At 39.7% G+C, this 144,179-nt stretch overlaps 5 protein-coding genes across 7 annotated transcripts; 3 read left to right on the top strand and 2 right to left on the bottom strand.

Moving 5' to 3' along the window:
• The first annotated feature begins 13,733 nt into the window (after nucleotides 1-13,733).
• LOC124268346 lies at nucleotides 13,734-18,375 on the top strand. Its single transcript, XM_046703322.1, has 3 exons — nucleotides 13,734-14,055; nucleotides 14,541-14,679; nucleotides 16,819-18,375. The coding sequence occupies exons 1-3, from the start codon at nucleotides 13,816-13,818 to the stop codon at nucleotides 18,306-18,308; spliced, it is 1,869 nt and encodes a 622-aa protein (XP_046559278.1). The 5' UTR covers nucleotides 13,734-13,815; the 3' UTR covers nucleotides 18,309-18,375.
• An 8,894-nt stretch (nucleotides 18,376-27,269) lies between these two features.
• LOC124268345 lies at nucleotides 27,270-32,182 on the top strand. Its single transcript, XM_046703321.1, has 3 exons — nucleotides 27,270-27,534; nucleotides 27,907-28,045; nucleotides 30,627-32,182. The coding sequence occupies exons 1-3, from the start codon at nucleotides 27,274-27,276 to the stop codon at nucleotides 31,052-31,054; spliced, it is 828 nt and encodes a 275-aa protein (XP_046559277.1). The 5' UTR covers nucleotides 27,270-27,273; the 3' UTR covers nucleotides 31,055-32,182.
• Nucleotides 32,183-49,950: 17,768 nt separating this feature from the next.
• Nucleotides 49,951-52,814, bottom strand: LOC124268344 (beta-porphyranase A-like). The gene is made up of 3 exons (XM_046703319.1): nucleotides 52,476-52,814; nucleotides 52,005-52,143; nucleotides 49,951-51,504 (listed from the first exon to the last, which is right to left on the bottom strand). Exons 2-3 carry the CDS (start codon nucleotides 52,015-52,017, stop codon nucleotides 50,012-50,014), a joined length of 1,506 nt encoding a protein of 501 aa, XP_046559275.1. The 5' UTR covers nucleotides 52,018-52,143; nucleotides 52,476-52,814; the 3' UTR covers nucleotides 49,951-50,011.
• An 18,551-nt stretch (nucleotides 52,815-71,365) lies between these two features.
• On the top strand, nucleotides 71,366-84,080 carry LOC124268343. The gene is made up of 3 exons (XM_046703318.1): nucleotides 71,366-71,726; nucleotides 81,253-81,444; nucleotides 82,989-84,080. The coding sequence occupies exons 1-3, from the start codon at nucleotides 71,468-71,470 to the stop codon at nucleotides 83,228-83,230; spliced, it is 693 nt and encodes a 230-aa protein (XP_046559274.1). The 5' UTR covers nucleotides 71,366-71,467; the 3' UTR covers nucleotides 83,231-84,080.
• Nucleotides 84,081-89,468: 5,388 nt separating this feature from the next.
• Nucleotides 89,469-135,893, bottom strand: LOC124268341 (adhesion G protein-coupled receptor B1-like). 3 transcript variants are annotated; one of them, XM_046703316.1, is made up of 34 exons: nucleotides 135,367-135,637; nucleotides 133,758-133,891; nucleotides 131,137-131,236; nucleotides 130,618-130,741; nucleotides 125,627-125,794; nucleotides 124,719-124,958; nucleotides 122,871-123,107; nucleotides 121,860-121,985; nucleotides 121,416-121,517; nucleotides 121,005-121,102; nucleotides 120,372-120,560; nucleotides 118,859-118,927; nucleotides 116,820-116,946; nucleotides 115,497-115,625; nucleotides 114,987-115,089; nucleotides 112,519-112,657; nucleotides 111,797-111,843; nucleotides 111,570-111,702; nucleotides 109,764-109,867; nucleotides 109,038-109,155; nucleotides 106,647-106,797; nucleotides 102,199-102,268; nucleotides 101,533-101,599; nucleotides 101,147-101,229; nucleotides 100,121-100,247; nucleotides 99,696-99,734; nucleotides 97,826-97,966; nucleotides 97,421-97,472; nucleotides 96,773-96,808; nucleotides 96,255-96,382; nucleotides 95,601-95,699; nucleotides 95,093-95,176; nucleotides 92,932-93,018; nucleotides 89,469-90,931 (listed from the first exon to the last, which is right to left on the bottom strand). In XM_046703316.1, the coding sequence occupies exons 3-34, from the start codon at nucleotides 131,209-131,211 to the stop codon at nucleotides 90,803-90,805; spliced, it is 3,621 nt and encodes a 1,206-aa protein (XP_046559272.1). In that variant the 5' UTR covers nucleotides 131,212-131,236; nucleotides 133,758-133,891; nucleotides 135,367-135,637; the 3' UTR covers nucleotides 89,469-90,802. The 3 variants fall into 3 exon arrangements, with proteins under 3 accessions (XP_046559272.1, XP_046559271.1, XP_046559270.1); XM_046703315.1 differs by lacking the exons at nucleotides 133,758-133,891; nucleotides 135,367-135,637 and adding an exon at nucleotides 135,739-135,893; XM_046703314.1 differs by lacking the exon at nucleotides 133,758-133,891.
• Nucleotides 135,894-144,179: the final 8,286 nt, after the last annotated feature.

Below are 144,179 nucleotides of genomic sequence, written 5' to 3'. Positions count from 1 at the left end.
CTTAATCGTCAACACCACTGCATTGTAATCAGTCTCATTAATCTGTGTTTATAACCTTACTTGGTCACCCCCAAGGCCGTGTTTGCCAATAAGTTGCCATCAATGCCATTGTCTCTTCTTCTGCCCATTGTTGTCTTTAACTGCATACACATGTTAACATCTATACGGTCAGTCAGTTCGGCATTCCAGCTGCTGTTGAAAGGACGATCACGAGCAGGTTGAGATGGAAATCCACTCATCTCATTAATGTTTGAGCCGGAAAATCAGGTCATTGAGGCCTTTGTTTATCGTGAATTGTATAGCCAGCTAAAGAAGTTTGGACTCGTACTTCGTCTTAATTCCGATCTAGTTCCCCTAAGCGTTGATATTATAATAGGCTTAATCGCAAAATCGTTCTTCCCTTATTGATATCAATTAATAAGGTGATTACGATTTCTTGCCAGTAAAAAATACCTCGAGAGAAATACGTCATGATAAATGAATACATAGTGCTAAGACAATACGTCTCTCTTTGATGAGAAATCAATAGTTGTGAAAAACCAACGCTAATTTTGAAAGCTACATCAGTTTTGATATTCGTGTAGTGGAAGAATGAGAATTCCGGGAAGTCAGTCTTCCAATCGAGCCTATCGTTGTGTCAGTCACTTATTACCTTTGCCAAATTAAGTTCTCCAACATCGAGGCACATTCAAGTTTGACATGAAGTTAATATCATAGAAATATGAAACATATTCCCAAATGACATTAATGTAAGCTAAACAAAAGTACGAGTTCTGCATTTGTTACTAAATCACGTTAATCGCAACTAACTAAAAGAACATTTGCGTATGGTCAATCAAATACATATTTGTATCAATACATAGTCTGTGACAAGCCTCACACAAACGTCATGTGTCTAGAAGGCAGTGGTAACAGCACTTGGTAGCGCTTAATATTGGCTGTGTCGACTACTACGTCACCCAATATAGATCGATGAAGAAGTATAAAGGTTTGTGTCAACACAATAGTTATCAAAAAGAAACAACACGTTTCATAAGAAAGCAGTGTCGACTGTTAAAAGTCTAACAATGAACTTTGCCAAGTGACATTTAGAAGCTGAATAACAAACACATTGGTAAAGCTACGTTAATAGCTATAGATTTACATGATAATGACAAAAACACTGAATATGTTTCACATTCCAGAAATCTATGATATCCATTATACATATAAAAATAAATATTTTTATAAAAACACAGGAAGCGGGCACAAACTAATTCGTTGACAAATTGTTGATTATGGCATACACATATTAGTTTTTATCTGAATATGACTATCTATTTCGGACGCAAAATCTCCATACGGAAAGCTGACTTCAAAGTGGAACCGACCTATTCACATTTACAGTATAATACAATCGATTTATATAATTAAACCACTGTCCAAAGCGTTCAAACACTCAGTTCAAACACAAAACTCAGCTGCAGGTGATTCAGGTGAGGTACAATTTGTTGCTTTGGCGTTTGGAGGATCGGGAAAAACACAATTGTCAGTGCTGGTATTTTGAATTTATATTTTGCACTTGGCAGAAATATGTAAGCTTTGAAGAATGTGTTTGTCAGAGATAAACCGTGAAGGTATATACAGCTCATCGTTGTAGAGTGACACAGTGACTTGCACATCTAAGCTACCCTATTAACACACACATACAAACCAGCTGCTGTTTCTTATCGTAGACAATCATAAGTGGAACGGTAAAGTGAAGGTCAGCCAAAATTTCCATGAAATTGTGTTTGGAGGAGAGATATGAACTTGAACCGTATCGCGAATACGCATGTGTTAATACTCGTGTCAGACCATGTCAAGGTCTTTTGGCTTGATTGGAATTATTCGAACAAGCTAGTCACCAAAGGACCATCCGTGTGAGATTAGCAAGGCTGTATTGGTATAATCGGTATATGATCTACTCACACTTTTATCTGGCATTTTCTTTCCGTTAGGGTTGCGTCCCAAGTCGAAAAAAACGTAAAAGCACTAGGGGTGAAACCAACTAACAACACGTAAAAGTTCACTGACAACTTATTCTAAAATGAGTGGGTAAGTGAATTTAGTTCTACGCCGCACTCAGCAATATTCCAGCTATATGGCGGAGGTCTGTAAATAATCGAGTCTGGACCAGACAATCCAGTGATCAACAGTATGAGCATCGATCTGCACGGTGGAATCGATGACATGTGTCAACCAAGTCAGCGAGCCTGACCACCCGATCACGTTAGTCGCCTCTTACAAGCATGGGTTATTGAAGACGAATTCTAACCCGGACCTTCACGGGTGTATTCTAAAACAAAGTTCACAAATAAAGAGCAAAGGTACCACTATGGCAGTACGAAATAAAGACGCAGTACAAGATTCAAATTTAATACAATATAAGAGCAGCGATAAAGACAGTAATGAACATTGATCGTCACACACGATGCTGGATAAGACACATTTAAATCATCAACGAAAATTGATCCATCAGTTGAAACCTGTCAAAGACTATTTATTTAAATGCTAAATAATGTGACAGACAACGAGCTGCCTTGTGGAACACCCTGATCCTGCTGTAATGATCAGACAGGGTTAACCCTACTCGGAATGGAAATCTCTTGTCAAAACCTGTGATAACAACTTACCTCTCATAAGGTTCTTGAGATGGCATAGAAGTTGGTATTCAACAAAATATTGTGGATGTCAACTTCTTCTTTATTGTATACACAAGGTTTCCTGGTTTTTCCTTGCCCCTTTATTCACCTGACGAAGGGGCAAGGAAAAACCCAGAAACGTTGTGTATACAATAAAGAAGAAATTGGCATTCAAAACTTATCTTTCAAACCAAACTCATGTAACTCCTCTAACATGCTGTGTTTCTAGGTAGTTATAAATTGCATAAATTTAAACGACGTGTTGTTTAGATACTATGGTATTTTAACACATGATTCCGATCGTACTAAAGGATCAGTAGTTCTTAGACTATTCCGGAAACAAGTATATTTGTAATTAAGGTATTGGTTTACAGATACCAAATTCATATTTATTATTTTTCCATCACAAGGGATAAGTATTTCAATGTAAAAACTGTTAAGAATTTTTTTAGTACTGTTAATTTTCATTTCATTGAACTAGAATTGACATAGAATTGTTGAGAAATTTTGAAGAATAGTTTGTAAATAGATAAATATTTTATTATTGGCAGTTTAGATTAGTAAGATCCGGGTTAGAATTGATCTTCAATAACCAATGCTTGTCGTAAGAGGCGACTAACGGGATCGGATGGTCAGTTTCGCTGACTTGGTTGACACATGTCATCGGTACCCAGTTGCGTAGATCGATGCCCATGCTGTTGTTACAAGAGTGTGTTTTTGTGATTTGTAAAATCATTGGTTAGGTCATAGCTCTTATGGGTCACAATGTTTAAAGTTTTGAGTGCGGGTGTGGGTCACATTTCGCACCATAGATGGTCAATGAGAATATTATTTTTAGCGGTACGCCTTTATGATAGCGCTCCAGAGTTGCCTCCCTTGGCTATATTTGATTTTTTGATCGATCGTAGGTTCCACAGATTTCCATAAAGTTTTCAGTGGATAAAAAATGTTCTAGACCTTTATGTATATATAAAGGCTGGTTGTTGTGTTGACACATACGGGGACTAACACGCGGAATTACACGGGACTTTTCATATCACTGGAGTTGTGCCTACCGTTACATATGTCTGCTTTCGTCTAGCTGACCTACATTCAAGAGTGACTGCCTGACTACTGCTCTCATTAAAAACAAGCTTCATTTAGAATATCTGCTCTCACTGTAATTACCAAGGCTCGTGGTGAGTTGATATTTTATATTTGTGACCCATTTCTTTAGATTTGTGACTCAATTGCATTGTACTAAATATCTGAATTGCCATTCATTGTAGCTTGATCATTGTTTGCTCAATATATTATTGAATATTTTAGACTTGTCTGTGTTATATTTTGCTGGTTCAAAGGGGAATCTTATACCTTTTGGCACTGCAATTATTAACCGTAACAGTGTTAATCACTGGATTGTCTGGTCCAGACTCGATTATTTACAGTGAGTGAGTTAGTGAGCGAGTTATAATTTATCGTCACTTCGGCAATATTTCAGCCATATCGTGACGAGAACATTTAATTGTTATACATAGTAAGTGAGTGAGTTAAAATTTAAAGTCACATTGGCAATATTTCAGCCATATCTTGACTAAAACTAGTTCTCACATATAATATATAAAACCCTGTCAATGAAGGACAGTAAAATTACTAGATTATCACAAAATTAGTTAAAACTAGCTAGCATATATCTTTAAAAGTAAAAACTATTTTTGAACAATACAATGTAAAAATGGGCTATATATCGCCAGCAACTGCAGGCTGATCACCATGCTAGGGACCATGGCGATTATTTACAGACCGCCTCCATATAGCTGTAATATTGCTGAGTACGGCGTAAAAATAAACTCACTCACTCACTTTGATTAGTAACTGAGATTTTAGTGGCTGTACCCTGAAAGGGGGTTGAAGTGACGAAAAATTATTATCCTCCTGAGAGGGTAAGTAAGTCCCCAAACTTTCAAAGCTAACTTTAAGCTTATCAGATATTTAAACTTAGTATTTTTGTTCCTTTAAATTAGGGCTAAATTCTCCTACAATCGCCAGCGGCTGAAGGGATGGTGTAAATCCAACTAGGGGCCATGCAGGTAGCAAAGGTACCGTAAGTCCCCATGGTCCCTAGTATGGTGATCAACCTTGAGTTGTTGGTGATATATAGCCTGGTTTTATATTGTGTTGCCCTCAATAATAAAAATGTTTTAGATTTAATTACTGGTTTTACGTTTGTACCTGTGATAATCTGGTTATTTAAGTGTCCTTCGTAGAAAAGTTTTTTAGCCCCTTTATTATCAAATTATAACTTTTTAAATCACGATATGGCTGAAATATTGCCGATGTGACTATAAACCTTAACTCACTCACTAATATTTATTATCCATGGTTTTACAAACATAAATATATTGGCCTGTAATACGATCAGTACGATCCCAGCCAGGTTTAGGTATTATGACATTATGACACAAAGGTGGAACATTTACTGATGTCAGGCACATACGTTGATGAAAAAGAATGCTTGGCGAGTGTTTCACAAAGTTTATTGACAATGTCAGCTTCATCAGTTAATAAATTGGCACCATCCTGCAGATGGTGAACGGTAGATTTTGAACCTTTGCCGTTTATCCTCTGTATCTCGTTCTACACCTTTGACATGGGTGTACGCGAATTTACTTTGGAAGCATAGTTCCTTCAAGATTTCTGCTTCTTTTGTTTCTTTGCTGTTGTAAGTGATAAGTGCATAGAGTCTCATATAATGACCAATCAGCCTTGTTGACGTTCCTTCTTGATAAAGATGGATCATCACCAGGGTTAAGCGTTTTGAGAATGGTAGGAAGTGATCGCTCCCATATAGGTCATCTTGGACTACTCATTCAAATTCATTATATAAGGTGGGATCGGTGAGTGCCAGCTATAGGGCAGAATATGCTACAGTGGCTATATGTAAATAGGTGGTTGAATCATCGTTGAAATACCTAGTATGATATTCACTAGAAATGAATTCCTCAAGGATACCAAAAGAGGGAGCGATACACAAGCTGCGCGCAGTGTCAACGCAATGAGCAGAGTCAGACGAACAGCTACAGTTTGAAGATTAGTGTTAAGAGCGACAGGGTCATGTATGTTACCCTCCCGTACCAAAACAGAAGCACCTACAGATGTTGTATCTACTGGAGGAGAGAATGAGTGATGGTCTTTATACTAACTTAAACTAAGGGTGTCTGATGTCTTCAGATGTGTCTCTTGGAGACATAATGCTGATGACTGAAAAACCTGTATCAATAATTGTATTTCATAGAAAATAGTTTAAGCCCTCTGCAATTTCATAGCGTTATAAGGGACAGTTGAGTCAATGGGAAATCTGTCTCGTGAATGCCCCGTGAGGACTGAGTAACCCCCGTATCTAGAGGTCAAAGAAAGTTTCAAAAGATGTTTGTCACTATATGCATCTCTCCCTTTCTTCGTTTTCGAATGATTGGTGGCCGGTGCTGAAGTCGACGTTTGTGATTGAATCGGGCTGATGCGCAAACTGTAAAGGCCCACATGCTACTTCATCCAGATCCTGATTTTACACCTTGATGCCAAATGTGAGTGACAAATCAGTCTTCAACTCCATTGGATATCACATATTCCACTCTGTAGCAGTGTCACTACTGCATGTCAGACTGAAGTCATTAGGATCAAGTCACAAAGAAGCTATATTTTCTTTAGCTTCAGCCCTTAAACCTACTGGCCCAGTCACTGAATCTACGTCAGGTTCTTAGATGAAATTCAGCCCAATTCAATCACAAACGTCCACTTCAGCACCGGCCATCAATCATTCGAAAAAGAAGGCGAAGTGGTTTACCGCCATAACACCCTGATCTTCAAACTCATGACCCCAATCACTGTATTCACGTCAGACCCAACCATATAGATGGGATATTGCAGTTTTCAATCGTTTCACGTTTCAAAATTAGTTTTGATTTTTGACAATACGATTCACGCGTTGAGGCATTGAGATAATGCTAGTTCACGTTCTTTTGTTGAACTACATGTATTTTTATCTATATATCTATCAATCTATCTATATATGTCAAAGGAGAAATAACAAACGGATCACGTTCCAACAGTGTGGTGTAGCTGTATTAAGGTCAACGATACCTTATCAGCGGCAAACGTCTGAGCTATAAGACACTGTCTCTTCCAACTGAACGAGTTATGACCTTTGTTGGGAAATACTACAAATCAGGGAAAATGGAATGGACGCCAGTTTTTTTCATTTTGAGCCTTTCAATCATCAATGTATTCAGTAACACGACTGTGACAATCTATCCTCAGTGGCTGGCAAAGGGAGGTAATCTTCGCTATGAACCTGACAGATGGAGCAAGCACAATGGTCTGGAACATGAATCCCTGATACCAAGTTGTCGCAGTATTCGGACTGACAGCGGACGCTGGTTGAACAGAGATTTAAATGATAATCTCTTTCAAGATGTGAGACTTTTGTTCCTATATATGCGTGTATGCAACATTTGCAGAACGAGATGTTGAATCAGACTTGCTGTATCTAACCAGAACAAAACATGACCATTGCCCGTTTAGATCTAGATATTGGCAATGACATTCATCGTTCCTTTGTTACTTGAATAGTCATCAACTGTGGGATAGTCTCTGATCATATCATCATATCAGGGCTGGTTATTAAGTAGTGTAGTGTTGTTTGAATTTAATCAGATTGTTTGTGAATAAATAACATAATAGTATAGTCATTCAGACAATTCTGTTTAAAAACGGTTAATTCATTATTTATACTAGTATTACCAATAATAAAATTTCACCTAATTGGTAGTGACACGTAATCATCTATATAAACCCTGACTGGAAATTGTTTATTTTTTTAGTGGCCACAGGACCCTAACCGTAGTGGCTACCCAGACCCGAACTACCTGAAGAATGTCACCAGGCAGCAGGAACTATTCTCCTCGTACGTTGCAAACATTAAAAGTGGTTACAAGAACGAAATGATCATGGAGACAAAATGTAAGTGCACCCTGAAAACAAGTCATTAGCAGAACGTATTTGTAATATATATTGCGTAGCCTATTGACTGATGCTTGGTGTTTACAAATACGAATATGTGTATTGGACTGACATTCTACGAGCGAATGTGGGAATTAGACCCAGTTAACCCTGAGCAACGCATTTCTGCAAAACAAATTCTAGAAACTTAGACGCCGGGGTTTTTCTCTTTCTGTTAAAGTTATGCAATTACAATATGCTTCCATTCAAAGATGTACATGGAAACAACATTTCGAACTCGATGTTATTCCACAATTAAATGTAACATTTATGTATGTTAATATCTATGGTGAATTTATTGGGACTGTAAAGTAAGTTTAGCTTCACAGAATTCTGTAAACAAGTTCATAGGAAATACATTTGTCTAATTTCTTTCATTCAACAAAAGAAACAAATGTCTTGAAATAAAACTATCTAACTTAAATGGATTGGCATATTTCTATGAAAAGGAGAACTTCACTGCAACAGTATGCATCCATGTGTTGTTCGTTCATATCTTCCAGCTCGTAGCTGGCCAAACTGGATAAATCAGTCAGAACATCTAGGTCTTTTCCCAAACAACGTCGATGCTGCTGCAGAGTTCAGTATGTTGATGGTGCAAGGAGTTTATGACTACACAGAAGGTCAGATACCGCCCTACTTTGAGGTCATCAATGAACCAGAGGCTGAGAATCAGGTTTTGAATTTCAGCACCACTGTCGGCATCTATCATAAAGCAGTTGCTGAGAAACTCCATTCCAGATTTAACATCAAAGTGGCTGGTCCAACAATGACAGGATATAATACAGACGTAGACAGAAATAACTTCTCCTTCTGGCCAAAACTGGTACAGTTTTTGGACATCGCATTAGATGAGTTAGATGTGTTTTCCTTTCATTCATACAACTCGGTAGTTGTTTCGGGGAAAACTCACAAATTCACTGGAAATAATGAAGCCCGTTTGGTAGCATTTGTCGACCTTCTTCAAAGCTATGTCCATCGAAAGAAGGGAAATACTATCCCCATCATTATCAGTGAATATGGTCGCGGGGGAGTAAAAGGTATTAGCCAAGATGCTCCATCGGGTATAGTCGATTTTTCAACAATATATTGCATCAATGGCCACCGATTCACCCAACTTGGTCTAAGAGAATACATTGATAGAACAGTGGTGTTTTTGTTAGCCAACGAGCAACGTCAAGGACATGACAGTCTCAACTGGTCACTTTTCACCCAGCAAGGAAATGCCACACGTTTGGTCGACGTTTTCAAGTTTTGGAACGATTTCACGTCAGAGTACTCCTTCATCAGAACCTCCAGCCAATCGGACGGACAGGAACGAACTGTGTCACCGCTAGCAATGGCCAGTCCTTTGAAGAATGAAACCGTCATTCTCCTTCACAGCTATTCACAACAGTCACAAACCGTTAAGCTAATTTTCCAAGACAACTGGATCACACCGACCACGGGCGAAGCTACTTGTATCACCATCAAGGACAACTGGTACCCGGTCATGACCTTCAACGAACCCATTGACATCGGGAAAACTCAAGGAATGGTTGAACTTCCTCCTGAAGCAACATGTCGCTTTACATTCAAAATCCCATCAGACCAACAACCTAAAGTTACTCTCAATGAAACGACATATTACGGAACAGATGTTATTTTACCTATCAAGGGCAGCATCGCTGTAACAACCATATCACTTCCGGTTGGCGAATTCCAAAGCGCGAATCTGCGAGTTTCAACCAGTTGGCTCACTACTGAAACCAACGATGTGAAATCTGTCACCCTCAACGGCCAAACTCTTGACTCCTTCTTCAAGCTGTATGACTCAGATAGACACAACAGTGACATGTATACCAACATGGACGTTTGGGAGTTTGAGGTCCCTCCTAACTTGTTGAACTCTACTTCTATCCAGGTCCAGGTTAACTTCTCCAACCAGGAGAACGGTTATGTGACTTCGGTAGCTCTTGTTACTGCCAGACTTGTCCCATCCGACATAATGATATGATGCTCAAAATCATTGCACTGATTTCAATAAAAAGAACAATGTCATGTTATAATGTATCATGCATATTTGTTGTTGTGTCAGTACTAAGGTATTCAGTAGCAGAAGTTTGCTAGCTATGGAACAATACGTAAACCAATTAACTGTTAAACTCTTACACGAATGAGTTAATATTTAGCGTCCCATCGGCAATATCTCAGCCATATCGTGACGAAAACAATTTATACAATTTAAAGTGAAAACATTTGGGAAAGTAAACCTGTCGACGATGAACAGTAAAAATATTAGAGTATCACAGATATGAATATAAAACCAGCATGGAAAGCTAAAACATTTTATTTAATGAAGACAATACAATATAAAACACGGGCTATAAATCTGAAGGTAGATCACCATACTAGGAACCATGGAGACTTACAGTACCTTTGCTACCTGCATTGACCCAGCTGGATATACACCATTCCTTCAGCCGCTGGCGATGGTAGGAAAATTTAGTCGTAAATTAAAATAACAAAAGTATGGCTGAGCGAAATTGACTGTGAACGTTTTGGGGACTTACGTATCCTCTCATGAGGATACTTTAACCCCCTTGGAGGATACAGCCACTAATAATCGCAGTCTCTGATTGAAACTACCATTTATAAAATAGCATTTATCTATTTACAAAACATATTGTTCACAATTTATCCAATATTTCCATTTTTGTTAAAACCAATTATTAAATGATAATTTACATTATAAAAAAAGATGCTTAATTGTTTTGACACTAAAATATTTATTCCTTGTGATGGAAAAACCAATACAGTTGTTTCCTTATGAACGGAAGGTGCTTTTGGACAATTATTACAACTACAACATTGACACATGCCGTAGTAAAGAATGATGAACACATTATGTACACATGGGGGCAAATCTGTGTTTGTTCTAAAGGACGACTTGATAATCGTTTAGCAATTCTCCCTCTGCACACGATAATGTGATGTGTGTCGCGGATTATGAAGATTCCAGTACCGTTTGTGAGACAACCACATGCTTCTGGGCAATTTAAGCAAGCTCGATGCGGTTTTTCGTACGAAATACAACATGGGACAACTACCTTTGCACGAATATTTCTGTCATCTGCAACTTTAACCTCTTCATGTCACCGATATATATTGCATCAGTCTGGCCGATGTGTGGGCGACACCTACAGTTCGGTTCATAATTATTGAGAATCCAACGAACGTTACTAAAAAGCATATAATGAGTGAAATCTGAAATTACTCAGTAGTCAATACTTGTACATACCCTGTGGATTTCTGCAGGTATCAAATTAATATTTTATCAGATCCCCGTTACTTTCCTTGCACAGTCTAATGCGGGTAGGCATACTCGCTATCAGAGAGGTTAAAGTTTCATGGGGGATACTGTCCCAATATCGCACTACCTCTCTCTTCATGTCTTCAAGTTTGCTGAGTCCCTTTTGGTTGACATTCTCTTTCATCATCCCCCAAATGTTCTCAATGGGATTCAGATCCGGGCTGTAGCTGGGAAATGGGAGCAATGTCACGTTTTTCTCTTGGGACCACTGTTTAGAGTGCTTTGTCGTGTGTTTTAGGTCATTGGTCTGTTGCAAAATCCAATCATTCCCACAAAAGACTCCTGCATTTGGAAGAAGAAAGTTCTCAAGAATGTCTGTGTACCGTTCACTAGTCACATTTCCCTCAAACACGCACAAAGGAGTTGTTCCCAGTAACAACACTCCACCCAACACATGAAACTTGGGAATGTATTTCGGCCTGTGGTACGCCGGTGCTGAATCAGATTTTGTCCACATCTTAACATTATTTGGATACACCCAGACTGAACTTTCATCAGTGAAAATCATGTTGCTCCAGTCAAAGTTTTCACGGTCCTGACACCACAAAACACGGTTTTCCGTATGTCTGTCTTTCATGTCTGGAGTCGGCGTTCCCCTCTTTTTCTCCCATCCAAGATCAATTAAACTTCGTCTGATAGTGGATTTAGAAACACTAGGTGACCCTCTATTTAGCATCTCATACCTGATGTTGGATATACTTTACTTGGATATAGATGAAGCCAAAATACCAAGTCTGACCCGATCTCCAAATTCCACTTTTCTGGGCCTCCCTGCTCCTTTCTTGTGCTCAATTCCAGCTCCACTCTCAATATTCTTCTTAACCCTGTACACAGTTGATAGAGGAGTGTCTGCTCTTTCTGACAGTTTATGGACATCAGTGATACGTCCATTGTACAAATCTAAAATCAACCTTCTTTTCTCTTCAGCAGCGATTTTGGACATTGTTTTGGAAAATGTCTTCTGCTTAAATTTCAGGGGATGTAACTCTAATCTGACATGTCTAGAAAGACAGGAGTTTCCTCCCTTGGACTCATAGCAGAATTCCATCATCAGTGGAGCTTATGAATAAACCTAGGAGTTCAAACTGACATGAAAAATTCTCAATAATTATGAACCGAGTTTAGAGTTTGGGTATTCTTGATATACACCGAAATTGTGGTCAGGGTATATTTCTGCAACATCATGATGGAGGGATACATTTCTTCAGTAGACATCGTCAAAAATATTTTTACCTGAGACATAGAGCAATGACAAATATTGTCTTAAATCGTTATTTTCTCAGTTGACAATAATATGATTAAAACAAGACATATTTACTTACATGATGTGTCTTTTGTGCATGAATACGTGTCCGACGTCCAACCTAATTAAGAGTGGATATTGTAACCACTATATATACACACATGTGTGAAAGTGTGTGAGTGTAAGTAGATCAAGCAGTGTAATGGACAAGAGGGATCGTGACGAGGCTAAATGATTTTTTCAACGATATTATATCTATTAGAAAAATAGCAGAACGGTTTTAATTGAATTTTGCAGTTTCTGTAATTTAATGTGGTATACTACCGCTAAATTTGGACCAGTACATATTTCTCATAAATATGTCATTTTGTTTGAATTCATAACCCAACTTCCCTTGTGGTGAAAAAATCACAGTCAAGCATGTTTTGCTTTACTGTATTGAGTTTGCCATCACACTGCAGCAATATTTTAATGTCAAAACAGTGACGGATCTATTTAATGTTAATTATCATTTAATCATTGAATTTTTAAAAGAAATAGAATTGCCAGATAAATTTTGATGAATAGTTTGTTAATAGATATATATTTGATAATTGGTAGTTTAGATTAGATTGTTAGTGGCTGTGCCCTCAAAGGGGGTAAAAGTACTGTAAAATTATTGTCCTCCTGAGAGGGTACGTAAGTCCCAAAACTTTCAAAGTAAAATGTAAATTTGCCACATTGTAATCATAGTATTTTTTGTTCTTTTAACTGCCGGCTAAATATTCCTACCATCGCCAGCGGCTGAAGGGATGGTATATATCCAGCTAGGGTCCATGCAGGTAGCAAAAGTAATGTAAGTCCCCATGGTTCCTAGTATGGTGATCTACCTTCAGTTGTGGGCGATCTATAGCCCGTGTTTTATACTGTATTGTCTTCTTTAATTGGAATATTTCAGCTTTGCTCGCTAGTTTTATATTCATGTATGTGATTCTCTAGTATTTTTACTGTCCATCGTCGACAGGTTTTAATGTTCAAAATGTTTTCACTTTGTATTGTATAAATTGTTTTCGTCACGATATGGATGAGATATTGCCGATGTGACGATCTGAAAGCAGACGATGTTTTGATCTTGTTCGACTGAATATTTGTTTCTCTGTTTCTATGTTGTTTGCATGTAGTAACACCTATTTCAAGTAATGAGTCGATCCCATCATCGCCAAATCCATCTTTAAAGACATATGTGTAATTTCCGTCAGTATAGTCTCCGTAATCTATCGGTGTACTTGTAGTTTGTTTGGTTAGGGCCATGTTGGTGGGTGGGCGAAAATAGTGCATTACCGTAAACCATGTATATGTATAATCAGATATAGAATAGTCAGCCCTACTGACAAACCTGAATAACAGTTGACCCTGTGCAACTGAACACGCTCCAACAGTGTGGTGTAGCAAGGTCAGCGATACCTTATCAGCGGCAGACGTCTGAGCTATAAGTCTCTTCCAACTGAACGAGTGTTGGGAAATACTACATATCAGGGAAAATGGGATGGACGCCAGTTGTTTTCATTTTGAGTCTATCGATAACCAATGTATACAGTAACACGACTGTGACAATCTATCCTCAGTGGCTGGCAAAGGGAGGAAATGTTCGCTATGAACCTGACAGATGGAGCAAGCACAATGGTCTGGAACATGAATACCTGATACCAAGTTGTCGCAGTATTCGGACTGACAGCGGACGCTGGATGAATAGAGATATACATGATAATCTCTTTCTAGATGTGAGACTTTTGTTCCTATATATGCCTGTATGCAACATTTGCAGAACGAGATGTTGAATCAGATTTGCTGTATTATAACAATATAACCATTACATATTGTTTTGACTTTACATGCATAACATTATGTTCTTTTCATTGAATTTCCATTTATCCCTGTAAAACCATATCGCATTGATATATTGTTTAGATCTATATATTATTAATTGGAGTCATTGATCCATTGTTACTTGGATAGACATTTAACTGAAGGATGGATGCTGGTCATGTTTAGGTTGGTTATTTGGCAGGAATGTTCAGTGGTGTTTGAAATACATTGCTCAGATTTATTAGAATCTGTACGTGTATGTTGTTTGTGAATAAGTATCTATGGTATAATCATTCTTTTCGTATAAACACGATTAGAAATATCTACATTAGTATTTCCACACATGTAATTTTAGCAAATCGACAGTGACGATCATCCATCGAAATTGTTTATTTTGTAGTGGCCACAGGACCCTTACCGTAGTGGCTACCCAGACCCGAACTACCTGAAGAACGTCACCAAGCAACAGGAACTGTTCTCCACGTATCTTGCCAACATTAACAGTGGGTACAAGAACGAAATGATCATGGTGTCCACATGTAAGTGCATCCTGAAAACAAGAAATGTACTATATAGAACAAACTTTATGGAAAGTAGTTCCCAACTTCTAAAATGCCACTCAAAGATGATAAGAAATGTACTGGTGGTACATACAGTCCGTTTGAGTCAGAAACAGACCGATGAATTGCAAATTTGATCATTGTACAAAATTGCCACAGAAATATAAATAGTACACATGTTTAACATTTACTAATGCCCAACAGCTTTCTTATATTTGAAAATTTTCCGGACTCCACCCAAAAAATTGTTTAAGAAACTATCATTTTTGAAAACGCAAAAGTTGTTATCTGTCGCGGCGGGGTGAAACCTCAGAAACGGAACAGCCAGTCATGGTGGGGGACATCTCAAAATCTATTCCGGGAGACCTGTCGGTTCCTCGTCGTGCACGGGATACACATGCCTGATGAAAAATGAAGTTGAATGCTGACGTGAAACAGTTGATGATCAAAGTGTACGATTTTTTCCGTGCTGAAGCCGAAAGGGGCAGACCATTTTATGTCATTAATAAATTCCGTAAGCGGGCAGCAAAAGCTTTAGGAGTATCAGCAAGGGTACTGACAAATGTTCTGGAACACAAACATCGTGAGAGTGATGCGAAGCAGGTAGGGGTCGTGTCAAAATCACACAAATTAAAACATTTGGACAACTTTCAAAAGAACCTTGTAAGGCAGTCTATCAACAAGCTCTATTCTGAAAACAAATACATGTTGCTGAAATTTTTTAAAAATCATTTGAAGCAAGAACACAACCTCAGAGTATCAAAGTACACACTCTGGCGACTCTTACACTCTTTCGGGTATCGTTATAAGAAAATTTCGGGGGAGAATAGGTGAACGCCCTGATAGCGTTCGCTTGAGAAATAATTTTCTCTGGGTTATATAAAGAAGAAGCGCAGGGAAGGGTTCGAGCCAGTGTACTTGGACGACACCTGGGTCAATGCCTCGCACACTGCCAGCAGTCAGTGGGTACCCGATGGGGGTGATAAGGGGTCACGTAGAAAGCTGCCTCTAGGGAAAGGAGAGAGACTAATCATTCTCCATGTTGGTTGCTCCAGCAAAGGCTTTCTCCCAGGCTGCAACTTGGTATTCAGGGCAAAGTCCACAGATAACAGAGACTACCATTCCGAGATGAATGGTGCGGTTTTCCTCGATTGGGTTAAAAACAAGTTGGTACCAGCTCTACCAGAGAAGTCTTTTATCGTAATGGACAATGCCCCATACCACAGCGTACAGGACCCCGACAGTAAAGCCCCGACATCGAACAGTCGAAAAGCTGATATGATATCATGGCTCGACAAATTTCAGATCGCAAGGCCTTCAAAGGCAACGAAGCATCAGCTAATATGAGATCATAAAAACCCACAAAGGTGAACCTTTCTACAAAGTTGACAGTTACATAAAAAGTAAGGGTCATGATATTCTGCTACTTCCACCCTATCACTGTGACCTTAACCCCATTGAAATGATATGGGGTATTGTCAAAGGAGATATTGCCAGTTTAAACACAACTTTTAGATTACGTGACGTAGAGGTTTTGGTTAAGGAATCCCTTAACAAAATCACGACTGAAACTTGGCAAAACTGTGTCAACAAGGTAGCTAACGTCATTGAACAAGGTTACTGGTCTCGGGATGGCTTACAACAGGCAACTGTGGCACCACTTGTCATCCCTTTAAGTCGTGACTATGCCACTACGACGGACGAGGAACCGACAGGTCTCCCAGAATAGATTTTGAGATGTCCCCCGCCATGACTGGCTGTTCCGTTTCTGAGGTTTCACCCCGCCGCGACAGATAACAACTTTTGCGTTTTCAATGATGATAGTTTCTTAAACAACTTTTTTGGTGGAGTCCGGAAAATTTTCAAATATAAAAAAGCTGTTGGGTATTAGTAAATGATAAACATGTGTACTATTTATATTTCTGTGGCAATTTTGTACAATGATCAAATTTGCAATTCATCGGTCTGTTTCTGACTCAAACGGACTGCACATGTGATATAAATATAAGTGTCCGGGAGGTATCCATATCCGTTATTATAATTCGAGTACATTTCGACGAAAAGAAGAACGTCACTGCAACAGTATGTATCCATGTGTTGTTCATTCATATTTTTCAGCTCTTAATTGGCCCAACTGGATGAACCAGTCAGAACATCAAGGTCATTTCCCAAACAACATAGATGCTGCTGCAGAGTTCATTATGTTAATGGTGCAAGGAGTTTATGACTACACACAAGGTCAGATACCGCCCTACTTTGAAGTCGTCAATGAACCAGATGTTAAAGGGGACATCATGAATTTCACCACCACTGTTAGCGTCTATCATAAAGCAGTTGCTGAGAAACTCCATTCCAGATTTAACATCAAAGTGGCGGGTCCAACAATGACAGGGTATAATACAGACGTAGACAGAAATAACTTCTCCTTCTGGCCAAAACTGGTACAGTTTCTAGACATCGCATTAGATGAGTTAGATGTATTTTCCTTTCATTCATACAACTCACTAGTTGTTTCGGGGAAAACTCATAAATTCACTGGAAATAATGAAGCCCGTTTGGTAGCATTTGTCGACCTCCTTGAAAGCTATGTCCATCGAAAGAAAGGAAAATCTATTCCCATCATTATCAGTGAATATGGTCGCGGGAAAGTAGAAGGTATTAGCAAAGATGCTCCATCGGGTATAGTCGATTTTTCAACAATATATTGCATCAATGGCCACCGATTCACCCAACTTGGTCTCAGAGAATACATTGATAGAACAGTGGTGTTTTTGTTATCTAACGAGCAACGTCCAGGACATGACAGTCTCAACTTTTCACTTTTCACCCAGCAAGGGAATGCCACACGTTTGGTCGACGTTTTCAAGTTTTGGTACAATTTCACGTCAGAGTACTCCTTCATCAGAACCTCCAGCCAATCGGACGGACAAGAACGAACTGTGTCACCGCTAGCAATGGCCAGTCCTTTGAAGAATGAAACCGTCATTCTCCTTCACAGCTATTCACAACAGTCACAAACCGTTAAGCTAATTTTCCAAGACGACTGGATCACACCGACCACGGGCGAAGCTACTTGTATCACCATCAAGGACAACTGGTACCCGGTCATGACCTTCAACGAACCCATTGACATCGGGAAAACTCAAGGAATGGTTGAACTTCCTCCTGAAGCAACATGTCGCTTTACATTCAAGATCCCGTCAGACCAACAACCTAAAGTCACTCTCAATGAAACGACATATTACGGAACAGATGTAATTATACCTATCAAGGACAACATCGCTGTTACAACCATATCACTTCCGGTTTGCGAAATCCAAAGCGCGAATCTGCGAGTTTCAACCAGTTGGCTCACTACTGAAACCAACGATGTGAAATCTGTCACCCTCAACAACCAAACTCTTGACTCCTTCTTCAAGCTGTATGACTCAGATAGACACAACAGTGACATGTATACCAACATGGACGTTTGGGAGTTTGAGATCCCTCCTAACTTGTTGAACTCTACTTCTATCCAGGTCCAGGTTAACTTCTCCAACCAGGAGAATGGTTATGTGACTTCGGTAGCTCTTGTCGCTGCCAGACTTGTCCCATCCGACATAAAATGATAAGATACTGAAATAACATTGCATTGATTTGATTAAAGAGAACATGACTGTGATAAAGTATCATGCATATTAGTTGTTCATGTAAATATGTTAATAGTAATGTATTGGTAGGCAGGTGCTTGCCAGCTATAGACCAATGTTTATGCTAGTTAACTGTTAAACTCCTACAGCGTTTGAGTACAAATTGGATAATGTTTTGGGGGAATGGTGTTTCCTTATGACCTGAAGATGCTTTTGGACACTTATTTACAACACTGACACGTGCCACAGGACAGATAATGAACACATTATGTATTCTTAAGGACGACTTGATAATCTTCCATCAGTTCTCTCCCAGCACATTATAAAGTGATGATTCTTGCATGTTGTCACAACTAGATGAAATATCCGAGCATAACGAAGTGGTAAATGAGATGAGATTAAATATACAGCTAACTCACTGATTTCCCCACGGTTAACGTTGAACCACATTTCACCTCGCCATTCCGCACTGCTAGCCATTTTCTTTATATTTTGATCCGTTATGTGAAAGTTACAGCTTGTCACTTTATGTTGAAGCACATCGTGGATACAGGCATTTAAACATTTATATTTCACATGTTGAAAATGACAAAGCTTTGTTAGTCTACAATTAACACTCTACAGTCACAATACTGTGAGAAAAACATGTCGTACGATATCGTAAAGGGTCAAGGGTGTGTAGTTCACGTAGGTATATTGCCAGTTGTACACAATGGCAGTTACTTACGTAAATAGTGTCAAATTGGATATTCAAACATTTTCTGCATAAATACTGATGACCTAGAATTTCGAACGGTCAGTCCAAGAATCTGACAAATTACTCTCTCTCACATCTTCCAATCTCATGATGCAATCTATAAGTCGTATTTCTCCTGGTTTCGTGACGGTACATATTGAAAGGTTGGAATTTTGTTGTTAGAAACTATTCGTTATTCCCCATATATAACCGTGATATATTCCCTGCACCAATATTGGAACGTTATGTCAGCAGCCTTTTCAACATCCAAGCTATTGTCCTAGTTATGAAACATTATATCCCTAATAAATACCGTCTCATAGATACCGTATGGATGTGGCATCCCTATATAGTGGAATAGCATCGCAAGTCTAGCACTTGAGATGGCTGCCTTGAAGTGCCAGAAAGAATGGATCAAGACTGCAGTTCTACAACAAGGATGGTTTGATGTAACATGCCATTGTAGAATGCAGGTATACTCATACCTAAGGTACTTTATTTGGACCTTTAAAAATGTTAACTTTTTTAAAAATAAGTCGAAAGTTACGATTTGAACCTGAGATGATCTCCAAGCAAGCGTGTGTGTCAAGTGACAACGTCCCACTTGATCTGTTTCTTAATGCATATTATTAATAGGTACTAACGTTTATTCATTTAATAAAGAATAACAATAGGTTGAGAGATAGCTGACCTAGAATATAGACTGGTTCCGAGCCATGTGATCATGACTTTAGTTGGAATCGTCTGATGTTACCATAACGATAGGTAATGATTGTGGAAACACGCATATTAACGATACACATATACTGAGGTGTTGATTCAGCCTTGGGCAACGAAAGAGCATTGATTCAAAGGTACTTTTGGGAAATCGTTTTCGTGAGTATATACACACATTTTCTTTCCTTCTGTGTATATATGTCATGATGTACAAGGGTTTCCATGATTAATCAATCTGTTGGCAAAGTGAGCGAAAGAACTTCGTCTAGCAGTACTAGAGGCTCTTATGTCTACTAGAACTCTGAATCACAGCTATTTTCTATGCAAGTGGATTTCTATTATCATGATTGGAGTTTTTTGAAACTGGTAATTAAAGTTGTGGGGATGTATTGAAAAGTGTAATAATCTTTCATCTAAGAGTGTTCAGAAATTATCGAGGTCACGATTATTTAGCATTTGAAAATCAATGTACTCAATTGAAATGAATGACGAAATGGGATTACCCATTCTAATGGATAGCCCAGTTACTGTAATCTCCAAAATCAAATCATTAAATTGTTAATTTTACATATCACAGAAGATGAAGTGAACACTGTTTCTTTTCACACTGAGTCTACCAACTGGCAGTGTTTCGAGCAACACAACTGTGACGATCTACCCCGAGTGGCTGGCGCAGGGACGTAGTGCTCGCTACGACAGTAACAGATGGAACAAGCATAATGGTCTGGATGAAGAGCCCCTTATCCCAAGATGTCGAAGCATTCGGACTGACAGTGGGTGCTGGATTAATGGAGATCTCAACGACCGTCTCTTCCAAGATGTGAGAGCAGGTTACGATTATAAATATCTGAAAAAACTAACGCATTCGCTACGACAGCAATGGGTGGAACAAGAACAATTCTCTTGATAAAAAAGCCCTCATTCCCAACTGTCGGAGCATTCGAACTGACAGCGAGCGTTGCATAAACATAGATCTTAACGATCGTCTCATTGAAAATGTGTGATCAGCGAATGACTAATATCAAACATTCCAAATGGAAACTGACACTGTCTTTGTTGCCCTCAAAATTTATTGATGACTTCACATTGTTATTCTATACGTTTTGTTGCTGCCAGTCACATTACCAGTTATTTAAATCGACAAAATTACATATCATCACATTTGGCAAATATTTTTAAGAATGAACGATTGTTTTGAATTTACTAAAACCCTTGAATTATCTTGACAGACTTTACTGTGACGAAAGTTAACAGAACTCTATAGTAAAACAGTCTTAACAACCGCTATTGTTCGCAGTGGCCAGAGGACCCAAACCGTATTGGCTACCCTGACCCGAACTACCTGAAGAACGTCACCAAGCAACAGGAACTGTTCTCACAGTACCTTGCTAACATTAACAGTGGTTACCAGAACGACATGATCATGATGTCGAAAGGTAAGATTGGCCTGTGACCTCTAACGCACTGGTGCAATGTGAGATGGACATAAGTGGCCCATTTGTCTGACTGCAGATAACTAAATGGACAGGGTTGCTTCCCATGGGGACTCCAGAAACCGATTGTGATTCTAGGTTTCCCAGCACCATACTTCTGTCACTTCTATCTTTCCTTCCCTATACTGACACCCGTGACTTAATTGGAATACAGTTAAAAGCGGCTGTATTGTCAATTCCCTCACTCAAACATTAGAGCATGTTGAAGATGAATTGACACTATAATTACAGTCGTTGTGAGGAAGAATTGCTGCAAGGATCTTGAGTGTCGTTTCTGGAATAAAGACACATTAACAACAATATTGTAGGTCAGTATTCGTAATGTATGATTCAATAGTTTATGTAAGACTGTCAGAGAAATGGTCTTTCTGACGCAAGTTATATTTAACTCTGATGTAATCTACCGACCATATGACTACTTAGAGGATGAAAACGTACACAAAACAAATGTGAAATATGTGAAAATGAAATGGAAAATATTTAAACAGCCAAAATGATGCAACCATGTACTCATAAATATACCAAACAGATGGAATGAGTGAGTGAGTATAGTTTGACGCTGCTTTTAGCAACACTCCAGCAATATCACGGCAGGGGAATGGACTTCACAAGACAGATGGAAAATAAGAAGGATATTTTGATGATTTTGTTCCACGGCGTTATTATAGACGACAAATACTAAGGGCTAAGGGGTGTTTGTGATCTAGACGATTGTATTTCATTCCTTGCATATGTTTTCGTCCATGCAGGTAGCGAAGGCACTGTAAGTCCCCATGGTCCCTAGTAAGGTGATTGACCTTCAGTTGCTGGTGACCTATAGCCTGGTTTTATATTGTGTTGTCTTCCTAAATATAATAGTTTTAGATTTACATGCTAGTTTTAGACACCATCTGGGATATTTTACAGTCCGTCGATGACTAAACATTTAACAACTTGTGTTTATTGTGTATGCAAAACACTATATGGCTGAAATATTGCCTTGGTGACGTTAAATTTTAACTCACTCACTCACTTGAATATGTTTTGAATATTTTACCAACAAATTGGTTATTGTAACCTTTGTTATTGTTTTCCTTTCATGTCATCCACAGGTGTTTCTTATCCAAGTTGGATAAACAAGTCCGAACATAAGGGTCAGTTCCCCAACAACATCGACGCTGCTGCAGACTTCATGATGTTGATGATGCAGGGAATTTATGATTACACCAAAGGAGAGATCCCACCATACTTCGAGCCCATAAATGAACCGGACTCTCAAGGTGACATCTTGAATTTCACAGCTGTTGCCCTATTCCACAAAGCAGTAGCGGAGAAGCTCCATGCAAGGTTTAACATAAAGGTTGCTGGCCCCACACTTGACGGAGAAACGGAGTTTGCTGACAAAGACAACTTTTTGTACTGGAAAAAGGTGGCGCATTTCATGGACATCACCCTAGACTATTTAGATGTGTTTTCCTTCCATTCCAACAACACATTGATTGTTTCGGGGAAAGCTCACAATCTAACTGGAATGAATGAAGCCCGTCTGGTAGCATTTGTCGATCTTGTTGAAAATTATGCTTATCTCAAGAAAGGGGAAAATTATACCACTAGTTATCAGTGAAAATGGTCGCGATATTGTGATCGGGATTGACAAATTTGCTCCGTCTGGAATAGTAGATTTTGCAACAATATACCACTCCAATGCCCACAGATTTACCCAGTTAAGTCTCAGGGAATACATTGACAGAGCAGTGGTGTTTCTGTTAGCCAACGAAAAATATCCAGGCCATGATAGTCACTTTTCACCCTTGAAGGAAACGCTACACGTTTGGTCGACGTTTTCGAGTTTTGGTACAATTTTACCTCAGACTACTATTTCGTCAGAGCTACTAGTCAATACAATGGACAGGAAAGAACGGTGTCGCCATTGGCAATGGCAAGTCCCTTGTATAACGAAACAGTTATTCTTTTGCACAGCTATTCCCAGAAATCACAGAATGTCAAGCTAGATTTTAAAAAACAACTGGATCAAACCAACAACAGGAGAAGCTACCTGCATCACGATCAAGGACCACTGGTATCCAGTCATCACCTTCAATGAACCCTTCGACATCGGAAAGACCCAAGGAATGGTTGAACTTCCTCCAGAAGCAGCATGTCAGTTTAAATTCAAGACCCCATCTGAAAAATTACCTTCAATGACTATCAATGAAACCACATACTACGGAGCTGATATGTTTATACAGATCAAGGAGAACATTCCAGAGACAACGATATCACTACCAGATGAAGAATTCCACATTGCACGATTGAGAATTTCTGTCAGTCGCCCTGTTAATGTTACAAACAATCTGTCTTCTGTCACGTTTAACCTCTCGCCTCTCTATGCCAGCTATAAACTATATGATTCCGACACGTTTTGGGTGGACACTTATTGGGAAGTGTGGGAAGTTGTTGTTCCGACCTATTTGCTTGCCACCACGTATAACCTGGTCCGAGTTTATTACTCCAATATCGAGGCGGAAGGATTCATTTCGTCAGTAGCCCTCATCACAGGGAAGCTAGTGCCCTCAGACATAAGATAAGAAACTTTATTCTGAAATGTAGTATCCCTAGTTGACATTGTAAATAAAGCAACAATATATGATATGTTATTAAGATATGTTTGCTTCTTTACTAATTTTGTAAATATATTTGTTCTACTGTTGGAAGTTCATCAGACCCGATCAATTGTTGTTCTGTTAATCCCGTGTCAGAGTTGAATCTATCGAAGAAAATATAATGGTTCAATTGCAAAGTATGCGTGAATATTTCTTTGATGATTATGTGTTTATTTACCATTTATATAGTACTAACTTGTATTATCTAAAATGTAATATATCGTGTATAAATGTTGTCCACAATCGGGACTGATCAGCTCTTCAACCAATAATACAGCCAGTGACTTATACAATTTCTATTCATTTCATGAACACTGCCTTACCCTAGCCTCACCTCACCCCACTCGAGTGTGTCACGTTTTAACCACTAGGCTACTCCACCGCCCCCGCTAATACATGAGGTCATCACTGACTTTCATTTAGCACTCATATCCTTTTCACTGCTAGTTTCAATGTTAAGGACTTTGGAACCTGTTCATGCTGATGTTCAATACTGTGAGAAATTATCATGATAATTTACTTCACAAACGCATCAGAACGTTGAGAGGTTCAGGGACGTTAAGTTATGAGCCGAAATATATACTGAGTCAATAAAGAATTTTTCTCTGATGATACATCTATGTATCCGAAATGGGATCCCTATCTATCGACTCTAGAAAAACTTTAGCAAAACCCACTCAAACCCATCCATTCGTCGTGCAAATGACGTTAGTGCCAAATCAGGTTTTGCACGTGCAGTCGATCACGTGATCTTCGCATCGAAGTTTTCTTCATATGCACGTGTTTGCATTGGCCTCAAGAATTGAAAAAACACTTTAAACCACAGTTCTAACGGTACTTGAAATGCCACGATTGTCAAATGTGCAACGTGAACGTGCCGTTGGCATGTTGCAAGCGGGAAGATCAGTTATTGACGTCGCAAGAGCAATGGGATGCAGCCGTCGTACTGTGTATGACTTGCGAGGTCGTCTACAACAAACTGGCACCACTTCTGATCGCCCAAAGGTCGGGTCGTCCACGTGTGACGTCACGAGCAGAAGACAAATCAAATCGTCCTACGTCACCTACGTGACAGATTTCTGCCGGCTACACGAACCAGGCTGAGATGTTTAGAGGTCGACTGTCCTCACAGGCCATTCGAAATCGGTTGCGGGCTGCCAATCTCCATTCTCGACGTCCATATCGTGGGCCAATATGGACGCCATTTCATCAATGTCAACGTCTGCTGTGGGCCCAACTTCACCTCCGATGGACCCAGAGAGACTGGAATCGAGTCGTCTTTAGCGAAGAATCAAGGTTTACCCTCAGATTCGCGGACGGCAGGCATAGAGTCTGGAGACGACGTCGTGAACGGTATGCCCAATGTTGTGTACAGGAAGTCGACAGATTCGGGGGCGGAAGTTGCATGGTGTGGGGTGCTTTCTGTGGGAACAACCGTTCCCGACTTCTGGTCATCTGTGGAAACCTCACAGCTGCTGCTTACCGCCACCAGGTGCTCACCCCTGAACTCGTTCCTTTCATGGCGGCTCATGGCCCAGATCTACAATTCCAGCATGATAATGCTCGGCCGCGACATTGTTGACACGACATTTCCTTCAAAACGCTGGAATCAACGTCATGGACTGGCCATCGAGGTCCCCTGACCTTAATCCAATAGAGCACGTTTGGGATGCACTTGGGAGACGGCTTCGTGGTCTTGGGAACCAACCTCAGAATTTGCAGGAACTTGGCGCTGTCTTGCAAGAGCAATGGCGCAGAATCCCCAACCACGTGTTCACAAGCATCAGGCAGTCGATGAGGAGACGGTGTTTGGCAGTGGTAAATGTGCGGTGCGGCCATACACGATATTGAACTGAGAAATTTCGCATTTTTATTCTTGTGACTTGACATTCTGTATACCCATGTTTTGGGAACGGCGGTGTAGCCTAATGGAACTGATTATGGCACTGTCAGTGTATCGAGTACATCACACAGATCTCCGCAATGAAATAATAACAATTTAACCATCTTACCATCTCTTGTTCTTTTATAGTGCCCTGAAGAAAGAATGTGAAGTTTCTTTTTTTACTCAGTATACTTGTCAGGGATTACGTGATCACTGCGCCTTTGAGAATAGTTTGATGAAACATCACACAACTGTTGATGAGGGGGTGTGGGCCCAGCCCTAAAGGGCCTAACCCTGCACATGCCAAGGTGATCTTGAATAATCCTTTATGTGTACACATTCCCCTGTGTCTGAAAGATCCACATCAGAATCCCAAGGATTTGTGTCAGAGAATAGTGTTTGTGTATTTTCATTTTACATTTCAATCAATAACGGCAACCTTAAACTTTCAAATCTGCACCAGAGCAAGGATCCCGCCTTCAACGAACAACAAATTGTATTGATGACCTGATCCGTTGAGTCACGATAAGTATACATGTGTGGGAGGGGCATCTATAATGATTTATACGTCATGGTGAAGTGATTGAAATATGATAGAAATGCAGTTGAGCATTACAACAGAAGATCAGCAGAGTGGTTGGTATGTGTTATCATATACGTATGGATTCAGGTTTACGTAGTTGCTTACGTATACTTGTAAGAATGAATGTTTATGTGAGATTTAGGAGTAGAAAAGTGAGTGAGGTTTAACGTCGCATCGCATTGTGTCAGCCATATAACGACAAGACCAAGTTTCACATATACACAAATATACAGAACGACACAAAGTTACATTTCAAAGCAAGTTATCATGTACACATTTTAACATAACGATACTATCTGTAATGGTCTGTAACAATAATTAGTGTTTACAATAAAAATTTGTTATAACAATACTATTTAAAATCTATAACACGGGACAGAATCCCAAATTTACAAACAAGCAAATAGTAACGTAAACACATACATGCATGCATGCATGCACGCACGCACACACACACACACACACACACACACACGCACGCACGCACGCACGCACGCACACACACACACACACTTACATACATAGTTTATGGTTCAGGTTAATTTGTTTAAAGTAATTAATTATAAAATGATAGCTTAGACGAGTAAACCGATCTTACTGCTTGATAATGTAGAAAAGAGTTCCCCTATCGCAGTAAATTCCCGTCACTGTTAATGATAGAGATACTTTACAACCGCGTTGACAACATGATCACTGTCACGTATCTTACAAAATATGAAAAAGTCTAATTTGTCCTCATAATGTTTAGGCTGACAGTGACATGCACTCTACCTCAGGATTTCATTATCACCACACCTACATACCTTTCCTATCATGTACAGACATTATGGAATGTGAAAATCATAGATAATTTTGTCAAAATCTCACTAATCTGTTCATTTCGTTGTTATGAAGCATTACATTGGGGTGGCAATGAAGTGGACACTGGTACTCTCCTTGTACCTTACAATAGAAGGTCTATACAGTGATACGACAGTGACGATCTACCCTCAGTGGTTATCTCAGGGAGGAAACGTTCGCTATGAGAGTAACAGATGGAATAAGCACAACGGTCTGGAAAAAGAGCCCCTTATTCCAAGATGTCGGAGCATTCGGACTGATAGCGGGCGCTGGATAAACAGAGATATTAACGGACGTGTCTTCCAAGATGTGAGACCAGTTTACAAATACGAGCGAGAGAAACTTATAGCGCTCATATTTTTTAATATTCTAAACGACAAGCTGACATATTTCGTCAACCCTTTTCTTAGCAAGCACATTTTTCTTTGGTAGATATTATTAATAATATATTTTTCATCTGGCACATTTTACCTGATTAGAAACATTACGGCAAAAGATCTCACGAAGATGGCGTAAAGTAAAACCTCCAACGCCTTTTGTTTCATTAAACTCGATTTTTATCATTATGGTAAACACAAAAAATGATTATATAGTACATGGATTCCCATTTATTCCAGTTTGTTTGATTCATAGAAAACACCAAACTGATTTTGTGTATTATTCTGACCAAATCATTTGCAGTGGCCAGAGGACCCAAACCGTAGTGGCTACCCTGACCCTAGCTACTTGAAGAACGCCACCAAACAGCAGAAACTGTTCTCCGGGTATCTTGCTAACATTAACAGCGGCTTTGAGAATGATATGTTCATGATGTTGACAGGTATGAATTTGAAGTGAGTGAGTAAAAATATAACGTCACATTGTCAATAGTTCAGCCATATAGTGACGAGAACAAAGTTAGTAAATATGATAAGTATGTCATGAAGGACAGTAAATCATTAGCAACATATCACATAATTCTAGTCTAAAAATAATCATTTATAATTCTAAAATAATCTGCTGAATACAAATCGATAATGGTATTTATTAATATTAAAACACGGGCAATTCACGACCAGCAACCAAAGCTAGGCCTGAATTTTGAAGAATGGTAACTGAGCAGTAAGACAACTCGTTATTCATTAACATGGCAGTAGTCATTTAAATAGCCATCTTTGTGATACAACAATGACCAATACCACATTACTTCTTCTTCAAGAGATGAAACATTATTTGCTGAGTTGACATAGTTCGTACATATTGTTTGGGATTCGCTTTTCGTTTCGTTTCACTTTTAACCTTTTTCATCAAGTTCGCCTTAAATGGCTTCAAAAGTTGTGAGATCGAAAAACGATGTGCCACCAGATTTGAAACAGAGAAACATTTATATTTTGTTAAAACAAACTATAATTGGTTTATTGTTTCATGAAATTACACTTGTCCTGGACTAATGAGAGTCAGGTAGTGCATAGCTAAACATATTTTATCTCGGTCCTTGAACACTTCTTCCCAGGCTCCTTTTACGCCTGGCCTAGAAAGCAAACTTACCATATGACCATTATTTAGTGAGAAATACAAACATTTTGACAATAAGAGTTTTGAAACAAGCACTTCACTTATGACTCTCAATGGTTCCTGTCGTCGACATTTCAAACCATGTCATGTCTTGAGCACTATACCTGAGACAAACTTATGTTTATCAAACCAACGAAGTTATATTTATCTCTTGATCCTATGAACTAAGCCATAGACAACAGGGGAATTCGACATGGGGTTAATTATAAATGCGGAGATACAACATATTCGAATTCCAGTCATAGAATTCCGGTTGTAGTATACACTTTTAACTTGCATTAACACATTCTTTATATCCACACATGCATTTTTTCATGGTGTCAAAGAAACATAGGCGTTATTTTATCCGACATTGTGAAATGTATATGTAAGGTAAGATGTATTTTGTATGTATGACCCAAACAAATGGCATGTCTCAAATCTGTGATATATAGTTCTCTGAATACTCAAGTCAACACAGACACTTATAACTGCATTGTGTAACTGAAATCAAACCGGACACAGCATGATTGTGTTTTAAAGGTCACATACAACGTAAACCACAACTTTGCGATACCTGTCGGTATTGACTTACCGAAACAAACCATCAAAAATGCAAATTCAACTTATAAAGTTGAAAACTAACGCGATGAAAAACGCGCGAAATCGATTCAACGATTCACTAATTTTCCCCCAGCGCTTGGGGGAAAAAGTGGTTTCAACATCTGGGCTGCGCTCATAGCACATGCGCAGTGAAATAGGTTCGCGCAGCTTGGAAGCGGGTTGTCCGGTGAATACTCGGTGAAGGCTTTGGTGTGAGCTATTTTACTAATGTTTTGTTGATATTTCACAGACACGAGCTTTTTATATGTTATGACAGTAGATTACCGATTTAACTGTTTATATAATTTCATTTGTCTATTTCACCACACATTCTTCTTACCGAGTCACTTTCTCAGTTCGATACATTAAAGCAATGTAATTATTTAGCGTTGACAGAATTTCTAACTGTGATATAGATATGTCGTTGTCCCAGACAAAACTCAATGTCTGTTTTATTGACACCTATGTGTCTGCCTGCCTGTCTGCTAATGACAATATTCAATACACAACTTTGATCACTGACCACATGCAATTTGAACTTAACACCTATCAGGCTATACACCATAAACAAAACGCATTGATTTATGGCCCGAGTTCGGTCTCTGTCACATTGTGTAATTACACAGACAGGCAGGTGTGATACTTGTACACATGACATGTTATGATGTCTGTTGATTGCAAAATGTTATGCACAAAAAATGAGCATGTATTTACAAAACCCAACATCTCTATATATACACACACAATGAGCTGTGAGGGCATCTGCAAATGAACCAGCCGTTACACTTGATTGCACACCCACCAGCTCTGACTTGGTTCGGTATCCCGGCTGCTTCGTTTCTTGGGAAGTAAACCCAAATACAAAATATTGCACTTTTGATTTGCGATTGTATGTTTATAATTTTCTTTATATGTTTTTTTCATAATCAGCAATGTATATTATATGTCATGAATAAGTGATAATTGTGTTTTAATTATGTTTGATTTTTTGGTTGCATGTGACCTTTAAATATTTCCTATTTGTACCCTGTCTTTGGGAAATCTGAATCCGACTGAAACAACATATGTTTAGACTCTTTGTTATGCAGACAGTTATACATTATACATTATATTTTACAAGGATTTATTATATGTATTATTATATTTCACGAGTAATGTGTTTTACAAGAACATATTAATTCATATTGGCATGGCTGTGCAATGTACAAAATGAAAACAAATATTTTACATTCATTTCAAATATCTCGTCTTCTCGCTTTTTTCAGGTCATGTGTTTCCAACTTGGATGAACCAGTCCCAACACAAGGGTCAGTTCCCCAACAACGTCGATGCTGCTGCAGAGTTCATGGTGTTGCTGGTGCAAGGAATCTATGATTACACAAAAGGCAGGATCCCAGCTTACTTCGAACCCATCAATGAACCCGATTCTCACTGGAAGATAATGAACTTCACGACCGTCTCCATTTTACATAAACTGGTGGCTGAGAAACTCCATGCCAGATTTAACATCCACGTGGTTGGTCCTACACTCACCGGGTATTCTGGGGTGATGGATAAACACGACTTTTCCTTTTTAGAGCAAAGTGACACAGTTCATGGACACCACTTTAGACTATCTAGATGCGTTTTCGTTCCATTCGTACAACTCACTGATTGTTTCAGGCAAATCTCATCGATTTGCTGGGATGAATGAAGCACGCCTTGTAGCATTTGTTGATCTAGTTGAAAATTATGCTTATCTCAAAAAAGGGAAAATTATCCCACTAGTTATCAGTGAATATGGTCGCGATCGCGTTGTAGGCATGGACAAGTATGCTCCATCAGGTATAACAGATTTTTCAACAATATATCACTCCAATGCACACAGATTCACTCAACTTGGTCTCAGAGAATACATTGACAGATCGGTAGTGTTTCTTTTAGCCAATGAACAATTCCCAGGACATGACAGTCTCAACTGGTCACTTTTCACTCTCCAAGGTAAAGCTACAAATAATGTCGATGTGTACAGGTTTTGGTACAATTTCACGTCAGACTACTCCTTCATCAGAATCATGAGTCAGTATGATGGAGACGAAAGAACGGTGTCACCCTTAGCGATGGCCAGTTCACTGTATAATGAAACAGTCATTCTCTTACACAGCTATTCTCAGAAGTCACAGAAAGTCAAGTTAGTATTTCAGAACGGATGGATCAAACCAACCACTGGAGAAGCCACCTGCATCACAATCAAGGACAACTGGTACCCGGCCATGACCTTCAACAAACCCTTCGACATAGGGAAAACTCAAGGAATGGTTGAACTTCCCCCTGAAGCAACATGTCGCTTTACATTTAAAACATCTTCAAATCAACTACCTTCGGTCACTCTCAAGGAAACCACATATTATGGAACTGACACAGTTATACCAATCAAGGGCAATGTCGTCTCGACAGTGATATCTCTACCAAATGGCCAGTACGACAGTGCAAGACTGAGAGTTTCGACCAGTTGGCCGATTAACGTAACAAACAATGTTACATACATAACCTTTAACCTCCACCCTCTTCACTCTTTCCATAAGCTGTATGATTCTGACAAGCTTGACAGCACCACCAGTTGGGAAGTTTGGGAGTTTGTAGTCCCCACATCAGTGTTTGTCACAGGGGCTAACCAGGTACTAGTTCACTTCTCAAACAACATGGCAGCGGGATACATTTCTTCAGTGGCTCTTGTCACGGGCAAATTGTCCAGCTGAAGTCATAATAATAACAATTATTCTGAAATATTCCTCAATGGACGTGACACTGTTAACGTGAATTTGCTGGAATAAACCTATGTTAAGCATACCTTGTCTCCATGTATTTAATGGTGCCAGTCAAAGTGATTGTGATAAGTAATACAAATTTTTGAACAGACAAGCCGATAATTGAGATCATGGGTATAGTGGTCTGACAACCGAATAAATTGAGTCGGTTGAGTCAGTTGGACACAATTATACTACCATGGAATCCAAACAGGGCAACTTCAATACAATAGACGTTGTTTAATAATATATTTCCCTCTCGTGCCCTTATTCGGGCTTGTTAGTAGCTTTATTTAAAAAAACACATGACAGATGTATGCAGATTGGCAGTCACGTTTCTTTGTTGCACACTGGGTTATAGGCAACAGCATATTAAGGAGGTCACCGTGTTAATAGATAAGACAAATTGATAACATAAAAAGAAAACCGTTCAAGCAATAGTCTTGTAAATCTGTAAAATCTGGTTTAGTATAACATAAGGTGAGGTGAAATTGGGTTTAACGTCGTGCTTGAGAATATTTCGCTCATTTACTACGTGCATGCGTGTGTATGTGTATGTGCGGCTGCTTGTACTAGCCCAGACTGAAGCTGGTTTTATAGTGCTAGCCCACTGAGATACCATGTTGCAGTGAAGCATGAATACCCCACTCAGACACATTATACTGACTCCCAGCCGACCAGTCCTTGTTGTTCCCATTAATGCCGAGCGCCAGGCAGGGACCAACAAGTACCATATTTTAACGTCTTTTGGTATGACGCGGTCGGGGATCGAACCCGCAACCTTCCGCTCTCCGGGCGGACGCTCTAACAACTACACCACGGAGGCGGTCAGTATAACATAAGGACATTTTCCAGAAGATTGCTAACATGCCGCACCTTGCAATATTTAAGCTGAATAATTTCGGTCAGTAAATAACCAAGCGTGTCCAGGCAGTCTGTGATTTATATCATGAGCATCGATCTAAGCATTTAGTATACTCTGAAATGTGAGTGAGTGAGTGAAAATTTAGAGTCACATCGGCAGTATTTCAGTTATTCCGTGACTACAAAAGCTTTGCATACCCTGTAAATACATGTTGTTTTTATACAATCCAGTGATCAAAGGACTGTAAAATAACTAGACTATCACAGATGTTGTTTTAAAACTAGCATGTACACATAAAATATATCACCGTATGTAACAGTACAATATGAAAGCAGGATCACCAGCAGTTAAAGGGAGATCACCATACTAGGGACCATGGGGACTTACAGTACCTTGTCTTCCTACATAGACCTCAGCAGGATTTACACCATCCCACTAGCAAAAGGTGATTATGAGCAATTTTAGCCAAACTTAACAAACGTTCACAAAACTGATACGATTAAAACCCTGGCAATGCGAAACATATTTTGAACGATGTAGGAGGATAATTATGTCAACCCCCCTTTGAGGGTACAGCCACACACGATCATAGTTATGTATTCAGTCGACCAAATGTAAAATCAAATTCCCAACTATAGTACTTAATCAAAGTTTATTAATTAAATCAATTTCTTTTAATAAATCCAAATATCAAATTACGACTTATATTTTTAAAAAGATCCCCCATAGTTAGTGATTTGAAATATTCATCCTTATAATGGAAAATCAATACAGTCAAGCAGGATATACTTGACCGTGATATCATCATCACAAGGGATAAAAAATGGAGGATCCTCACCTTTCAATAAATATTCGTGATGGTATCTTGCATGCCGATAAGACGTCGTTGCATAATGACCTCTTCACGCTGACGTACGAAGTTCACGAACGAAGGAACCGAGATCACCATGCAACATGCAAAGATTTGCATTTGGGAAGCAACATAAGCATTCACATGGTCTAAACTGATAGTTGTCATAATAGAAGTGGCTGTGGGTGATCGAGCAGCATAATCACATGGTCTAAACTGATAATCACATGGTCTAAACTGATAGTTGGCATGGTGCAAGTGGCTGTGGCAAAAGTTTTATTAACTACAGATCTAAAAATGACATTTTTGCATTTGAAATACCTGTACAAAAGGTTCTTGTTTTATAGATAGTTGGCGGCTCTTGGCGAGTTTTTGCATCAGGAGAAAATTGACAGGTGAAACTAGTACAATGGTCTAGAAGACAAATATCTCGTCTACGATTTAGAGATAAGGCAATGGCATCGTCAAATCCAAACGGAAATGCATATGTTAAAAATTATCTGATGATAACGCCCTTCAAAATAGCCAAAATGACCCCAAAAACTATACACGCCAGGAATCACGCGATGATGGCCTTGAAAAAAAGTCTGTTATGTGAAATGTCACACAACACAAAGATAAGAAATTACTATAAAGTGAAGGTAAACAGCTGCTGGTGGCTTGTTTGGGTAAGACCAAAAGAGGTAAGTGTATAAAATCCTAGCTGAATTTGAATAATTCTTTTTATGTGAGTATAAATGTTGCCTCGTGCATGACAGATGCACGCGAGAAATTCAAGAAATGTCGTCAAAGAATAGTGTTTGTTGTTTGAGATTCACATTCCAGCCATATGAAGACAGCCTATAAATAATCAATCTGGAACAGATCAACCATACTCTATAATTCACCTGGTACGACAAGCATACGGCCGAGGGACCAGATTTGTAATGGTTTAAATGTCATATTAAAGTGAGTGAAAGATAACTGAAGGTCAGTTGATTCATTGGAACAAAATATGAGTGGATTGGTTAGTATGTCTTATCATACAGGCATGTTCTAATGTTTGCATATGAGGGTATATATGTGCAAATGGGTCTATATATGAGATACACGAGACAAGAGATACCCTTGTCATAGTAAACATGTGTCAGGGTTTATAATAAGAATACTTTACAGATAACGTTGTCACTGTCATGTATTTTATCGAAACATTCAACATGTGTTTACAGTTTACAGAAAATGAACTGGATTCAGGTCTTTCTCGTCGTGTGCCTGCCAATAAGCAGTGTATACAGTGACACAACTGTAACGATCTACCCCCAGTGGTTGGCACAGAGACATAGTGTCCGCTACGATAGTGTCAGATGGAACAATCATAATGGTCTTGATCAAGAGACTCTTATCCCAAGATGTCGAAGCATTCGGACTGATGGTGCGCCCTGGATACTCAGAGATCTGAATGATCGTCTCTTTCAAGATGTGAGAGCAGGTTACGATTACAATGTTTGGAGTGAGTGAGTGAGTTTGGTTTGACGCCGCTTTTAGGAATAGCACGGCGGCGGACACCAGAAATGGGCTTCACACATTGTACCACTAGACTACCTTACCGCCCCATAAATATTTGGAAGAAGGAAGGTCATATTATTGATCCTGCGTGACAGTCTTATATAGAATTACGTTTATACCATAACCACTGATTTCATTTCGTTGATCATTTTATTCACAAGTAACTGATCTTTCTGAAATAACGTGAATTCTTATCAGGTATATTCAATCACCAGCATTGATGTTGAAGGTTTCACAAAGATTATGCAGGAGCAAATACACAAGACAAATATTTCGATAACGTTGAGTACATGGATTCCCGTTTATTCCAGTTTGTTTGATTCGTGGAAAACATCAACCTGATTTTGTGTATTATTCTGACCAAATCATTTGCAGTGGCCAGGGGACCCAAATCGTAGTGGCTACCCAGATCCCATCTACTTAAAGAACGCCACCAAACAGCAGGAACTGTTCTCTGCGTATCTTGCTAACATTAACAGTGACTATGAAAATGACATGTTCATGATGTTGTCAGGTATGAAAGTTCAGAATCAGAAACAGAAGAGTGAGTGAGTGAGTTTAGTTTTACGCCTCACTCAGCAATATTCCAGCTATATGGCGGCGGTCTGTAAATAATCGAGTCTGGACCAGACAATCCAGTGATCAGCATGACCATCGATCTGCGCAATTGGGAACCGATGGCATGTGTCAACCAAGTCAGCGAGCCTCACCACCCGATCCCGTTAGTCGCCTCTTACGACAAGCATGGGTTACTGAAGGTTCATTCCAACCCGGACCTTCACGGGTTCAGAAACATAAGAGAATGATAACTGACACGACAATTCCGTTTCCTCAAAAACAGAACCGATTATACAATTCTGACTATATGCGTTTGCTTGGCCCAGCTATAAATGGTATTAGAGCTCAACAGCTCAACAATCGATGAAGAAACAGATCCTCAAGGACGGGAGCTCAATTGATGTCCATCTGGATGAATACTTCTTGTCTGAATGCCCTACCCCCAAATTTTAAAAAGATGTTATAAATAAGGAAGTCAAGCATTTCACATATTGTTTCTCAGTGAATGTAGACATGTGCTGTCCTTTTTGTCAAATTGTCCCGAACCTCTGAAGATAGATATTTAAGTTTATCATCCAAAACTGTCTTCCACAGGAGATATCGCTTGTGTGAGATCGAACAGAACCTAGGAGATATCGTTTTGACAGTAGATTTTGCACAATGCCCTGACAATGCTATGACGTCATGAACTTGATGACGTCACAATGCTATTACATCGCTGCACTGCAAATCTAATGGCAGTACTGTGTTCAGTACATTTTTCATTTAAAACTAATGAAGAGTGATTTTTGATGATAAACAGAATCTCACCCTTGTGTCTTCTGATATCAAATATATCAACACTCGTTGATAAAAGTAAATATATCCTCGGCAAGCCTCGGGTATTTGTTACTTTATCAACTCGTGGTGATATATTAGAGATCAGAAGACACGAGGGTGAGATTCTCTATATATCTTTGTTTACCATGTTTTTCCTTAAGTTACTCATGTGGGACAGTGGGATACAATGTTGAAAAATCAAACGTTTTGTCAGAACCAAACTCGGTCCATTTTGGAGATTGAACAAATTCAAGTATATTTTGAGTTTTTGAGAATCCAAATGGTATTAATTCCGTTTGTCTCAAATACTCTCTCTATATAAAAAAATTCTGTCCTTGATAGTATTACGGATTATGGTTACCCTCTGAAGCAGGGATTTGGCGGCACATATCAGAACAAGGGCATGTCTTCAGGTGGGATGATGAATAAGACAATACCGTTTCTCTAACACTAATATTTATCGGGGTACACCATGAAATCTGGTTTCAATATGCACGTTCTTAGTCAGAATGGGACACACCACATGAATCCTATTTGAACAGATGGAAGATTATTTGATAAGGCAGCGCTGTTCTTTTGTGTCCGTTATTATATAATTCACTTATGAACTTACTACAGTTTAAACCTATCTTATCAAACTTACCTTAAATGGCTGAATATTAACGGAATCCAAAAACTAGTGTCACCAGATTTAATAAACATTTCTCCGTTTTCATTATAAACTGCAGGTTTATCGTTACGTGTAAAACAGATGTTCTGAATTCCTGGGAGCCAGGTAGTGAACTTCTCCGTGGTTGAACACATTTTCTATGGACCTGTTTACGCCTGCGCCAGATTATCAGACAAAAGAACGTAACCATATGGTCATCAAAACAGCATTTATGTGACGATTTAACATGATTCGTTAGAGAACCTGAGGCTATATTTTAACCGATATGATGCAATCTGTTTTGTGAATAATCCCGATACACTCAAGTTAGAACGGACACGTATAACTGCATTAGGTGAATCCGCATAAAAATTGAATAAAAGTGGTCAGAGCATATGTGGCATGACGAATGGGTTTTTTTCAATATTTAATTTCTTTTTATTGTTTAATATTTAAACTTTCACTGATATTCATAAAACGTAATATTACTATTTACAAGGCGTGTGAGCTGATCATCTCATTGCAGTGTTACATTTCATAAGTCATGTCTTCACATGAACATTACACATTAGTACTCACTGAAGATCCTCATATATTGTAGCTGTAATTGCCGTCATTTCCTATGTCTTGCATTTTTCAGCTACGTATTTTCCAACTTGGATAAACCAGTCCGAACACAATGGTCGGTTCCCCAACAACATTGATGCTGCTGCAGAGTTCATGGTGTTGCTGATGCAAGGGATCTATAATTACACTGAAGGCCAGATCCCACCTTACTTCGAACCCGTCAATGAACCCGATGCTAAATATAAGATATTCAACTTCACGACCGTCTCCATTTTACATAATCTAGTTGCAGAGAAACTCCATGCCAGATTTAGCATCCACGTGGCTGGGCCTACAGTCTCAGGGTATTCTGGTTCGACTGACAAAGACGACTTTTCGTTTTGGACCCAAGTGTCACAGTTTATGGACAACACCTTAGACTATTTAGACGTGTTTTCCTTTCTTTCGTACAATTCACTTATTGTTTCAGGCAAATCTCATCGATTTGCTGGGATGAATGAGGCACGCCTTGTAGCATTTGTCGACCTAGTCGAAAATTATGCATATCTCAAGAAAGGGAAAATTATCCCACTAGTTATCAGTGAATATGGTCGCGATATCGTGCTCGGAATTGACAAATTTGCACCATCACCAATAGTAGATTTTGCAACAATATATCACTCCAATGCACACAGATTCACTCAACTTAGTCTCAGGGAATACATTGACAGATCGGTGGTGTTTCTTTTAGCCAATGAAAAATACCCAGGACATGACAGTCTCAACTGGTCACTTTTCACACTTCAAGGAAAGGCTACAAATATTGTCGATGTGTACAAGTTTTGGTACAATTTCACGTCAGACTACTCCTTCATCAGAACCATAAGTCAGTATGATGGAGGGGAACGAACGGTGTCACCCTTAGCAATGGCCAGTTCAATGTATAATGAAACAGTCATTCTCTTACACAGCTACTCTCAGAAGTCACAGAAAGTCAAGTTAGTATTTCAGAACGGATGGATCAAACCAACCACTGGAGAAGCTACCTGCATCACAATCAAGGACAATTGGAATCCAGTCATGACCTTCAACGAACCCTTCGACATAGGGAAAACTCAAGGAATGGTTGAACTTCCTCCCGAAGCAACATGCCGCTTTACATTTATGACTCTCTCAGACCAACAACCTAAAGTCACTCTCAACGAAACCACATACTATGGAGCTGACACAGTTATACCAATCAAGGGCGATGCCGTTTCGACAGAGATATCTCTACCAAATGGCCAGTACGACAGTGCAAGACTGAGAATTTCGACCAGTTGGCCGATCAACGTAACAAACAATGTTTCATACATTACCTTAAATCTCCACCCTCTTCACTCTTTCTATCAGTTGTACGATTCTGACAAGCTTGACAGCACTACCAATTGGCAGGTTTGGGAGTTTGATGTCCCTACCTCCATGTTTGTCACAGGTGCTAACCAGGTACAGATCCACTTCTCAAGCAGCATGACTACGGGATATGTTTCTTCAGTTGCTCTTGTCACAGGCAAGATTGTTCAATCTGATTTGAAGTCATAATGTTAATAACACTAATTCTGAAAAATTCTGAAAATGACACAATAAGGAACGTTTATGATGTTCTTCATCTGTCCAAGTATTTGATTCACAGTAATTGTGATCTGTAATACATATATTAATCTATATTAAATCAACATTATTGATATTTGTTGCTGTGATCAGCATTCTGGCTGTTTATTGTTTGAAGTCACGCTACGCCATGTATGGCGGTGGCCTGGTTAATACCATGGGTAACATCTCAGGTCGTGGGAATGCAATGAATCTCAATCGGTCACTGACTGATCACCTGATAGATTTAATCGCCTGGAATGCCAGGAATATTTTGGACACAGTCTACCCTGGAAACTAAAGAGGACAACTAAAATACAATACACGTCATCAGAAAATATATTACCCACTCGTACCCTTATTCTCGCTCGTTAGTCGCCGTATTTGACAAACAACCACGACGTGTCCCGAATGCGGCACAAGCATGCAACGATTTGGATTTTGATAGCAACCCAAACATATACTGGGTATATTACTGAGGGAGGTGTAATAACATACACACATGCAAGTTTGTTTTAAACTGCTGATCGAAATATGATTTTAAAAAAGGCATCGTTTGTCGACAGATATTTTAAAATGATTACCTTGTTTTCATCGCTATATGGCTGTAATATTGCCGATGCGATGTAAAATTTTAATTCACTCACTCACACACTAAAAAGGCAACAACAGAAAAAAAGACGTACAGATACTTTTTTGAAGAGACCCATGCACCGACACGATCAGTGTTGCGCCCACGGGGACAAATGACAAATCGAGACGGCCTGTTGATTTTCTCCTTTCAGACGTCAAGATGCGCAATACATGCGCATATGCTCTTACCTGAGGACTTCGGTTGTCTCGTAAACAATTCCAACCCAGATTTGCCGGTGCGTCAGTTAAAGAGGTACCGATAGTCATAACTTGAAGACATTTTGATGCAAATACTAGTAATGTTCTTTATTTAAACCCAGAAAGTGTTGTTCACTGATGTCATATTTTGTGTTGATTAAAATTAAAATGTTGTTGAATCAAAACTATCCGTCACTTCACATAGAAAGTGTTCCAAACAGTACCTCTCTAACATGTAAATTCCAGCACACACCTTCTCAATAAGACCATTGTAATAACTGATATGTTTTCTGAAAATCGTAAAAACTCAGAAAAAATCTATCAAAACATATTCTTAGCATAGAAGCACGTACAAAATAAGCCACACTCACCAACATTCCAGCTATACATGACAGCATGATCATCGATCTGCGCAATTGGGAACCGATGACATGTGTCAGCGAGCCTGACCACTCGATCCCGTTAGTCGCCTCTTACGACAAGGTAGGTTACTGAGGGCCAATTCTAACCCGGACCTTCACGGATCACGTGCAAAATAATGGACACATGGTAAAATCCGTTTTGAATTCTTTAGAACCATGTTTTCACTGCGATATAATAATAATAATAATATTAATGTCACTTATAAAGCGCAAATGTCCACACACTTGTGAATGCTCAATGCGCTCATGCTCGTGCTCCCGATATGTGGAGTTGGGGAGCAGTTAGATGTGGTCAAATATAAGTAACGATGTAATCCTTATGATGGACGTATTTAACGAGACACCTTCATATAATGACAACGAAAAATTATCAATTTTTCGACTGAGTCCGGTGACTGAGGACATTCATATCTATTTGAGTAGTGTGTACCGGAAAATGGACAAAATTGTGAATGTCTTGCAGGTCGCCATTATCGTTTGAAACAGTAATGCAAGTGGTTTTCGTTCGTTAATTCGCAACAGGTGATTGAATCCATTCACGAAACCCTCACAAATCTCGCAGTCCCGCGCGATAGTGATGGGTCTCCATCTTATGGTATGGTTACCAACTTGGTTGGCCTGCCCCTCGTTATATGGTGTGATTTTAGTATTTGGAATACAGTGTAAGAGAAGGTAGTATGGCTGGTTGATTATATATGCCTGTTTATTGGGTGCAGTTGTTATCAGGAAACGATAGATATAACGATTGCATGATTATATTTGAAAGGGGTTTTTTCAGCTATTGTGCCCGTGCTCCCGATTTTGGAGTTAATATCAAATGCACATGAAAAAACTACGGGGAGTTGCGTAAAAAAGAAAATTGTGTATGTCTGTCATTGGATCTTTTTAGAATATGTGACGTTAAATAATAACTCACTCACTCACTCACTCTTTTTAAAATAGCTCTTTAGTAACTTGATGCATCTTGGATATTCTGGTAGGGTGCTGTTAGATTATATAAAGATTGGATATCCTTCAGCTGCAGTTGCATATGCAGCGTTTTTATAAATTGAAGAAAAGGGTCCATATATTTGGAAAGAAGGGAAAAAAAATACCGTACAGCAATGTATTCTTTAATGGCAGAGAATTTCTCTGATACGGAAAAACTATATGGATGACTATCCAACTCCTATATATGCCACTCAAATACGAGAATTTCTCTGTTTTTCCAGCAGTTGAAGCATACTGTTTTTGGTTTTGCTCAGTCAATATGTTGCTGTTGTTCTCAACAAGTACTACATACACTAACATCTAGGCACATTTCTAATCATTTCTCATCATGTATTTCCCCATAGTCCCTGGTATGGCCATCTAGTTTCAGTTGTTGGCGATCTATAGCCCATTTTTATACTGTGTTGTCCTAATTTGAAATCCAATTTTAGAGAGAGTTGCTAGTTGTATTTATTGATACTGTAATATTCTAGTTGATTTTACTGTCCATCGCCGACAGGTATTATAATTTACATGTATTTATGGTGAATTCAAAACTTGATGTGACTCAGTCACTCACTCACTCATCATGTATTTATATTTATAGCATTTGTAAAGTCAGTTGTATTACTGTAGTAAGTAATGAGAACGACAACAACATATCGACTGAGCAAAACCAAAAATCCGATAGATTGATGCACCTTCTCTGCTATAAGAGAATACACAGCTGTACGAATTTCTTTGCGTTCATTTTTATTTTTAAAAACCTGAATAAATACATCGACCCATCCTTTCAACTAAAGCAAGCCGTATCTGCCACTGTAGCTGAAGGGTTCCAGCTCCCTAAATATCAAGTTGTGTGTCGGCGACAATGCATAAAACCTGTTCTAAAATTACACTCAATCCAACTACGCACACACAGATGCTTCTTGGAACAACCTCCAATTGTTCTTACCTGTGTATCCAAATACAAACTAGGACAGATACAAGCTCAACAGTCTGGTGCACAAGCACACTATTACTTTCAATTTTAAATATAATTCTGCTATCGTAGTTTCCATCTATTCCTGATAAAAACTACACCCAATAAACAGCTTTGTACCTTTTCTTACATCATAATCCAAACGCCCAAATGTGAGACCATATACCGAGAGACGGGACACGGGCTTAGTAGGACACCGATCACCGTTGCATGCGACCAATAGAAACTTTTACTCGAGACTCCAAGTTAAAGTCACAGCGAGGGTTTTGTGAACTGATTTGATCACCTGTTCGACCAATACATTTATATATACTTTAGTTGGTCAATTTTCTTGATTTGTTAGGGAGTATTAAATAAGTAGGGCGGGGCGTTTGATAAAGTATGCATGTTACGCGTGTGAAGCGACGCGCCAACTCAATGCCATTTACAGCAACAATCAGTTCATCTATATTGAAGCTTTGAAACTAAAGTTTGTTGACAGAAAATGAACACATATATCATAGATGCTTTGTGGAGCGGTGCGGTAGCTTATACGAGGTTAAAGCGTTCACTTGGCACCCGTGAAGAGCCACCTCCTCGTGGTGGGTGCTGGGTAACGCTAAGCGCTCTTCAACCCCCCGTTGTGGACCCGGGGGTATATTTGGTCCACCAACCCGTTTGCCGTGGGTTGCGCCCCTGTGTCGGTGGAGGACGGGAGTCTGGTGGTTGAGGGCACTGGTTCCAGGAACAGTGTTCCTTTGCCCAACACACCACTTCGCCCCTTACTTCACCTAGACGGGTGGTTGAATGGGCCCGGTTCAACCAATCGCTGGTCATGCCAGGCCCTGTGCATAGATTTTATGTAATTGCACAACATTTGATTTGAAATTGTTTAAATTTTGGTCTTGGCACCCTTTGTTCATGTAACATCATTTGATTTTTGTAAAATGTTTATCGCGAACTTTGCCTGGAGACTTATGCCAGAAGGCGGTGGCTCATGGGCCAATCTGGTAGAAGAATGAATCTTTAGTCTTTCTGCTGGAGTATATCATCCGAGTATCCTTGGTGCTGCAAGTCGGAGATCCGCTTGTGTTTAGCATTGTCCTTGTGATACTCCGTGGAAGGGTGGGGAGCTGGGATGATGAACCATTAAAAACTAACCATGGCATACGAAACCCCCGTTAAAAAAACAAAACGTCCACTTGACACTGATCCAGATGGTAACGACCAACGACTGTCCACATCCATTGATTACTGGCCACGCTTCTTAGTGATGGAGACTCAAGATAACACCAGATTGAAGTTAAATCCTTTTGCTGTACAAAAAGGCATACAAGGCATAGCCGGTGATGTAAAAAACATCAAACGTTTACGTTCAGGGGCACTGCTTATTGAGAGCAGCAAAAGGCAACAGGCAACTAACCTGATGAGTACTGAAACGTTCGTCGGCATTCCGGTTTCGATCTCTCCTCACAGAACACTGAACACCAGCAAAGGAATCATAAGAGACCGAGATCGATTGTTCACCGACATGTCTGAACTTGATATTGTTTCAGAAATGAAAGATCAAGGGGTCTTATATGTAAAGCGTTTTACAACACGTAAAAACCAGGAAACCATTTCAACAAACACGTATCTGTTTTCATTTTCTTCTCCAACTGCTCCAAGATCACTAAAGGCAGGGTACTGTAACATTAATGTCGACACCTACATACCAAACCCACTGAGATGTTTTAAATGCCAAAAGTTTGGTCATGGTGTTAGTACTTGCACATTGTCTGTTGTGTGTGCTCACTGTAGTGAGAAGACACATACAACAGAAGATTGTGTCAGTAACTTTAAGAAGTGTACCAATTGTGCAGGTGATCACTCATCATTCTCAAAAGATTTGTCCCATTTGGAAACAGCAGATGGAGATAAAAATATAAGTTTTACTGATGCCAAAAAGCTTTACTCAAAATATCAGAAACAACCCAAAGCCAACAATAACTAAATCTTCTGTAAGCTGTCAGACGAACTTGACTTGGATCAAAACAGATTCTCCTAAGATTTTGTCACCTGCAATATCTACACAAACTGCAGAACCACTTCCTGGTACGCCCCAAATCCAATCAGAACCATCTTATGACCGTGACACATCTTCTCAGTCAACTCAAACGTTCAACAAATCGTTAAAAACAAAGGCAAACCGAAGCCAGATTCTTTGAAGAAACAAAGTGGCAGAGCCCCAAAGGGGTCAGATGATAAAATCAAATTATTTAACAAATACGGATCACTTGAGGACATGGACGTGTCCGAAAACGTCCATTCTAGGGCACATAGCTTGTCGCCCTCGAAAACGGTGCGGGGTAGATCCCCAATTAATCCGCCTAAAAGATAGGTCTATCTAACAATATCGTGCAGTGGAACTGTAGAGGACTCCGGACAAATTTTAATGAAATACAGCTATTAATCCAGGATTTAACACCATCAGCGTTCTGTCTGCAAGAGACGTATCTGAAACAGACAGATAATTTTAACTTACGTCAGTTTGAAACGTATCATTATTTTTCCCCTCCAGGTGATAGAGCCACTGGAGGTTCTACTATCCTTATACGACAGGATGTTATTCACAGCCCTGTTACACTTAACACTAATCTCCAAGCTGTTGCAGTGCGACTTACTCTGGGTGTAGCATTTACGTTATGCTCTCTGTATATTCCGCCTTCATCGAACCTTCAGCTGACTGATCTTCAATCACTCTATGATCAACTCCCAAAGCCATGTGTTATTATGGGTGACCTAAACGGTCACAACCCACTCTGGGGCAGTACTAACACTAATACTAAAGGCAAAATACTGGAAGATTTCATTTCCAATAATGACCTGTGCATATTTAATGATGATTCAAGCACCTATCTGCATCCTGCAACTGGCACTTATTCTTCTCTGGATTTGTCTCTTGCAGATTCTAACCTCCTGAATGAATTTGATTGGTCTGTTCATAATGACCTTTGTGGAAGTGACCACTTCCCAACTATCCTTTCAGAAATAACTCCATCTGATTCTCCATCGTATACAAGATGGAACTTTTCGAAGGCTAACTGGTCTTTATATCAAACTATATGTAAATCGAAACTGCGACCTGAATGTTTCAGTGATATAACTGATCCCATTCAAACTTTTGCTGACGTTTTAAAGCAAATAGCTGATGAGTGTATACCAAAGTCCTCTACGACTCCACATGTACGAAAACCATGGTTTAATACAGATTGTAGACAAGCCAGAAAAGCGAGGAAAAGGCAGAGCGTTATTTCCGCCATCATCCAACTGTCCATAACTTAAATAAATTTAAAATACTCAATGCAAAGGCGCGTCGTACCTTTAAACAAAACAAACGACAATCTTGGAGAAATTATGTCTCAAAAATTAATTCACGCACGCCAATGTCTAAGGTATGGAACATGGTTCAAAGAATTAAAGGCAAAGGTTCAAAATCTGCTGTTCACCATCTTAAAGATGGTGATAATTTAATTACTGACAAGTCTAAAATTGCAAATAAAATTGGCGAAACTCTTGCCAAAAATTCATCATCGGCAAATTATGTCCCTGAGTTTCAGAGATATCAGAAACAACAGGAAAAGACAAAACTTAATTTCGAATCAAATAACGGTGAAGATTATAACGAAGTGTTTTCATTACATGAGCTACATACTGCTCTTGAGCAAGCTCATGACACTGCAGCGGGTGATGATAATATACATTACCAGCTACTGAAACACTTACCTGAACCATGTCTGATGACACTTTTGGATATATTTGACCAAATATGGACGTCTGGAGCATTTCCTCCTTCGTGGCGTAATGCCATTGTAGTCCCAATACCAAAACCTGGCAGGGATCATACAGATCCGTCTAATTACAGACCGATATCTCTAACTAGCTGTGTCTGTAAAACCATGGAACGTATGGTGAATAATAGATTAACTTGGTATCTTGAAATAACCTTAAACAAATAACCTTATAACAAATATTCAATGTGGTTTCAGGAAAAATCGTAGTACCTTTGATCATTTGGTACGTTTAGAATCCTTTGTTAAAAATGCTATAGTAAATAAACAACATGCTGTATCAATTTTCTTTGATCTTGAGAAAGCTTATGATACGACCTGGAAGCATGGCATTTTGAAGGATTTACATGATTTTGGTTTGAGAGGCCGTTTGCCTCTTTTTATATCACAGTTTTTAAAAGACAGGCAATTTCAAGTCCGAGTGGGTTCAACCCTGTCTGATCATTATAATCAGGATCAGGGTGTCCCACAAGGCAGTATTTTGTCTGTCACACTGTTTAGCATCAAGATCAATAGTTTATCAACGGTTTTAAATGATTCAGTTGATGGATCATTATTTGTGGATGATTTCAATATTTCTTGTCGTGGTAAAAATATGCATACTATTGAACGGCAACTGCAGTTATGTTTAAACAAAATAAATAAATGGTGTCTTGAAAACGGCTTTAAATTTTCTAAATCAAAAACTAATTGTATACATTTTTGTAGAAAATATAAGCCTCATAAGGACCCAGAACTATCTTTAAATGGCACTCCCATCAAAGTTGTAAAGGAGGCCAAATTCTTGGGCCTAATTTTCGATTCCCATTTAACATTCCTGCCACATATTAAATCCCTTAAAGCTAAATGCCTGAAGGCACTCGATTTGTTAAAGGTTGTCTCCAATTCAAAGTGGGGAGGGGATCAAACTACCCTCCTTCACTTATATAGATCATTGGTGCGATCTAAACTTGATTATGGCTCGATCGTATATGGCGGAGCCTGCAAAAGCAACCTTAAACTACTTGATTCTGTTCACCACCAAGGTCTCAGACTTTGTCTTGGATCATTTAGAACTTCTCCAGTTGATAGTCTCTACGTCGAGGCAGATGAGCCTTCTCTTTCCCAACGCCGTATAAAATTATCTTTACAATATATTACCAAACTATATTCTAACGAATCTAACCCTGCATTTAACTGTGTCTTCAATCCTCTTTATGAGGATTTGTATAACAAAAAGCCTTCTCTTGTTCCGCCTCTTGGACACAGAATTAAACCATTCATTGCTGCTGCCGGAATTGAGCTGGAGAATATATCTCCTTCTCGTCTTCTTTCTTCTCCTCCTTGGCAATTGGTGAGGCCAGACGTTGACTTAACATTAACCACATTTAAAAATCCGAAACTAATGATTTACAGTATAAACAAGAATTTAGTCAATTAAGAAATAAATATAATACATATAAATCCTTATTTACAGATGGATCCAAGGATGGTGGCGCGGTGGCTTGTGCCACTGTCATTGGATCCAGAACAATATCTTCTCGACTACCAAATAATAGCTCTATTTTCACAGCAGAAGCTAACGCCATATTAACAGCTCTTAAATATATAAATAAACACCGTAAATATAAACAATACATCATCTTTTCTGATTCTCTTTCGTGTCTTCAGGCTATTAAAAATCTTTCTTGTAAACATCCACTTTTATTAGAAATTATTGAATTGTATAATGAGCTTGCTACTGGCCAATGCGACATCGTCTTTTGTTGGTTACCCAGCCACGTTGGCATTTCTGGGAATACACTGGCTGATCTTGCTGCTAAGGCAGCACTCAACAAATCTGTGACACCACTTCTTATTCCATACTCTGATTACAAAGCTAGCATTAGAACTTACATCCGGGATCTGATGCAGAAGAAGTGGGACACCCAGGTGGGTATTAATAAATTACATGAAATAAAACCCCATATTGGTTACACCTACTTGGGTTGTCAGTCCAGATTTGAAGAGGTCATCATGCGACGATGTCGCATTGGCCATACAAGATATACTCATGAGTACCTATTAAAAGGTGAGGATCCTCCGTTTTGTATCCCTTGTGATGAAAGAATCACGGTCAAGCATGTCCTGCTTGACTGTGTTGAATATTCCATCACAAGGGATATCTATTTCAAATCACAAACTATGAAGGATCTTTTTAGTAATATAAGTTCTCATTTAATTATTGCCTTTTTAAAAAAATTAGACTTGTTAACTGATTTGTAAATAGATACATATTTTATTATTGGTAGTTTAGATTAGTAACTGAGATTGTTAGTGGCTGTACCCTCAAAGGGGGGTTGAAGTAGCGTGAAATTATTGTCCTCCTGAGAGGGTATGTAAGTCCCAAAACTTTCAAAGTTAACTTTTTGCTTACCCGATTTTTAAACGTAGTATATTTGTTCCTTTAAATTTCGGCTAAACTTGTCCTACAATCGCCAGCGGCTGAAGGGATGGTGTAAATCCAACTAGGGTCCATGCAGGTAGCAAAGGCACTGTAAGTCCCCATGGTCCCTAGTATGGTGATCTACCTTCAGTTGTTGGCGATCTATAGCCCAATTTTACATTGTATTGTCCAGAAATAATTTTCTACTTTTAAAGATATATGCTAGCTAGTTTTAACTCAATCTGTGATAATCTAGTGGTTTTACTGTCCTTCGTTGACAGGGTTTTATATATTATATGTATGTATTATAAATTTAGAACTAGTTTTAGTCACGATATGGCTGAAATATTGCCGATGTGACTTTAAATCTTAACTCACTCACTCACATATCCAGATCTGTTTGGGTTATTTAAAAGAACCATATCACAATTTGTGGTTTACTTATGTCAGTTATATAGCTAGTGAATATTTGTTTGCTATCAAAATGCAAAGCTGTGCATGCTTATGCCACGTTTGGGACATGTCTGGGTTGTTTGTCAAACACTGTGACTAACGCGTGTGAATAAAGGTGCGAGTGAGTAAGATAATTCTTTACGACGTGTATTGTATTTCAGTGTCCTGTACAGATTCCAGGGTAGACTGTGTCCAACATACTCGTGGCATTCCATGAAACTAAACTAAACTTGGTCAGAGTCAGTGGCGTGTTTGATTGAGATTCATTGTATTCCCACGAGATATTACCCATAACATCATCGGTTTGAGCTTATTGTTAACCACGTCACCCCTATGTGTATGGCGTAGTGTGACTTCAAACAACAAAGAGCCGGAATGCTGATCACAGCAACAAATATCAATAATGTTGATTTAATATACAGCAATATATGCATTACAGATCACGATTACTGTGAATCAAATACTTGGACAGATGATGTAGATGATAAACTTCGTTATGGTGTCATTTTCAGCATTTTTCAGAATTAGTGTTATTAACATGATGACTTTAAATCAGATTGGACTATATTGCCTGTGACAAGAGCAACTGAAGAAACATATCCCGTAGTCATGCTGCTTGAGAAGTGGATCTGTACCTGGTTAGCACCTGTGACAAACATGGTGGGAGGGACAACAAACTCCCAAACCTCCCAGTATGTCTGACTGTCAAGCTTGTCAGAATCGTACAGCTTATAGAAAGAGTGAAGAGGATGGAGATTAAAGGTAATGTATGAAACATTGTTTGTTACGTTGATCGGCCAACTGGTCGAAATTCTCAGTCTTGCACTGTCGTACTGGTCATTTGGTAGAGATATCTCTGTCGAAACGGCATCGCCCTTGATTGGTATAACTGTGTCAGCTCCATAGTATGTGGTTTCGTTGAGAATGACTTTAGGTTGTTGGTCTGAGGGAGTCTTAAATGTAAAGCGGCATGTTGCCTCGGGAGGAAGTTTAACCATTCCTTGAGTTTTCCCTATGTCGAAGGGTTCATTGAAGGTCATGACTGGATTCCAATTGTCCTTGATTGTGATGCAGGTAGCTTCTCCCGTGGTTGGTTTGATCCATCCGTTCTGAAATACTAACTTGACTTTCTGTGACTTCTGAGAGTAGCTGTGTAAGAGAATGACTGTTTCATTATACAGTGAACTGGCCATTGCTAAGGGTGAAACCGTTCGTTCCTCTCCATCATACTGACTTATGGTTCTGATGAAGGAGTAGTCTGACGTGAAATTGTACCAAAACTTGTACACATCGACAATATTTGTAGCTTTTCCTTGAAGTGTAAAAAGTGACCAGTTGAGACTGTCATGTCCTGGATATTTTTCATTGGCTAAAAGAAACACCACCGATCTGTCAATGTATTCCCTGAGACTAAGCTGAGTAAATCTGTGGGCATTGGAGTGGTATATTGTTGCGAAGTCGACAATGCCGGATGGTGCAGTTGAACTAATTCCTGTCACTCCCCCACGACCATATTCACTGATGACAATTGGTGTAAGTTTTCCTGTTTTCAAATAAGCATAGTTTTCAACCAGATCAACAAATGCTACAAGACGTGCTTCATTCATGCCAGCAAACCGATGAGATTTGCCTGAAACAATAAGTGAGTTATAGGAATGAAAGGAAAACACGTCTAAATAGTCTAAAGTGGCGTCCATGAACTGTGACACTTGGGTCCAAAACGAAAAGTTGTTTCTGTCTGACGAGCCAGAATATCCTGTAACTGTAGGCCCAGCCACGTGGATGTTAAATCTGGCATGGAGTTTCTCCGCAACTAGTTTGTGTAAAATGGAGACGGTCGTGAAGTTCAGTATCATGTATCTAGCATCGGGTTCATTCATGGGTTCGAAGTAAGGTGGGATCCGGCCTTTAGTGTAATCATAGATCCCTTGCATCAGCAACACCATGAACTCTGCAGCAGCATCGACGTTGTTGGGGAACTGACCCCTGTGCTCGGACTGGTTCATCCAAGCTGGATAATCATGAGCTGAAAAACGCAAGACCGATGGGAAATGATGGCAAAATTGTTCTTATTACAACTACAATATATGTGCAGTGAGCACTAAAGTATAATGTTCATCCTTGTAAATGATAAGTTTACATTATTATGAATATTATGAAAAGTTTAATCATTAAACAATAAAACAAATCAAATAATACAAAAAACATTTGTCACACCATATATGCTCTAACCACTTCTATTCCATTTTCCTGTGCGGATTCACCTTATATAGTCAAACGTGTTCGTTCTAAATTGAGTGTCTCGTGATTATTCACAGAACTATGCATCACAGATTTGAGGCACGCCATATGTGTAGTTCCTCCACACAGATTGCATCATGTCGGATAAAATACAGCCTCAGGTTCCCTTACAAGTCATGGAAAATCGCGACATAAATGCTGTTTTGATGGCCATATGTTTACTTTCTGTGAAAAGAGTTTTGTCGTTTCAGTTATCTTTCTCTTTCTGATTCTGAGCATTCGTACCTGACAACATCATGAACACGTCATTTTCATAGTCACTGTTAATGTTAGCCAGATACAAAGAGAAGAGTTCCTGCTGTCTGGTAGCGTTCTTTAAGTAGTTGGGATCTGGGTAGCCACTACGGTTTGGGTCCTCTGGCCACTGAAAAGATTTGGTCAGAATAATGCACAAAATCAGTTTTGTGTTTCCCATGAATCAAACAAAATGAAATAAACGGGAATCCATGTACTCAACGTCATCCAAATATTATTATGCGTATTTGCTCCTGTATACTCTTTATGAAACCTTTAACAGCAATGCAGATGAATGAATATGCCTGATAAGAATTCATGCTATTTTAGACAGTTTTACTAAATATCGACGAAATGAAATCAGTGGTTATGGCATAAACCTAATACTGTATAAAATAGTCAGCAGGGTCCATCATACAACCTTCCTTCTTCCAGATATTTATAATCGTAACCTGCTCTCACATCTTGGAAGAGACGATCATTCAGATCTCTGTTTATCCAGCGCGCACCATCAGTCCGTATGCTTCGACATCTGGGGATAAGAGTCTCTCGATCAAGACCATTATGATTGTTCCATCTGACACTATCGTAGCGGACACTACGCCCCCTGTGCCAACCACTGGGGGTAGATCGTTACAGTCGTGTCACTGTATACACTGCTTATTGGCAGGCACAAGACGAGAAAGACCTGAATCCAGTTCATTTTCTGTAAACTGTAAACACATGTTGAATGTTTCGATAAAATACGTGACAGTGACAACGTTATCGGTAAAGTATACTTATAATAAACCCTGACACATGTTTACTATCGTGTCTCGTGTATCTCATATATAGACCCATTTGCACAAATATACAGACAACCTCATATGCAAACATTAAAATATACCTGTATGATAAGACATGCCAACCACTCCACTCATATTTTGTTCCAATGAATCAACTGACCATCAGTTCTCTTTCACTTACTTTAACATGACATATAAACCATTAAGGATTTGGTCCCCCAGCCGTCTATACACGTATGCTTGTCGTACTAGATTTATTATAGAATTAGGACATCTGGTTGATCTGTTCCAGATTGATTATTTATAGGTTGTCTTCATATAGCTGGACTGTGAAAGTCAAACAACAAACACTATTCTTTGACGACATTTCTTGAAATTCCTACATGTATCTTTCATCAACGAGGCAACGCTTATACTCACATAAATGATTCTTCAATTTTAACTGGGCTTTTATACACTTACCTCTTATGTCGAGGCCTGAACGAGCCAACAACAGATGTTTATCGTCACTTTATAGTCATTTCTTATCTGTGTGTAGTGTGGCATATAATATATCAGACACTTCTCAAGGGCGCCATCATCGCATGATTCCTGACTTGTATATTATTTGGGTCATTTTGGCTATTTTGAACAGTGTTATCAATAGGCTGTTTTTGACATATATTTTTTCGTTTGGTTGAGACGATAACATTGCCTTATCTCTAAATAACAGATTTAGAAAAAAAATTTATTTTAGACCATTGTGCTAGTTTCACCTCTCACTCTCATAATGAAAAGTCCTTTTGTTAGCAACTGAGGATATACCATAAGTCATGTTACTGTATAATATGTCTGTATACTGGTTTATGAAACCGGCATCTGCATATATCTGTCATGTGGGGGAAGTGTTGTGGTTGTTTTTCAAATAAAGCTACTAACGACCGCAAATATGGGCACGAGAGGGAAATATGTAGTCTGACAACTATTTGTATTGAAGTTGCCCTGTTTGGATTCGACGTTGTTGGGGAACTGACCCTTGTGTTGGGACTAGTTCATCCAAGTTGGAAACACATGGCCAGAAAAAATTGAGAAGACGCGACATTTGAAATATTTTGTTTCATTTTTGTCTATGGCACAGTCAAGCAAATCTGAATTAATATGTTCTAAAACGTTACTAATGAAATGTACTAACATATGTAATAAATTCTGGTAAAATAAAATCTATAATTGTCATGAGTATTATTAAAAGTCTGAATATATGTTGCTTCAGTCGGATTAAGAATTCACAAAGACAAGGTACAATTAGGAAATAGAATATTAAAAACGTTCATGCTGTGTCCGCTGTGATTACATGATACCCATCCATACCATGCACATATAAGTGTCTGTTTTATCTTAAGTGTATCAGTTCCTAGTATGGTGATCTCCCTTCAGTTGTTGGCGATCTATAGCCCGTGTTTTATACTGTATTGTCTTCTTTAATTAGAATGTTTTAGCTTTGCTCGCTAGTTTTTCTGAATCTGTGATTCTCTAGTATTTTTACTGTCCATCGTCGACAGATTTTAATCTTCAAAATGTTTTTACTTATTATTGTATAAATTGTTTTCATCACAATATGGCTGACATATTGCCGATGTGACGTTAAATATTAACACTCTCACTCACTTGAGTGTATCATGAGTATTCGGAGAACTGTCCATGCAGGTAGCAAAAGTACTGTAAGTCCCCATGGACCCTAGTATGGTCATCTACCTTCAGTTGTTGGCGATCTATAGCCTATGTTTATATTGTGATGTCCCCTATAGTTAAAGTATTTTAGATTTAATTACTAGAATTAAACATATCTATCTGTGATAGTCTTGTTGGTTTTACTGTCCTTTGTTGACAGATATTTTTTAATTGATTACCTTGTTTTCATCGCTATATGGCTGTAATATTGCCGATGCAATGTAAAATTTTAACTCACTCTCTCACTCACTCATATTATTGTGATTTACCGTCAGTTGTTGACAATCTATAGCCTGTTTTTACATTGTCTTGTCATTTAATTAACATGTTTTAGATTTAATTACTAGTTTTAAATGGATATCTGTGATACGCTAGTACTGTTCTTCGTCAACAGGTTTTAATTTCTAATTTTATTGATATATGATATAATCATTAATTGTTCTCGTCACGATATGGCTGAAATATTGCCGATGTGACGTTAAATATTAACTCACTCACTATTCAGAGAACTTTATATCACAAATTTCACGACATGTCGAATTACCTGTTGTCTTGAGCTCAATTCATAGTATCAAGAGATAAATATAACTTTAGGTTTTCAGGTATAGTGGCCGACGTTGAACCACGCACGCGTCAGCATAGCGTTCACCCCGCCGTCTGTACACCCTCGCCCTGCCATCTGAGCTGTCCAGTTGAATCTCGACTCGTCAGTTAACAAAACACCATCCGAATCTTGTCTCCTGTACCGTAGATGCTGTCCGCACCAAGCAAGACTTGACTTTCGGTGACGTATTGCAGGCCGTCTGGGCCGGATGCTGTGCTCCATCAGTCGGTTCTGTACAGTCCTGGAACTGATTGGACATAAGGCAAGAATGGCCCGAGCAGTCAAACTGCCAGTATGGAATCGATTCCTTCGATGTCTTGCTGACATCACGTCACGCGTGGACGGCCGGTCCGAGGAAAACCTCTCGCGTTCCCATTATGTTGAAAACGTCTCCATAGAGATGATATCGTGTTTCGGTGGACACCACTATGTCTGGCCACCTCATTTTGGGCCATTCCAGTCTCCAGCTTACCTATGGCGTGGTGACGCTGATTTTCTGTAAGCCGTGGCATGACGTAGGCGCAGTCATGGTTGAAATTAACGTGATTTCCACAACATTCAGAGGCTGGAGAAAATTCTAGCGTTCTTCAATTTTCAATATTAGGTGTGTCAACTTCTTTTGTCAAAAAGCATACAAAAAGTAAGTTCATTGTGCACAAATATTGACACCCGGACAATAGGAACAGACCTGGTGTAGCCATAAACGTATTTGCACCAAGAAGAATTAGTGACCTGTCCTTAAATTCTGTTTGAAGAGGACAGTGACAGTTGTCGTAACGTCAGGATGCTGATTAAGCAGATCCTCCTGGGAAATCTAATTGATTGGTGCCACACTGAAGCTTTGTGAAACAATACACACTGTGAGGGTCAGTGAAGCAACTCGTTCTTTTGTTGCATTTAGTTTACAGTGTTGTGTGTTAAAAACCTTCTTGACTGTAGATGCGCATTTACAAATTTTAAATATGTTTTTATCCAAATGTATCTCAGATACGTTATTATAGCTGTAGCTATATATGTACGTTAAGTACGTTATTGTGAGTATGTATATACGTGAACGCTGATGTGATCTAACGTGAATCATTGTTATAAAATACTTTTACAGTAAAATAGTAATTATGTTTTAACCCTTGTCTCATTTCGCAGTCATGCTGAGAAAGGTGTTTCTGAGTAAACGTTTGATTGGTTTACATTTGCATGTATTTTACATTGAAAGGCATCTTTAAAATGTGATACTCGTGGTTCATCCTCCGACGCTACCATGGCGCCTGTAGCCATAATGATATTTGTAAATGATGCTGCTGCTGCCGCCGTAGACGTCTCCCGTTGCAGCGTTAATCAATTAATCCTGTCGGGATTGTATTACCAAAGGCAACATGCACTAAACTACCTCTGACGGTGTAACAGTAGTTGTCTGGTTTACAGTCGCTCCAGATAGCATGTACAATGAAACTCGGTAGAAACACGACTATTACGTATTTCGTAGGCGTTAGATACCTAGTGTATCTTGTCGAATGAAAACAATTTGTCCAACTTGTGCACATTCGTTTTGTTAACAGACGATATATTAACTAAAATGCAACAATTTAAAACTGTCGTTTAACGTAGAAAATGTGTGTGCGTCTTTGTGCTAGAAAGCAGTTAGGGTATCACTGTTTGAGACAAAGGAAATTACTTCCATTCCTGGCGCCGACATGTATGTCCGGAGTGAAACCCGCGTTATCGGGGTAAAGACCAAATGGTATATCCAAACGGCGACTCTTCGCCTCAGTACAATGTTTCACTGGGTTTCCTTCCAATTGTCCTCATTAAAAATACTTTCATATATAGAGAATACTACACGAGGTCTCATTACATACTATTTATACGAAACGAGTGTCCTTCCTATGGTATCTGACCGAACGAAAGCTCTTGAATGTACAGCGACATATTGCCTCGATAGGAAGATAAACCTTTCGTTAAATTTTCCCGATGTCGAAGGGTTCGTTTAAGGTCATGGCTGGACTCCAGTTGTCCTTGATTGTGATGCAGGTAGCTTCGCCCGTGGTTGGTTTGATCCAGTCGAGCTTGATGGTCTGTGACATTTGAGAATAGCTGTGAAGAAGAACGTACGTTTCGTTATTGAAAGACCTGGACACTGCTAGTGGAGACACGGTTCGTTCCTGTCCATCAAATTGGCTGGCATTTCTGACGAAAGAGTACACTGATGTGAAATTATACCAAAACTCGAAAACGTCCACAAGACGCGTTGGCTTTCTTTGACGATTTAAAAGTGATAACCTTGCATAGATATATTTTGTTTCTTTCATCATAATCTGTTGCACATATTCCACTGATGGAACATGACAATTGTAGAAGTGACAGGTTGTAGAAACAGTGACGAGAAATGCAGCATTCAGTAACTGGACTTACTATTTCACATGTGTACAATTGAGTCTGAAATAACTCCGAAAGGGATACATATTCACTCCTGAGCTTGACTCGGCCGCCAAAGAAGCTGTTTGTGGTGACAGTCATATGTACAAACTGCATGAATCGGAGCATGATCACTTATGTTCAATATTAATCTGAAGAATCGCTCGAGGAAAGGAGCCTGCTGGGATATCAGTGGCAATGGAACCTCCCTAGAATATATCAGAATACCACCAAACTTCTCATTGCCTGACTCAATTGGTACAGTGTATCTAACTTAATTGTATGTATTCTAGACTAGGTATCATCATGTTTTATAAGTTGTGATAATGGTCCAATACTGGTTCTCATGAACCAATTTACTCCAACCAGTTGAAGGTCGTTTGAATTATACTCCAGCACCAATGTTTTCAGGGTTGAACCAATATGTCTGAATTCAACTCCATTCTGAATTAAGACTCTTTCTTTCACGACGGGTGCCAGGTGCTGTACTCAGTAATATTCCAGCTGTTTCAAGCTTTAAAAGTAACCTCTTGGCCGGACGATCCAGTGATTGAACCAATTTCTCGGAGCTCGTGCATATGCAAATCAACTGAGTCAAAGCGTCTGACTACGAGATCTTTCTGGTGGCTTTTGACACTTCAGTCATCACAGCTTGCTTGTCAGTGAGTGGGTGAGCATTTATAGTCACAGCCATACCGTTGAATAAAACTGATAGCAGATAAAGTCAGATTATACAATATGTCGACAAGACAGTAAAACAACTACCGTATCACAGACATACATACAGTAACATAACATACAAATAATAGATCGCCGTCAAAAGAAGGTAAATGACCATGCTTGGGGATAGGCAATATGAACTCCACGATAAACATGCAAATGTGAATACCTTTTAGGCGTTAGGCATATACAGTTATTCTTAAATGAGCGATTATTTTTCTGCACAATCTTACATTTCATCACCATGATCGTTCCATTCTTATAATTGAGAAATACAGTTCGCTCTACCACCATGTATAGTGTAATAAAACACACTTTTGCCCTGAACTATTATAGTTAAAGCACGAGGACGCTTGCGTCCGATTGCTTTAAAGTCATAATAGTTCAGGGAGAAAGTGTGTTTTATTACACTATACATGGTGGTAGAGCGAACTGTATTTCTTTTCTAAGATGCCAAATTTAATACTTTCTAAGGATAATTACGATTAATTTAAGGCAGAAAACAAACGGCGGTGTCGGTGACCTAAATTAAGAATCCTCGCACAGGGCTAACTGGCGCGCTGCTCTATTGATGTGTCTGCCCCCCTACGTTAAGACGAACGTTACCAGAAAAACAAATGATAAACAGTTTCATGACGGTTTACGTTCGGATTAAATATCTTCTCTAAAGTATTTTAATTACATCTGTGATTAACGTAAACCATGTGAACGTCGTATTTCTACTACCAACGTATGTTTAGATCAGTACATCCAGACGAAGCTGAGTAGTCTGGCGACATTCCACGATTGCATTGTGGGAATGTAAACATTGCGAACGTTACCGTGTCGCTGAAAACTTGCGAGTCGAATTGAGACATTTAAAACGTCAGAAAACATAAACGTAATGTTTCCACCAGTGATGTTAGGTGAGTGAAGCAACTGCAAACCAAGAAACGGGAAGCAACGCAGTAGTTTACTGTAGGAGGCTGTACGAGGCGGTGACAACTGACATGCATCGTGACGTCGCTTACACTGTGACGTAATGTAAAATGGTTCGATTACGAGGGGGCACACTAGAATGGCGCAGTGACGGGATAACGTCATTCAATTGTTACGTCATCAAAAAACTATACCTTTATTGTCTGATAATGTATTTTTTTTTCGATTGTTCTAAGCGCTAAGCGTCTTAGAACCACTATTAATGTTGGTCAGTAGGGCTGCACGGTATTACCGGTATACCGGTAAACCGCAATACGACATTGTAACAATTACGTATCGCGATACGTTTATGATGTACCGGTATACCGACAAAGATTTATTTGTTCAATTTTAATCCATTCAACACCGCAAGAAAGACTTCCGCCCGTATACCTCCTAAATTGTAATGGTGAGGTAAAAGATATTTATGTATATTCACAATGGATAGGTAGTCGGAGAATAGTTTTTGCTGCTAAGAAATATTCTTCAGGTAGTTGGGATCAGGGTTGCCACCACAGTTTTGGTCCTCCGGTCACTTTATAATACATTCGCACAAAATACCATGTCTGAATAACTGAATACAACAATCGTTTATGTGAAAACAAACCACCTCAGCAATCATTTAATATCATTGACCCTTAAACGGAGTTCTAGAAACCAATATATGATAACCAGAGACCGAATTTCACTTTACAGGTTGGGCTGCAGGGTAAACTCTGCGTCATTGCTGTACTGTTCACGCAAGACGCTAGTGTACTAACACAACTGTTGGAGAGTCAAGGCCACGGAATACATTCGTCACCCTATACATCAAAATTGAAAGCCGAATACAAAGCGGTGACCATACTTGTATCTCACATAATTATATTTTTCGGAAAATATATAAAATTTATCTTGAAATTAGTATGCGTTAGACTATCTTGGTTAATGATATTATTATGTGTTATTTCTGTTATAGATCAGCTAAATGTTTTTGTTTACAGTCAGTTTTGCAAATTGTATTACTAATTCAATTTCCCTGCTACACAGAGACAATTTATATGTATTGTGTTCTCGTAAATCATGCTTTTCTTCTTCAACCCTCTGCTCAGTCCAGGATAAAAGACCCACATACCGGTAAGCATCTGACAATCACTTTGCTGCCAAAATACACAACACTTAGGAGGATATGAAAAATTCAAGATTGGAAGAAAATGGTTGTAAACATGTAAATATCCTTGCCCTAAGCCTACCCTGTACACATTTCTGGAACAATGCTCATGTTTTTCATTTCCGTTCTCTCACAATAATACAAGCCGTTAAAAGCAGCTGACTCGAAGCAGTGTTTGACATGGATTTTCCATTATTAATTTTGTATTATTGACACAACAATATTCATAATGAACAGAATAATTCACCTGAAGCGTTTATTTCTATTAATATTTTAAATTCTTTGTATGGTGAGCGATTGTTGTCACCTGCATGTCACCTGCACGATTCATTGGAGATCAGTACAATTTTGTCCAATTGCTACACGTCGGCTTTTTGCGTGGTTACAGCTTAACACAGGATAACCCTCAGATGCTTTCTTGTGGTTCAAAAGCTAAATGCCTTTAGTTGAGTACCACAGGACATCGTTACCTGCAGAAATCACATGTGATATGAAAACAAACATCTGGCTTTTCTATATTTCTGCCATTGTGAAGCAATACAATACCGACAATATTAAACATTTAGCTGAGCTGTAACATAAATAACACATAATAATATAATTAGTGAGTGAGTGAGTTAATATTTAACGTCACATCGGCAATATTTCAGCCATTTCGTGACGAGAACATTTGACATTTAAATAGAATATATATACAGATATTATAAAAACCTGCCGACGAAGGACTGTAAAACAACTAGAATATCACAGATATACATGTAAAACTAGTAATTAAATCTAAAACATTTTAACTTTAAGGCACAGCACAATATATAAATAGGCTATAGATCGCCAACAACTGAAGGTAGATCACCATACTAGGAACCATGGGGACTTGCATTACTTTTGCTACCTGCATTGACCCTAGCTGGATAATAATATAATTAACCATGACAGTTTAAAGCATAATAATTTCGAGATATATTTTTATATTTTTTCCGAAAAATATAATTATGTGACAGAGATACAAGTATGGTCACAGCTATGTATTCGGCTTTCAATTTTGATGTATAGTGTGAAGAAAGTATTCCGTGGCCTTGACTCTCCGACAGTTGCCTTGATACACTTACGTCCTCTGTGAACAGTCCAACCTGTAAAGTGAAAGTCGGTCTTTGCTTATCATATATTGGTTTCTGGAACGCTTTTTTTGAAGGCCACTGATAAGCAGTGAATATGTTTTGTACTATAAATCACTCATGGTGGGTCACTTCATAGCAGAACACATTCTGTCTCTGGAGACACGAGTGACGATGATTAGTACACTTGCCATTTTCATGTTGGCACTGTCAGTAGATGAGGTGTTCAGTAGCACAGCTGTGACGATCTATCCTCAGTGGATGGCAAAGGGAGGTCATGTCCGCTATGAACGTGACAGATGGAGCAAACACAATGGTTTGGAACAGGAATTCCTGCTACAAAGTTGTCGAAGCATTCGGACAGACAGTGGGCGCTGGATGAACAGGGATTTAAATGATCGTCTCTTCCAAAATGTGAGACTACCGAAATTTATTTTTTTACCTCTCACACATTAATTTATTAAAGAACATATTATATTCCAATATCTTCTGAATCAACTTAAATATTGAATTGAGAAAGAAATATAGAGACAGTTACTTTAAACATGGTTTCAAATGGCCAGGCTGCCAGTTATTTAAAAGTATAGAAATCAGACTGACATTGATTAGCGTAGATATTACATGAGTTATGTAACAGTTTTTCAAAAAACTAAAAATGTTGTTCATCCCGAGATTGGGATTGGACAGTTTTATATTCTTTTTCTTTGGGAATTTATGTGTTTGAAACATATTTAGAATTGTTTATGTAGACCATTATTAATTTCCTCGATATAACTTATACATTGGCCAGAGGATATCGTAATAATTGCTGAGGTTTGTTTTTCGCATAAAAGATTGACAATGTTGTACTCAGATATTCAGCCATGGTATTTTGTGCATGTTCCTTAAATAGTGGCCTGAGGACCCAAATCGTGGTGGCTACCCTGATCCCAACTACTTGAAGAATGTTACTAAGCAGCAAGACCTGTTCTCCGACTACCTGGCCAACATTAACAGTGGTTACAAGAATGAAATGATCATGGTGATGAAAGGTAAGATAGTGCAGAAAATAATTGCTCATTTAAGTATAGCGTAATTGTAGTCGCCAAGCGCCTTAAACTATTCACGTTTGCATGTGTATAATGAAATTCAAATGCCTGTCACTAAGCATGTCATCTACCTTCAGTTGTTGGCGATCTATCTTAAAGTTACGTACTAGTATTTAATTTATATTTGTGGTATGCCATAACTGACCTTTGTCGACAGATTGTATATAATTCTAACTTTATCTGTTATCAATGTTTGACTTGTTTTAGTCAACGTATTTCTGTGGCTATTTATACTCACTCACTCACTGCCATGCAAGCTGTGATGATTGAACTGTACGAAGCCACCTTAAAGATCTCGTGGTCAGACGCTGTGACCAAGTCGATAACATTTGCACGAACTCAACAAAATTGGCTCAGTCACTGGATCGTCCGGCCAAAAGGTGATTTTTAAAGGTTTCAAACAGCTAAAATATTGCTGAGCACAGCACCTGGCACCCGTCGTAAAAGAGTCTTCATTCAGAATTGAGATGAATTCAGACATAGTGTTTCAACTCTAAAGCCATTGGCGCTGAAAAATAATTCAAATGACCTTCAACTGGTTGGAGTGAATTGGTTCCTGAGAACTATCTAGAATTGTAACAGTTCAGTATTGGATCATTATCACAACTTTGTCTCTCACCGGTAAACTGAACCAGCATCACAACTTATGAAACTTGATAATACCTAGTCTATAATAGATACAATTAAGTCAAAGATACACCATGACAACTGAGTCAGACAATGAGCAGTTTCTCCGACTCGCCTTTCGCTGAAATACGTCGATTTTCTGATATTTTAGGATGACTCCGTTGCCACTGATATTCCAGCAGGCTGCATTCCACGAGCCAATCATCACGTTAATATTAAACATAAGTGATTGTCGTGGATTTATGCAGGTTGCCACCACAAACAGCTTCTTTGGCAGCCGAGTCAAGTTTAGGGATGAATATGGATCACCTTTGGCATGGAACATGTGCAACAGATTATGATGAATTCAACCAAAATATATCTATGCAGGGTTATTTTGTCATGTCTTTATTAACAGGGTAATGGTTGTCTTGTCTTCTCGATTCTTTACAAACTACATCGTACAGCTGTAATCCTGCTGAAACAAATATGTACTCATGATATAATTAGAATTGTACAATCGACTATGCTTTTGTAGAATTGGTTTTGTCGCTTCTAATAAAATCTGTCAATCATAGAAGTAATCAGTCTGTAACTTGAGTGCAAGTTGTTTATACGGTCCAAACCCTTCCGGTTGTCATGAAGTAAAAGCGGTGTCTTTGTTTAATCTTTTATATATTCACTGCCTATTGAGCAGTGTAATTAGGAGATAAACATATTGTGTTGTTACTGTGTCTATCTCCATTTTACCATAACCGCGTTATTAAGATTTGTTTTTTTAAATACATAGCCTACTGTGTTGGGATATCAGAGGTATATAACGTGATTATAAACCTCTAAATGACTTTGATTAACCAATCATAATCCCGTATTTACTGAAGTCATGGTAGAATGTAATATCTAAGGACGCGTTCCAAACGAGTATCATGTTACTGCTTTTAATCCTGTCATGGTAGAATGAAGAAAGTTAGCCATTTATGCTAGCTATATTCCAGCAATTTTATGGTTGGGGACTTATGGACAAAACCCTTTCCACACCTGTGCTAAAAGCAGAGTTGATTGTTCAATTATGGGTTTGATACCGGGGAGAGATTAGCGTATCCTGCAACACTGGTGACACCCGTCATAAACAAATGCAAGGGCAAGTCAATTTCTGTCCTGAAAAATGGGGAACGTATGGTACAAGATAGGGAATTGTATCCACCATCATGTTTGTCAGTGATGCGTCTAATTTTGAAATTTCTTCCACATGTCTATTAAAGCTTTTTAAAAGATTTGCTGGAGACTGGAAAGCTCTAACCTTGATCAAACAACTGCTTCTTCCTGCTTCTTTACCCCAAACACATACATTGTTTATATTATTTATTTTTCAGGTGTTTTCTGGCCGACATGGTTGAATCAGTCACAGCATAATGGTCAGTTCCCCAACAACATCGATGCTGCGTCTGAATTCATCCTGTTGATGATGCAGGGAGTTTACGAATACACCCAAGGCCAGATACCGCCATACTTCGAGGTTATTAATGAACCGGATTCTCAGTGGCAGATCTTGAACTTCACAACTGTTTCCATCTTTCACAAGTCAGTTGCAGAGAAACTCCATGCCAAATTTAACATCAAAGTTTCTGGCCCCACCCTCGATGGTTATACTGAGAAATCAGACATAAACCATTTTTCGTACTGGAATCAGGTAGCAAGCTTCATGGATGTTACTTTAGACTATTTGGACACATTTTCCTTCCATTCCTACAACACACTTGTAGTTTCGGGAAAATCTCACCGATTTACAGGTATGAATGAAGCACGCCTTGTGGCATTTGTTGATCTTGTTGAGAACTACGCCTATCAAAAGCAAGGGAAAATTGTTCCCCTTGTTATAAGTGAATATGGCCGCGGGCCCGTGGAAGGAATTGATAAATTCGCTCCATCAGGAATTGTGGACTTTTCAACAATATACCAAGCAAATGCTCATCGATTCACACAACTAAGTCTCCGGGAATACGTAGATAGAGGAGTGGTGTTTCTTTTGTCCAATGAACAGTCCCCTGAGCATGAGAGTCTCAACTGGTCACTGTTTAATCGTCAAGGAAAGCCAACGCGTATTGTGGACGTTTTCGAGTTTTGGTACAATTTCACATCAGAGTACTCTTTCATCAGAACTGCCAGCCAATGTGACGGACAGGAACGCACGGTGTCTCCACTTGCAATGTCCAGTCCTTTTAATAACGAAACAGTTATTCTCCTTCACAGCTATTCTCAAAAGCCACAGACCATCAAGCTCGTTTTCCAAGACGACTGGATCAAACCAACCACGGGCGAAGCTACCTGCATCACAATCAAGGACAACTGGAATCCAGTCATGACCTTCAACGTCCCCTTCGACATCGGGAAAACTCAAGGAATGGTTGAACTTCCTCCTGAAGCAACATGTCGCTTTACATTCAAGACTCCCTCAGACCAACAACCTAAATTCACTGTCAATGAAACCACGTACTACGGAGCTGATATGGTTATACCGATTCAGAATAGCGTCCCCGAAACCACCATATCCCTACCAAATGGCGAATTCTACACGGCAAAATTGCGAGTCTCGACTAGTCTTCCCGTCAATGAAACAAACAACTTAGAAGCTGTTACCTTTAATGACCACAATCTTGAATCATTCTATAAGCTGTATGATTCCGACAAGTTTGACAATGATACCTTGTGGGAGGTCTGGGAGTTTGATGTCCCTACCTCTCATTTAACCACCACCAACATAATCCGTGTTTTCTTCTCTAATCATGATCTGGCGGGATATGTGTCGTCAGTGGTCCTTGTTACAGCCAAACTTGTTCCTTCGAATGTAAAATAATAGAAGTCATAACTAAAAGACAGCCTCTTGGATTTATTATATAATGCCAAATGTACATAAGTATATGTGTACACATTTATTGTAGGTGCCGCTGCTTTACTCAAATTTATGCAATAATATTCCAGCGTTTGGACATGGAGATTGTTACGTGCATCGGGTTTATGATGTCCATCATTTTCTTAACAGTCCATTTCATAGACGACATAATGAAAGTATCCACCCATAATCAGGCTGAATCGGGATTCGAACCACGACCATATGTTTCTGAAACGGCAAAGGGATGCATCTCTGCACAGCGCCATAATGACTGTAACACTTTACCCCATAAAAAAATCTCAAAACCTTCAGTGAAAATGAGCTGTCTCTTAGAATGTAGAATAATGGTTGCGTGGTTTGTATTGACGATTGTATTCCTTGAAAAAGTAATTCCTGCGTAACAAAAGAACAAGTGTATGTTTTGTTCATTTTACTCACATGGTGTTTGTCATGACGAACTGGATCAGATGGTCATGAAAAAATAATATTTACAAATCATTGTCTTAAATTCATTATGACACGAAGATCACTCGGTGTGGGTTTCCTTTCATTTATCTACATTTTTGTCTAGGCAATGGTGACGTCTTGTCACAGACAATGACAGTATATTTGCAGACACTCTCATTCTCACACATTGATAGAAAACATTAACGACAGAGCATACAATGCCGTTGGTGTCGTTCCAATTTCAAAGGATTAATCGCTCAAATGCAATGTACATTGACTTCATTCCTGATTGGAATGTACGCGATACTCTCTTTTCGGTTTGTCCTCCGTGTCCTTAAGATAGACATTGACTTCTTTCATTGTCAAATTCGTTGTATTTCTTTCAGTGCAGCTGTGGCTAGAACACGGCAGTATTGTTAGAGGTCTTTTAAATACATTGCACGGCTGATTGGTTATATAGGTAATGTAAGATGTGTGTTACTAGGGCAATATTCGTTTAGGTCACGGTAATGGTTAAATATTGTATGACATTAGTTCTATACACACTTCATAAAGCTGATGACACGGGTACATGATCCTGGAGGGATGTTGCGACTCTTAAATAGCAGCAGTGATTTGAAATAGCCCGTATTCATGGAATATGAACCGATGGAGTGTTAATCAAGATGTGTGTATTGTGTTATTAAGCTTAAATGACATACCATTATGTCATCTATAAATAACAAATGCTATACCATAGTGATACAAAACACGTGGCATCACTCTGGAACACTGCAAAGTTGTAAAAATTCCTAAGTGTCAATACTGTAGAAATTCTACTAGGTGGTACAACTTCAATGTTTTCATTGAAAGGAATATAATTGCAAATGTGCATTAAATATTCATACTATAAAAACATATTCAATTTAGAAAACAATGGATTTCAGCATGAACATGTGCAGCGAAATAGTTATGAATTTTCTTTCATTGAAAGGTATTTGCAATCCATGTTGAGATCAGATGTAAATATTTGAGTGTTTGAAGAAATATTCAATTGTGTGAGGTCCTCGAACTGTGTGGTCGTTTAAGGCATTTGGCCAGTGTGCACTCAGAGCACTGGTATCACCGAATAATGTAACATTCTTGTCTACACAAATGTGCATAGCTAACATTCGTAACTCTCTGTAAATATACTTAGTATCCAAAAAAAGAAACGCATAGGCGTTTTGTATTTTTTAAAATCTATCAATTACCTATTCATCATCATCAACTAAGAACTTCTATAGCGCAAGAATCCAGTCAGTATAACTGCTCAAAAGCGCTTTGAGAGGATGCATGTGACCTGTATCAGCAATGTCCACTCGGTCTAGGCCTATGTCTTTGAGAAAAGATGGGTCTTGAGATAGGTTTTAAAAGTGGCCAAGTTATTCATAAGTCTCAGTTTTAATGTCAGTTCATTGTGTTCAAACTTACTGTGTTCAAACAATCGTCAAAATATGTAACAAAAGAGTTGATAACATGATTTGACACAATTGCACAAGTAAAAAAACGACTTTACCTGAAAATGTTGAGATTTCTTACAAAGATTAAAAAGGCATCGCCACAACGCAAAAGAAATCACCTTCTAGTTGAAATTGTGCAGCAAAGAACATGCACTGTCTAGCTATAAAACTCCAGATTACTTTCGGAAATCGGCATTCGTTTTGAAGGAGTTTTAAGGTCAAATCACTACGCCACGTCTTGACGGTGTGACACGGAACACTGCCATTGAAGGGATGCACGCTGGAGATTACTAATGTTCTGTTGCCAGGCGTCTGAATGTTAGCCTGAGCACGATACCACGGCTTGCAGCTCGCTACAACCAAACAGGTATAACAAATGACCGTACGTCGAGTCACCACTGCAGCCAAAGATCCGTACATCCGGGTACTACATTTGCGTGATCGTACTGCCACGGCTGCGAGACAGCAGCCAGCATGCCCAGAGGATATCCGTTCAAACTGTACGGAACAGGTTGAGAGTTCTTGGACTGAGAGCCAGGAGCCCCGAAATCGGGACCATGCTAAGTGGTCACCATCGCGCTGAACGTCTCCGTTATCTGAAATTATCCACTTGGTTGTATAGACATTACCTTCTTCTAAACTGATGTAAAAATTCATGCACTAAAGTCTATTTGTGGACGAGTTATACATGTTTGAAAATACAACATTTTCGCAACGGATTTCCGGGTTTATGCGTTTCTTTTATTTTAATTCTTTTTTAATAGTATGCATGTGTATCTACACTCACAACAAGGTATTTAACATACATATATATACAGTTACAGTAACGTATTCAACATATACTATCTCTACACTCACTTTAACGTAGTCAACATACATGTGTATAAAACACATTTAAATTTTGTAATTTTGTATCTCAAGTAAACAAGATTTTTAACACACAGCATTGTAAACACAAATGCAACAAACGCGCGAGTTGCTTCAATGACTCTAACAGTGTGTATTGTTTCACAAAGCTTCATCTTTAGCGTGGCACCAAATCAACAGATTTCCCAAGAGGATCTGCTTAATCTACATCCTGATGTCACGACAACTGTCACTGTCCTTTGAAATCAGAGTGAAAGGAATGGGCACTAATTTGACATGATAAAACATAATAATGTCTTTTTGGTGCAAACACGTTTATGGCTACACCAGGTCGTCTTCTATTGTCCAGGTGTCAATATTAGTCATAAGTATAAATATATACTGACGGAAACAAGTAACTGTGCATATCATATAATTGCTTAAGATAAAAGTTATTTGAAAAGTTATAAAAATACCCCTAAATAAATACGTAGCAAAGCACTTTGCATGAAATGTGATGTCACGTATCGCGCACTGTCGTTAGCTGAATTGGACAAACGTTGTTGCAGACATGGCACAACATTCTCCATGCTTTCTTCAGTCGTTTAGTCGTCGTTGTCAAGTTCGTTCGAAGTTCATTTTAGAAGAGAGAAATTATGTTAAACATCTAACAAATAACACGATGTAGTATATATTACATTTAACACGACAGGGGCGTGGGGTAGCCTAGTTGTTAAAGCTTTCGCTCGTCACGCCGAAGACCCGGGTTCGATTCCCCACATGGGTACAAAGTGTGAAGCCCATTTCTGGTGTCCTCCGCCGTGTATTGCTGTAATATTGCTAAAAGCGGCGTAAAACTACATTCACTCACTCACTTTAACACGACAGTTCCATATATCTATTTTCTCTCTCCTTCGCTCGTGGCTCAGCAGTAATATGCATTCGTATGACCCTTTACTAATTATACGGAATTTGAAATATCTATTGTTTGAACATCCAAGGATGGTTGCGCAGTGGCTTGTGCTACTGTCATTGGATCCAGAATATTATCTTCTCGATTACCGAATAATAGCTCTATTTTTACAGCAGAAGCAAACGCAATACTAACGGCTCTTAAATATATTAATAAACACCCAAAATATAAGCAATACGTAATCTTTTCTGACTCCTTTTCTTGCCTTCAGGCTGTTAAAAGTCTTTCTAGCAAACATCCCCTTTTGTTAGAAATTATTGAATTATATAACGATCTTGCTACTGGCCAATACGACATCGTCCACTCTTGGCTACCCAGCCATGTTGGAATATCTGCTAACATAATGGCTGATCTTCCTGCCAAGGCAGCACTCAACAAATGTGTGACACCACTTCTTATTCCATACTCCGATTACAAAGCAGCCATTAGATTGTACATCCGTGATCTGATGCAGAAGAAGTGGTACACTCAAGTAGGTGAAAACAAATTACATGCGATAAAGCCCTATATTGGTTACACCTACTTGGGTTGTCAGTCCAGACTTGAAGAGGTCATTATGCGACGATATCGTATTGGCCTTACTAGATATACTCCGTTGAAGATCGTCCGTTTTGTATCCCTTGTGGTGAGAGAATCACTGTCAAACATGTTCTGCTTGACTGTATTGATTATTCCATCACAAGGAATCAATATTTCAATGTCAAAACAGTTAAGGATCATTTTGATAATGTTAATTATCATTTAATAATTGAATTTTAAAAAGAAATAGAATTATTACATAAATTTTTAATAATATGTTTTGTAAACAAATGAATGGTATTTTAAACATGGTAGTATGAATTAGCAACTGCGATTGTTAGTGGCTGTATCCTCAAAGGGGGTTAAAGTATCGTAAAAGTATTGTCCCCCTGAGAGGGTACATAAGTCCCAAAACATCAAAGTTAATTTAGCTCTACCAAACTTGTAAACGTAGTATATTTGTTCTTTTTAATAATGGCTAAAACTCAGCATAATCGGCAGCAGCTGAAGGGATGGTGTAAATCCAGCTAGGGTCCATGCAGGTAGCAAAAGTACTGTAAGTCCCCATGGACCCTAGTGTGGTGATCTGCCTTCAGTTGTTGGTGATCTGTAGCCCGTTTTTATTTTGTACTGTCTCTACTGATTTAATTTTATATCTGTGATGCTCTAGTATTTTTACTGTCCTTCGATGACAGGTTTTTATGTTCTAAATTTATTGTTTTTAATATTGATATAAATTACCTTGTTCCCGTCACTATATGGCCGAAATATTGCCGATGTGACGTTACATATTAACTCACTCACTCATGTTGTGAACTGCAACATTCAGTCATTGAAAATGGAAATTATGGTACAAATATTACTCACATCATATTTACCTTTTACGAAAGAAAGTCATGTAAACGGAAACAGAGCATTTTACCCAATAATTTCCATGGAATAATCCAATATACAATCTCTCTCTTGTAGCTAATTTACGATCGATCGCTGTGTCGTGCTCTACCATACTGGCTCTTACTGATGTGGCCATACAGGTGCGCGGATTGTACGTGTCATGTTCATTTCAAGCGTGGATGCTTGGCTAAGCGGGATACCATGCCTGTAGTGTTTAACGCTGTGTTCATTGCGTGTTAGTTACAGCAGCTGAAGTGGGTATGACGAGTGTATTGTTTGCTCTGTCTATTGTGTTTCCTGGGATGTTACAACCTGGCTTGGACACAAGTTCCTCTTCGTCACAGACAGATTGCATTGTGAAGTGTTTTTACAACGAAAATTGTAATTCTATATTCTATGATTCCGGGACGTCCACGTGCCATTTTGACAGGAACAATTATGACACTCCTACGTCTACGATGACTGCGGAAGAGTCGGTGGTGTATATTATCGTCAAATCTGGAAATTTTAAGGTCGTTGGTAAGTTTGATTAATGGTTAGAAAGCCGAAAAATGAAATATTTATTTATGATATGAAATATATCACCTGACACTTCTTTGGTACAAGACTCCTCTAAGGTCCAAGGGATGGGCCCGTGAAGGTCCGGGTTAGAATTGGTCTTCAGTAACATATGCTCGTCGTAAGAGGCAACTAACGGGATAGGGTGGTCAGGCTCGCTGATTTGGTTGACGCATGTCATCGTATCCCAATTACGTAGATCGATGTTCAATGCTGCTGATCACTGGATTGTCTGGTCCAGACTCGATTATTTACAGGCCGCCGCCATATAGCTGGAATATTGTGCGGCGTAAAGCTAGACTCACTCACTCTCTCAAAGGTATGGAGTGTGTACCCGCAGACCGGAGGTCCGGTTATTCGATTCCCGGCCTCATCATATCAAAAGACGTTGAAATATGCTACTTGTTGTTACCGTGCCTATCGTCATTAACGGTATGAAACAAGGGCTGTTCGGCTCGGAGTTGATCAACTGTGACTACATGTGGTATTCAACTTAAACCGATGGCTGACATATCAATGGGTTATTTTTTATACCCAAATGTAAGTACAGGCACAAGCGGTCACACACTATAAGAGATACACACGCTTATGGCCAGGCACGTGTATCTGCAGTAATACTGAACGCAAAGTTAAACCCAGTTTCACCTCACAAAATGTGACAGATAATATCAAATAATTTATATATCAATTAAATATTATCATCTCAATTTGTATATCTGCTGTAGAAGCCAGTATCAGGTCAAACCTATCGTGATCATATGCCCTGCCCCCACCTAGCACGTAAAAACCATTTTCCTCAAGCTCGACATTTCGCAGTATTGATTAAACTAACTTACAACGATTGGCGATTATCTGTCATCCAAATTGCTGTTTGATACTTCCATTGAGGTGAGATTGTGAATGAAAATACACATGATCATTTCTATCTTGCTGCTTACATTTTCAGTTGTAATGTTTCTTTCGTATTTTTACATATTTTGTTTTCACGTGATTAATGTCAGTATTTACATCTTTTGCTTTGGTACTAGACAGGAACCCAGTCTAAATCAACTGGCACCAATTACTTCATAATCAAAGGGCGGTAACTCTGGCCCGTTTAGCTCGGCAAACAGAGGCCTCATAATGGCACAACATTTCAACACTTATATTTCGGGTTATCCTTTCATTGTAAGAAAAATGAGTGTATATTTTCAAACATTGATATTAAGTAATTAAAAAGGTCCATTTTGGTTCACATAAGAAAAAAAGGTGAATATTTCGTGTACACTTCCCCTTTAAGCAACATTTCAGCTATTCGAGGCAAACATATTGTTTGTTATTATAAACACTATATTCGACAGTTTGCTTCAGTATGTAGTCTTGCTCTACCTGATGGAATTTTATTTGAGAAAACACAGTAAGTTCCATGTCCAACTCAATGAAGCCTGTCATGAACCTGAGTAAGTAACACTCGCAAATAACTGAGACAATGTGATGATTTTCACTTCGGGCTACACTCCTACATTAAACAGTCCGGCATTGACATGACGTAAAAACCGATCAAAGTGGGGTTCAATACACGCTCGTTCACGAAATAGTACATTATAAGGTGTTCACTGGTCCCGAGGGGACATGGGTTGATGTACCCTCGATGTTTGTTTATGTTCCCTGCGCCCGAAGGGGAACATAAACAAACATCGAGGGTACATCAACCCATGGGCCCCGAGGTACCAGTGAACAACGTACTCTGCAAAAAAAAAGAAACGCACAGGTGATAATGAAATTTAAAATTAACTTTATTTAATTTCTATGCAAACAAAACCCGGTTACTTTAACCAAACATAATGTATACTTGTTCATATCCATTAAATATCGCTCAAACACACCATTTCATGAAATATTGTTGTTTGATGATGGTTTTTGAAAATATCATGAAATTTTCACGTGTAAATGACACTTCGAACGATATGCACGTGAAAGTTGCTTCACCTATGCACCAGTGTGTAGGGTATATGAGGAAGGCAGTTTAACGTGTTCAATTCACTTTCAACGCCAGTTTACTGACGAATTCAACATGCCACGACTTAGCGAAGCTGACCGGAACATCGCCATCGGACGTCTTGAGGCTGGCGAATCTCAGTCATCAGTTGCAAGACACTTCAACGTGCATCACACAACAATTTCCCGTTTATGGAGGCGCTACAATCAACTGGGCTCGACCCGCGACCGACCTCGGAGTGGTAGACCACGGGTAACCAATGCTGCACAGGACCGCTACATCCGGGTGTTCCATTTACGTAACCGGGCCGTCCCAGCAACACAAACAGCAGAGAACGTCCCAGGTCTTCGCCGCGTCTCCGCCCAGACCATCAGAAATCGCCTCAGACAGCACGGGATACGCCCTCGACGACCTCACGTAGGATGCACACTACGACCTCATCATCGCCTGGCACGTGTTCGATGGTGCAGGAACGTCCAGAGATGGAATTGGAGACATTGGCAGCGAATTTGGTTCAGCGACGAATCTCGTTTCCAACTTCAAAGACACGATGGTAGGACGAGGGTCTATAGACGGAGAAACGAACGTTACGCCCGTAATTGTGTAGTTGAAGCGGACAGATTTGGAGGGGGAAGTGTGATGGTATGGGGGGCCATTTCTTACAACGGGAGAAGTGACTTGGTGCACGTCCGTGGTAACCTGACTGCAATTCGTTACAGGGATGAAATTCTGCAACGTCATCTTTTACCCGTCATCAACCCTCAACGTCACGTTTTCCAACAGGACAACGCCAGACCGCACGTGGCTCGCATCACGATGGACTACCTGACGAATCAGAACATCACAGTTCTTCCCTGGCCTTCAAAATCCCCCGATTTGAACCCAATAGAGCATTTGTGGGACCAGCTTGGGAAACGCGTTCGACGTCGTCAGCCTCAACCCCAAACGTTGCAACAACTGTCTCAAGCCTTGCAGGAGGAATGGAGGAGGATCCCCCAAGCACGGATTCAAAGACTGATCATGTCCATGGACAGGAGGTGCCAAGCTGTGTTGCAAGCTCGAGGTGGTCACAACAGGTACTGACCTCCACGCCATCTGTACGCCCGGTGCAATGGTTTCAGAGACAAATGATAGCTGCATGTTGTAAAGCTGACTCTTGACAACATCCATGTGAAATTTTACGTTCGTGCGATCATTAGTTAAAGTTTTATTTGGAAACAAAATAAAGTGTTTACATTCCTGAGTTTTCACCTGTGCGTTTCTTTTTTGCAGAGTATATTTATCTTACCGAACACCTTAATGTTAATTTTGAATTGTTTGAAGCACGGGTAAAAATCATTTTGTAGCCATCGCTAGATTTTGCTGAAGGGAAAAACAGATTTAGAGTTATCTCCCTTTCATCGATTTGCATTCGCAAAACATCGGTAATTTCCGTACGTCATACGTGATTCAATGTAATTCGAGATAACGAATTACTACCATGAAGTACCAAATGAGTTGCCATTGACAGCGGGGGTACATTGAAATGTTACTCGCTTGTAAGCGGGATACATTGAAAGTAATAGAAGAGCGCTCAGCCAATCAGAAAGCGACATTTGTTTGTGACGTAAGATAAACTAGTTTAGACTGCCTGTTTAGGGTCATATAACATCAAATTTGAAAGAAACATTTTCGTGTCAGAATACAGAATTGATTATTGACATACGTCACTTTATTTGACATCATGAGTAACTGAACAGATCATGACTAACTGAACTAATGCTAATTTAATTCCAAGACCAGACTTTTTCAGATACCCCATAATTAAACATACGTGTTTGAAAGTTCCTTTTTCCTTCCCGGAGTTTTATTGTCAACTTTTGTATTCTCATTCAACCATTCTAAAGGTGGTACAAGAGAACAAAACCATCGGGGTACATAGAAAAAGACACTTGACGGGGCACAGCTAACATGTAGACTGTGTCAATATACATAGCTATTAGTAAACTTCGATAACTTTTTTTCAATTCTGCTGTTTTCTTTGTACACATTAGTTGCTTGAAGGTAACCTTTGGTCGATGCAGTGTTTATTTGTTCTTGACGTGTGTAAGTCACTAAGTCTGTCCAATTCGTTACCTAACGAACCGAAGACACATGCGATAGAAATTGAGCACTTCGTATTTATTTACCTGTGTTGCCTATCAACGGCTACATTTATTCCGTTTGAATTTTTAACAAACAGAATACCATATCGTATGACGGAGGTAACAGGAGTCTCATAGCGACAATGTACGCCAAAGTTCCCGCTACATTGTTTTGCCGCTCGTCACCATCGACGACATGTGTGTGGTTGCAGTGATCCGAAGGCCATAAGTATGATAGATGTTTAGATGACTCAGAATATTAAGTGGTTAGAGCGTCCGCCCGGAGAGCCGAAGGTCGCGGGTTCGATCCCCGACCGCGTCATACCAAAAGACGTTAAAATATGGTACTTGTTGGTCCCTGCCTGGCGCTCGGCATTAATGGGTACAACAAGTATAATGTGTCTGAGTGAGGTATTCATGCTTTACTGCAGCATGGTATCTCAGTGGGCTAGCACTATAAAACCAGCTTAAATCTGGGCTAGTACAAGCAGCCGCACATACACATACACACGAATGCACGTCGTCATATGAACGAAATATACTCAAGCACGATGTTAAAGCAAATTTCACCTCACCTCACCTCAGGATGTTAAGAATGCAGACTCTATTAATACTTTGCTTTTCATGACCTTTTTATTTGCCCTCAGTACGTATAATATATGCAACTGGTACTTCAATAAGAATGGGTACTACATTAAAGTGTCTTATATGAAAATAAGAATAATTTAACTGAAGATATTAATGTTCGACTACAAACTGGAAATGTTTTATCATTAAATGTGTATGCCTCATGTTGTATGGAACTTGCATGTGATAGACCCCGACAGTGGCATGTCAGTAACCTGGGTTTGCTGGGTAATTTATATAATTTCTAAATACAATAATATTACCTCTAAAGCATTCTCCTGTATAAAATGTTGTCATTTTAAAGTTATGGAGTTGCTATGTAGGCCTACACTGCGACAACATGTGCTCGGCGACAATTTGTGCAGTGAGCTCCTAATTAAAACGCTCTTGGAGTGGCTGTAATAATTGCCTCTACATGTTTTTTTCTGGAAAATGTATAACTAAATAGATCACTACTTCTTTAGTATATACCAACAACCATTACGGGTGATAGAAGATGAGTATCATTTTATATTAGTCTGTCCGTATTTTCGCAATTTTAGAATGTTACTTATCCCCCGCCCATTTTACCGCATCAATCACCGTGAATATAAATTAAGGTTATTGTTGAAAGTAACAAATCTACAAATTGTTAAAAATCTATCATTGTACATCTATCATGGGTTCAACAATAGAAGATTTGTTTTAAATACCATGTGACTGTACACACTTGTATTGTACTATAGGCCTGTGGCCTCTTCAGTACCCTGAATAAAAGAAATTAACTACCATTTATGGATTCTTCTAGTACCCCCGTGAGAGGTTTAATGACGAACTGAATTCACTCCTTCATTTGGGATTCGGAGAATGAAGACGTAGCAGTACGCAAGCCAGAAAAGCTTTTATCCTAAAACTGCCACGCCAACATTAGAACCACATTAGAACCACAAGTTCATCACTTCCACGGTTCCTTGGAATGCAATATCGATGCTGGTTGCACATAAAAATCCACCTCTTTTTATATGATTGTGCCGAAGATCAATTGTAATGAATACATTGCTGAGAAATACAAGGGGATATTTAAAGTGGGCCCAGCTTCATAAAGACGCTTAAGAAACGTTGCCAACAAGACAGTATCATGTTCAAATGATGCACGACTACACTATCATTATATCACAATTCCAATATCCAGTTCCAATCGATGCAAAGTAGTTAAAACATTATCTGAACATTGAATAAATAATGAATAATTATTCCTTTACCTTCCTTAGTTTTTTTTATACATTTTGTAGTTCACGTGATTGTGTTGTGTAAGGTTCGTGTTAAAAGAATCCTCCGATCTATGATAATATCTAAATTCCCAAAACGCATTTTCTACATACATATGAAGTGGTGCATGTACATGCTAATGCAATAGAGGAATGTTTATCTAATAACATGCATTTCTTTATCTACATATTGACCTGAATTTGAACATAGAATAAGGTATTGTCCGGAAACCCTGAATACAAACATGTAATCACTTAGAGACACGATTATGCTTTCAATAATTGTAGAGGGCTATTTCATTTGGAGTAAAGTGCCGGAATAATCTATATTCAAGTGTGTATGCCTATCTACATGGTTGTCACGTGCAAGCTATGTTAAATATTTGCAGCCATATATGGTTGGCGGTGCTTTACAGCATAATAAATAAACATTGCTACATTTCTGATGACAAAGGTATTGTTTGAGGTCATCAATATATTGAAATCTGACAAAGAAGGGTATGTGTAAAACTTGGCAGGAATATATATAGTGCGCAAGGAACTGTATGCAGTATACACTAAAAGGAAATGATACTCGTTTTCTATATATCCATTGTCGCACATGTTACATAACCTGTGATGTCTGGGCTTATTTGTCTATCTACCTGTCTCAATATTTAATTGATGGGAACCACAGCGAAACTGTGTGAGTGCACTGCGACATTTACTAATGTTAATAACACTAAGATATGGTTCCATAGATAGATTACACTTGAAAAGAAAATATGAATAAGTTTTAGAACTTGATGATAACGAGTTATGCCATTCTTGATGGAATATATGTTGAGCACTGATCACAAATTCAGACAGGAAGGAATTTAAGCTACTAATATACTGTCTTTCCCATATATATCCTAATCCCATATTGTAAAGTAATAACTTAAGTTTTGATACCCAATTTGTTTTACCATGGCTAGCATCTAACAATAATAAGTTATAGCACTTTCTGGGCAAACGAGATGCTGGCATATTCAACAGTACTGTTTATACCAGTATTTAATACAACGTTTGTAAGCATAAAGATAGACAGGGTATCTGCCACACTCACCCCGAACGATGTGATTAGGGGTTGATATTTTGACACAAAGCAGATATTTACAAGCTTTTGTAGGCCACAGACAGTATCGGAGAGGAGTACTACGTCGTCAGCGAACAGCAGGAGAAATACTTGTGTTAGTTCTGGATGCATCTGTATACCAGGATAACAAGATGACTCAAGTTCACTAACCAAATCATCTATAAAAATAGAAAATAGAAAGGGGCTTAAGACACACCCTTGACGCACTCCAATATTACACTGGAACATTTCGGAAAACATATTATTTGATTTAACGCAAGATTTGACACAATCACAGATGGATCGGACACAGTTATTAACATGATTTTAAATAATTTTTGGAATAACAATACAACAGTTGAAGTTATTTTGCTTTCCATATTGATCTTCTGTGAGGTAAGTTTGAAGCACGTTCGTAGTGGTTATTCAAGTTGGGTATTTTTTCTGTAAAAAATCGATTCTGGAACAGATATTATGATCGGCGAATCACAGTTGAAGTTATTTTGCTTTCCATATTGATCTTCTGTGAGGTAAGTTTGAAGCACGTTCGTAGTGGTTATTCAAGTTGGGCATTTTTTCTGTAAAAAATCGATTCTGGAACAGATATTATGATCGGCGAATCGCTGTCATCCAACCGAGCTTGACGACCCGATCCAAAAGGTTATCAGCATAGGGCTCATATTGTAGTGAGGCGTTAAACCAAAAATAGACAACAATTTTAAACATCAATAGCTTCCATAAATCGTTCGTATGGCACAGATGGGATTACCCGACAGATCTCCTACAGTAGATCTAACATTAGAATCATCTACCTTAAGGCATGCATGTCCAGATAATATATAATCCACCTCACTCACCCACCAAAGTAATATTTTGCATTCCTGTATCTAAGCCCTAAAGTTAAGATAAGAGTATTTAAATTTAGAAAAAGCTGTATTCATAGGGTAGCTTGTTTCCTTTTCACTGTCGCTTTGTCTGCGTTGATTTTACGATGTGTGGACACTATAAAAAACGCCAAATATCATCAATGGTCTGTCGGATAATACAATATAGTAACCATTCATGAGAACATTGGCTCTAACTGTAAAAACTCACAGCCTTTCGTGGGAACGGTGGACTCAAAATTAGTGTCTTATAAACATGATACCGAAGGTTTCTCTAATCTGATTTCCCTTACCAGTGAAGATCCAGATTAGAATTGGTATTCAGTAACACATGCTAGTCGTAAGAGGCGACTAACGGTATCTGGTGGTCATGTTCACTGACTTGGTTGACACATGTCATCGGTTCTCAGTTGCTAAGATAGATGCTCATGACGGTGATCACTTGATTGTCTGGTCGAAACTCCATTATTTACAGACCGTCGCCATATAGCTGGCATATAGCTGAGTGCTGCGTTAAACTACCAACCAACCAACCAACTTTGTATTGGGTTTGATGGTAACTCCAATACCTTAGCTTACGGTCGTCTTAGGGCTAAAGTCGTTTGCAGGACGTGGCCACGGCCGATAGGGTAAGAAAATTTAACTCTGACGAAGGGATTCTCCGAATTCGACTTTTATGTAAACGGTACTCCTTTGTTGCCAGGACTTTTACAGTACCAGCTTCCACGTTAAAAAAACAAAGAACAATTTGAATTCTCTTTTTGTCTTCAAGTGGGTAATTTGTAACCTGAGCACAAACGGTATTTGTGGCTGAGATGCTTGGCGTAGATCATTGGCACAGCACGGTCACTTGTATTGTGAGGATATACCAAGATGAGAGTAATGCATGTTCTTTTCAAGCCACCTTTAAACAGTGTCAAAAGTCCAAGCCAGACAGCCGGACTGGTAACTTTAAAAACATACCAGTCAGGATACAAACTTGCCTGTCCGGTTTTCAACAATGAAAAAAAAATCAGGTTACTGAATACTGTTTGTAGGCAGCGCAATGAACAACATAGCACTAACAGGCAATGCGCCGAGTTAAGGTAAACTGAAAGTACATGTGTTGTGATTGGTTATTAAAAATGAATTGTCCAATCGTAAATAGTTTAACATAATTATCATAATACCTTAAACACCTCAAACTTAAAGACCGTTCCGGACGGTCGGGCAGGCAGGAAATTTATACGCTGCTTTAAACCAAGTCACTCTCTATCATTCCAGCTCTAGTTTTGGTCGACCTGTTCTCTACCCTGTCAGTTAGGAAACTGATGTTTGGAGTCTAATGATTGTTTCGACCAGTATCCAGAACTGATACAGGACTTGGATGTTTACAACTTTGGTTTAAGGCACAATCACTGACGAGCAATCAAAAACATATTGTATTGGATTTGGACCCATGAGTATCAACCTCTGGGGTAGTCACGCAACGTCCCTGGCAGTAATGGACGCCTTACATATCTATGCACTGACGATCGTTTGTTTTCATTTAGGTCCACATTCAGAGTGTCCGCTGGACAAAGGTTTCGCGTATGACAGCGCTGGAGAAATCTGCCATAAAGTCCTGAACACAATGACTACTGCTGATAGTCACCGAGCAACATGTCAGACCATGGGGGGACAACTCATGGCTGTCAATTCCGCCGCTCGGGACACCTTCCTGGCTGACTATGCCACCAGCTACGGTACGTTGTGCTCATCTAACTAAATAAATCTTTCATTGTCAATGAGATCCTGTCAATTTGTAAATCTAAATTGTTTTCAAGAGACTTTGTTTCGATCAAATAATGTTGACTTTTCACCAATTTGCACCTGAAGATCAACAGGTTTTGTTTTAACTATTTGCTGATTGATGTTCAAAGAGGTGGTGCGAAAAAGTAGGAAGTGTTTTTACAATATATCCCAGCGAGGGATACCAGAAATGGGCTTCACACATTTACCCATACAGGGAATCGAACCCGGGTCTTCGGCGTGAAAATGGAATGCTTTAACCGCCGGGCTACCCCACTCCCCCTATATGTTAGGGACCAACCATGTGATATACTGGCATTGGAAGGGGTTGCGATTTGAACCAGAAAAATACATTGTGGCAGAAAAATGCTTAAAAGATATTTCACTTCACACCTTTAACATTACGAGGCCGATGTGGCTAAGTATACATATATGTAACACACGATGCACTAGTATGTGTTTGTTATGTCTTTGAATTCGCAATCTACCATTCTTCTGTCCAGTGATTCGCAAATAATTGCAGACTCTGAATCACCTAACATATTAGCATTGAATGGAATAATCGAATATCGAACAAGCATTTACCCATGAGGTCCCATCACCATGGCTATTGGGTGGAGTAGCTTCAGCTTTGAAGAGAAATTTTGGAAGATGACCCAGCTCTGGATCTACCCACAACCACCAAGGTGAACATCGATGCTGTCCACATCCTAGTACTGGAGAGCAGATGCATGACAATATGGACCGAGGGAAATCCTTCATAAGCATCTGGTGCCACAGGTTTAACACTACAGTCTCCTGCAATGCTCTCGAATGGAATGAAGGCTAATGCACATCCAGGAATTTCACGACGGCGTGTGCTTCATCACAGTACCACCATTCAAGGTGCAGGAATGTGTAAGAGAGTTTAGTAGGCAGATCAGGGTGATATTGTACAAAACGATCTCAGCGCTAAGATAACCGTAGTTCACATATCTTAACACAGACCTGAGGTAGTCTTAGCGCTAAAGTTGGTTTGTACAACAGCACCCAGGTCCCTGGAAACACTTGCTTTGGCAAAGATTTAACAAGGATCAAGAACCAGTTGCAACTGTGGTGGACAGGTTGACAGACCAGGGATTACAATTCAACAAGACAGTCCTGAAGAAGATATAGAACAAGTGAAGTTAACTTCAAGGGAGATACATTGTATGTTGAAATTCAATTCTAGACAATATTTCACTATTATATATGCTTGGCTCAAAACGCATTGATACCAACTGGCAGATCTCCATGTCTGTGGTGTCATACAACACAATGTTTGTATTTGGAGAGTTGTGTTAACTGAAGGATTGTCATTTGGTAAGAGTATGGACCCCCCACCCCCACCCCGACCCCCACTCCCTCTTACATTACATCAGTAAGGTCAGGTGGATCGAAATTGTTCAGAGTATGTTGTTTTACACCTTAATCCTTTTTATCTTGCGACATTCAGTGTTTAAGCTTTTCCTTCCTACAGATGGTGGATTCTTCTTCGGAGCCAAGTATGACGGGATCCAGTGGACATGGGAGACGGGAGCAACCTACGGTGACTACCTCAACTGGGACACGGATAACCCGGATAATACTAAACCCTGCGCCCGGAAGAACAAAGGCTCACCGAAATGGAAGTCGTTCCAGTGTGATTTTGGCGCGTTGTACAGTGTGTGTGAATTTGTCACGGGTTACTCACAGGCAAAACTAACAACATGCATTCCCTAGAGAAAAGACGCTGGATCACCGGGGAAGATTTATTGGCAGACTCGCATTCATTAACAATCCACTCCCTTTAGGGCCTGTAAGTCTCGCGAGGGGCTACTTCCAGTACCAAGCTGGTTCCCAGCTCCCTTTGCGCGCTCCCACTTGCGGTGTATGAGACTGTGTCCAGTTTACTTCCGGTACCACATTTCCGGTGACAAGCGTATATTCCAGTTCTAGTTCCAAATTGCGCAACCGCCAACTATGACTTTACTAGACCGAACCAAGTGTTCAACCATACTTGCATTGGCTGTCACAGCTGTTGACAGTCGTAATATTATTTGGCTAATTTGAGGGTGATTAGATCGGAAATGTGTTATTCCCGCAAAGATGATCAGTTCCTTACTGTCAGCTGACAACCATGAGACCATTCAAATGGGTATGAAACGTAGTTTGTCACCGGAAATACTAGGGTCTCGCAAAGTGTCGTGACCTACTTACAGGCCCTCATAAACCTCCTCTATCCCTGGATTTAATCCCGTGGTTTTCACGATGGCAAACTTTCCCCCCTTTTCTGTTGGCCAGTTTGACATACTACGGACAAAGGGATATCCCCTTTGGTGTTTGAAACCAGCTTAAATGCTGCATTGGTTATATCAAGAACATATAGTGGTTACCCGAAGTGATAACGATAGAAAACAAGAAATTCAACATTGAAAATCGTACTTAGAGGCAAAACAAAATCCTCCACATTTTTTTATCTTCATTTCCATTAAAACTGTTGCGGCGCGTCCTCCTTTACCCATTTCCTTTTACACCACCTTGACATTTGTTTGTGTGAAAATCATGGACGTGTAATTCTAAAATCGCATGAGCCATGTTAACAGATCTCGTGGTTCACAAAAAGGACAATTTGAGACATCTTTACAAAATACAGCACCTGCTCGTGGATAGGAGATACGTGATCTCAATAAACCCATGTGTATGAAGCATTGTTTCTTATAGAAATGTGAACCTCAATTTGTTTCATTACAGTGTAGTTTGTATACATAGGCGAATAAAATATGATGATCGCTTAAGTATCCTTTGATGCCAGGACCTTAATCATGTTTGAACGTGACATTAAACAAAAATAATTATAATGGAATCAAATCTACGTGTCTGGACTTACAAAATACCCAGCGAGTGAGTGAATGATTGTTTTGATTAACCTCGCTTTAAACACTATTCCTGTGATACCTAATGGTTAAAGCGTCGGCTCGTCACGCTGTCGACCCGGGTTCGAATCCCAACATGGGCGCAATGTGTGAAGCTCATTTATGGTGTCCCCCGCCGTGATATTGCTGGACGAGCCAACGGACGAGCCGGCGTGACGAGCCAACGCTTTTACTACTAGGGTACAGCATCGCCCCTTATACACCCGAACTCATAGGTGGATACATTGCTCCTCCAATTCACAGCTGCACCAATAATTGCCGCTGTAGGGACTCCTAAATATCCATAGACAAAGCAAGCCTAGAGTGGGTGAGTGAGTGAGTTGGCTTTTACGCCGCTTTTAGCATATTCCGGCAACATCACGGCGGGGGACATAAGAAATGGGCTTCACACAATGTACCCATGCATGTGGAGAATCGAACGCGGTCCTTCGGCGTGACGAGCGAACGCTTTAACCACTGGGATACCCCACCGCTCCTCTTATGAAGAGATAAGAAAACTCGTATACTTTAGCTTTCCGGTTCGCCAGCCTTTATCGAGACTGTAACACAATGCAGTGTAAACCTGATCTCTTCCCTTACAGTAGAATTTCTACCAGTGTCATCAAAGAAAAGATATCAAAGATATTGACGTGAACCAAAAGCTCCTTATTACCGTGTAAACAGAACACAGTTGCCAAATGCTACACGAATAAAATTGAACATTGCCACCGCCTACTCTCACACCTGCACACTGTAAGAGGTCCTGTGTTTTATTCGACGTAAAATGTTTATCAATAACATACGCGTTAATACTCAGGTTCTTCGACAAACTAACAAAACGATGCTCATTGAATTTTCGTTTCTGGCAAAGAAAATAAATATATGTTGACGTACATTAAACATCCGCCAATGTTTGAAGCATGCTTGATGGCTGATTACAAATGATATGCTACATAGAAACAATAACGATTAATACTCCACCCCTTCCTTACAATTAAACGAAAGATTTCCGAAATACCATCGGCAGAGTATGGATTGTTCGTGACACAGGCGTCTCACTGTGACGAGAATTCTGTTACAGTACTGTATCTTGATGTTAAATTATTGATTAAAATGGTGGCAGTGATGCCCACTTTTACCTACATACCTACAGACCCGGCTAGAATATTGGTCTTCATTATCCCATGCTTGTCGTAAGAGGCGACTGACTGGATCGGGTGGTCAGGCTCGCTGACTTGGCTGACATGTCATCGTATCCCAATTGCGGAGATCGTGCTCATGCTGTTGATCACTGTCGCCATATACAGTCGCCATATAGCTGGAATATTGCTGAGTGTGGCGTCAACCAACCAACCCAACCAACCAACCAACCAACCAACCCAACCAACAAACCCAACCCTACCAACCAAACAAACAAACAAACAAACAAACAAACAACCCAACCAACCAACAAACCCAAATCAACCAACCAACCAACCAACCAACCAATCCAACCAACCAACCAAACAAACAAACAACCCAACCAACCAACCCAACCAACCAAACAACCCAACCAACCAACCCAACCAACCAGCCCAACCAACCAGCCAACCAACCCAACCAACCAGCTTAACCAACCAACTTAACCGACCAACTCTTCCTGCCTACCTACCTACCTACCCACCTACCTACCTACCTACCAACTTTACCAACCTACCTACCTACCTACCCGCCTACCTACCTACCTACCTATCCACCCACCTACCTTCCTGCCTACCCACCCACCTACCTACCTACCTACCCACCTACCTACCTACATACCCACCTCGCTACCTACCCACCTACCTACCGACCTACCTACCCAGCCACTCACCTACCTACCCACCTACCTACCTACCTGGCCAATGCGACATCGTCTTTTGTTGGTTACCCAGCCACGTTGGCATTTCTGGGAACACCATGGCTGATCTTGCTGCTAAGGCAGCCCTCAACACATCTGTGACACCAGTTCTTATCCCATACTCTGATTATAAAGCCAGCATTAGAACATACATCCGCGATCTAATGCAAAAGAAGTGGGACACCCAAGTAGGTATCAATAAATTACATGCAATTAAACCAACTATCGGTTACACCTACTTGGGTTGTCAGTCCAGATTTGAAGAGGTCATCATACGACGATGTCGTATTGGCCACACAAGATATACTCATGCGTGTACCTATTGAAAGGTGAGGATCCTCCAGTTTGTATCCCTTGTGATGAAAGAATCACGGTCAAGCATGTCCTGCTTGACTGTGTTGAATATTCCATCACAAGGGATAAATATTTTAGTGTCAAAACATTGAAGGATCTTTTTTATAATGTTAATTATCATTTAATAGTTGAATTTTTAAGAGAATTAGATTTGTTAACTGATTTGTAAATAGATAAATATTTTATTATTGGTAGTTTATATTAGTTACTGAGATTGTTAGTGGCTGTACCCTCAAAGGGGGTTGACGTAGTGTAAAATTATTGTCCTCCTGAGGGGGTACGTAAGTCCCAAAACTTTCAAAGTCAATTTAAACTTACCAGGATTTTTAGACGTAGCATTCTTGTCTTTTAATTATAGCTAACATTTCTTACAATCGCCAGCAGCTGAAGGGATGGTGTGAATCCAACTAGGGTCCATGCAGGTAGCCAAAGTACTGTAAGTCCCCATGGTCCCTAGTTTGGTGATCTACCTTCTGGTGTTGGCGATCTATGGCTTGTTTTTAAATTGTATTGTCCAAATAGTGCTATCAGTTTTAACTCTCAGTACTAGTTTTAGTTGTAATTGTGATATTCTAGTTGTTTTACTGTCCTTCGTCGACAGGTTTTATTATTTCTATATATATTCTATTTAATGTCAAGTGTTCTCGTCACGATATGGCTGAAATATTGCCGATGTGACGTTAAATAATAACTCACTCACTCACTCACCTACCTACCTACCTACCCACCTACCTCCCTGCCCACCTACCTACCTACCTACCCACCTACCTACCTACCACCCACCCACCTACCTGCCTGCCCCACCCACCTACCCACCCACCTACCTACCTGCCCACCCTACCCACCTCCCTCCTGCCCACCCACCTACCTCCCTGCCCACCTACCCACCTACCTGCCTACCTACCCACCTGCCTGCCTGCCTGCCTGCCTGCCCACCTACCCACCCACCTGCCCACCTACCCACCTACCTACCTACCCACCTACCTACCTACCTACCCACCTGCCCACCCACCCACCTACCTGCCACCCACCTACCCACCCCTGCCCACCTACCTACCCACCACCCACCTACCCCACCCACCTACCTACCTACCTACCTACCTACCTACCTACTTGCTTGTCTGAGTTAAACAACAAACAAACATGACCAAATCAACCAAGAGACTTGAATGGTCATATTGGGAATTAGTGACAGATATGCATGTGTACCTGACAACCTCTAACGCTTCTCGCATCATTGTGCTACAAAGTGTTATATTAAAAAGTTGAACTTGACATGAGGTCGACTAAACATTGTAATTCCAAGTGAACACCTTCCCCAGATACTGCACTCATGTATAGAACACCCTCTATTCATTCTACTAATTACTATCGTAAAAGCACAATACATATCGATCAATGAGAGTTGAGAACAGAGTTAGTGCAACTGCCAGGCTCTCGTACAATTGTTCTGTTTTTCTTTTCTTTTCGTCGTGTCAAAAGATCATTGTTTTCTTTGGAACTGCGTTTCCGCCAATGCAGTTGAAAGTAGTATACTGTTTGATGTGTTTCCATCCTACAAGATGTATTAACCTGCAGTTCTTTACAGATGGTGAATGTTTGTCCCCAGTAACCAATGCCTGGAGGCCGCTAAATTTAATTGGGTGGTCCATCTTTGCGTCTCATTTGATTGAATGTCTTTGTAAACCGACGGTGTGGAAAATATACAAAGAATTATCGAACAATAACTTGCTTGGCTCAACTGTATACAGTCCGCCATGATGAAGAATATCGCTTTGCTACCATCAGATCTTACCTGTTCTCACATGGCAGCCCCCATCTCCAAGGCGGTCACTGAGGTTGGTTTCGGACAGATATGGTTTAGATTGTAACCTGGCTGAATGTGCATCAGCCTTGTGCTGCTTATGTTACTGACCCCTGGTTTGGGAGGGTCGGGCTCTATTATTCATGAACCGATACGTTATTTTGACACCGGCGTACATCAATAACTACCCGCGAAGATCCGGGATAGAATTGGTCTGTCCGTCACCCATGCTTGTTGTAAAAGTCGACTGACAGGATCAAGTGGTCAGACTTGCTGACACATGTCATCGTATTCCCAGAGCTCGATGCTCATGATGTCGATCACTGGTCCAGTCTCGATTATCTACAGATCGCCGCCATATTGCTGGAATATTGTTGAGTGTGGCGTTAAACACCAACCAACAAAACAACAACACACTTTTGCTGTCCGTATCTTCCGCCTGCTCTGAAGTCCAGTCCGACGTGAAATTATAGAAATTTCTGGAGTTCACCTCTTTATGCTCTGATATGTTTAACGAAAATCTCTTACTCTTACATCCTCATTAAACAACCCAGGTCGGCATGATCTTTCTTTATCCGTACTTATCACAAACTGTTTCCGAAGCCAGTCGATCACATATTAATTTAAGTGCGTGAGTCTGGTTTTACGCCGCTTTTACCAATATTCCAGCAATATCACGGCGTGGACACCAGAAATGGGCTTCACACATTGTACCCATGTAGGAAATTGAACCCGGGTCTTCGGCGTGACGAGCGAACGCTTTAACCACCCCCTTATATACATGTACTCGTATTGATTTTTAGACAAATACCAAGAGTTTTGAATTTTGTAATTTTATACATTTTACACAATTAGTTGAACACGTATTATTCATCTATTTTTGACACCGTTCCGTTCTATTGCTTGTTGGGGTTGTCGATGGAGAACAGAAAAAAATACGGATGGCTGGGATTCGGATTTCGTGTTATAGACATAGTGTATTTTGAGTTTCAGGTGGAGAAGAGGAAGTTAGTGCAATTAATAAGAATGTTGAAGATAATAATTATTTTTTTATTCTCCAAGTGAACTTTTTCGTCGAAGTTCAGAACAGGCACATTCACAAGATTAATTACATGTTTACATATAGAACAGACATTAGAAATTTATTGATGTCATTGTATTGCTATGTTTCTGCCTAATGTACAGTATGAAGCCGTGCACTGTCTATATAAGGATGACACAGTTCTGTTTGGTCCTTGAAAACACGTGGTATCATCATGGAGATACACGTTATTCGCCAGTTAGTTAGCAACCGATGACCTCAGTAAAGTTTTCTTATAACATAAATCAAATCCAACTCACTCAGTATTTCATGTAGTGAGTGAGTGACTGAATATGGTTCAATGCCGTTTTGGCAATATTCAAGCAATATATATAATTGCGGGGACACCAGACATGGTTTTCACACATTGTATCCATTACACCGGGTTCTCAGGCGTGCTGAGCGAACGCATTAACCACTAGGCTACCCCATCGGCCCAGTATTTCATCTAACACCGGAACTATTTTATCCGGGGAACCGTCATATGAATAAATTATACAAATGCAAGGAATCATGTCATTACATTCTTCTTTCAAGATCTATATCCATTGATATATACACGTGATAACGAGCCTAAAGAAACAACACAAAGTGTGGTATTCAGGGGCGGATACAGCTTTTTGAGAAAGAGGGGTGCACACTTATGAGAAAAGGGCGGTGCACACTTCATTTCAACCCGAGTCTCAATGGTCATCTAATAAACTTTCAGGGCGGTGGGGGGACTGCACGCACCCCCTCACCACCCTCCTCCCTTCTAGATCCGCCTAAGGCATTGTCATGAACCTCATGTCGAGAAACGCACGTTCCAGAGCTTGATAACTGATGAGAGATAGCAACAGTGCTGAACAGATCGATCCTACACCCAGCCTCAAATGTAACCTCGTTCCCATGGAAACATCGCAAAAGAGGTATTCAACATGGGACCATAAACCAGTCAAACTACATTCACTCGGATAAACACCGGGCTCCGTATGATCACAGAAATAACTATTCAACCATATGTTGTTTGAGTACACAAACTATTTGAATATTTTTGGTAAAACCTGCAAGAAATGAATACTTCAATGGCTGTAATTTTACCAATCCATGGTCCATATAGAATACGCCGATATTTGGTGCACTGTGTATGTACAAGTATATGTGCGATAGGCCTGAATTTAATTGGCAGGCAAATGTACAGAGCATTGCCCAGCTGCAGGCTATATATATTCAGAGCATTGCTCAGGTCGGAACATTAACAGGCACTTTTACACGCTGCATGTAATCGGGACATTGCCCACGTCTATAAATATTGTGATGTCCCGTCACGTCCTCTGTATACAGTAGACGTTATTTGAAACGTCTTTGCCTGCCGTACTGCTTCATACGCTGACCTCCATCGACCTCTAGGAGTGTGAGGCGTCCCTCTCTCCTGAAACAAATACGATACGTATGGCTGATTTTCCTCCACCATACTAAGTATAAGATGCAAAATGTAAAATACGAAAGCATAAGAAAATGTGAAAACACTGTGGTTATCAAGTTACAAAGGTCAGTTATCGGATGGTTTATCAAGAATAATAAACCGTTCGTGGGTTCCCTTGTGTGATGTTAATGCTGATGACGTTTCTGATGCTGATGACGATGCTTATGCTGCTGATGATTACGATGATGATGATGATGATGTTGATATTATCATGATGAGGAGGAGGATCCTAACAAACCTGACTCTGACAGGAACATTCTACAGCACATATTTATTTATATCTGTACACTATGAATTAACTGAGGTCATATATGCGACCCACGCCATCTCTTCATGCTCTAAGTGAATATACACACCCAGTCAATAAATGTCAAAATTTGTGAATTTAAAGGGTCTTCGGATTTGATTAATTTCCGTTAAGGTCCTCATCTGAAGTGTGCTCGTGTACGATAACACTGTAATTATTTCCTGGAAAGATCTGGCACCAACAGATTTGGCCAATTAACAGTGAGGGCTAAACTCGTCTCCGTCTACAAAGGACGTAAAAACGAAATATGATCTTAAAACCAGTTTAAGTTCCTTTGTATTGATGACGATCAGTGTATGGATTAATTTATAGCTGACTGTGAGGACGTTACATATTTATAACCTCATCATTATCACGATCATACACTCAAGTTTCCACTCAACAGAAATAAGCAGAACATGTTTTGTTCACAATCTATCAGGGATTATCGTTAACCGATACAGTCAATCAAACAAATAGTTATGACATTTAACAATATTTGGACTGATGATAGCACATTTCTAAAGAAACAGTTATCTTTCCGATACAAACGGTGGAGACATGAAAACGTATTATGTTCAGCGCCAGGATCGTTACACAATACAGTTTTGTCATTGTTAATGATCCTACCGTTTCATAATGTTGGACGACGATAGGCATTTCGTAATTGCAAGAGCGATGCATACATGAGTTTTCAGAAAAAAGTATAAATTCCAACAACCATCTTTGCCAATAAATATTCTTGATGTTTCCAATATTACTATTCTTTAATCACCCACTTTTAGACAACATATACTTTTATTGGAACATACGCAGACTTAAACAATTAGTAAATTTCACATCTTGAATGATTAGAATATTAACCTATTTATGGGTTTCATGATATATTTGTCGCTTTAATGTTTAAATTTACCAGCATTTTACCAAGTATAGCCGCGCTGACAAATCAATCATATACAAGGCCTCGATGGGACAACCATCAATACAATATTGACAAACTTTATGGATAACAACTTCTTTTCTTTCATTTCGATGCATATTCTTGTACATGGTTTCTTGTCCTATTTGACAGCAGTGCAATAATCTTTATCTTACCTCACACATAAATGTCGCTTTCTGATTGGCTGAGCGCTCTTCTATTATTTTCAATGTACCCCGCTTACAAGCAAGTAACAATTCAATGTACCCCGCTGTCAATGGCAACTCATTCTGTACTTCGTGGTAGTAATTCTTTATCTCGAATAACATTGAATGATCACGTATGATGTACGGAAATTACCGATGTTTTGCGAATGCAAATCGATGGAAGGGAGATAACTCTAAATCTGTTTTCCTTGTCAGCAAAATCTACCGATGGCTACAAAAAGATTTGTATCCGTGCTTCAAACAATTCAAAATTAACATTTAGGTGTTCGGTAAGATAAATACGTTGTTCACTGGTCCCTTGGGGCCCATGGGTACATCAACCCATGCCCCCCTCGTGACCAGTGAACAACTTATAGTATCGAGACGAAACGATGTTATCGGTTGTTATAGTGGTTGTCAATAGTGTACTGCCAATTTCTAGAATGCCAGTCAAAGAAATAAACCGTCAATGCAACACACAATATTTGCTTTTATCAAGCCGTAATGATGCTTGGTGAAAGACTCCAATTCTCACCTCCTTTACTGTTGTACGCCTGTCATGAAAGGCGTTCACCACGTTATACATCTGGTCGATAGGTTTCCTGCGCATCCTCAGTGCCCTCTGAAACATAGATGTATAAATATACATATAAGTTATATTGATAATGTCGTTGCATAACATATCATAATAACACTGAAACACTGAAGTCAGGGTGGACATGCAGATTAAAACTTTTGAAAAACACATAAAAGGAAAAAAGTTAAATAACCACTAGGTTGAATTTAAAGAGAAAATGGTAGAGAAACTGATAACTGTATTCTAATAAACTTCATTCATGGTTGAAGTTTTGGTACCACAGTCTTTGGTATTACATCACCACGAGGAAAGGTCTCCGCTTTTCCGTAGTTTACTCTAAACCTGTCACCTCTCTGCACCAGAAATATTTACCACCCCGGGTCGAAGGAATTGTAGTCTACCTGTGCTTTCGATATTTCGAATCAATGATACATTGCAAGAAGATGCCCGAAGCTTATATACCCTTTAATTGACTGAATTAATTGATTAACATGAGTTAAGTCATATTTCCATCTTCTCATTCACTTATAATTGAGAAAGGAAGATGGGCTCGACCAAAACTAGCTTTAGAAAACCGATTATGTCTTTTTTGCAAAAATGACATAGAGGATGAATATCATGTTATCATGGTTTGTCCTAAGTACTTGACACTTAGACGTCGCTACCTACCTCTGGACGTATACAAGTCTCCAAACATGATGAAGTTTATAAGTCTTCTACAAACTAAAGTTGAAGTATTAACCTTCAACTTAGCCAAATTTGTTTATCATATATTTCAGGTAAAAGCAAAACTATAATCTGAATTATCCATGAATGTTTATTTCCTCCTATTGTCATCTTCTGTCACGAAAGGTCTTTGCAAGTGGGTTGGGTTGGGTGGGGAGGGGAGGGAAAATGTTGGCAATGCGCTTTTGAAAGTATGTATGATGTATTTGTCATGTTGGCGGTTGGCCTATTAAAGAAATAAACATATTACATGAATAGGTCTCATTAAGATTAGTGCAACACAAACAAAAGGCATAACGTTAGTATTACATCATGTTATAACGTTATGTCACAACCTAATAACAACGATGCGAATTAACGTTGAGGAAACGGTATGCTGTGGGCTCCGCACAACGTCACAACAACGTTTCTTATAACTTGGTGTCGACCGCCTCCGTGGTGTCGTGGTTAGAGCGTCCACCCGGAGAGCGGAAGGTCGCCGATCCGATCCCCATCCGCGTCATACCAAAAGACGTCAAAAGACGTTAAAATATGGTACTTGTTGTTCCCTGTCTGGCGCACGGCATTTATGGGTACAACAAGGACTGGTCGGCTCGGAATCAGTATAATGTCTCTGAGTGGGGTATTCATGCTTCACTGCGGCATGGTATCTCAGTGAGCTAGAACTATAAAACCAGCTTAAATCTGGGCTAGTACAAGCAGCAACACATACACACGCATGCACGTCGTCATATGAGAGAAATATTCTTAAGGGCGATGTTAAACCCCATTCACCTCACCTCACATCACCTATAACTTGGTGTCACGATAGAGCTTTCTGTAAAACGTTTCATTTAAGAGATTCTTTCTTCACTATTCAGCTACAGCCTCAGAAAACACGACCAAAACAACATGCAAATTGACGAAGTGAATTTTTGCTTTGTTTCTCATGTACTGTTCACTACGGGGAACATAATTCACTATTAACGTTAAACAAAACGTTAAGACGTTAGCATCAAATAACTTTAACCTTGTGGAGACGTCCACGGAATAACGGTGTGACAACGTTGTGACAACATTGTGACAACGTGAAATTGTTAACTGGGATATTGCTGAAAGACATTGTCTATGTTACGTGTGTCCATTTTTCCATCGTGACCTAGTTAGGTCAAGGTTACTCTAGGTCTTTCGGGGTCTTGGAACGGGTTAATGATTATATATGGTTTCTTTTAAACGGCATTAGCATTCTTCGTACAAGTTTATCAATCTTTGTCTGCGGATAAATTAATGCGCCCGGGGCCTTCGCGAATGCATGGAGAAAATGTATCTATTGTTTCCAGAGCATACAATTTGTAATGACTGCATACAAATGACACACAATGCTAGTACTAAACCGTTGGGTTTATTTGAGTACCTCAATATCACTTTCCGGGATCTCTTCCACGCTGAGATTATGCTGGTGCGTTCGTCGCCTTCCTTCCCCCGGATCAGGAGATGACTGGCCACAATAGGAAACAATATATAGACAAACATAGCCAGAGTTGTGGACGTGATCGTTAAAACCTCCATCACGTTTACAATAACAATCAACATAAAACTCGACTGCTAGCGATGAGTGGTCTTTGAATGTTTCCCTGTGAAATGGTTAAAAAGTCTTATGAAGAACTACAGAAAAATGCAACTGGATATAAACCCTCCATGGTTACATGTTCCACAGACAGGTTTCCGTCCACGAAGTTTGCAGTTCTGTGGTTACCTCGAGTGAGTGAGTGAGTGAGTTAAGATTTAAAGTCACATCGGCAATATTTCAGCCATATCGTGACTAAAACTAGTTCTAAATTAATAATACATACATATAATATATAAAACCCTGTCAACGAAGGACAGTAAAACCACTAGATTATCACAGGTTGTGTGGTTACCTCGAAGTCTTCCTGGAAACCAATCACTTCTGCATAGTCAACGGAAAATGAAACCCGGGGCCGTCTTCTCACGTTGTCAGTGAAACCCATATTCACATGCTGTAAAATGAAACGTTGTATCATTTGTAGAGAATTGTAGAATTCGTATATAAGTCCGTAGAACCCCCTACTTTCTCTTGAAACATATGAAGTGTCAACAGTTCGTCGAAAATATAGTAACGTAATCAAACTAGAACCTTGACAGTCGTTATGACTGAACGTTCCTGAGTGTGACTTGACTGGTATACAAATAGGATAGACTGTGAATTCTGGAAAGATGGGCCAAGTGAGTATTATCTGTACTGACATTGTCATTACCTGTACTGAAATTGGTATTACCTGCGTTGATATAAGCATGACCGTGTCAGGACAATTAACCTATTACCTGTACTGAAATGAGTATAAATTATGCTGACGTGGGTATAACCTGTATTGAAATGAGCATTACCTGAACTGACGGATGTATTACTTTACTGAAATGGGTATTACTTTACTGAAATGGGTATTACCTGTACTGACGTGGGTATTACCTATACTGAAATGGATATTACCTGTGCTGGCGTGGTTTACACCTGTACTGACGGTGTGTGTCACTTGTATTGAAATGGATATTACCTGCGCTGACGTGGGTGAGCCGCTGCCGTGGTCACTCCGAGCATCCCCCTGTATAAGATACTCTGTAGGGGTCTCCAGGCTCTGGTCGAACACGCTGGGCAGAGCTATAGTTCGTGCAAATTGGAATCCTGAGAGAAGAATTATCCTTAGTTTACACTTATTAACCTTGTGCGAAACATCCCTGTCCAATATCTGTCTTGGAATTTGGAATAACGTTCTAACTTTAACATCATCTAAAATACTAAAATATTAAATGCGGTTGATTAGCTATTGCTTGTGTTTTCTTCCTTCTGATATTTCAAAGTGGAGTATTTATCATTGACATGTCTCAATAGCTAGCTCAATTAAACAAATTCTTCATGATAAAATACATCCCCGCCGAAGAACAAACTAACATTTTTTGTTCGCCAATATATTTTATTATCTATATAATGTGTATTAAACATTTCTATTTGACTGGAGGTAGATCATGAACGGGCGAAATGTTCTTATTGTCAAATTCACCGATTCGTCCTTACCTTGTCTTGGATTGGCGATACCGTTTGACAGAAATTCTGCAACAGATCAGTTGATCCCATATGAAACAAGCTCTAAGATATATGAGTTTGGCATTAGTAGGCTGTCAGCGGGACAGGAACATTGTCCTTCGCAGGAACTAAGTCAGAACATATTCCACAAAGGCGATATAAAACTTTCGGCTATCGTATGCTGTGTTTTAAAATGTGAGTGTCCGAAATGGCTGTGAAGCTCCAGATATATTGAGATGTCTCCGCATCTCTATGCAATTCATATGTTTTACAAACTGGAAATCTGGAAGACAAACATTTACACGCACAGTTCACTTGCGACAGGAAGACTCATGACATCCAGTTCGACATCTTGCTTTCTTGAAAGAAAGCATTTCTAGCCATGCTGCTGGTCATAGGTGAATATAATGTTTCCTGCCGCTATGTACTATCATCCACATGATTGGGGCGGTTGGGTAGCCTAGTGGTTAAAGCGTTGGCTCGTCACGCCGAAGACCCTGGTTCGAATCCCCACATGGGTACAATGTGTGAAGCCCATTTCTGGTGTCCCCCGCCGTGATGTTGCTGGAATATTGCTAAAAGCGGTGTAAAACCAAACTCAGTCAGTCAGTCAGTCATCCACATGATTAAAGGTCCTACCTTGCTTGTCTATCCCGTCTCTGTCAGACCTGAGAGCTGCTGTCGTCAGACTCTGTGTAGACATAATGTAAGGTTATTAGGAGTTGGTTCATAGATGAGATAACTGTTAAACACCCACGTGAATAGAAATAATGAAATGAACCCGCCTGTGCAAATGTTTTGTCCAAACAACAATCAGTAAATTTGTACCCAATGACACTGACAGACACATACATACACGCATAAATACACATACAGATACATAAATACAAAGACTCATAAACATGCATGCACGCACACACACGCACACACACACACGCATGCACGCACGGACGCACACACACACACACCACTTACTGAAGAAATTCATCGCCTCGGAAAAAGAAAGTATAGTTGTCTGAAATGGAAAAGTCCAGTGGAATTTACCAGTGTATAATTGGACTTGTAGGACTTGATGGACTTGGACGTCAAACTGTTTATAGTGGTCTGAGATTTGGACCTCAATGTAGACTTTGACATAGAATTCCGCTTGAACCGGCTTCTCATCTCTTTAAACGAATTCGTCACCTGGAAAATATATCATGACAGGGTGCCGTTGTACAAAACAACCTTAGTGATACGAGTATCGTAAGTCAAAGTTAAAGTCTGGGATTTACGATCACTTTAGCGATGAGGTCGCTTTGTACATCGGAACCCGGGACCATATTTTTTATTCCAATACAAACATGGCACCCAATACACACATGGCACCCAATACACACATGGCACCCAATACACACATGGCACCCAATGATGACATGTGTATACTCACGTAGAATTGAAAGCCCTATGGCGAAATGTTGATCACCGAAACAGACATTCATCAGGGTGTGAATTAACATTTACCCAGTCAGCGATGTTTGAAAATCACACGGCCTTCCATATTATGATTAAAACACTCGCAAACCGTGTTCGTAACGTTGGAATGCAAATATCACTTTTTCCTTGTATCAGATATGGTATGTTATAAATTTTGATGTTGACCACGAACCATTTATTTCACATTTTCTACAAAACACTATGGTAACGTGAGAGAATGAAAGTGAAAGTAATGGAATCCCCACCATATGCATGTAAATCATGTGATAGCATAAGACCAACGTAGCCTAATTCTGCTACCCTTACTGTCAAAACCAACTATCCAAGATCAAATATAGCTGTCCCTAGTTAAAACTCACTATCCGAGATCAAATATAGCTGACCCTGGTTAAAACTCACTATCCGATATCAAATATAGCTGTCCCTGGTTAAAACCCACTATCTGAGATCAAATAGAGCTGACCCTGGTAAAACCTCACTATCCGAGATCAAATATAGCTGTCCCTGGTTAAAACCCACTATCCGAGATCAAATATAGCTGTCCCTGGTTAAACCTCACTATACGAGATCAAATATAGCTGACCCTAGTTAAAACTCACTATCCGAAATCAAATATAGCTGTCCCTGGTTAAGACTCACTATCCGAGATAAAATATAGCTGTCCCTGGTTTAAACTCACTATCCGAGATCAAGTATAGCTGACCCTATCTAAAACTCACTATCCGAGATCAAATATAGCTGTCCCTGGTTAAAACTCACTATACACGATCAAATATAGCTGACCCTAGCTAAAACTCACTATCCGAGATCAAATATAGCTGACCCTAGTTAAAACTCACTATAAGAGATCAAACATAGCTGTCCCTGGTTAAAACTCACTATACGAGATCAAACATAGCTGTCCCTGGTTAAAACTCACTATACGAGATCAAATATAGCTGACCCTAGTTAAAACTCACTATCCGAGATCAAACATAGCTGTCCCTGGTTAAAACTCACTATCCGAGATCAACTATAGCTGTCCCTGGTTAAAACTTACTATCCGAGATCAACTATAGCTGTCCCTGGTTAAAACTCACTATCCGAGATCAACTACAGCTGTCCCTAGTTAAAACTCATTGTCCGAGATCAAATACAGCTGAGCCTAGTGAAAAGCACTGACAAATCTTTTACAAACATTTTTCATACAGACATAATTCATGTTCTACTGTTGTCTTATCGCATTTTTTATCTGAATTTGATCACCGAATAAAAGTGGGCTGAACGATTTCAGTGTCGATCAATACGGTTCCCATCTAACAAAAACAAACTACTCTTCAAACACTAGAGTTTCAACAGTCGTGAAAGATTAACTGAGTGGAAGCTGCCCCTCGCTCATGGAAACATGGATACATGACGTCTAACGACTTATAACGAGTAGTTTAATAGTGATACTCACGTTTGTGGTACAACAGTGGAAGATGAAGATGAAAAGGCCCTGTAACAGACACGAAACCATGACAAAGCTATTACACATGTACAGGGGATATCCAGTTCCCATATTAAAATGAAATGATATACATCTTATCACAATTGTTCCAACAAATTTCGACTTTTCAGATTATTGCGTGAACTTAAAACTCACAGCATAGATGTATATGTTTGCATTTCATGAAATATATATTCAGAATCTGCACTCCGTCATGAAACATAATATACATAAATGAGCGGAAAACAATGCCTTATAAAATACAAACCAAATTTTAAAGTGCCATGAGTCCTTTTAACCTCGAATCCCGTTATTCTGTAGACCCCTCCCTCTGGAATTGCTCATGATTAATGAGTCGTTACACTTTACATTACATATTAACAGGGGCACTTTACCTGGAGGGAGTTACAGATAGCAAATAGGTACTGGAAGACAACCACATCTCTGTTGATGGAGAATACCCCCAATACCCATGTAATACCAATGATGGGCAGGATTACGCCAAGAGCTCGGGCCAAGTACCTGTTGAGGAAGAACAGGATAACTTAGAGCAACAACTTTTAACTGTTAGGTTTACTGTGTTAATGGCTTTTTTATACACATTTTTGGCTGATATTACGTTCTTGAGATGACAGTTAAAGTTTGTCAGTGGACATATATTAACTTTATTTATGCATGTCAATGAGTACATTTGCTTTGTTGAATTACAGATCAGTGTATAATGTATGGTACTAAAAAATGGAGTCTGTTCTAGCGCATTATAAAATGTTGCCATTTCCTTTTAAAACAGCATTAAGTTAATTTCTTATGGCAACTGATTTTGACAACTGATTTATGTTTTGAGATTTTTCAGTAAAACAGTGCATGAAAAAATACATGTCTTACGAGCAATGACGACGGCTTAATGGCCTTTTAGAACTTGGTGTAAAGCAAATCAGCATTGCAGAACTGAGTAGTTTGTGGAAACATATTGTTCATAAACATGTTCTAATTAGGACTTTAGTTCTTAACATGCTGACGTTCCCTGTACATGCATTAGCGGTTCATTTTCGACTTCACAGAATCAACATTGTGTTAATGGACTTCGTGTGTATATGCTCAATCTCCATTAAAATGATAAGATAACGATCCCGTAAACTCAATGTGTTTCTTCGGGACATAATACCTCATTATCAAATTCGTAAAAATATTTCCTTTGCTAGAGGGTTTTGTCGAACTCGAAGACCCTGAGAAAATTTCAACTTGTCCGATTTTTTCTCTCAGAGCCATTCAAAACTGAAAGCATCACATCTATACCAACAAAGTAATAAGCTTTGCATGCTCTACTCGAGTTAATGTACAGACTTCCGTATAATGCATCACGTTAATTGTACATGTGTATTAGTAGAGAGACCCTACAGTCATCTATAGCTGGTACTTACTTTCCCTGGCTTAGTATGTTTTCATCCCACGTTTTCCTTGTAAGCATCTTTCTCACGGAGAGAATCAGAATAAATGTGTTCACCTGCAAAATGGCATATAAAGATCAATAAATGAAACGTTTTTGTTTGTTAAATTTTTTATTTTATTTTGCGTCTCATAAATATCTATCTGCAGTTGACCATTATGCTCGGTAACCTGAATTGATCGTGCAGCAGCTTGGATTGTTGTTCACCATACCGATTACTGGTTTGTTTTATCGATCCTCGATTACTTACAAGTCATATAGCTGGAATACTGCGTTAAACAAATACCAAACAAACAAACAAACACAACAAAACAAATCGAGTACGGGAGCGTAGAATGACAAATTGTTATTTACACTTACCACAATTATGAAGAGAGCGGGGCCAACGAATGCCCAAATGATGTGCCTCTCAGTTGACAACCAGCAACTTCAAAAAGAAAAAGAAACAGTTATATTTTTGTCCCTGAATATTCCGTAGGATGCAATTAGTTAAATGTCAGTGCTCGACAGGATGAGCAACAAAAGAGTCCGCTGGGAACGAAGGCACCCAACAACACAGTATTCAATATTCGGAAAGATGATTTGGCCATCGGACAGTGGACAGAGCAGAGGGTTCTGAAGTTCAAAATCGCGTTCAGGTTTATTTCACGTACATAGCAACTTACATATCATGCCGCAGTTTATCAGTGACACGCCGAACGCAAGGCAAGGCAACAACAAGTACCGGCTATTATAAATGGTGTTTTTGTAATTAGTGAGTGAGTATGGTTTTACACCGCTTTTAGCAATATTCCATCAATATTACGGCGGAAGACACCAGAAATGGGCTTCGCACATTGCACCAACGTGGGGAATCGAACCCAGGTCTTCTGTGTGGCGAGCGAACGCTTGATCCAAAAGGCTACCCCACCGCCCCTATTTCATATTACCATTTGGGATAGCGAGGCCAGTGGAGACGTTAAAGAGAAACATTGATACTAAAGAAATGATATATGTTTGAGATCGTAACAAAAATGGTTTACTTACTACTTCAGGCCTCGGTACCCGTCAAGTTTCACCGTACCAAGAGTGATTCCGACAATGATTGCAGGAGGAACTGAAACATTGGATCGGAAACCATCACGTTTTAGTTACCTCCGTCTTCTCCATCGGGACTGTAATTCTATAATACTGACGAAATACAATGTTTATCTGAAAATATACAATCACTATATCATTCTGGTGCAATAACTCTGCAGTAACTACTTTTTATTCATGAAAGATCGTGGAGGTGATACAAAACACCTACAACATTCATCACCACCCTTGTGAGACTCAGGCAGTGGACGGGAACAAGTTCTGTTATTTGTGGTCTATTGTTCTGTTATATACTACAAGGATTGCCACAAAAGGCGACTATGCTTGTCGTAAGAGGCGACAAACGGGATCGGGTGGTCAGGCTCGCTGACTTGGTTGACACATGTCATCGATTCCCAATTGTGCAGATCGATGCTCATGCTGTTGATCACTGGATTGTCTTGTCCAGACTCGATTATTTACAGACCGCCGCAATATAGCTGGAATATTGATGAGTGCGGCGTAAAACTTAACTCACTCACTCACTTCTACAAGGAGGCGTCTGTCCATTTCACACCCATATCACTGTTTAAATGATCACGTTCAGGTCATTCACTGGACAGGACTTCAGTTGTGCTAAATAACGAATAATTTTGGACGACAACCATGGGATGTGATTTTCAGACCGTTTTTTTAACAAAGTGTGCCCGTCCATTGACAACAGTTGTTTTTATAGATATCTGAGCAAACAGCGTCGCTCATTCATCACGCTACGTCTTGTGTCTTATTGCCCAATGTGACACTCTGTAATACATCATTCCAAACTGTGGGGTATAACCACCCAAAATGTGTACAAAGTTTGTACAGGTTTAACCAACAACCAAAAGGGTGCGGAAGTTTTGCTTAAATCTTTGACAAAGACTTGATCTGAGAATGCGCAAATGGGATTTAGACCATCCAAATGATAAATCCCTATTACAAGCGTTTAAAACGCACTCCGTTGATCTTAAAATACACCCACTTTGGGGCGAGAAAAAATGTGTGTACAACGTTTGATCGTAAACCAACAACCAAAAAGGTAACATTTTCTACAAAGACTTGATCTGTACACCTACTTCAATAACACCGACTGTTGATGTACAGAAAACCAATACTATTCTCTTGTGTTGAGATATTCTTTTCTGAGATATTCCTTCCTCACCATGGTCGCACAGACACGGGGAAGTAAATTCGATCTATTAGACAAAACATGACGACTACACTCGGAGAGGTTCAAACAAAAGGTTCATCGAGCGTTCTCATTGCTCAGCGAAGCTATAGATAAATTCTTGTAAAGATATCATTGCTTGTTCATTATTAATGTTCGCTTAGTGGAGTGTGTAACAATGCTACCATACTAAGATCATGGAACATCCGAAACCTGAACGCTGTGCAGTAATAAGTTTCACGCCAGAGAAGGTGCTGAAGCCAGCGAATACATAATGAGTAATGAGTGTGGGGAAGATGACATCAATATTCCATCTAGGCAAAATTGCAGGTAGGTTCAAGCGCTCTAGAAAATAGCACCATCAAGAAGACCTACTAATGTTATCACAGGAGATATGATAGATATCCAGGCATTAATTACGAATGGTCGTTGACTGAATTTGGTCGAGGTTGCTTAAAAGGGTGCTATTTATCATGGAAGTCTTTGTGCAATAATCCAAGAACATTAACACATGTCCAAGGTTTCGGCCAAATGAGTACAAGAATGAAACCTTTTTTCGTCACGTGGCACCGGACACCTAACAGGAGTTAATGTAGTAGAACCACAGACATTTCCCTTCACCAAAGGACCCGTCAAGATCCGGGTTAGAATTGATCTTTAGTCACCCAGTTAGTCGTAAGTGCGACTAACGGGATCAGGTGGTCAGGCTCTCTGACTTGATTGACCATTATCATCGTATCCCAATTACTTTTGATCACTGGATTGTCTGGCCCATCTTGATTATTTACAGACCGCTGCCATAGAGCTGGCATATTGCTGACTGCGGCGTAAAACAAAATCTCACTCACTACACCAAAGACGCTTCGAACTGGCTACGATATTTGAGGATTCAAGGGAAATTACTTCTGGACTAGACACCGCCAAAACCCTACAATCACGGGAACCTGTTATGCTGAGTCGATGAAAACAATTAACGTCGCAGAGGTAAACAGAGTAGGAAAGCTGACAGCTGGAGTTCCGATTCTCCATGACAATGCACTAGTACATAAGCGTTGACTTGCACATCCATCCTCTCTTGAGATCAGAACACATTCCAATGTATCTAAGGATGTCTTTATCAAGATTTAGATGTAGCAACTTTAAGATAGCAGTAGAAACTGGAAGATATGGCAATATTGAACTAAGAGAAAGACTTTGTATGTACTGCAAATCAAAAGGTCTGGATTATATTGAAAATGAATGTCATGTCATATTTGTGTGTGGTTGTTAAAAGATTTAAGAGTCAAATACATTGCTAGATATATACAAGAACCCTACACTGTACACACTATGATAAATCTGTTTCAAAATGAAAGTTATGATGTTATGTACAACATCGGCTTGTTTTTGTACCATGTTAACGATATTGTAAATTCTAGAAACAAATGAGTGCTGCGTATACCTTCTTAAAACATGCGCACGTGAAAGATACAAAAAAACTATTATCTGTATGCATTATGGGCCAGTGGCCTCCTTACTGAATAAACTGTCTGTCTGTCTGTCTGTCTGTCTGTCTGTCTGTCTGAGATCAGAACTGGCATCTGATTTACAATCACGCTGGAACAAGAATCGATGATGACCTAAGATAGCCACAGAGGCTTCTCAGAGACCAGTCAGTTGACCTCTATTTCCAGGGCAAAATAAACCCTAACGACAAACGGACCAAGTGCATCGAAGCACAGGGTGACAATAATAAACAATAACAGTTGCTACCAATAAAAATACAGAGATCTATGAACGTTTTCACCGTCCCTCTTACAAGCTTCCATCACATTTCCTGGTAGTGTAAATGGACTGCATATTCTTCTGTGATGTAAGTGCTTTCTGTTCAACAAGCCTCACAATGTACTCGATTTCGGTGCACTGCCTCTGTGTAGTGCCCTTCCCCCTTATTTACTCACAACCCGTCAACAAGAGCCTCCAACAAAACCGACTATTCTGTTCAATATCTCACAACAGAGATGATGCATGGCATCATGATTGCCGTACGCAGCACTAAGTACCCGTACTTAAACATCAATACGTAATTAAGTGTCCTCATACTGTTCTTTACGTTATTTCCACATCGTGAAGACTAAAAAAATAAGATAGTAAGTTTCAATGTCTATTATTTTACCTTCCAGACATCACATTATGTTATTAGTACAAACCTCACCAAGGGCTTTCTAATCTAATGAACACACGCACAGTCATTAACGCAAATTTCTTTTTTAATGTCAGTTAAAGAACCAGTTACTTGATCCTTATATTTGAAAATGCATTTTTACGATATTCCTTTACGCCAAATCAGCAATTATGCAGCTGTTCGTGATGAGATTCAGTTGATGAAAAGCTTCATTTCAGATGTTTTTTAATTCCGGGAAAGGACTGAGACACAATATATTTCACTAAATGACAAACTGTATCGCCATTTAAGTGACATACATAGCTGCAAACTGTCATAGAAAGATATTTGACCGTTAAACACTTGAGAACATTTTTAAACGAAGATAATCTTGCTTGTGAAATTTTACTTTCAATGTTTCCGTATCTTTTTCAGAAGTTTCATCAAGGTGTGCCGTGGATGTGGCGGGAAAAGTGAAGTGATGCAGGCCTCACAAACTTTATAACGACACTGCCGAACTTAGTAACAAGATCGGGGCGAACTTTTATTCAAACCCATGAGCCTTCTTTGGTGCCAACCCTGTTGATTTGTCTCATAATTTTCGACACCCGAATAAAAAAAGTTGTTTAACAAACGATCATTATTTTGTTGTCACTTTTTGGTATTTCATACGAGGGAGAACCACTTGCTAGTAGAACAGCCAGGTGTGCGAATTGTACGTGTGAAATTGAAATTGCACTGCACACCCTTGTCGATTACCTGGCTGTTCTACCAGCAATTGGTCATCCCTCGTTAGAAATAGCGAACAGTAACAACAAAATAATGATCGTTTGTTAAACAACTTTTTTATTCGGGTGTCCAAAATTGTGAGACAAATCACCAGAGTTGGTCTGTTGATTTCATGTGACTGTGCAAAATTTGGTCATGTTGCAATTATTAGATTTTGTGTTAGTAAGCAATTCATCGGTCCAAAATGAAGTCAAACGGACTATAGCCACCGTAACTCTCCCCCCACCACCGAACCGAGGATGGATACAGGTGATGTCGGTGTTGTTATTTTAAGCTCACCCCAAATGGTGACGAGGAGGGCCTTGAGGTAGGAGGTGAAGTTGATGACGATGACGATGGAGATGAAGAGTTGTATCCCCTGCGCCAGCATCACACAGAACACCACGAGAAAGAAGTAATGGAGTAGAGCTGCCACTGCAGTACACACGTCCTGGAACAGATTGTACGGTGTTATAATCATCACAACCATTTTCTGCTACCCTACTCGTTATACGGTCGTCGACCTCACCAGAGGCCGGTCATACCTGAAATGGCGTTCGTAAGCGTGAACGGCACATTTTGACGTTCAGACGTTCACGAGCGTATATTCAAGAAATGACGAAATACTGTCAGAATGCTTCCAAATATCCGGGAATCACTAGCATGAATACTTACAAATTCGTGTTTTCATACATTATATTATAATAGACATTTTGTCATCAACACTGTTTGTTTGTGATCCATTATTGGTAAAATGACATTATTGGTCCCGTCTGAGAGATTGTACCGACGATAGTACCTATATATTCTTCTGAGATTGTTCACCGTTAATATCACCAATCCTGTATCACATTATGTAATGCAGATATGATCTTGTTCATGGTTATGTACCATCTATATTCTATTAGGGTCGTGTATCGCAAATAGCATTTATCTTGTTCAACTGAGAAAGCGTTAACTCAAACATAACATGTGTTATATCTTGCATTCCATAACCTGTCTTCTTTCTGGTTACTTTGGGCGGATATGAATTTTCTTGCTAAAGATGCTGTGCCTTATTTACCACCTATCCTTTTTAAGATCACTGTTGTCGAGGCATCCGAAAGAACTCTGAGTGAATTAACCATGGTGATGAAAGTGCTTGTTTTCTTTTGTGTCATTTCTCTTCGATGGCTGAACTGGAACGGGACTAGTACAATTAGCCACATACCCGTGAAGATCCGGGGGTGTCGTCTCTGGACGCCGACCTTTCGATTTTCCACTAGTCTCAGGACGCCGACCTGCGGTTTCCTTTGAAGGTTAGGTTCTGATTAGGCGTAATTTGGGTTGCGAATAATCTACTCTAGATGTTTTGATCAGGTGAACTCGTCGCACTAGGTGAACATTTCGCAGTGGAACGCAGTGGAACCACCACAACTCAGATGGGCCAAGAACCAACAACCACCTGGAAGGGTGGCATTCACGTCTGAAGAGATACGTTGCCAAGGCTCACCCAAATATCTTCGAGATCGTGCCGTTCCTGTCACGAGAACAGACGAACACGGAAAACAAGCTGGTCCAGTACGCTGCTGACCAGAAGCGTCCGTCCAACAAGAAGAAATACAGGAAGAATCCAGCTGAAGAATCCAGCGACGACTGGATGACATCCGTCACCAGCTCAGACAAGGAACACTGTCCGTAAGACAGTTTGCTGATTCAGCATTCCACCTGTTGCATTTGGGTTAAAATCTGTGGATCAATCTCTGAAAAAATGTGTGCTATATGTATCATGAAAACGCATCGGATATGCGATGTATTTGTTAAAAATGTCATGTATTTACTAATGTGAATCATTGTAAAAAAAACGTTAAAATCTGTCCAATGAGTTTGTTGATGAGTGCTTCAAGTATGGAAATAAAGATTAAAAACATAATACAAGACAAATCTTATGGATAACCACTTCTTGATTTATTTTTCACAACGTTTCTTTTTTCGCCCTTCTTCAGGTGGATGAAGAAGGGCAAGAACCTTGCCCAGAAACGCTGTAAAAATAAATCAAGAAGTGGTTATCCATAAGATTTCTTCAGGTGGTCCTCGTAATCCTTCATTAATTGGCAAAATGAAACTAGTCTCAGGAGCCGATATTTTTTGTCCTCTCAACCGTGAAGATTGGTCGAAAGGTCGGCGTTATTACCCTGAACCGATCCGGGTTAGAATAGGTCTCTAGCAACCCATGCTTGTCGTAAGTGGCGACTAACGGGATCGGGTTGATCACGGAATTGTCTGGTCCAGACTCGATTATTAACAGACCGCCGCCATAATGGAATGTTGCTGAGTGCGGCATTAAACAACAAACAATGAAGCATCCCTCATGCGTGCACTTCGCTATAAAGTGCACTGATCTTGAACACTTTCGTTTCACCCCATTTCACCTCATCTACATTCTTTAGATGTACAGTCGCCCTTAGATACAGATAATTACATCAACAGTTCAATCAGGTTGATAAAAATCGATTTTTCGAACTTCGAATAGGTCGGACGTATATTGACTTGTTAAAGGTACATACCTTAATCTAAAGCAAGACATACCTTGATCTGATTGGCAACGTTGTCTTGCTTGACAACGGTATAAGAATCTATACCGAAACGTCACATCATATATAATAAAGAAGTTGTTATCCACAAAGTACCTTACTTTCTTGGTATACATACCTTGTTGTCTGTGTAATTGGCCCCAGCCAGGAACAGCGTGTAACTGATGATGAGAGTGGCACACAGGTGCATCAGCAGTATTGACTTGATCCGAGACACTTGAGTCTTAACCATGTACCTATGTAAACATATGGTATTAACAGTAAATGTAACGGTTGTTTTTACGCCACAATAAACAACATTCCAATTATGTCACGGCTCGATGAAATTAAACGACTGTAGGTCAGGAAACCATGACATAGCACTATCATTTAAGTTCCAAAGTATGGACTTCCGATCCCCTGTTTCGTTATGTTTTCACATATGTGTATATACACTAAGAGAAGATATCTGATGGCGTTAAGTGAGTGAGTGAGTTGAGCTTTACGACGCGTTTAGCACTATTCCAGCAATGTCATGGCAGCAGTGGGGTAGCCTTGTGGTTAAACCGTCCGCTCGTCACGCCGAAGACCCGGGTTCGATTCTCCACATGGGTACAATGTGTGAAGCTCATTTCTGGTGTCCTCCGCCGTGATATTGCTGGAATATTGCTAAAAGCGACATACTCACTCACTCACCCCCAATATTAGGACATTTGGAGGTGTAATTGGCAGCCATCTTTGACTTTACGTGGCGACGACTGACGAGCTGGGACAAAAGGAGTCCCATTCAAGACACGATAAGGACGGGATTCTAAATCGGAGATATACGGTAATTCAGTGTGTAGTTTATACTGTATTGACCTACCTCCAGACCATGCTGTAGAGGATGATTGTGAGCAGCAGGAAGAAGAGGGATATACAACACCCGACTATAGATATTAACTCCAGCACGTAGCTGTGCTCTCCGATCTGCAATAATAATGGTAATAATAATAACTGGCTGCACGGTCCATGGTGTATAGGGTCATGTAAGAGGGTACACACAATACCCGGGATCAACTGGGATGGAGTGATGGTTCAGTTGAACTATAAGATGGAGTAATAATAATAATGATAATAATAATAATGAGAACAGAAATGATGATGATGGTGACTGCAGTTTGGTATGTGTTTCCTTAACTGGCAATGATGATGATGATGATGGTGACTGCAGTTTGGTATGTGTTTCCTTAACTGGCAATGATGATGATGATGAGTGCAGTTTGGTATGTGTTTCCTTAACTGGTGATGATGATGATGATGATGACTACAGTTTGGTATGTGTTTCCTTAACTGGTGATGATGATGATGATGATGACTGCAGTTTGGTATGTGTTTCCTTAACTGGTGATGATGATGATGACTGCAGTTTGGTATGTGTTTCCTTAACTGGTGATGATGATGATGATGATGACTGCAGTTTGGTATGTGTTTCCTTAACTGGCAATGATGATGATGATGATGATGAGTGCAGTTTGGTATGTGTTTCCTTAACTGGTGATGATGATGATGATGATGACTACAGTTTAGTATGTGTTTCCTTAACTGGTGATGATAATGATGATGATGACTACAGTTTGGTATGTGTTTCCTTAACTGGTGATGATGATGATGATGATGACTGCAGTTTGGTATGTGTTTCCTTAACTGGTGATGATGATGATGACTGCAGTTTGGTATGTGTTTCCTTAACTGGTGATGATGATGATGATGATGATGATGACTGCAGTTTGGTATGTGTTTCCTTAACTGGCAATGATGATGATGACTGCAGTTTGGTATGTGTTTCCTTAACTGGTGATGATGATGATGATGATGATGACTGCAGTTTGGTATGTGTTTCCTTAACTGGCAATGATGATGATGACTGCAGTTTGGTATGTGTTTCCTTAACTGGTGATGATGATGATGATGATGACTACAGTTTGGTATGTGTTTCCTTAACTGGCAATGATGATGATGATGATGATGATGACTGCAGTTTGGTATGTGTTTCCTTAACTGGCAATGATGATGATGACTGCAGTTTGGTATGTGTTTCCTTAACTGGTGATGATGATGATGATGATGATGACTGCAGTTTGGTATGTGTTTCCTTAACTGGCAATGATGATGATGATGGTGATGACTGCAGTTTGGTATGTGTTTCCTTAACTGGTGATGATGATGATGATGATGATGATGGGTGCAGTTTGGTATGTGTTTCCTTAACTGGTGATGATGATGATGATTATGATGATTGCAGTTTGGTATGTGTTTCTTTTACAGCTGCTGATGATGACTACAGTTTATTGCGTGGTTCTCTACCTTGGAAATACTGCTGGTACTTTAGCACCGTAAATCTACATCATTATTCCGCGTGTGTTGTTCAGCTACCCACCTGTAGTCGTTGTATTAATGCAAGACGGATGTATTTAACCAATCAGACTTAAGCATCACTGAGTGAACCTTGGTCCAGCAATTTGCTTTGTTGAGGTGCCCTAGAACACTATAATTGTATGTTGAAGGCCCACTTCTCCTAGATATTGTTTCTGGGTTTGTCAATACAACGCAAAATGAGTAAAATACTGGTCAAGCGGAACCGCTCGCTCACTCACCCACTCACTCGTGACCACCAAATAAAGTTAATTACCTCTGCATCCACGGGACTCATGAGGATAGCAAAGTTAGTGGTGTGGTTACAGCTGCACACGACGACGTCATCATCACGTGACATCTCATAGCATCCCTTTGTGGCCCAGACCCCAGAACGGGAGTACCGTTGCCTAGGATACGAACAGGACAATATATTAATGCTTCATTGAGAACACATAATTGTCATAGAAAAACAAACAAAACGTAAAGAAATATGACACTTACGACTGGCTATAGTCGAGGAAGGAGCAGACTGGACGAGAGTTCATTCTCTGAAAAGAAAAGAAGGTAGACATTCATGTCAGCCATACCCAGGAGTGATGGGGTAGTCAAGTGGATAAAGCGTTCGCTCGTTCGCTGAAGGCCCAGGTTCGATTCCCCATATAGGTACAATGTGTGACGCCCATTTCTGGTGTCCCCTGCTGTGATATTGCTGGAATATTGCTAAAAGCGGCGTAAAATCCAACCAATACCAAGACTGATTGAAAGATGTGCCAGTGTGATATCACCATACAAGGACGTACGGGAGCATGACAAAACACTTTATACCCATATAAGCCTTAAACATGCAAACGTAGACAAAATGATGGTGTGAGCTTTATTAAATGTTCGGGCCAATTGCATAAGAATATGATCGTAACGAAAGCTGCCAATCTGGAACAAATTTTGACGAGCAAGTTCAAAATTCTACATTAAATAATTACATAGGGAGACATTACAAACACCCTGTGACGAAGTTGAAAGGACGGAACTACTTGAAGACGTTGAGATTCGACACAACCGCAAAGTGGTGTATTTAAGAAGGAAAATGCAGCTTTTACTTCGAGACAATCGGAAATTCATCAAAGTTAACCTCTCTAGAAAACGAAAGGAGTATTGCAAGGGCCTTAATTTAATTTAGTAAGATATTTCTACAGTAACATATTGTGGTATAGTCAGCCACTTACGCTGACTTCCATTGAGAGATACAACGGTGGGGTGAAGCTGTCCGGCTGGGGGTACACGTTGAAGGACATCACCCTGGAGACCACGTCACCCATGGGGGGATGCTGACTCTCCGTCTCGGACATCACCGCCATGTCTTCACTGAAACATGGGTGATGGAGTAGCTCATTCATTCTACTGATCAAGCCATCAAAGACCCATTAATCTAAGGAGGTGGGGTAGCCTAGTGGTTAAAGTGTTCTCTCGTCTCGCCGAAGAACCGGGTTCGATTCACCACCTGAGTACAATGTGTGAGGCTTATTTCTGGAGTCCCCCCACCACTGGAATATTCCTACATGCGGTGTATAAGCATACTCACTCATTAATTATCATTTGATAAATTTCGGACGATGTTTTTTCTTGCCGTCGAGTCCTGTATTCGTGGAAAACAGGTATGAGCAAGACAAGAGATCACAGACTGCAAGCTTCTTTATCTCGAATATACATTTGTATTGAGTTGGACATGTGACCATTTGCACCAGGTAAAACATTCAAGGCTTGTCGTCACGCAAGAAGACCGGGCTCGATCCCAAAATGGTTGAAAGCATGGACCGTGATGCGATTATACACATGCTAAAAGCACAATACACACTCACTGACTCGCTCACACATGTAATTTCTAATTATTTGAAAGGTTACGTAAAACTGCATTACTTAAAGGGGCATGGACGATCCCACTGTCAAAAGCTTGTGGCTATAAATGTCACAAAAGTGGTAAACATATGAAACATGGATAACTTCGGGCTTTTCTCCCAGACACACAGACACACCGTGATATCAGTGGAGTACCGAGAGACTCAATCACTCAGTCTAAATATTCCTGTTGTGGACGTGTAACATACAGTACAACTAGAAATTATTGAGAATTTAAAGATTGCAAATTGTTTTCACTCATTACTCACGTATTAATGTGAATATTAGCAGAACATAACTCCAGATTCAAAGGCAGGTGAACAGTTAGTATTTTGGCAAGTCACCATGGGCAGCAATGCAGGGCTTCAATGCGGCGGGGCATACTACTGATCAAAGAAGTTAGAAAGTCGTGGTCCATGCTGTCCCAATATCGGACCACCTCTTCTTTCATTTCAGCAATATTTGTCAGATTTTTCTTATTGACACCTTCCTTTCTAAGTCCCCAAACATTTTCTATTGTATTTAGGTCAGGGCTATAGCTTGGCCAATCTAATAATGTCATATTTTGGGTCCGAAACCAGGCCTGTGAATGCTTTGAACGATGTTTTGGGTCGTTGCCCTGCTGGAATATCCATAATTTCAATAGAACATGTGAGCAGATGGAAGTAAATGTCCCTCGAGAATGTCTGTGTACCGCTCACTGTTCATATTCCCTTCAAATACACAGAGGGGCGTTGCCCCTAACACAGATATGCCACCCCACACGTTAAATTTCGGACTGTACTTTGGGCGCTGATACAAAGGTTTTTCAGTTTGTTTGGTCCAGAATTTCAATGTATTAGGAAACAGCTACACAGAACTTTCATCTGAGAAAATCACATTGTACCAGTTAATATTTCTATGTTGTAAGCACCAGTTCAACCTTCGCTCTTTTTGTTCAGGTTTCATGATCGGTGATGGAATTCCTCGACTTTTCTGCCAACCCATTGCATGCAGCTCAGTTCTAATTGTCTCCTTACAGACAGACACAGTTCCTCTAATCATATCCAGCCTTACGTTTTCTAAGCTCCTTCGTTTGTTTTTAGAAACAAGAATACCAAGCCGCCTCCTGTCACCGACAGTTAATTTTCTGGGCCTACCTTCGCCTCCCTGGTGCTCAATGCCATATCCATTTACAATATTTTTCAAAACACGATAAACAGTGGACAAAAGGATGCCTGTTCTACTTGAAATCACTCTAGCTGATCTGATGTCCTTGTTATAATACTTTAAAATCAACTTCCTCTTCTCTAAATCATCCACACTGAGGTTCACTGAAAATGTCGTCTGCTAGCAAGTAAACAAAGGGGGATAACTCTTCACAAACTAATGAAAAGGGAGTAACGGAGTTGTCTCTCTTGAATGAAACCAAGCACTTGATAGCTGGTCAAGGTTGTTTATACTAGAAATCCAATTAAACATATTTCTAAAACTCTCAATAATTTCTGGTCATACTATAGAACATCCGCTATTTAGTTGCGTCTTTGGCTACAACAGTTAAGGAAGGATATCCTCTACGTTTGAAGCTGCTACAATTTAGTTGCGTCTTTTTGGCAAAATCAACTGTGGAATGACACCCTCTTAATTTCCCAGACTCGACTACTTAGTTGCGTCTTTGGCTACAACAACTGTGGAAAGACACCCTCTTAATTCCCAACCTCGACTATTTAGTTGCTAAAACAACTGTTGAAGGCCACTCTTTTAACAATTTCGGACAAAGTATTTGATCTGCAAATGTTTTGATGAGACACTTGTTTACCTGACGAGTGACTTGCCTTCCATGGTGACATTCTCCAGCACCTGTTCCTGCATCAAGGCACTGAGAGACCGATAGACCATACCACTGTACCAGGTTCGATCTTCTACAAATCAATGAGGTTTTGTTTTACAAAAATATGACTGTTCATATACCTATAGCATGTCTATAGTCCTAGACACTTAAAACAGAATAATGAAACGTTGGGATGGTTAATCAAAGAAGGTTGCATGTAAGATATTCCTTCAAAGGGAAGAAAATACATTCCCACGGTAGGTTGGTATATATAATATATTACTTTTTTTCTTTGTTCTTTAACACCACACTCAGAAATATTCCAGCTGTATGGCGGCGGTCTGTAAATAAACGAGTCTGGGCCAAACAATCCAGTGATCAACAGCATGAGCATGAGCATCGCCGAAACACATTTATCTGCTTAAATTGTGGAATAAGTGTCCGCCATATTGCCATAAGTACACGTGACGTGGAACTGACGTCACGCTGTACACCTACGTTGCATCGCTTGGAATGATTCCTGCATCATCCTGGCTCCGGTGCGTGTCTCGGTCACCCAGGACAGGCTGTTGACCTCTCTTTGTGGGAAATTAACCGTCTCACCAAGTACACTTCCGATATGCAGATCTGTGGGGAATAACAATGCAGGGAAAAGTATAAACTGATGATATTTATACAACGTCTGTGACAATTAAACTGTTTTATTGCATTTTATTCTCCATCGTATAAATTTTTAGTGTCTGATGAAGGCTTAATGTATTCTTCTAGCCTTGTATCACCCTACGGATTATCTACCACCCACAGGGGCGTAGCTACCATTATAAAAAAAAGCCAGGGCTTACATATGATTGTTGCCCTCAATGCTATCTAACTTTAAAAGCTTTGCAACCTATCGGGCTTACACGAAAAGATTTACTTGCTACGCGCCTGACTCCTGTCCATACTTTGTATATTTACATGTACCACAAACGCAACAATTATGTACCCATCAAAAAGAAATAAAGTGATAAACAAAAATTAAAAAAGGCCTAATTCAGGACTAAAATGAGAACAAAACGATTCCGTCGAGATAAACCTACAATACAAATAATAGATAATACACAACAGAGAGTAGCCTTGTAGGAAACCGAGGCCTTCCAGACGATGGAATCCTGTGCCTATTGGCTGCCCCGCATATCAAAAAGTGAAAAAAACCAACACAATTCTGGTTATTCCCTGGGGAATTTAGGGGTCCATGCTAAATAGCGCTGGTTGCTTTCTCTGACGTCCGGGTGGAACGTGGCGCCATCTCCTGCTATTGCCAGACCGCTACGGGTCGTACTGTTACTGGGTGGTTTCACTTGTAAGTAAGAAAGGACGATTTTGATCTTGTACTGACGTATTTCTGGTGAAACTGAGATAAACATATCATCTAAGGTGTTATATTTTATATTCCTCATTTCCAGAAATCCATTGGTAGTCTGTTAAACTGGGATTGACTCGTTTAGGTCAAGTTTCTATTAGGTCACGTATCTGCATGTTCTAGAAGTTCAGAATTTCCTTGTTCATTCCAGCTGATGTTTATATTTGGCGTATTCATCTGATCGTACTAGTCTTAATAGACATGTTTTAGGTGTTGGCAGCTAACCAAGCCAAGGTTACTCTCTCTGTGGAGCGTTAATTTGGTAAACTCTGAGGTGATATCTGGCTGCCTATGCATCTTGATCGCTTGTCTTCAGCTAATAATTCACTGATAATTTGTACAATGTTTTCTAGTATTACAATATTCTTTTCAATTGACACACTGATCTAAGAATCCCAGCTCCGTTGTAAACAACTCACATATGTTGTCTGTGCTGATGGTGATGTTGAAGGACAGCTCTGATGACTCCTGGGTCGCTGCCCTCTGGATGGCGAGCTTCAGTATAGTGTCAACTGACCACAGCAAGGACTTGGGGCCACGTTTCGTCTGTGGGCCAGGTATATTAAATGTCGATATCAAGTTAGTCTTGCAAGTAATAAACAGGCTTCATTTTTTTAAAATATATAAAATCACTCTTGAAACCTATTACGATACTACATCGCAATAACAACCGTGTTTGGTCCACACAAACTATTGATCAATACGATGTCAGGGCACATTCAAACAGATCAAACAGATATGTATAACGACTTATTTTGTAAAGGTTCTCCGATCACCGAAACCTTCGCGCACCCTACATTGACAGTATATTCAAATGTCAATTGACAACCCCAAATCGTCCTAGTTTCGATCATCAGAGACCACTTGACACTACACATTTTATGATATGTAGCACATATTATGGGATTTTATTATATGTAACACATATTATGGGATTTGGGGATATGTAACACATATTAAGGGATTTTATGATATGTAGCACATATTATGGGATTTTATGATATGTAGCACATACTGGGGGATTTTATGACATGTAACACGTATTTTGGGATTTAACGATATGTAGCAGATATTATGGTATTTTATGATATGTAGCGCATATTATGGGATTTTATGATATGTAGCACATATTATGGGATTTTCTGATATGCAACACATATCTTGGGATTTTCTGATATGGAGCACATACTATGGGATTTTATGATATGTAGCACATGTTATGGGATTTTATGATTATGTAGCACATATTATGGGATTTTATGATATGTAGCACATATTATGGGATTTTATGATATGTAGCACATATTATGGGATTTTATGATATGTAGCACATATTATGGGATTTTATGATATGTAGCACATATGGGATTTTATGATATATAACACATATAATGGGATTTTATGATATGTAGCACATATAGTGGTATTTTATGATATGTAGCACATGTTATGGCATTTTATTATAATGTAGCACATATTTTGGCATTTTATTATATGTAGCACATATTATGGGATTTTCTTATATGTAGCACATTTTATGGGATTTTATGATATGTAGCACATATTGGGGGATTTTATGACATGTAACACGTATTTTGGGATTTTACGATATGTAGCAGATATTATGGGATTTTATGATATGTAGCACATAGTATTGGATTTTCTGATATGTAGCACATATCTTGGGATATTCTGATATGGAGCACATACTATGGGATTTTATGATATGTAACACATATTATGGGATTTTCTGATATGTAGCACATAGTATGGGATTTTATTATATGTTGCACATGTTATGGGATTTTATGATTATGTAGCACATATTTTGGGATTTTATGATATGTAGCACATATAATGGGATTTTATTATATGTAGCACATATTAAGGGATTTTATGATATGTAACACATTTTATGGGATTTTATGATATGTAGCACATATTAAGGGATTTTATTATATGTAGCACATATTATGGGATTTAATGATATGTAGCACATGTTATGGGATTTTATGATATGTAGCACTTATTATGGGATATTATATGTAGCACATATTATGGGATTTTATGATATGTAGACATATTATGGGATTTTATTATATGTAGCACATATTATGGGATTTAATTATATGTAACAAATGTTATGGGATTTTATGATATGTAGCACTTATTATGGGATATTATATGTAGCACATATTATGGGATTTTATGACATGTAACACATATTTTGGGCTGTTCACCTACACATCTTATTAACCAATGATCTAACTATCGACATACATGCTTGACAATCAACCTATACCTGATGTGACCCTGAAATAGGGACCTGTCCCCGGGATTTTAAGACTATATCTAATACATATTCAATTTCAAATGCATCTTGTACATGCACCATGCGGCGGCGTAACTGCAACTCACTAATTCGTTATTGGCACTTTCTGAAATACTATTTAATTACCTCTTCATTGACCTGTTTCCACTTCTCTAAACCAGCGCTCAAGGCAGTATCTACAACTGTGGCCATTTTCTGTAAATATGTAAACATGTAGTCAGGTTGGATGGTTGTTTAACGCAACATCCAGCAATATTCCAGCTGTATGGTCTGTCAATAATCGAGTCTGGACCAGACAATTCAGTGACCGACAGCATGAGCATCGATCTATGCAATTGGGATATGATGACATGTGTCAACCAAGGCAGCGAGCCTCACCACCTGATCCCGTTAGTCGCCTCTTACGACAAGCATGGGTTACTGAAGATCAATTCTTACCCGGATCTTCACGGGTCTGTGTAGATATAGTATGACCAGAAGTTATTGAGAATTTTAGGAATATGTTTAATTGGGTTTCTAGTATAAACAACCTTGACCAGCTATCAAATGCTTGGTTTCATTCAAGAGAGACAACTTCGTTAATCCTTTTTCATTAGTTTGTGAACAGTTATCCCCCTTTGGTTACTTGCTAGCAGACGACAATTTCAGTGATCCTCAGTATGGATGATTTAGAGAAGAGGAAGTTGATTTTAGAGTATTAGAACTGAGCTGCATGCAATGGGTTGGCTGAAAAGTCGAGGAATTCCATCACCGATCATGAAGCCTGAACAAAAGGGGCGAAGGTTGAACTGGTGCTTACAGCATAGAAATTTTAACTGGGACAAGGTGTTTTCGTCAGATAAAAGTTCTGTGTAGCTGTTTCCTAATACACTGAAATTCTGGACCAAACAAACTGAAAAACCTTTGTATCAGCGCCCAAAGTACAGTCCGAAATTTAACATGTGGGGTGGCATATCTGTGTTAGGGGCAACGCCCCTCTGTGTATTTGAAGGGATTATGAACAGTGAGCGGTACACATATATTCTCGAGGGACATTTACTTCCATCTGCTCACGTGTTCTATTGAAATTATGGATATTCCAGCAGGGCAACGACCCAAAACATCGTTCAAAGCATTCACAGGCCTGGTTTCGGACCCAAAATATGTCACCATATATATATATACTTTATGCATATGTTTGTAACAGAAATGTAACCTTATATGCCGCTGTCTGCGGCCTGAGTAATACATAAAGTTCAGTTCAGTTCAGTGCTGTTCTAGCTGGTAGTTGAAACAAGGCAGCCATCGAGCACACGACGTTTACTTTCATGATAAACTGGTGTTTTGTTAGTCAGTTTGTACAATGTGTGATCTCCCCCTTCCCCTCAAAAGGGCTCTGTATCGTGATCTACCTTCAGTTTTTGGCGATCTAACCTGTTTTTTATATTGTCTTGTCATGTATGGTTAAAATGTTTTAAATTTAATTACTAGTTTTAAAATTTATATCTGTGATAGTCTAGTTGTTTTACTGTCCTTCGTTGACATGTCTTTATCCTTTACCTGTAATTATTATTGATATATAACTTGATATAGTCACGATGTGGCTGAAACACTGCCGATGTGCCTTAAAATCTTAACTCACTCACTCACTGTATCGTACCTTTATGTCATCTGGTTCCACACTCCGCTCCCCTTCTCCTTGAATATATCCCTCTGCAATAATCTCCAGTACTTCTAAGATGACACCAATGTCGTTGGACGTCAGTAGTTCTGTGTCTTTAGCAGTTTCTAGATCGTTCAGGATGTCGCTAAGGGAACCTTCTAACACCCCGTCTTTTGCTTGTATCGCCTGAAGAGAACGATCGTTGATTTTATGGGCGCATCAACATTAGCATGGCATTATGCCTCCTATAGTTTACGCAGAGTGTTATATGCTAAATTACGTGTGCAAAAATACACTAGACCCATTCGTGCTACCTAATTCGTGCCTATCGCTAATTAATCACATACATTCACTGGCTCTTGTGACTTAATTAGATTGGATGACTATTGGCCTCGAGTTAGAATAGGTCTGAGAACCGACCTATGGTAGTGACAGTGTCATGGGTATTTGTCAAAATGCATTGGAGATATAATACCTCTAACAACAAGGATAACACCAAGATTAGTGAGAACTTCAACCAATGTGGGGAACCTTGGACTGTATCCCATCGCCAGCTCCCTTAGGTACCATTCACTGTTAGTGTTTTCAACAACAACAGAATAAAATACATAGTCAAGGGGAAGTGCTTACATTTTGAAGGGCATTGTCTAACGTAATCTGACGGCATTTCGTGTCGTAGTCGGCATTGTCCCACTGGCCGAAGAGACTGCAACGTCGTGAAGACGTACCTGAAATGGCAAGTGAAGAAGGAAGGTAAGATTCAGAAAACAAGACTGTATCTACATTTGCATAAACCTTTACATTTAATATTAGTTTAACTAAAATGTTGTGTAGGAAATTGGTTAGATGATGAGACGTCAATAACTCAATGTTCTATAGTTTCCCCAAATTGGGAATCAAACATGCGTTATATTATGCATGTCTACTGAATTACATATATTTAACGAATTACTCCACTGATTGAACCTAGAAGGGTTTAATCAGTGTAGTATTTCGTTAGATATACATGTATGTAATTTAGTTCGAAAAAGTGTACTTTACCTTGTAATTTGCTGGGACAATCTGACATTGAAGTCTCTCCAGTTGGTGTCTCTTGCCAAATAATACCAGACTGGTCAGTTTCCAGAGGACACGTGTTCATACCTTTAGAAACAGAAAATAATAATTATCATACTGGGAGATCGAGTTTTATGTAACAAAGTATCGGATTGGGTACAACCGGTTACAATGGACAGTCGTCATTGGTATGACTGATGATGATCAACACGACAAACTCTCATAGGGTAGCATTTAGTTTCTGTTTCTCATCGCTCGACCGACCCTTGGAATTTTGATTCGAAATACAATGAAATCCGTGAATGAATCTTGTTTTACACCGCAGTGAAGAATGCAAGCGAAATATCCCGACAACCAGTGCTCATAAATGTTGAGTGATCTATGGTGATTGAGTACGAATGGCTAAGAACACAAACGTGGTACACGAACCTTCTGTAAGCTGGTGTACTTTGACAACATTGCTGTAAGCCTGTCCCTTGATGTTGAAGCCCTCACAAACGTATTCAGCATCACCTCCCAGTCCTTGGACAGTATAAATCTCCCTGGATACTAGACCTAGTAGGTGAAACAAACAAACATGCATGTATATGTATAGCATCACACCATCCTCGGCCATGCAGGGCATTATATCAAGTTCCATTATAAATACCCTGAAGCAATAGAAACTGGCCTTCACACGCGTATTTCGCATCACCCCCCAGTCCTTGGACAGTAAACCTTGGATGCTAGGACAATAGGTAAAATACCTAAACATGAATATATACATGACCATGCAGGGCATGTATATCAGAGTTCCATTATGAGTGAGTGAGTATGTTTTTACGCCGCTTTTAGCAATATTGCAGCAATATCACGGCGGGGGACATCAGAAATGGGCTTTACACATTGTACCCATGTGGGGAATCGAACCCGGGTCATTTGCGTGACGAACGAACGCTTTACCACTAAGCTAAAAACCCACAGCCCCAGTTCCATTATGAATACCATGAAGCAACTGAAAGTGATATCAGCATCTTCATCTGCCTTATTTGTTTCTTCCAAAGGAATGTTTTTTACACTTGAGCATGGTTTTGTTGGAGAGATCGCAAAATACAGCGTCGATGTTAACAGTCATAACTCAGTGGAACAAGCATATGGTAATATAGATATACTGAGGGAAACAAATAAGGGAACACTTCTTTATCGCAGTGTCCCTTTAATTATTCTAAGTTATTCATCCACACCACAATACACAACATGCAATTATTCATTTAATGTTTGCGTAAAGGGAAGGAAATTTAAAGAACCTAAAAACATTTTTGGATTAAATTTGAAATTGTTTTGGGGTTTTTTTTAACATAAATCAGGCATTGGAATAATCTTTATTGTTTGTTACTTTACTTTTTAATATTCATAACAAGCATTATAAGTAATAATGTCTAGAAGTATCAACACACTCACCTTTGCTAACTGATACCCTGGACCTCTTCCCATCTATAATCCGGTACCATCTCATCTCAACCTCTGTGTCCGGAGGGTCATCTTGGACACAGGTCAGGTTGACCGCTGTGTCTCCCCGGATATACACGGACGGAGGTCTGGCCACCACGTGGGGTTTACTGACTACGCGGAGACCAAGTGTCCGCTCGTGTCTGACCCGGAGATCCGCACTTCCGGTCAGAATACAAATGAACATACCTGCAGATAATTTACGTCAATCAGATTGTAGTGAAGAAAATAGACAATCATTAATGAATTGAGGAAACAATTTTAAAAGTGTGAAGGCATATCAAGATGCATCCCATGCATCAGGAATCATTATGCATTTCCTTTCTATTTTACACAAAGAAAAAATCATCTTCCAGAGGCAAGAGCGTCCACAAACCCACACCAAAGAAATACAAATTGATGCATGACTTTCATGTTAACCAAGGCAGCACCTGTGCGGTTATCCTGACACAGGTTTAATTTGTACATGATCGCAAGACGGTTTCTCCCCTCTAGTTGCTATCATCGTTATAAGGCAATAGTCACCACGAGTAAAATCTAGATGTCAAGTGGGCGCTCTTGCATCGAGGGTATTACGAAGAAGTTAACTGGATTAATTCCTTAATTTCCATGCGGGTAGCAAGCCAGTTTTTTCGTGTGTAAGCCTCATAGGTTGCAAAGCTTTATATACTACACATCAAAAGTTTAGACTCACTAGTGTAAATGTAGCCACTTACTTCAGTCAACTGTTCTGAACTAGATTTTGTAAAATAACCCATACAGTTTAAAGGTACTGTTTATACATGAACTGATGTATTGTAAAACAAATTCGTCACGTTGAGAAGGTTATTGTCATGAGTTCAATAGATGATGAAACTCAGTGAAAATTGGTGAATTCTTAACAAAACTTTTCACCAATACGCAGTTGTTCACATGCACGATTACCCGTGACGGGTTAGAATGAGCCTTCAGTAACCCATGCTTGTCGTAAGAGGCGACTAACGGGATCGGGTGGTAAGGCTCGCTGGCTTGGTTGACACATGTCATCGGTTCCCAATTGCGCAGATCGATGCTCATGTTGTTGATCACTGGATTGTCTGATCCATGCTCGATTATTTACAGACCGCCGCCATATAGCTGGAATATTGCTGAGTGAGGCGTAAAACTAAACTCACTCACATGCGCGATATTTGCACATGCTTTTCAGCAATTTGATGCATGATCCTTGTGCAATTCATCTGGATAAGTTGTGCAGTTGGTTCCCCCAAGTTAGTAGAGAAATTGAAATGGATATTTGCTCGTGTTCTTTGAGTGAATAAGAACAGTTTTAAGCTGTAAGATACAGGTATTCCAGCAATATCACATCTTTTGGGTCGGTTAAAATAATTCATAATAGGAAATATCGTCGATGGGGAAAATACACTAATGATTATCGATTGTTGAATATTGCGTCATCGATAATATCGTACATAAACTAGTGTGATGAAATAAAGCTTTAGTCTACTCGGACAATACACAAAGCTAGGATTTTATTTAGGGGCTGTTCCTGATTTATATTCAGCACTCTTATTAGTAGTCCATATCTAAATATGTCACCACTCACAAGTGATGTGGATTATGCTGATTTCTTTCAGATTCCTTTTGGCATTGTGCTAAAAGTTACTTCTCCGATATTTATCGATAATCAATTGACTATGGATCTCTATGGTCTATATCGATAGCCAGCCCTACAAGTTATGGACTCACTCACACTGAAAAGGAGGAAATCATCTATAGTAGCAAAAATGGTGCGAAACATTGAGAAGGAGAGTGTTATCTAACCGGCATCTCTGTGAAGTATAGGGTTGAACTCAAACACGCCAATGCTCTTGGTTCCTTGTCTTGTGTAATTGACCAGGAAGCGATCGGTGAGGCCCAGGGTCACATCCCGGCCGGATACAGCCCACGAGAACGACGGGTCAACGAATTGGTCGGCTTCACACCGGATCACTACGTTAGTTCCGTTTTTAAACAATGAAGTTTGTGGAACAGTGATGAGTTTGATTTCTTTTTCTGTTGGGCCTGTAGCAAGACAAAATACATAATACTTGTATACTGTCTGGAAAATATCACTGAAGCCCCGTTTCCTTTGGAAGGCCTTTTGGTGATGAGTTGCCGACAGTATTGCATTATTGCATTATTCATATCCATGGCACTGTATCGAACATATATAGGATGCATTATCATCCTGAAAAACTCACAATATACTGTCATCATGGTTTGAAAGTTAAAGCAATCTATATCTCGAAATACTGAGATTAGATTAGCGTTTACGATTATCTATTTCGTGTTATCAGCAGAATTGTTGTCCACAATGTTTTAAGGGTTTTACAGCAGCCCGTCATCACCCCGTTAATGTCAAAACATCCCTAACGAGCGATTACTTTCAGACGCTTTACATGTATGCAGTGTAACTTTAACCTGTAGAGATAAATACTTAATCTGGGTGATTACAGTGTGTAGTGAGCGCACAGTTCCGCCTCTAAACAAACATGTTAATTTAATGACTCATAGTCGCATATACTAATACTTGTCTACGGATGTGCATGCAACGTGCATGCAAATACAGACTGATCTAATGTTACACACTCCTATCTATCGCAACACACTGACTTCATTGGAATAGAAAACAAACTTGTTGACGATGCCTAATCAAGTGTTAACCAATCGATATGTCTATATCTGTATACCTTCAAGATGTATTTCAACTTGGACCGACGTCATGTTCCCCTCACCATCCACGCCATTGACTATAATAGTCAAGTTAGGTTTGTTATACGTGTGCAGTGACGCCCGCAGATACACCTGCAAGCCACCAGACTTCGATGTAACTCGGAAGTATTTCGATGAACTTGAAGCTATAACCAATAAAAGCAAGGAATCAAACGTACATAACATCGAATTACATTCAGATCAGATTGACAAAATACATGTTTAAGTAGAGGTGAGGTGAGGTGAAATTGGGTTTTACGTCGTGCTTGAGAATATTTCGCTCATATGACGACGTGCATGCGTGTGTATGTGTATGTGCGGCTGCTTGTACTAGCCCAGACTTAAGCTGGTTTTATAGTGCTAGCCCACTGAGATACCATGCCGTAGTGAAGCATGAATACCCCACTCAGACACATTATACTGACTCAGAGCCGACCAGTCCTTGTTGTACCCATTAATGCCGAGCGCCAGACAGGGACCAACAAGTACCATATTTTAAAGTCTTTTGGTATGAACCCGCGACCTTCCGCTCTCCGGGCGGACGCTCTAACCACTACACCACGGAGGCGGTCTGTTTAAGTGAGAAGGATTTTACGAATAGAGAGTCATATGATCAGACAGACAGACAGGTATATTCGTAAATGGGGCCTAAAGGCCAATAGTACAGTAGCACTCAGCAATATTCCAGCTACATGGCGGCGGTCTGTAAATAATCGAGTCTGGGCCAGACAATCCAGTGATCAACAGCATGTGCATCGATATTCGAAACTGGGATACGATGACATGTGTCAACCAAGTCAGCGAGCCTGACCACCCCCGTTATCCCTCTTACGACACGCATTAGACGCCTCGCGGATTACGACACGCATGGGTTACTGAAGACCCTGGATCCTCACGGGTGCCAATAAGTAGTTTAACACATGTTGGTATAACAATAGTGATAGTTTTGCCAGTGACGTGTAAATATATTAGTGAAAGTTTAAATAACATGTTGGTATAACAAAATAGCTTAAATAGCATGCGAGAGGTAACATGTTGGTATAACAATAATGATAGTTTAAATAACATAACAAGAGTGATAGTTTAAATAACATGTTGGTATAAGAATAGTGATGCGGAAATAACATGTTGGTATAACAATAGTGATAGTTTAAATAGCATGTTGGTATAACAATAGTGATAGTTTAAATAACATGTTGGTATAACAATAGTGATAGTTTAAATAGCATGTTGACATCATCAGTATTAAGAGGAGCAATAAACATTTCCCAAGATGGTCTGTTGAAATAAAACTTCTTTCTTATGCAGGTACATTCAGGACAGACTAGCATAACATGGTTTTCATCTTCATAACCATGATTACAATACATATAGGATGTACTTACAATATCCGTCGTTTTAGAAATGCGTGCTGCTCGTTGATTGAAATCGTGTACATTATGTCTACATTAGTTATTAAAAAAAAAAAATAGTCTGTTTGCAGTGAAAACGTACCGGTGAATTTCACTTTAAACAAAAATGTAAATCGAATACAGTGAAATTAAGATTGCGAATCCTCATAATTCTACCTTGCCAATTTAAAAATTAAATCTTAGATTTTTATTCAACTTAGGAAAAAAGTTGTTTAACAAACGATCATTGTTTCAAATCGCTTATATTGGTTTGTATTACAAGGGGGGTAAGCGCAGTAGTTGGAACAGTGAAACAAATGCACGTGCGGTACGTGATGAGCGTTAACTTAGACCAACCCTCCTTGTTCTCGGTGTTTCATTTAATGTGCATACCCCCTTGTAATACAAACCAATAATACCGATTTGAAACTATGATCGTTTGTTAAACAACTTTTATCCTAAGTTGAATAAAAATCTGAGATTTAAATTTTGAAATGGCAAGGTAAAATTATGAGGATTCGCAATCTTAATTTTTCTTTATTTGATTTACATTTTTGTTTAAAGCGAAATTCATCGGTACGTTTTCACCGCAAACATACTATAGCTGTGCTGATTGGATTGCCATAAGACAACTCATGTACTCCGTAGTCAGTGGAATGAGACACTGGTCCTGGGGCGGTGGGGTAGCCTAGTGGTTAAAGCATTGGCTCGTCAAGCCAAAGTCCCGGGTTCGATTCTCCACATGAGTACACTGTGTGAAGCCGATTTCTGATGTCCCCCTCCGTGATATTGCTGAATATTGCTAAAAGCGGCGTAAAACCATACTCACTCACACACTCCGGCGGTCCTTGACGTCAATCTTAGTTGTCAGGGGATTATGTCCATTTTTTGTCAGTGAATAAGGTATACTGAACCACAAAAGAAATGTCGCACCGATAGCGGTTTCTTAAAGCACATTATAATTCACACTAATTAACTATCAAAACGAAGGACTGAGTTCAAACTTGACAATTATGGTTAACATATTTACGGGAATCACATTCACAGTTTACACAAACAAAATCACCAAATGGTACCCTTCTGATATCCTAAAGTCAGTATCGTGTGCGGCCTCCATGAAAAGGGCATGGATGAAAGCGTTGCATCGTCTGTACATGGAATGAAATAGCCGGTTGCTGAAGGCCATAGGCACTTGGGTCCATAATCTGCGAAATGCCTGATCGAGTTCAGTCGCAGTTGTCGGCCTTGGTTGGAGGCCATGTTCAGTCTTCATTGAATCTCGTCCCAAAGGTGTTCTATTGGACTTAAATCCGGACTAAGTGCAGGCTAATGTATGGTTTTGATGCCATGTTGTCTTAGGAAGTCCAATGTTGCTCTGGCAGCGTGGGCACGACCGTTGTCTTGCTGAAAGATGTGATTTCTGTAACGTCCAAAATGTGGTACAACGTTGGGTCTTATGACTTAATCAATATAGCGAGCAGCTGCCACGTAATTTCCTCATCCTGGACCAAGAGCCTGGAACACCATAGTGTCAACTAACCGGTTTAGACCGATTGCACCCCACACTATGATGCTTGGACCACAACACTAAAGTACTGTCGGAAATAGAAAAAATACTGTTTTTCGCATTGATATCTACAATTTATGTAGTTTATATGTGTAAGTGTGAAATATATGTTCAACTAAGTTCGACCTAACTACAGTCTCAGTGGTAGGGAGATAGGAAACGTAGAAAAGGACTTTACTGAGGAGACATTAGTGCAGAAATGAGAAATGCGTTTTTTTTCCTAAGCGACTTTTTGGAACAGGCCATGGCTTTATGCAAATTAGTGTGCAATGATATTATATAACAAAGGGCAATTTTAGAATGTCAATTTTGAAATTAAACTTACCTTCACTATAAACGATAGCTGACGTAAAAAAAAATAACTTTAATACTGAAACTATGAAGGATGTAGCAGCCATGGAGTCTCACTATCACTATAAAAAGAAACAGGTAAGAGGGGCCGTCTCAAAAGCAAATTCAGGACGGGTGTCGCAAACGGTGGTTAGGGTCAGGCTGGGGGACAGAGATATAAGCTGAGATAAGATAATCCTTTAAGGGAATTAAACTGGGAAGCAAACGGCATGTCATAACAATTTACACACAATATCCAGTCCTGTCGATCTTCGGCTGGTCATGCCACCTATATATTTTGAGACATTTAATACGATGGCTGATTTAAGTTTTTTCATGGGTATCATACCTGTTTACGTATCTCAACATAAACTTTATGATCAATAGTTGAGACATATTCAACACACATGAAAAAGCATAAAATATATTTGAGATGACCCCTTGTGTGCTTGTAGGCAGGACGTGCATTTCATGCCAGGTGAGTCGACGATCCGTCGTCATACCTGGTTGAGCGACCTAATTGCCATCTATAGTCCGATCTAATGTTTTGAGCAGCTATTCGTAGTTTTTCTAAGTTTTGCCCGATTTTACGAGTAAACATGCTTTTCTGGATATACAATTACGCATCCAACTGAATACCCAGATAGGCCGATGTGGGTTATTTCGACATATGCTATTTGTAAATTTGTCAATTTTAAGGATAAAGAGTAACAGCCTAAAAACAGTTTTTTTCTATTTCCGACAACAATACACGCATACGAAAACAGTTCACCAGGCCTTCGCTATACTCTCACTCTGGCATCGTCTGTCGAAACACAATATCGGCTTTCATGAGATAAAAGCACAGTTCTCCATTGTCGATAACGCCTATTTCGATCCTGAGTTGCCCCTTGCAGTCGGTTTTGGCGGTGATGAGCGGTGAGGGCAGGACTACGATAGGGTCTGTGATAACAGAGGTTTCTTCCGCGCAAACGTCGACGCACTGAATCGGCACTGATGGGTCTGTTGTTAGTCCCAATAGCATGGCGTACTGTTTCCGTCGCTCTGCAGATGGTGGCGCACAATCTGTCGGTCTTGACGTTGCGATGTTACTGAATGTCGCCCACTGCGTGGACGGTCTTGGATGCTGTTAGTGATATGATACCATTCCTGCAGTCGGCAGACTGTCCTAACATGAACATTAAAATGATTGGCTAACCTCCATGCATTATGGACAACTTTGCAATCATCCCAAGACTTGGTTCCTCTGATCTCTTAAGTCATGGCATGGTGATTGTGTCAAAACAAAAATGATTTCAGGCGAGTTTGTGACTCGCTTTCATTGGTAGGGTTGTCACGACATGCACGTGCATTTTCATTTTCATGAATGTCAAACGGAACCTTTTACCATGTCTGCCTTTTTCGGTGCGTTTGGTCGATATGCTTTTTCATCAGAAAACACACTGATGTTGGTAATGACTGTAAATTTGGATTGAAAAACCTGTTAACAAAACGGTACAATCATAATAAAAACACTACCTTGCAAGAACAAAATGTTGCATTTGGTTTTGAAAAGCGACGTTTCTTTTGTGGTTCAGTATATATTCTTATATTGCTTTGTAAGAAAATAATGACCCTATAAGCAAAATGTAGATGTATGTTCACAACTGCAGATATTGGTCTGGTAAAGCGAAACCATTACCTTCCAGGTTCCAAGTGAGAGGGTAACGGTGTGAACATTTCAGAATTAACTCCCCTGGTGTGACGTTGACTTTGACGTTGATCACCTCAAAAGCCTTACAATCGGACTTCGGATTAGGTCTTTCCTGTAGTGAAACGACGTGATTATTTGTGCATCCACGGAAAGAATTAATTATGATGATAATGTCAGAAATATTTTGTGAAGTAAAGACTGACACATCTTCGTGATTAATTTTTGATTTTTGTGTCAACCTTGGAAAACTTCTTCCCTTCGGAATATTTTTAGAAATCGGCAAAATTAAAAAGGCACAAATTCTTCATTTTGATGCAACGTCGATACATATTCCCATTTTAAACTGATTGATAAAAAGAAAATAATCAATAAACAATATATCCCAGATCAGACTTGTCAAACGTCCATTACTCGATAATACAACATCCTTGGGCTTAATGGCGACTACGGATTAAAATCATTGTAAATCCCATTGCTAATAGCTAATACAATCACTTCAATACTTACGCCACCTGCTTCAGACAGCCCAAGACATATAAGCACGACAGCGCAGGTGCACGCTGCGTATATGATGGTAATCATGTCACTCTCTTGTCATTGTAAAACTCTGTAAAATATACAAATACAACTGAACTACCTACATGAAGCTGGCTTCATGTTTTCTCTCAATGCGAATCAGGGGTAGAAAAACTCCCCTATATCCATCTATAATATAAGGAACATGCCTTTCCAGACAGCGTGGGTTGTGCTCATGCTATCAACCACCTGTCTGACCCGGAATCGATTGATTTTACGATTACTTTGAAATGTGCTGTTGCGTTACCGATGGAAAGTGTAATGTAACCCTTATTCAATTGTTAAACATATTCTGGTTGATATGACCATCACTTCACCAATTACCCGTGAAGATCCGGGTTAGAATTGATCTTCATCAACCCATGCTTGTCATATAAGGCGACTAACGAGATCGGGTGGTCAGGCTTGCTGACTTGGTTGACACATGGCATCGTATTCCAATTGCGTAGATCGATGCTCATGCTGTTGATCACTAGATTGTCTGGTTCAGACTCGATTATTTACAGACTGCCGCCATATGGCTTGGATATTGCTGAATGCGGCGTAAAACTAAACTCACTCACTTCACCAATATCATGTCATGTCAGTTTTGTATGCTTCTACAGGTGACTGAAGGGGTCGGGTTAGCCTCGACGCAAAGTGTCTTATTAATGCAATAAAGTCAAGCGGATTTATCAAGAAATATACTACCCATCAAAAGTTTAGACTCACCTCAAGCACACCTCATATATATATATGATGACACCGAAGATGAATTTCGCCACTAACTTGGGGGAACCAACTGCAAATCTTATGCAGATGAATTGCACTAAGATCATGCATCAAATTGCTGAAAAGTATGTGCACATATCGTGCATGTGAACAGCAGCGTTGTGGTATAAAGTTTTGTTATGAAATCGCCAATTTTCACTGATTTTCAACATTTACTGAACTCATGACAATAATCTTTTCAACGTTACGAATTTGTTTTACAATACATCAGTTCTTGTGTAAACAGTACCTTTATACTGAATGGAATATTTTGCAAAATCAAGTTAAGAACAGTTGCCTGAAGTAAGTGGCTACATTTACACAAGTGAGTCTAAACTGTTGATGAGGAGTATATGAGTCGAGTCTGTTTCTAGGGCGAGTCAATGTTGTTTTACGCAGCGAGCAGCAGCAATGTTCTTGCTAAATCGCGACGGAAGGGAAACAATAATATCATGAGTGATGATTCAATCTGCAATGCACGATTATACATCATCAACCCGGTCACAGCCAATCTAATACCTCTGCAAACATACAGAACAAGTGACCTATCACGCTTCTTTATCACCATGTCAGTTGTTAGGTCTTATCTGCTCCATATGAAGCACAACGTGTATGTATATATACAGGCAGTCACCCAACTGACAATGTCATCGTTTGAGAACCCCAACCCTGGTTGCTTTCAACAGCAGTTATTCTTCGACAAAATTGTTGAGAAAACATTGCAAAATTCAAACGCGCATTCATTTTATTTTGGTCAAATAAATATTTTCCAGCGTTTGCAAAATTAAGCTGAAACCAAAGGAATTAAACTCACTAAACACTACGATATTTCACGTTTATCGTCACATTTTGCCCTTATCCAATGTATGTTTAACGATATTTAGAAACGTTTCCATACGATGACGTCTATTTGCTATTCCAGCTACAATCTGATGTGTACGTGCATGAATAATATTCAATCTAATTTTAATATTAATTAGATGCTGAATGTTTATGCTATCAACATCAGACTTTTTAATAAGCAATGTATTCAGTTTGACTTGTCAATTTTATTTTCGTAACAAAGTCACGCTGAGATTTATGTTAATTTAACATGATCAATTCATTTAGACACGCCTGTATGCTTGACATACCAACCTACGCGAGTTTCATCTTTCGTATTATGTTCATCTACGCCACCGTATCCTCAGCTAGTCCTACAACAACGTCCAGGTTGTTTCAACCAACACTTCGTATAAAGAACTATATATTTTGCCTGAGATACATCGTAAATATTTGTAGATGGTAAATCATTTGGAGGAATGTACACTTTAAACAAAACTCTTGCTTATATACAACGCCTGTTTGGATTTCTAAATGTGTCGAATGTGAATGTGTAAAACTGACTCAGAGCTGTTCCGTGTGTTTACAAAAGCCTGTTTTAATAGTTGAGGCTTTGAGCCAGGAAATTGGATTTCCCCGCTATTAATCTTACACATCTGAATGAAAAATAACAATACCGACACAGGGATGATCTTGTACTCGTGTTTACATATGCCACCTCAGCGGAACAGGCATTTCTGTGCAATGTAAAAGTCTGAAGAAACATAATTGTGAGTGAGTGAGTTAATATTTAACGTCACAAACATAATTGTCTGTTCATCTGTAGGTGGTGGGGTAGCCTGATGGTTAAAGCGTCCGCTCGTCACGCTGACGACACGGGTTTGATTCCCCACATGGGCACAATGTGTGAACCCCTTTCTGGTGTCTCCCGCCGTGATGTTGCTGGAATATTGCTAAAAGCGGCGTAAAAGCATACTCACTCACTGTTCATCTGTAATTTTCCCTTTCAGTCTCAAATTACGCAGAGACTCCAACAGCAATGAGACATAAAATTATGACGTCATGCCAAAACTGATGACGCGATATGTGTCCAAGACAACCGATCCAACGTTCTCTGCAGAATACAAGGGCAAAAAACACAAACTCAACTTTCCAAGTATTTCTGAAATTAGAATATTCGCCAAAGAGACGGTTTCGATTCCCGACATGGGTACAATGTGTCACCCTCATTTCTGCAGTTTACAATATGAAACAGAATACGCCTTAGGTTAACTAGATGCATCATAAACAGTATGTTCGTGTAAAAACACACCTTGTCTACATGTGTTCTATACTTGCCGACGGAATTCTTACATTGTTTCACAGTTGTACTATGTTATGCAAACACTTAAAAATACAAAATCATATATATCTATAATGAGCAGTTGATGTTTACTATTTCCAGGTAGAGTTTGAAGTTTCTGTTCAAAACCGTCAGTGTATCACTGACACACGCGTTAACCCACGCTCATGGGTTTCATCAACCAACAAAAATGTGTCACTTCGGGTTTTCTTTCCACATTAAACATACACATCGTGATATACCTTAGATAGAGCTCGGAGCGACGTTAAACAATACTCACTCACATATCCATACGTTTCCTAGTTGCCAAAATTGTTTTGTTATTACAACAAATTAGAACGATTACAAAGCAGAATGTGTTCTGCCATGCATTTCCTCGTAAACAGTTTTAGGGTAGCGTTATAGCCGTACAGCACTCCCTCTAACAAGACTCAAACTTTAAGTGTGTAGGTTTAACACGATGTCTGACAACAGTAATATAGGACATATTTATCCTTTGTGGGACGTCGTTGTGGTCTAGTGCGCATGGTTGCTGGATGTAATGCAATCCTCTCACAATATCCAGGACGATGTCACTGATGGGTGTGGCCACTTTAGCGGGGACAAAGCCAAGAAAGGGGATATTACAAGACTGAGTTGGCTGGATATTATGAACTATTTATAGGATTGGTGCACATGTGTGTCGGCCACAAACTGAATATCCACATATACATCACGGATTTGTCATGTTGGAGTGTTTATTACGATATTACATTATTAAATAGTTTCCACATAGAGTTCATGCTGATTTCCCAAATAAAGATATACAATACTGCTGACAAATCACTAAATACAGTAAAAATTACACAGAAAGTCGTTATTTCATATAAATAGTTGCTGCATAATAAAAGCCTGATCTGTTCCATTCACACAATTACAACAGCACTACAAACTTTCATCGTGAACCAAGTGCCATGTTAAGTGTATGCGATACATGGAATGAGAAACCCGCCTACGACGTGTGTTACTGCTACACAAAACAATGGCACACGTTTTGTGAATAATAATCTTGTTTACAGAAACATAGCAACGTGGTTTGACTAATCCTCACCAAAATGACAACAATGCCAGAGTAGAAACGACATGCTTACGTAAACACATTCTCCTACAATTACCTAAACAGATACGGAGGCATGAAGCACCCCTGCCTCACTCCTTCATTTATATATGTCACAGTATTATGATGATTATTTTTTAAATATACTTACCTCGCTGTTATACAGTGTAGTAACACCAATCCAATAACGAAATCACGTATCAACTAGACAGATGTAAGGTGAGTTTATATTCACCACATGTTTCCCGGATCCGGACCGAGCACATAACCCTGGTTTACACCAACATGTCAGGTTCCTGTTATGTCAATACCGCTAGTATCACGACTTGGTATATTCAGGATATGACATAGTTGTCGGGACAGTTTTGATTCAGTCAAAAGAAAGACATGGGCCCTAGGTATAACGTCTTTGAAGCCCTTTATTTACATAGAGAAGAATTACGCTTGAGTGAATACACCTCAGTTACCTCCCTTTGTGAATAGAGCGGGCTCTCAAATTCGATGTGGTATCCAGGCTACTTACCCTTAAAGGGTGGCTTTGTGTTGTGTTCAAAGGTGTGCAAGATTGACTGGTATTTGACTGTCTTCAAATCAATGCGATAGGTGTTCAGCGGATCAATGAGCAAGGTCGGGCGTTGAAAGTAAACGTGCAGTAAGTGTCACGGGTGGCTGGGTAGAGGCCTGCGAATGTATGCGGAATATATAATCATGTGATACTTAATACAAGTGGTCGAGTGGGAATATAAGACCCTACACAGCTGCGTGGTTTATTTAGCAATTCCGGCAAGGCTGATTTGTGTTAAGTTTGAAATGGTGCGTGCTTTTCGAAATAAAGAAATACGATTTTTCATCAGAAATAATAGAAACATTTATGTTTGTGTTTTTACACGTTAATAACCAGTAAATAATCAGTCTGGAAGATCAGAAAAAGCAGATAACGTCGAGAGTGACAAGCAGAAAAAGAAAAAGAGTGAAAATTATGTGAATGGATCACTTCAAAACAGTGAGGACACGTGGCCTACTCGAAAGGTAACAATCATCAACTCTCTCAAGTGCATAAATATTGTTCCTCATGCCATACAACAGTACTCAGTGACATCTTACTCCTTGATAATTGAAGGCAATGCTTCTGAAAACACATGTGAGCAGACCTACAAAGAAAAGCTATGTTCAGTATGGGTGAGTGAGTATGGTTTTACGCCGCTATTAGCAATATTCCAGCAACACCACGGCAGGGGACACCAGAAATGGGCTTCACACAGTGTACCCATGTGGGGAATCGAACCCGGGTCTTCGGCGTGACGAGCGAACGCTTTAACCTCTTGGCTAACACCGCCCCAAGTCGTATGAACATGAATGTGGTCCCAACTTTTCACTCTTTTTAGCACTTTGTTAATACTCAGCATTTGAAGATAATATTGAATTGAGATTTCCAATGCCTTATTGGTAGACATGACTCTAGTAGTGGTCTAAAACACAGTAAGTTGCTATGCGAAGTTGTGTCCCTTAGTTATGTCAGGTTCCACGGATCGCGCTTCGAAACCCGACTAAAGTCTTTACTTCATTCTATGTTGTCGTGAACGCTCGCTGCGTACAGTCAATAAAGGCACGAACTAAAAAAAATATTAAAAACTAAAAACTAATTAAAAACTAAATATAACCGTTAACAATCACCTCACAGGATTGTTTAGCGGTAAATGTTGTAATTGCTGTCATTAATGTAGTTAGTATTCTTCTTTACAGAGACCCGTGAAGATCCGGGGTAGCAAAAAAAACCCCATGCTTGCCACAAAAGGCGACTATGCATGTCGTAAGACTAAGAGGCGACTAACGGGATCGGGTGGTCAGGCTCGCTGACTTGGTGGACACATGTCATCGGTTCCCATTTGCGCAGATCGATGCTCATGCTGTTGATCACTGGATTGTCTGGTCCAGACTCGATTATTTACAGACCGCCGCCATATAGCTGGAATATTGCTGAGTGCGGCTTAAAACTAAACCCACTCACTCACTCACTCTTTAGTACAGAATGTTGACTTTTACTTTATACAGATACGTTTATCGTCTATATAAATGTATTATCAATATTAATAATTGCGATATTTCGTGATCCAAGTGGCGAGGGCAATAGCTCATATCATCACGTCCAGAGAGGGATTATGCGACGTATAGAGCAACAATTGTCGTCAGTTTGTCACCGTCAAATGTTCATTTCAAGATATCCGTCATGCATTAAAACATTCCCTTCGTCATGACCTTGCGGCGATTAATTCTTCGCCTGAGCTTGGAGGAAAATTCTGTTTCTCAGTTTCACCTAAAAATAATCCTATATTATAAACCAGCCAGCCAGTCAACCACCAACCAACCAGCCAGCCAGCCAGCCAACGAACCAGCCACCCATCCAAAGACCAGCCAGCCAGCCAGTCAGTCAGTCGGTCAGTCAGTCCATTTGATGTAATTATTATTACAACGCATTTGAATTAAGGTATGCCTTCAAGGTTTCAATATAATTATTAACAAGCCTTAAATTATCATACTTAAGGAATAATGCTTTCGTGTTTTTGCATCCTACAGCGACGTCAAACAACTACAGTAACTGACTGCTACTCCTCATGCAGATTACTAATTCTTCGAGTCGGGGTTGATCTGCAGCAACACAGGCGACTGACGGGGTCGTTGACTTGGCTGACACATGTCGTCGTATCACAGTTGCGTAGATCGATGCTCATGCTGTTGATCACTGGATGGTCTGGTCCAGACTGGACTATTTACAGACGTCTCGACATATGCCTGGAATATTGCTGAGTGCGGCGTTAAACAACAAACAAACAAACAATACCACTTCAACTACTTAGACTTTGACATTGTTTTAACTGACAATCCAATGTAGGCCTACTTCAAACGAGAGCGTCTTCGTGGTCTTGTATGCGAGAGCGTCTTGCCCAAAAGAGACAACTGGCTACGTCATACTAAAACAATGGTACTTATTGTTACCCTGCTCTGCGCTCGGCAAGAAGGCGAAATATAGTGACCTGTCAACTTGGGATCACGATCATGTGTCATGGAATCTCTGGTACCATCAGTCATGATTACTGCAAGCAGCCACACCCAAATACACGCAAGCGCGTTCTAAGCAACGGCAGTCATCTTGAACACGACATTAAACCTCAACGCAACCTCATTCAGACTCCTCCTCAACTTACCTAGAACTCAGTTAAGCTCAGATCGACTCCACTTACCTCACCTCACTCTTAAACTGAACCTCAAGGGACATGCTGATGTATGGGTTCCAGGAAATAGTAGGTTCGACACACATTTCCAAACCAGGTAAATGTGTATCTATAATGTAGATCCCCCACATATATTCTTTAATAATACAATAATATGAGATAATGTAAAATGCATACAACATCAATGAAACAATCAAACATCAAACGGACGATGGACATCAAAGAGATTGTTTTTCTAACAAGGAGAATAAACTGCTATTTCAAACCATTCTGTGTTCGACGACAATTGAAATGAAACCGTCATATTCTATAACCCTAGATGTCCTTGTGGAACAAGGAGCTATCCATTAGTCAAATGCTTGTCATTGTCTCTTCCCTACAGCCTCCTCCATTGATTCATCGACATCCGTTCTCGATGGAAGTTATCATTATCTTCAGTGGAGGATGTGTTGGTTGATGATGTTTTGGAAAGCAAACGAAGCCACTGGTTTTAGATGTGGTTAGAGGTGTTGAAAGTAGGTGTTGATCATGGTCCGGATGATTTAGAAGAGTGTGCGGTAGTTACAATCGAGGCGGGGTGGGGGTCTACTACTACTACTACTACTACTACTACTACTACTACTACTACTACTACTACTACTACTACTACTACTACTACTACTACTACTACTACTACTACTACTACTACTACTACTAATAATAATAATAATAATAAGGGCCTGATGATGTACGCCTCTCCGTGGTGGGCCTAGATAGGGGAATTATATTCCCTGAACCAAACGTGCATCACCCAGTTAGGGCTGACCCCCCGAAGCTGGTTTTTCACTGGGTTACAGACAGCCAAAAGGAAAGTATAGATTCACTTCCGCAGCCCAGTCAGCCTTCCTCCGGTAGTGAAACCAACCATACTGGAGATGGGACTTGCCCCAGGGGAAGGCACAGAACCCGACCAAGAATATCTTGGTCAAACCACCTTAAAACCACACTACTTGAGTGTGCGAGAGCGACAGGATGGCCTGAAAATCCACGTATCAATGGCAAGTCGCTGAAGCTGCATTGGGACAATGCCATGCCCATGTATGCTTACCTGACGGAGCAAAATCTCCGAGATCAATTCCGGCGGCTTAAAAATCTCTTGCCCCGTGAGCCAGTTCAACCCACAACTGGTGCCCGTCAGGAACCTTTGCATGAACAGAATGCTCAAGTGGCAGCAGACCCAAAACTTCGAATGGACGTCCGTGTCAACCTCTTTCCTCTTGCTGATGGAAACTCTTCCGGCATAGAGCCAATTGGCCCCGAAATTTCAGACCCTCACTCTTCCTCTTCCTCAGTTGCAGATCTTTCTGAAAATCCTGTGTATATTTTGTTTCATTCTATTTATGATGAAATATCTGGCATACCTTTAGAAAATCGGAGGCCTATTAAACAAACAAATGCATCTTTTCCCCAAAATGAAATTAATTTATTAAATGATATTATTTCTATGAAACTTTCATCGGACTGTTCATTACATGAAGTTAATTGTTGTGTCTATGCTGCCGCTCGAACCTTGGAGGAACTTCACACAGTTTCAAAGAAAACACATCCAATACTAAGAAGACTACACCAAAGAAAAACCGGTTTCAAGTAAAACTAACGGAAACTAGAAAATACATTTCCTGGATAGAGCTGTGCCTGAAGTTAAGATCATCAGGCAGTCCAATGTCAAAAGACAAAAGGCAATTTGGAGAAAATTAAAACTGAAATATAAAACAACGAAAGAAAGATACTTCTCCAAATTGTCGATTCCTTTAAGGCAAAAAATAAAGGTTTGGACTGAAAGAAAGAAAAATGGGAAAAGAAAAATAAATTCATTAAACAAAATAAACTTTTTAGAAACAATGAAAAGCACTTCTACAAGCAACTGAAAGCAAAGGGTGATGGTGAACATGACAAACGGCCCCCCCATGGATGCCAGTGAAAGGTTCTGGAAACAGTTGTGGTCTGTACCCGGCAACTGTAACCTTGAGGCACCATGGGTCCGTGATTATGACCATGCAATGCACGAGAAGGTAACTAGGTCGTTTGTCTGTTACATCTCACCAGATTGCCTGAAAAGTGTTATAAAAAAGTCCAAATCTAATACAGCTCCAGGGCCTGATGGCATTCAAAATCGGTATTGGAAACTGTTCCCCTGTGTCCAAACACCATTACTACACTGTTTCAATACTCTTGTGGACACAGGTGATGTTCCTCCATGGTTCTGCAAAGGTCGCACAATACTTCTCCCCAAGAAAGGAGACTTGACTGATCCCAAAAACTTCCGCCCTATCACATGTTTGAATACACAATACAAAATATTCACAGGGTGTTTGACAAACCTCGTGTCATCTTACTGCTCTTCCAATGATATCATTTACAGAGAGCAGAAGGGAGCAAGAAAGGGATGTTGGGGGTGCAAGGATCAACTTCTTGTACAGAAAATGATTTTGGAAGAGGCTAAAACATATCACCGCAACCTCTCCATGTGCTGGATTGACTACAAAAAAGCATATGACTCTGTCCCTCACGAATGGATTCTGAAGTCTCTTCATTGTATTGACCTCCCTCAGCGACTACTTGATTTACTCAAGTCTTTAATGAGTTGCTGGTCGACTCAACTTGAGATGTACTCGCTGGGGCAGGTGCAGACTTCGGAATCTATTCCAATCAGAAGGGGAATATTTCAGGGGGATTCCTTTAGTCCTTTGCTTTTTTGTCTGTCTTTAAATCCTTTGAGCTTTCTGCTCAATAAAGAGGAGGGTTACCATCCCGGACCTCCTCAGCACAGATCCCCAACACCTCTTACTCATCTCCTTTACATGGATGATATCGAGCTCCTTGCCAAAGGATATACCAATTTGAAAGAGCAGGTTCTCCTTGTCGAGTCCTTTTCGAATGATATTGGCATGACATTTGGACTCGACAAATGTAATACTCTTCATTTGAAACGTGGCAAGGTAACTAATGATGGATCGGTCAAGTTACAAGGGGGAGGAGTTATTGAGCATCTTGTGGAAGATCAGGCCTACACCTATCTTGGAATGCAAGTTCGAGATAAGCTCCAGAATGCCCAGATTCAAGACAAACTTCGGGCCGAGTACAAATCTCGTTTAAAGAAAATCTGGAGCTCAGAGCTAAATGCTCGAAACAAGGTCAAAGCCACCAATACTTTTGCTGTGCCAGTCCTCTCCTATTCCTTTGGAGTAGTTGAATGGACGAAACAAGATATCCAGAGTCTTGACCGCCTGACCTGAAGGATCATGTCTGATAACAGAGCCCACCACCCTCGTTCCTCTCTTAACCGTGTATATATGCCAATCAATTCTGGAGGTCGGGGTTTGATTAATGTGGAGGCTCTTCATGACAGAATTATATTGTGTACTTTTGCACATATTTATTTATCGGATGATCCTCTGGTGATGCATGTGAAGACTCATGATGAAAGCAAGGAATTCCACAGCTATTTTAAGCGTGCCAAGGTTGTTGGACAGAATCTCAAATTTGAGGTTGACTTTGCTGATGGCGATGTACTGCTGGACGGTACAGCGATGGGAGTAAACCAGGTGAAGTCCTTCACCAAGTCTGCCCAGAGTCGGTCTTTTGTGGAGAAGCTTTCTGAGAAGCCATTGCATCGTGTGTACATGCAGTGTGTTGAACAGAATAGCAATCCCTCCGACTCCTTCGCCTGGATGAAGTCGGCTGGTCTTAAATGTGAAACTGAGGGCTTCCTTTTTGCTGCTCAGGACCAGTCACTTCCCACTCGTAATCGCCTAAATGTGATTCTTAAAGAGAATATTAACATGAAATGTCGACTTTGCAATGAATTCACAGAGACTGTCCAACACCTTGTCAGTGGATGCCCTTCCTTGGCACAAACAGCATATCTTAAACGACATGATGGCATGGCTCGCTGCTTTTACTACCGTCTCCGACATGCCTGTGGCTTTGACTACGAGGTCCATCCATGGTACGACCCGGAACATGTCCAGGGCGTCATGGAAAATGATGCTTTCAAACTTCTGTGGAATAGGCCCATATACAGCCTCAGAAGAATTCCTGCCAACAAACCTGATCTTGTCCTTTTTGATAAAGCCAATGAATTTATATATATCATTGAATTTTCTGTCCCTTTGACAGGAATGTGATTGACAAGATCAAGGAAAAGCATGATAAATATGCGGACCTCGCCTTTGAAATGTCTCGCTTGCATCCCAAGTACACTGTCGTCAGGCTCCCCATTGTTCTCGGTGCCCTTGGTTTGGTACCTCCTGATCTCTTGGCGCAGATCAGGAGAGTGCCCGGGTTCTCCACCGGGAGTACAGCTCTTCTGACACTCTGGGTAATGCAGAAGGCTGCAGTGTTGGGGAGCCTTCATATTCTCCGGAAAGTTCTTGGTGGGTTCGACTAGGCAGCGTTTCCTGGGAGAAGTCCCATTCGCTGTCTGGGCTGCGTGTAGAGGGGGCAAGGGCCCTGAGCTGATGATGAGCCTTACCAGCCTGACTGTGCCAGGATCACCCGAACCCTCTCTGCTGCATATTATCTTTAATCTGTAAAACATAATAATAATAATAATAATCCTACTACTACTAATGCTACTACTACTACTACTACTATTACTACGACGACGACGACGATGACTACCAACACCATCACTAATGGTCTTCAGCAAGCCATGCTTGTCGTAAGATCACATGTCATCGGTCCCCAATTGCGTAGAGTTATTATTGTGTTGTTGATCACGGGATTGTCTCGTCCAAACCCAGTTATTCACAGACAGCTGTCATTTAGCTGGAATATTGCTGAGTGCGGCATTAAACAACAATCAATAAAACTAACTATTGCATCTGTTGTAATGTAAGCACCACTCTACTGGATAGAGCGCCTGAAGAGCAGGAGGTTCGATCCCATGGTCACACCAGAAGACAAGACAAGATGCTGTCACCATACTATATCTATGAGGGTGCCCTTCCACAGTTGTTTTAGCAACTAAATAATCGAGGCTGGGAAATTAAAGGGTGCCCTTCCACAATTGTTTTAGCACCCGTGAAGATCCGTGTTAGAATTGATCTTCAGCAGCTTATCGTAAGAGGCGACTAACGGGATCGGGTGGTCAGGCTCGCTGGCTTAGTGGACACATGTCATCGTATCCCAATTGCGTAGATCGATGCTCATACTGATGATCACTTGATCGTCTGGTCCGGACTCGATTATTTACACACCACCGCCATATAGCTGGAATATTGCTGAGTGCGGCGTAAAACTAACCTCACTCACTCACTTGCTACCCAGTCTTTTAATGGCATTTAGAAGTGATACACATACGGAAGAGAGTTTTTATGGATGTCAAGTTGACATCCATAGAAGACTCTCTTCCTCACCCACTACCCATTCTCGTCATATCACCTCTCCGTCCACGTCTACATCGCCTCCTATGAGAATCTGTTCCACCTCTTTGCGTCCTCATTATATCCACATCGAATCATGAAGCAAACAGATTATCAAAATCAGCACTGGCATATCAATCCCAGCACTCGACTATCGCCCGCTTCATTTACTTGTAATTATGGTCCTAACGGAAATAACGGTATTTGTTTAGTGCCTACATTCAGCATTACCATTCCCCTACGTGATTACCGCCTGAGAACGAATCCTGATGCTAATTTAAAAACCTCAGCCAGGTTGAATGGATGATCGAAGGTTGTTTTAGATGAGT

Source organism: Haliotis rubra, unplaced genomic scaffold (genome assembly GCF_003918875.1).
Source record: "Haliotis rubra isolate DU_JTF1 unplaced genomic scaffold, ASM391887v1 Scf1371, whole genome shotgun sequence".
Lineage (NCBI taxonomy): Eukaryota > Metazoa > Mollusca > Gastropoda > Lepetellida > Haliotidae > Haliotis > Haliotis rubra.
Note: the sequence above shows the minus strand (reverse complement) of the source record. Positions and strands in the feature narration are given on the sequence as shown.

Excerpts from the sequence above, each read along its gene's own strand:
- LOC124268343 (XM_046703318.1), top strand. The coding sequence starts at position 71,468 with ATGACGAGTGTATTGTTTGCTCTGTCTATTGTGTTTCCTGGGATGTTA. Across the intron at positions 71,727-81,252 it reads TGGAAATTTTAAGGTCGTTG|GTCCACATTCAGAGTGTCCG; the intron begins GTAAGTTTGATT and ends GTTTTCATTTAG. Across the intron at positions 81,445-82,988 it reads TGACTATGCCACCAGCTACG|ATGGTGGATTCTTCTTCGGA; the intron begins GTACGTTGTGCT and ends TCCTTCCTACAG.
- LOC124268345 (XM_046703321.1), top strand. The coding sequence starts at position 27,274 with ATGAAGCATTACATTGGGGTGGCAATGAAGTGGACACTGGTACTCTCC. Across the intron at positions 27,535-27,906 it reads ACGGACGTGTCTTCCAAGAT|TGGCCAGAGGACCCAAACCG; the intron begins GTGAGACCAGTT and ends AATCATTTGCAG. Across the intron at positions 28,046-30,626 it reads TATGTTCATGATGTTGACAG|GTCATGTGTTTCCAACTTGG; the intron begins GTATGAATTTGA and ends CGCTTTTTTCAG.
- LOC124268341 (XM_046703315.1), bottom strand. The coding sequence starts at position 131,211 with ATGATTACCATCATATACGCAGCGTGCACCTGCGCTGTCGTGCTTATA. Across the intron at positions 121,986-122,870 it reads CAGGGTATCAGTTAGCAAAG|GTCTAGTATCCAGGGAGATT; the intron begins GTGAGTGTGTTG and ends TTCACCTACTAG. Across the intron at positions 97,967-99,695 it reads TCCACTGTTGTACCACAAAC|GTGACGAATTCGTTTAAAGA; the intron begins GTGAGTATCACT and ends TATATTTTCCAG.
- LOC124268346 (XM_046703322.1), top strand. The coding sequence starts at position 13,816 with ATGGGATGGACGCCAGTTGTTTTCATTTTGAGTCTATCGATAACCAAT. Across the intron at positions 14,056-14,540 it reads ATGATAATCTCTTTCTAGAT|TGGCCACAGGACCCTTACCG; the intron begins GTGAGACTTTTG and ends TTTATTTTGTAG. Across the intron at positions 14,680-16,818 it reads AATGATCATGGTGTCCACAT|CTCTTAATTGGCCCAACTGG; the intron begins GTAAGTGCATCC and ends CATATTTTTCAG.